Genomic DNA, 142539 nt, shown 5'->3' on the forward strand with positions numbered 1-142539 from the left:
TGCTTTGAGTCATTCCTGGCCATGTCGACGTTTATATATCCTGGGGAACCCACGGGGGCTGCTATTGGCGTGGTCACGGGCAATGGTCGTTACAACAATAGGGGCTTAACGTGTCCACGTAGAAGAAGGATAGACAGATGGCTGACACCTGTCCCTCCTTCTGATCCTGCCCCCAACCAGAGGGCGCCAGGTAGCCTTGTCAACCACCCCTCGGGTCTGACGGTGCTGCTGCTCAATGCCAGGTCGATCAATAATAAATCTTCCCTCATCTATGACTTGATTGTGGATGAGGGGGCCGACCTGGCTTGCGTAACGGAGACCTGGGCGGGAGAGGGAGGGGATGTTGCCCTCTCCCAATTGTGCCCGCCCGGGTATCTGGTTCAACACTGTTCACGCCCAGAAGGGAGGGGAGGGGGAGTCGCGTTGGTTTACAGAGCCTCCATCTCTCTCACGGGTCTTCCGGTCCCTTTGAGACCAGGGCTGGAGTGCCTCTACTTGGTGTTGGGTGAACGAGACAGATTGGGGATTCTATTGGTGTACCGTGCACCTTTCTGCCCAGCAGTCTCCCTATCTGAGCTGACAGAGACCGTCTCGGACCTGGTGTTGAGGACCCCCAGGATGTTGGTCCTGGGGGACTTCAATCTCCATGCCGAGTCTGGACTGACCGGGGCGGCTCAGGACTTCATGGCCTCTATGACGGCCATGGGCCTGTCTCAACACGTCATTGGCCCGACCCATGAACGTGGACACACTCTGGACCTGGTATTCACAACGGGGCAGGTAGAGGATGACCTGAGGGTGAAGAACTTATGTTTGACTCCCCTGTCATGGTCAGATCACCTCCTGGTGAGGTTTGTGCTCGAGAGTGGCCTCTCTCTCTATAAGAGTGCGGACCCGATTGTATGGGCCCGCCCCCGGAGCCGGATGGATCCGGATGGATTCCTGGGGGCCCTGGGGGAGTTTCCGGCTGACAAGACTGGTGCTCCTGTTGAGGCTCTGGTCGAACTGTGGAACGGAGAGATGACCAGGGCTGTGGACACGATTGCTCCTAAGCGTCCTCTCCCACCGGGCAGAGTCCGCTCTTCCCCTTGGTATACACCTGAATTACGGGCGATGAAGCGAGCTGGGAGACGGCTAGAGCGTAGGTGGAGGAAATCACGGGATGAATCTGACCGAACACACTTGAGAGCCCACTATCGGGCCTATTCTGTGGCGGTGAAGGCGGCGAAAAAGAAGTTTTTTTCCGCTTCCATTGCCTCCTCACAATGCCGTCCAGCGGAGCTTTTTCGAGTGGTGCAAGGCCTGGTTCGCCTGGGTCCTAAGGAAGATCCGATGCCACCCTCAAAGGCCCGCTGTGACGACTTTGCCAGGCATTTCAGGGAGAAAATCGCTCAGATTCGTCACGAGCTGGACTCCACTAATGAATCAGAGGTCTCTGAGGAGTCGCCAATGCCACCGTCTGGTCCAAAATTATTGGAGGAATTTCAATTATTGCGGCCCAATGATGTGGACAAGGTGCTTGGAAGAGTACGTCCCACCACTTGCCTATTGGATCCTTGCCCGTCTTGGTTAATAAATAACTCCAAGCACGGGATTGGGACCTGGATTTTGGAAGTGGTTAACGCTTCTCTGAGGGAGGGTCGAGTGCCTGCGCCTTTAAAGGAGGCTGTAATACGACCGGTCCTGAAGAAAGCGTCACTGGATCCAGAGATGGCCACTAACTATAGACCTGTGGCCAACATCCCGTTTCTGGGCAAGGTGTTGGAGCGAGTGGTGGCGGGACAACTCCAAGCACTCTTGGATGAAACTGATTATCTGGATCCTTTTCAGTCCGGCTTCAGACCCGGGTACAGTACTGAATCTGCCTTGGTCGCCCTGTACGATGACCTGTGCAGGGAGAAGGACAGGGGGAGTACATCCCTGTTGGTTCTTCTGGACCTCTCGGCGGCTTTCGATACCATCGACCATGGTATCCTTCTGGATAGACTTGCGGGATTGGGGGTTGGAGGCACTGCTTTGCAGTGGTTCCGCTCCTATCTCGACGGTCGATTCCAGAAGGTAGTGCTGGGGGACCATGTCTCTACGTCATGGCAGCTATGCCATGGGGTACCACAGGGCTCCATTCTATCCCCTCTGCTATTTAACATCTATATGAAACCGCTGGGAGAGGTCATCAGGAGGTGTGGGCTGCGGAATCATCAATACGCTGATGATACCCAGCTTTACCTCTCGTTCTCCACTAATCCAGGTGAGGCAGTGGCTGTGCTGAACCAGTGCTTGGCCGAGGTAAGGGAATGGATGAGGGCCAATAAACTGAAACTCAACCCAGACAAGACGGAGGTCCTGTTGGTTGGCGGATCGAGTTTCGGAGAGGGTGGATTTGACCTGGTCCTGAATGGTGCAACACTCCCTCTTAGGGATAAGGTCCGCAGCTTAGGAGTACTCCTCGACCCGGAGCTTTCTTTGGAAGCTCAGGTGACAGCGGTGGCGAGGAACGCCTTCCTTCAGCTTTGGCTGATTAATCAGCTGCGCCCCTACCTGGAGTACGACTGCCTGGCGACGGTGACACACGCGCTGGTGACTTCCCGCCTAGACTTCTGTAACATGCTTTACGTGGGGCTTCCCCTGAAGACGGTCCGAACACTTCAATTGGTGCAAAATAGAGCTGCCAGGTTGCTGACGGGGACGGGGCGTTATGCTCACATGACTCCAGTCCTCCGTCAGCTTCACTGGCTTCCCATTGAAGCCCGGGCCCAATTCAAGGTGTTGATTATGACCTACAAAGCCCTAAACGGCTTGGGTCCTGGCTACCTGAACGAGCGCTTACGTCCGTATATGCCCGACCGCCCTTTGAGATCTGCGGGAGAGTCCCTTCTCCGGGAACCCTCCATGAAAGAAATTAGGAGAGTAAGTACCCGGAGGAGGGCTTTCTCTGCGGTGGCGCCCAACCTATGGAATTCACTCCCCAAAGAGGTCCGCCTGGCACCGTCGTTACTGGTTTTTCGGCGCCAGGTAAAGACCTTTTTATTTAAACATCATTTCAATTGTTAAAACATATGATCTGGCCTGGGCAACTTCTTCTTCCTTCTCTTTCTCATCCTATATTTTTATTTTATACTGATAATTTTAATTTTGTATTTGTAAATCAATGTATTTTTTGTATTTTTATATTTAATGGTAATTTATTATGTACTATTGTATTTCAATGTATTTTATCATGTTGTAAGCCGCCCCGAGGTTTCGGCAAGGGGCGGCATAGAAATGTTATAATAATAATAGCATCTACTGGAACCCCTCTAGTTTGCTTTTTGACTTCAGGGCCCAAAATGAGAACAAAAAATTATGATCTCACCCTTGAGAGCCATAGCCTCCTTGTGAATGAACCCTCTTTACCCTCTTCAGATAATCCATGGGGAAGTCGGTGGCTTCAGCAGGATCTGGAAGGAGCGAGACAGGGGGAAGTGAGTGGGTGTGTAGGGACTCCATGCAAAACAAATGCACAATAAAGAGACTGGAGTCAGTTTCCCTATTATTCTGCAGACCTAGGCTTAGACAGAAGAGGAAATGATGCCTATGGTGAGCTTAACCAGTGCTACCTCACTTTCTGAAGCAAAATGGGTGCCTATCCCAGTGAACCCGAGAGCATGTGGAAGAATAGCCCAAGGAGCAGGACATACAATTTTTCCAGCCTGTGGGCACATTTAGAATAGTGAGAAAATGACAAGGATGTAATCACAAAATGAGTTCAGTCACAAAAATGGCAAGAAAGTAAACTTCAGTTACTGTAAATAAAAAGTGGTTCCTCTTGAATTTGTGTGGCTTTGCTTAAATAGCATGAGGGCAGGCCATGTTAAACTTACGCAAATTTTGGAAGATCCATTTTAAATTCTATTCTGATCTTATACAAAAGCAAAGTGTATGATGATGCACACATGTCCATGCTCTAATTGTGCATCAGGATAGGCAATGCTTCTCCTATATAGTGAGACACATGCTCTTCTCTGAATGGTTGAAGGGACAGCTTCCTCTGTGTCTGTATTCTTCTCTCTACATCATCCTACTGACCTTCTCCGCTCTGCAATCCTAAGTACCTGCTTTTCTTTTTCTTCCTCCTGCTTTGGGCCGGCAGTGACACTTCTGCATGAAACCACTTAACTCCCATACAAAAGTGCTGCCCAACTGGATGAGCGGCTGGTGCGGCAGCAGGTCTCTGTGAGACTTGCACACTGATCACTCCACTATGATCTGTGACTGGCCCCGCAAAAGTGGAATTCCAAGGTTACAGCTTGCACCCTGTATATGAGCCAAGCAACAGGACTGACCCTTGAGAAAAAAGGTGTCATGCTGGTCCCGGGCTGGATGTTGCTGTGGTTGGAAGAGGGCGTCGAAGTTCCAGAAGGAGCTCTCAATGAAGTTATTAGTGGGCATTTCTGTAAAACTGAAAAAGGGTAAAAACAAGCACAAAGCCAACTATTACAAGGACAGATCAAAGGACTGACTTCTGACAGAACATGGGAATGTTCTCCTATTAGCACAAGAGAAGCCATCAAAATATACTCAAGCCTGGACAAGGAAGGAGGCAGGGGAAACATGACCACAGTGTTTTGCCAACACTATGTTCCTCACAGGAAATCACCTACATCATGGGTCCTCAAACTACGGCACATGGGCCGGATCTGGCCCACCACAGAGGTTTTGGACTTGCTGCATGTGCACATGCACGCGCATGGTGAGGTGGGGGCTTGCTTGTGTGGAGATCGTTCTGGACTCGCTCGGAGAAAACAATCTCCTTGCAAGCAAGCCAGTCCCTCACCTGCACCGCCTTGGCGACCCATGCCCATAGCCGGCACCTTTCAACTGGTCCTCTGTTAAAAAAAAGTTTGAGGACCCCTGACCTACATGAACAAGTTAATGAAAGCAAGTTACTTGGCTCTCCCCAGCAGACTAAGCATGCCTTTAAGTTTAGTACAATTCACTATCTCCCAGTGAAAAGAAGGAATGATGCACGGAATCTTAATGGAAGATTTGTGCGCAATGCATCTCCTCCAACAGCAAAAAGCCAGCTAAACTAGCCTATCAAAGCGCACGTAGTACTATAGAGCATGTCTTGCCTCCCATGGCTGCCACTGTGTTTATATTTCAAAGTAATATAATACGTACCCCATTTCAAGGAAAATCTGTCGGAACTGGCTGCGGACTTTTAGCAGTGGGTGCAGATGGCCACTTTCTGGCATAATGCCCATTGCCTCAAAGTTATAAGCCTTGAAATTCAAGTCTCTCCAAGAACCACTGCAAGTGTGAAGAGGGTGAGGTGGAGGGAGAAGAGAGATTTAACTTTGTACAGACTATGGTTATTTTCATATCACCTTCCACAGACCTATGAATCTGTCCTTGATGAAAAAAGTAATCCCTTCTATGCCACAGAAGGCAGCAACCAACTCCATGTATGTATGTATGCATGCATATATGGTATTTATATGCCACCCCATACCCTGGGAACTCTCTGGACAGCTCACAAGAAAACATGTAATGGAAATCATGTAATGGAAAGCAAGGAGGTCAAAAATCCTGCCAAAATGGGTTGTGAGATGGCATCCAGGTCAGTGTCCCAGGACAGTTGAGAAGGTACTGGTGAATCTGGATTTCTGACTATGGAGCCAATAATTATACCGCCATTGTTCAGGCCCAGAATATAAGAGCAGGTTGCAGACTAAAGTGCCATCTTGGGAGGCATAAATCCAAGCCTGATAAAGAGCTCAATCCCTGCTACTAGTCCCACTGTGGTAACTCACCTAGCAATCATCTCCGAAGTGAGGTCTGCTTCTTGCTTGGCGACTGTAGTACTAAAAGCATTCCCTTTTTTGATCCAGTATGTCTTAACAGTCCTGAAAGCAAATGCAAACCTTTGCTGCGACTTCTGAAGTGCAAGGAGTATCCCAGAAGAGACAAGGTTTAGCAATCTCTGGCTTACTAAAGCAATGCCTTCAAATTACTATCACTGAACCCATGACATCTGGAATACTTCCTGCCCCCTAGTCTTGATTCCATTTCCAATGCGGAAGACTTCCCTAAAACTATCAGACCAGATCCAACAAGACATAAGGGCAGGATGAGAGAAGTACAATGGGTTGTAGAAAAATGAAAACAAGCTTGAATACTTAAAAAAAGAAATAACTCTTTAGTGTGAATGGTATTGCAATAGGAAGTAAACTTGGTTGACTTTTGATACTGGTAAACTTTTAAAAGTGTTGGCCCTTTATTGAAGAACTCTGGATAAAGTTTCCTCTTTTAAAGCATAACAAAGGGAGACGAGAGGAACCAATATGCTTGTGGGCAGAACTGAACTTAGCAGTTCAACTCGGATTCAACTGGATTCAATATGAAGGGGTCATGGCACAGGTTCAATCCCTGTTATCTCCAGGGAGGACTAAGGAAAGAATCCTGTCTGGAATCCAGGAGAGTCTCTGCTCATCTGCATGGGCAATACTGAGTTTGATGGACCACTGATCCCATCAAAGCCATGGAGAAACTCAGCCAGTCTTACTGAGCCACTGTTCCCCTCTGTCAATGAGGTAACTGAAAAGTGCTTTCCCAAGAACATTCCCCCATCCAAATGCTTTGCCTCATTATTCAGACAAAGAAAATAGTCCTTGGTCTGAAAAATACATACAGATGGAGCACAGCACATGACCGGAGTAGCCTGCACTCAAATGGTCTTAGCACCACAACTAAGGAGACCTGCTTCACTGTCGTGGCTGTTGTCAAGGGTAGGCATGGTTGGTTCCCTGCCAAAGGCCCATGTCCCGGCAGGGCCCAATGAACAAGTGCTCCTTGGACTCCCTCTTTCTCTTTACCACTGCAGAAAGTGATGGTAGAGAGCTTGCTGGGTAGGTTCAGCAACAAAAAGGAGCAGCCTCAGGAGTGGGTGACAGCGGGCTAAACTCACACTTCTGACAGCAGCTTCCGTTTCTTTAGTTCATTCTTGTCCTTCTCTTCTAGGTTGTCAGCCTCTCCCTGATGTACCTGGAGCAGTTTCTCCCTCACAGAGTCCTGTACTGCTTCCACCTAGAAAGAGAGAAGGGAGGTTCTTTGAAGACAGAGCTTGATGTTCCTTCAGATGGAAGGTGCCTTAAGGCAAGCCAACATGTATATTTTTCTACACCTTTTCTGCCATACGGTATATTGTTCAACTAGTTTTAGCAGAAGGCAGTGTAATTTCCTATTAAAATGAGAACCCAAGACAGATGGAGAACTGAGACTACTCACCACCCGGAAGACTCGGGGGCCATCTTCAGAGCTCTTGTCTAGCTGGATCCATTTGTTGGACATTGCTTTGCTGAATCCTACTTTGCCACTTGGCAGCTTCTACAGTGAAACAAAGAAAACATTGCCCTGTTAGTTGCACAGTCAGATCAAAAGCTACACAACCAAATACTCCCAACAGGTACGACAGCCTCAGACAAAAAGGGAGAGGAATGGAGAACCTGCAGAAAAGGTAACACCTGGGATGGGTAGACAGAAGATCCAGGACTACTACTAATCAAGGTATGAGGCTGGAAGAAGGGATTTCTTTTTACCATTAGTTCACTCTGGACCAGGCCCTCAGAAGGGATGCTGTTAAACACCCGGACTTCATGGCTGCCTTCCTGGATAATTTCATGGCCTTCAGGTGTCAGCTCCCACTTCTTGGATGTGCGCTGCTCTGCCTCAATCACCTAAAAAACCAATTGAGAATGTATTCAAGGGTAGAAAACAACCAAACAAGCCGTTATAGCAAGATGGCAGTGGAAACAATTACCTAAGGAGGTGGCAGCCTCTCTCACACCGGAGGCATTCAAGATACAACCAAAAAAACAAAACAAAACCTGGGTGGAACTGAAGGGGCAATAAAGCTGAATCCCCTGAGGAAAGAACCACAAACGTCCTGAACCAAAATTCAAACACAGAGCATGTGAACCTGTTCACAGTCCACAGTCACACAGTTTCAGTGTGTGCTTCCTAATGGAACAACTGACAGAGGGACCCCCATCCATTGTAACATTCTCTAGACACACCCATTGTCCCTTGAGATCTTTTAAGACAAAAGAAATAAAATGTTGCAATTGGCAGGCTGCATAATAAAGTAAGAGATAAGGGATACCCCCTCCTCCCAAAATTGTTGTGTTATATAATACAATTTTCTTCACTCATGGTTTACCATTAAATATCAACGTATTAAGTTGTCTCTTCCATAACAATAACTGTGCCCTTGGTACTGTAAGTGGCAAAGTTCTAAATAAAAATAATTAATGAGGGAAAAGCATTATTTTTACTGCTGTTAGCCAATCCATAATAGTCGTATTTTTCCATCTACTACCTCTGCTGAAATCAATTTGCAGACCCTATTATAATTTGCATTGCAAAACATTCAAAATTCTCCGCAAGAAGAGGACAGTCCTGTTTTGTTCCATGACAAAGAGTAACACAGTTTGAATCCATATGATTTATTCTCAACTTGGCCCAACTATCTGAATATATCTGCATTACTATAAGAATATATGCAGTGCCAAATCTCATTTTTAGATTAAACCAATGAAAAAACCCATTCTGCACAATCAAAAGTTTTAAATATATCTAATAAAAAACAGTCAAAGAAGACTTTTTAATTTCATCGCTATGTATAATATTTAACAATTTGAAGATGAAATCCATAATCTGTTGGTGAAGAACAAAACCAACCTGATCTACATGTATATAAGGACTCAATATCTGCTTCAATCTATTGGCCATCACAGCTGCAAAGATCTTATAATTCACATTCAATAGTGCAATTGATGTGTAAGATTCAACCAATGCAGGACTCTTAAAGGGCTTTTGGAATAGCAAAAAAATTTGCAATTCTGAGGAACAGGATCTCCACAAAGAATACCATTGGATAGACTAATCAATGTAGCGTTACTAAATCTCTAAACTGCTTATAAAAAAGGGCACAGAAACCATCTGGCCCAGGTGCCCTATTGTGTTTCACCTTCTTTAATATTTCAAGAATCTCATTCATCTCAACTCTAACATTTAGTATTTCTCTGTCTAAAGCAGATAATATTAGGAGAGATGCCGAGTTCAAATATTCATCAATAACTGCAAGGGAAGGAGAGGAAGAAGTATTGAGAGTTGAATAAAAATACCTGTAAAAAGGTAAAGGTTTCCCCTTGACGTTAAGTCCAGTCATGCCTGACTCTAGGGGGCGGTGCTCATCTCCTTTTCCTGGCCGAGGGAGCCAGTGTTTGTCTGCAGACAGTCTCCGTGGTCATGTGGCCGGCATGACTAAACACCGAAGTGCACAGAACGCTGTTACCTTTCCACCGAAGTGGTACCTTTTTATCTACCTGCATTTGCATGCTTTCGAACTGCAAGGCTGACAGGAGCTGGGACGAAGCAACAGGAACTCACCCTGTTGTGCAGATTCGAACAGGCAACCTTTTGATCAACCAGCCCAGCAACACAGCAGTTTAAACCACTGCGCCACCTGCATCCCTAAAAATACCTGAACTCCTCACAAATTTGGTGACTTAAGTTCCCCATTTTGTCTTGTAAACAGTCTATCATCAGCTTTTCTCTTTTTTTCCTTAAATGATTAATGGTAACTCTTGAGTCCTATCCTCTGTATTCATAAAATGTTTGTTGCAGATAAATTGGATTAACTGAACTCTTAAAAAAGCCCCTTCAATCCTTTCCTCTTTTGGTCATATAATGTAAACATTTTTTAAAGATCCTGATTGATTATATTGCTTACAAAATATAATCTTACAGGCTTCTTCCTCTTCCTGTAATCTTTCCCTTACAAGGGATAGCCTCTTTTATTAAGGAAAAGGCTACTTTTCCTGAATACACATCCTTCTTATTACTGCCTTCATAGCCTCCTATAGGGCTGTAGGTATTTTCTCTGTAAAGTATTTGACTAAAGGTTGACAGATTGCTTCTTGTGTTGGCCGATTACTCAGTAAAATGGGACTAAAGGATCATGACGGGGAGTATACAACTGAATCAGACAAACGTAAATCCATACTAACAGAAGCACTATCTAAGACTTGAATAAGCCCTATGTCAGTCTTGCTCACTGATGCAGCAAGGACTGGGAGACCAGTAAATAGTCCATCCTTGACTCTGATGCCTTGCAGATTGGTCAGTGAAGTATTTATTTCTTAGGTTCAATTCACCCCACTCCCCAAACCTCAAATCCTTTTATGAGCTTCAACTGATCCTTAAAGTAATCTACATTACCCTGTAAATGGACTTGCTTCCATTCATTAGCATACAAACCTCTAAAATTCAGACCTCATCTACATCTCCCTGATATCAAGTCCCCTTTCATAAAGCCTCTTAACCTTTTAAATATTTTACTAAGGAACTTCATCTACCCATAGTTTGATGCATATAGATTCCAATGTGAGTGGTCTTATAACTTCAAACACACCTTTAACAAAGATAAACCTACTTTCCCTGTTATTTTTACCACTTTGAAATCAAAATGTACATGTAATGGCCACTCCATTTGATTTAGCAGTACCAGGCATGTAAAATTGTTGATGAAACATGGAGTGCTTCAACAGTTTCTCTCCCTTTTATAAATTGCTAGCAAAAACAAGATTGTAGATTCATTTTTGTAAGACAATCTATAATTCTTGATCTTCACAGACCAAGAGGGGCCATACAGTCACTGATTTCTGGAGGTTAGACTAAGTAAATTCTTATCTGACCTGCAGGGGCAGATGATTCTTTCACCCCCCCCCCCCCCACACACTTCTTTTCTTCCCTGTCTAGGACTCCCCCACTATTTCTCATTGTGGTTCTGAGATGTAATTATTGTGATGCTAATTCACAAACTTTCTATCTCAAATGTGTTTAGTATATCTCCTGCTTCTCTCTTGCTTGTAGCTGAAAATGCTGTATTTCTCTGAACAACCATCAGTCCAAATGAAAAGCCCCATCAATATTGAACTCCTGCTTCCTGCAATTTTCTAGTATATGGGCACAATACTCTTCTTTTGGACAGTGCCTCGGGAGCAAGATGTTGCAGTACCATAGATGGCTGATTCTCATAACTGTTCCTAACCAGCAAAAAGTTCTTTTTTGTCAGAACTCAATGCTGTTTATGTTATCATAATTCCTAAACCTAACAGAGATACTTATTGTGCTATTATTGAGCAATTTCATTGATTAATGTTGACATCAAAATGTTAACTGCAATTTTGACTGATAGGCTACAGCAAGTTATTACAATGTTTAGTCCAATAGGATCAGATGGGGTTCATTAAAACCTGATGGGGGCTGATAATTTCAGACTGGCTGTTGATCTGATTGCATTTAAAATGGAAGAGATACTGCTGCCATTGTTTCTTTGGATGTAGGGAAGCCTTTGACCAAATTCACAGGACATTTACTTTGGCTAAACTGAGAAATGCTGGTTTTCCTGCAGAATTTCAAAAATGGGATTAAAATCTATATTCACTTCCAAGAGCACCATCAATGGGGTTTTTTGGTCTGCTTTTTTTAAGTTGAGAATGCTATCAGACAAAGATCTCCACTCTCTCCTCTGATATTTGTAAGCCGCCCCGAGGCTTCGGCGAATGGGGCGGCATAAAAATGTTTTAATAAATAATAAAATAAATATTTGACTTGAGCAGAGTCAGAACTGCCAGTTAACTAGCATACTATGGCATGTAGTATTCCCAATTTCATAAATTCCTATGGGTCCCATTCCACCATAAACATCCTTGAAAAGAGAGTAACTTTCTTCTAAACAGAGTAGATTTGGCTTCTAAGATGTCTTTATACCATCAGGCCTAAGTTTTGACTTCTATTAAATATTGGTCTTTTCAGCTCTGATTAGACTTTTCTCCTGATTGGTTTTGGAGTATTCATAATTAGATCATCTCTCCAAAAAGAAAGAACTAGGTTTCTGGTATATCAAAACAGAAAGGGTGCCACTAGTTACAGCAGGAAGAGAGGAGTGGTGCATAATTTTACATCAATTGCAGTATAATCTACTTTCATATCCAAACTTAAGGAGAAGGAAAAAAACCTCTGCCCACTTTCTCCTCCCCTAACAAGTTCTCTAAACTTCTCCCTTCCTCCCCTGCTCCCATCACACTAAAACCTGGGGCCAATCCAATGAATTGTTGATGAAGGACAGACAAGGAGAAGTTCTATTGCATGCAGTGCACAGTTAACATCTGGATTTTATGCCACTAGATAGCATAAAGTACACTACAAAACTATTAGACAAATTTAGAGAAGGGAAAGCTAATAAAGCCTCCTAGCCCTAGGTTCAAAGGCACATACTTCTCAGTATGTTAGCAGAGAACATCAGCAACAGAGAATTTTTGCCCTCATGTCATGACTGCACAATTACCAGAGGCATTCAGTTGGCCACTGTGGAAGCAGGATGCTGGGCTAGATAGGTCCTTGGTCTGACCCAGTGAAATTTCTGATCCAATTTCCAGAGTCTTATGGGGGAGAGTGATTTTCCACAGCCCTGCAGCATCATTTTTCACTTTGAACACTGCAGGCTGGGGGTCAGCATGACTGAATACAACATAAAACTACACAGTATTGTCCTGCCCCATTATTCACACACTGGGCTAAGAGTAGTACAGCAGTTTTTTCCACCATGGTGTTCTCCAGCTGTTTTGGATAACAACTCCCAGCATTCTTGACCTTGCTGGTCAGGGCAGATGGAAGCCCAAAACATTTGGAATAGCCAAGTCAGGGAATATTGGCACAGAACTACTTGCAATTGTTCCAGAATCTCTCTCTTGCAAGTTAAGATGAAGGAGAGAGAAAAACAGAAGCCCTGCAATGCACTCTGCTGCAAATATTGCAGACTAGTAGTGATAATAAGATTGGCTTGGATTACCAGCCCAAATTATTGCTCCTCAGAACAATTAACTGACTTCAATTGCCTGCTCAGACTTCCTCTCTAACTAAATCCAACGCTCCTTTGCACACAGAAGACTTGGGCTCCACTTACTCTGATGGAAAAATGTTTACATTTCTAGAAGACATTAAGAAAGAAAACAAGAAACAAAATAGGCTTGAGAGGAGAAAGCACGACCCCTCTGGCTGTCAGGATTCCATTACAACTTGAGGACAGCGGCATAGTCCTTCAGGTTTTGAAGGGATTTGAGTCAGAGTCTAGTGCTGGCTGCAACAACTACTCTCTACCTCCAGCGCTAAGCTATACTAAGCTATAGATTCTCCCAGGCATGCAGAAGCCTTCCTGTATAGGAGGAGGCTCCGTTTTGCTTGCAGAGCTTTCAAGCATCTGGAACTGACTCCCAGGATTCTCTAGCATGGAGGGAGGGAGGGAGGGAGCCTCGCGTGCGCACGGCCAGGGGCGGGGCCCCTCTAGCGACCGGCTCCTGCAGGGGCGGGGCCAGACGGAGGCGCTGCTTCCTAGCCCGCTTACCTCCCCCAACGACTGCAAGCTCTTCACGGCTCCCACCAGCACTTGATGGTCCAGGCCAAGTGCGACGGCCGTCTCCAGGCTACAGATCCCGACCTCCCCATTAGCTCCCGCTAGCTCAAGTTTTTGCAAAAGAAGCTCTGCTGCTGACCCAAGCCCCGCCGCCGTAGAAGCTGACATCTTCCCGACAGGCCCTTGAACAAGGACTTCCGGTTAGTTACCGGAAGCGGAAATGGCGCTGAGCGGCTCTGCCTCACCGTCTGTTTGGTTTTACTCAGCTTCTTAAGAGGCTCCATTTTGAAAAAGTATTCGCGCGAGCTCCTCTGGCGGAAGGAAGCTGGGTGAATAATACCATCGACAGGAAATGATCTCATCCATCAAACGGTTCGTGCTGGCCGGGACCAGGCAAGGAGATTACGGAGCTAGCCTGGCCAACGGCTAGGAATCCTTGGAGTTGTTCTTCAACACTGCTGGAGGGCCCCAGCAGGTTGGGAGCCGTGCCTACTCCATATTTCAATGGGCGTAAAACGCCATGTGCTTGTTGGGCAAAATAAGGAAACTGTAGGAATGAGCGCTTGCACTTCACTGCAGCCTTTCATTGAAATATGCCTTAAAAATGGTACGACCCTTTCCGCTCACATAAAACCACCCCTCCTTACAATGTTGACACATTTAAAAGGCACGATGGTTTTGCTGATTTAATTGGTACCGGTCAGTCCTGTATTAAAGGCTCGCCTTTGTTGTATAGGCTTACAAGCATCACTCTTTAGCCACACAGGATTAAACATACTGGGAATGGGAGAGGTCCCTTGTGTTTAAAGCAGCCTTCCCCTACCTTCCGTTTGCTAGATGCGTCGGCTGGGTAAGGGTGCTTTTGAAAGCTGGGCTATAGGTAAAATTCAGCAGATACATTCCTTTATAGAGATAATGGACCTGTCAAAATGTTGAAGGCTTTTAAAGGCACAGGAGGTTTCCTCAGCTTAAACCAACGCTGCATTTAATTGGTAAACCCAAAACACATTTCAGGGTCGTTTAGTGCCCTCTGCGCCTTTATATAAAAGAGCTTTGTCATTTTTATTTTCACACTGCTCAGTAAATCGACTTAAAAATAAAGCTTTCGGCCAGTGCGTAAAAACTCGTTTGGATAGAGTGCATCAGTCTCCTAGAACCAAGCGAGCCTCTAACGCTGCTCTGCTTTTGAAGAATTCAGTCGGAACTGGAGTGTTGCACTTGTTGAAATTCGTTATTCAAAATAACTGTTTACGATACAGGAACCTTGTTCAATTTTGCATCTTAAATATCTTAGTGGCAAATCTATGCCATTTCCCACGTGGCAAAGTGTGGTTGGGGGGTGTTGAATACGTTGAGTGATGGCGCCACCTACGGACTAAATAAAATACCGAGGGGATTAACAAGTGTCTATAAAACAACCTCCTTCAATTTAGTTCCCTCCCGATGTACTGAGAGTTGCAGTCCAACACATCTGCAGAGCACCTTGTTGGGGAAAGCTGCAACAGTGGCTCCTTGCTTAAAGGTATGTCTATTTAAATACCTTCAGTGTGATGGTGCTGTGGAAATAACCCTCTTTTTGTTACTGTTGTATTTGCAAATAACTGTTTGAAAGTCAAATGCCAATTTCTTAATGTAGCTTAAAATAAGACTGCATTGGCTTGATAAGGAGTATTTGCAGTGTAGAGAGAAATCACAAAAACCAGCCACATACATACATACATATATATATTACTGCTAATAGAGGCCTAGAGCAGTTAGGGATGCAGACCAACCAGAACTTTATATTTTTGGCACATTATCAAGATTGGAGGATGCTCCAAATTGTAAAAATGCTTACTGAGCATGTTTTGGTATTAGTGTGCATGCATGTGCTATAATAATGTCATGTGGGGCAGGTAGACACTGTACTATGTAAATGTGAAGGCATACAAGTTGCTCTGCCACATGGAGAGCTCTCCCTTAATAATGTGTGTGACTGGACAGCCATCTGAGAGGAATGGTTTAATTTGGAGTCCTGCACTGAGCAGGAGGTTGAACCCAATGGCCTCTTTGGGTCCTTCCAACTCTACCATTCTATGATGCTATGAAGGCAACTGGCAACATTTGATTTAGTGACATGCTTGTGTGTTTACTTCTCAGCTGTTGCCATGTAAATGAGCTGACCCAGAACTACATCTCGGCCCCTCATACTAACCTTAGTAAGTATGTTTAGGTTTGCAGTTTGACCCAGGAGCAGTACACCACTAATCCTTCTGATCTGAACAGGAATAATTAAAATGGGCTATTCAGTACTGTAGAAACTTATTTATTTAAAACATGTGTATGCTGCCCACTGTGCCAGAGCACTTCTAGGCAGCTCACTGATTGTGAGCTGCCTAGAGACTAACGGTCAAAGGTATAACAATAATAAATAACAACCCTTAAATGCCCCATTAGCACATTGCACTGGGCAGGTTGACTGACTCCATAACTCTGTTCTATTCCTTCATCCCCCCCGCCCCCCCGCCACAAAAAAGGTGGGGGAGGGACACCACAGAATGCTATGATTTGGCAAGCATACTACCCTGAGGAAAGAGTAAGTAAACAGAGGAATGGCAATTCCCCAAAAAAGACTAGTGGGGACACAAGCTGCATAAACTGCTGGAAAAGTGAAATCTTTGTGTGCTGTTAGCACTGGAGATGGTGAGGAAATGTTTGATTCCATGAAAAAACTACTAGTAATAAATACTGCACTAGCATTCACCCCTGGTGCTGAGTGGCTCTAAGATATTCTCTGCAAAAATAGGGGGGGGGGTCTGCACACAGAGTGTCTATGTGCACAGAAGATTGTGCTCACCTGGCTCTCTGAAATACAAACCGTTCCTTTGCTGGCCGTGGCAGAGGGCATTTTCCTCAGTCACACTAAATGCTGTATGTCTGCGGTGTCGATTTCTAGAAAGTCTTTGGGCTTATGTAGAGGAACAGTCCGTCAGTCAAGGCTATTTCACTGAAGAGCAAAGGGCACATTGAACAACAAATACAAGAGGGTAGTCTTATTTGCCTTTATTAGGTAACACATATTAAGACAGTTGAACATTTGGCTCTAAGGCTGCAATCCTATTCATAATTATCTGAATGAACCTCAATGAACTCACTAAGACATCATTCTGCATAAATAGGCATGATTGGCTTGCAAAAACAACCGACAATGCAAGTCTATAAAGTTCTACTCAGCCTTGTCTTATCCTAAATAAGCATGAGTCTAAGGGTAGAATTCTATGCATGCTTAGGGAGAAAAATGTTTTACAGCTCCCAGCATTCTTCCACCAACATGGCTGGCTGGAGAATGCTTGAAATTGAAGGACTTTTTTCTCCCTAAACAGGTGTAGGCTTGTGCTCTAAAACAGTTGTATTGACAGAATGCTGTGGAGGGAACATGACTAAGTGATAGAGCACCTGTTTTGCATATAGAAAATTCCAGGTTTCAGCCTCTTTTTTCCAGGTATGGCTGGAAAAACTGCCTGATGTCTTGGAGAGCTGTGACTGTCAGTCAGTATTGACAATTCTGGGTTAGATGGACCAGTGGTCTGACTCAGGCGGTATTCACACGTAAGAACCAAGCTGTGTTGTGGATAGCTTGTTATTCTGTTTGGATACTGGAAACATGGCGAAACATGACACATTTGATTACCATGAATCGTCATGGAGAATTTAAACAGGTTTAACATTTCCATATTTCAGTATTGCTTCTCTTTATGTGTGAAACTGATTGCAATGTTATTCTGTCTTCCTGTTTCAACCATTGAGTTCAGTAGCAAGAGTGGCCATGACCATTTTAAGCTACCATCTGGCAATGGCTGAATTGCTGACAGACAGGTTGCTGATTGTCTGCCCCTATGCTCCCTGTTCTCTCTCCTGGCATATGCTCCCTGATGCCCATCCACTGAACCACTGCCATGTCCACTGCCTGGCCAATTGTCCATCTCAAGCACAGTCTTGCCAATCACCAAGATGTCCAGTTTGCAAGCACCCATCCCTCATGCGATGGAGACGTGTCCTCACCTCTCATGTGAATCTTGTTATTTACAAATATGGATTGTGGGCTGGTGTAGCTTTTCAGTCTCAATACTTCCAAACACAAAGGGGCTTTAAACTTGCAAAGGCAGCAGGATTTAACCTAGATTCTAACAGATGTTTCAACTGCATAATTGGTCACTCTGCTCTAGCTGGCATATAATCTTTATCATGCAAGACAGTAAATGTCAAGATGTTATCAGGACCTACAAGCTGATCCAAAGGAAAAAAATCACTTTGTCTGCCAAATAAATGTTTCCTTGCCAATTCTTAAGTCTGAATTTCCCCATAAAATTAAGTTGGCATTTGAAAATTGATCAAACTGCAATAGATGTGAAACTATGTACTACAGCTCTCTTCCTGCCATAACTGTTTATTAACAAATAAACCCTTTCTGTTTCGGTATACTGGGAATCCAATACAATCCATTTTGGGAAAAGATCTAAGCATGAAGATCAAAAAACAGACCAGGGAGACAGGTCTAATCTGAACAGAAAGGTCTAAAATTTAGACTTAATGCTACCCCACAGATTTCACTTTAAAGATGTCCATCTATCAATGTCCAGTGAGATCAGCTATCTTAAATTAGCTTATTCATTTGAGAGAGATCTCTAGGGACAAATAATAAATAATAATAACCAAAAATAAACTTTGGGCAGAGTCTGAATTGCCAGTTAACTAGCACACTATGGCATACAGTATCTCCAATTGAGATCAGTTCAGAATTTGACTAGTTAAAATAACAGCCAGACAAGTATCCAGAATTATTAATTTTCTGTATCAAAGCTTGAGCAGATGGCTGGAGTTCCATGATAAATGATAGAAGATTGCCAGCATAAAGAGTAAGTCCACATGTTATACAGTTATGCACAATTTGTGAATAACACTTTGTCTGGCAGCACATGCCGTGGGTTCCAAACGTAAGACAAATATCAGAGGAGAGAGTGGACATCTCTGTCTGGTAGCTCTCCCAAGTTAAAAAAAATCAGGCAAAAAAAAACCATTGATGCTACTCTTGGAGTCTGATATACATTTTAAAACCATTGCTGAAATTCTGCAGGAAAACCAGCATTTCTCAGTCTAGCCAAAATAAATGTCCAATGAATTGGGTCAAAGGCCTTCCCCACATTCAAAGAAACAATGGCAGCGGTATTTCTCCCATTTTAAATGCAATCAGATCAACAGCCAGTCTGAAATCATCAGCCCCGATCAGTTTTTAATGAACCCCATCTGATCCTGTTGGACTAAACATTGTAATAACTTGCTGTAGTCTAGCTAAAATGGAGTCAATATTGTAATGTCAATGAAATAGGCTAATAATAGCACAGTAAGTATTTGTCAGATTTAGAAATTATGGTGATTTGGTTTTTAGCAGCGGAACTCTCATATCTGAAGAAGCAGCAAAAGTAAGTACCTTGTATTCTGTGTGTCCCCGTGCATGTATTTGTCTCTGTGTCCTGTGCACTCCTTTCCCACAAGGGGTCTAGCACTTTTTTCTTTAAAATGGGAAAAATGCAGCCAGGAGGGAGAACACAACACTTGGACTACTTCTGTTATTTAACAACAGAAGAATCTGCAGGAACTAACTCGTAAACTATTCCATGCTTTGGTGATAAGGACTAACACCAGCTGATATGGGAAGAACTAGCTGTTAAATGCATATCTGTAATGACTGGTTGAAAAAAGAAGCCCTTTCATCTCTTTATAAAGTCCATGTTAGAAGATCTAGTGGGAAAATTCTGTTACTCACTTTCCATAAAAATGTGTTGGGTTGGATCACTTTACTTGTAGTGCATGTGGCAAGGGCAACTTAATTTTATCGTTAATTTATATTGTTTTATTGAATTTTATTTATTTATGGTTTGTGAGCTGCCCCGAGGCTTCGGCAAATGGGGCGGCATAGAAGTCCCCTGAATGAATGAATGAATGAATGAATGAATGAATGAATGAATGAATGAATGAATATGGTTGGTTCAGGCTACAGGTAAGACCCACTTTTTGTCTAGAGCAATCCCTACTTGTGAAAATGGCAGATGGGTCTTATATTTGTACCCATTTTCAAATAAATCAATTTGGCATATTTCCCATGATGGAGTATCTCAAAATTCATCTAGAAAAGCTGTGTGGTTCTTTAAGTGTTATAAAAAGGAGATCCCTAATTCTTCCAATTGAGGAACCAGTGTTGAAGGAAGGTTGCAACAATGCTAGTGAATGTATGTGTCTCAAATGGGATCTGATCTCACAGTAAACTGTTAAAGCAGAGTGTGTGCAGAATTGTCCCTTGCATGCTGGCTCATTTGTGCCTGTTCAACTGGTCAGTGAGTTGCAAAATGTAACACTGGGACAGCTCAAAATGGACTTTTCTCTTCAGACTTATTTTTGCTAGTATGCCTCTCTCTCCCTTCCCTTGAAGGGATCCCCTATTTGGCAGTTAAGACTTTGAACAGGTCATGATATTGAACCAATCAGTGGTTCCATGTCCAGTTCTCAGTGTTGCTTCTTGACCCACATACAGCTTTCTCAAGAGACAAATAAGATGGTCTGGTACTCCCATCTCTTGAAGAACTTGCCACAATTTGTTATGATCCACACAATCAAAGGCTTTAGCGTAGTCAATGAAGCAGAAATAGAGGGTTTTCTGGATCTCTCTAGCTTTTCCCATGATCCAGCGTATGTTGGCAATTTGATCTCTAGTTCCTCTTTGAAATCCTGCCTGTACTTCTGGTAGTTCTCGGTCCACATACTACTGGAGCCCAGCTTGTAGGATTTTGAGCATAACTTTGCTAGCATGTGAAATGAGTGCAATGGTGTGGTAGTTTGAACATTCTTTGGCATTGCCCTTCTTTGGGATCGGAATGTAAACTGACCTTTTCCAATCCTGTGGCCACTGTTGAGTTTTCCAAATTTGCTGGCATATTGAGTGTAGCACTTTAACTGCATCGTCTTTTAAGATTTTGAATAGCTCAGCTGGAATACTGTCACCTCCACTAGCTTTGTTGTTGCTCAGACTTCCTCAGGCCCATTTGACTTCACATTCCAGGATGTCTGGCTTGAGGTCAGTGACCACCCCATCGTGGTTATCAGGGACGTTAAGCTCTTTCTTGTATAGTTCCTCTGTGTAATCTTGCCACCTCTTCTTAATCTCTTCTGCCTCTGTTAGGGCCCTGCCATTTTGGTCCTTTATCATGCCCTTCTTTGCATGAAACGTCCCCTTCATATCTCCAATTTTCTTGAAGTGATCTCTGGTTCTCCCTATTCTATTGTTTTCTTCTATTTCTTTGCACTGTTCATTTAGGAAGGCGTTCTTATCTCTTCTAGCTATCCTCTGGAATTCTGCATTCAATTGTGTGTATCTTTCCCTTTCTCCCTTGCCTTTCACTTCCCTGCTTTCCTCAGCTATTTGTAAAGCTTCCTGAGACAGCCATTTTGCTTTCTTGCATTTCTTTTTCTTTGGGATGGTTTAAGTTGCTACCTCTTGTACAATGTTGCGAACCTCCACCCATAGCTCTCCAGGCACTGATTAGACAATCAGATCTAATTCCTTAAATCTGTTTGTCACCTCTGGTGATGTCCATGTGTAGAGTCGTCTCATGGGTTGTTTGAAAAGAGTGTTTGCTATGACCATCGTATTTTCTTGACAAAATTCTACCAGCCTGTGCCCTGCTTAATTTTGTACTCCAAGGAAAAACTTGCCTGTTATTTCAGATATCTTTTGGCTTCCTACTTTAGCATTCCAATCCCCCATAATGATAAGGACATCATTTTTTGTTGTTAATTCTAGAAGGTGTTATAGGCCTTCATAGAACCGGTCAACTTCAGCCTCTTCAGCACCAGTGGTTTGGGTATAGACTTGGACTGCTGTGATGTTGAATGGTTTGCCTTGGATCCGAACTGAGATCATTCTGTCATTTTGGAGATTGTATCCCAGTACTGCTTTTCCTACTCTTTTATTGATTATGAAGGCTACTCCATTTCTTCTGAGGGAATCTTGCCCGCAGTAGTATACGTGATGGTCATCTGAATTAAATTCACCCATTCCTGTCCATTTGAGTTTACTGATTCCTAAGATGTCGATGTTCAGTCTTGTCATCTCTTGTTTGACCACATCCAGCTTGCCTTGATTCATGGATCTTACATTCTAGGTTCCTATGGAGTATAGATCTTTGCAGCATCGGACTCCCCTTTCACCACCAGATACATCAACTGAGAGGCCTTTCGGCTTTGACCCAGTTTCTTCATTCTTTCTGGCGCTACTAGTACTAGCCCTCTGCTCTTCCCCAGTAGCACATTGGACACCTTCTGACCCGAGGGGCTCATCTTCCGGCGTCCTATCTTTTTGCCTTTTGGTACTGTCCATGGGGTTTTTATGGCAAGGATACTGGAGTGGGTTGCCATTTCCTTCTCCAGTGGATCACGTTTTGTCAGAGCTCTCTGCTATGACCTGTCCGTCTTGGGTGGCCCTGCATGGCATAGCTCATAGCTTCATTGAGCTATGCAAGCCCCTTCGCCAAGACAAGGCAGTGATCCATGAAGGGGTGTAAGAGATACAGGTTGTTAATCGATGGCCTTACTTATAACAGTTGAGGATAAATCCTTGGAAGCAAACCACTCTAGAGAGAACTGGCAATTCCAGCCTCATCCCATCAGCCTCTGGCATGGTCAGCAGGTTGATAATAATAGTTTCCTCCACAACCTGGCCTGGCCATTTCCGCATATCACGTTCCTGTCTAAAAGCCTGGCATACTGGAAACCTTCACTTGCTGCTTATGCCTTGTCAGATACTTTATGTAAAACGTTCCATTTCCTCCTTGCTGGAATACACTCTTCTACTGCCAATAACTTCACTGTAACACCAATTCCCAAAATTTGGAAGACATGGCAATGCCTGGAAAACACTCTTTGTAGGTCAAGAAAGGCATCATAGAAGAAAAAAGGTGGAAGGGTATCTTCTCTTTTCAGGGTACTCCCAGACAGATGGTTCCCAGTAAACTATTCCTAGTAAATATTTGCTTTTCCACTGTAAGCTACAAATGAAAGTGTACTGTGTGTAAATCCCACAGTGCTCACCACACACTTGGTTAAAAATGATGGGAATTTTTTTTTCCTTTACTCTTGTTGTCATTTTAGCAAGGTGTGCAATGACAGCAATGGGAAAAGGTTTCTTAAACTATTTCTTAAAATTAGCATTGTTGGAGTAGAGCACTACATCTCTATAATGCTAAATTTAAAAAACCATTCTATTAAAAAAAGATTTTTTTGGTCACCTTGCCAAAATGAGCCAATGTGGTGTAGTGGTTAAGAGCATGGGACTAGGACTCAGGCAATCTGGCTCGGCCATGGAGCCAACTGGGTGACTTTGGGCCAGTCACAGACTCTCAGCCCAACCTATCTCACAGGGCTGTTGTTGTGGGGATAAGATGGAGAATGATGTAAGCTTCCTTGAGCCCTTTGTAGGAAAAAGGCAGGATATAAATAAAAAAAAAAAAATTGCCAGTGATTGCTAAGATTTGCTTTTACCATTTAAAAGATCTATATATTGCACTGCTTTCACTTTTCCATTTAAGTGGAAATATATCCCCTGCCTAATAAGCTCCTTATAAAGGCTTACCACGTACCTCCCTTTGAAGAAGGCAAACACAGGCAGTGATTTTGAATATGCACACCTAGAAGCACATATATTTGAATTAACTGGGACATCACTAAATAAATATACGAATGATCGGCCTGCATGGCTTATATCCCTGGTCTATTAATCTCCCATCAAGCAAGGAGCATGAGGCATATAGTGCAAGAACCTACCTCATTCAGGAAGCCCCATCTCCCTTCCATATTTACTGGTGGTTGGTTTTGGATGCTGGTAGTTGCCAGAAAAGTGCTGCATGGTCAATAGAAAGCATATTTTACTTATGTCATCAAGAAGACTTGTTCTTGTTACCAGGGTGGATAAAAAAACTTATTCCATTGACAGGAGGGAATCATGCAATAGATAACAGTCCAGGTCTTTTATTACATGCATGTCAAAAACGTAATCTTTGTTCATAAATGCATTCAGAGACCACAGTAGGCATTCATTGGTACCCGAGTGTTGTAACTGCTTTCTGAGTGTCCATCCCATGTCTTATTTGTGGAGGGCAAAACAGGCAAGGAGGAAGGTGTCTGAAGAACTGTCGTATCCTGTTACATAACCACAGTTTCGTTTTTAGTGGCTTAACAGTTTCTGGACTGTGTTCAAAAATAGTGTTGAGAATCCATATCCTTTTACTGTTTTATGCTTCTCTCCATCAAGTATCCATTAAAAAAACTCAACAAGCTGTGACGTTTTTTATCCTTTCTTTCTGCTTTCTTTAACAATCACAGGAAATAATTAGTAAGTGCCTGAACTTGAGCAATAATAGAACTGATGTGACCTCTGCCCTCAAGAAAGAAAAGGCCAAAAGTCATTGCAAAAAAGACTTATCCAAATTGAGACTTACCCAGTTTCAATTTGGATAAGTCACTTTAATTATATTTAACTGGATAGCCACCTGAGAAGTATGGTTTAACTTGAAATCCTGCAATGAGCAGGTGGTTGGATCTGATGGCCCTTTGGCCTCTTCCAACTCTACTATTCTATGATATCGTACCTTGTTTCCTCTTCCAAGGAGCCCGAGGTGACTTACATGGTCTTCTTCTCCTTTTTTTGTCCTCACAACAACCCTGTGAGGTAGGTTAGACTGAGAGTCAGTGATTGACCCAAACTCATTCAGTGAGCTTCATGGTAGAATAAGGACTAGAACCCCAATTTTCTGAGTCCCAATCCAACATTCTAACCACTATACTACATAGTGACCCCATGTTTTCAGTCAGTAAACCATCTCAGAGAGACCTTGTACCTCAAATAATTGCAGTTACTAAATTTCCTTTCCCATGTTCCATGGCCCTGTCTTGAGACCTTTATTAAGTAAAATCTGCATAAAGTGGCTAAGAGAAATTTCTGGACCTTTCCCCTTGCTGATGGCACTGAGCTCTATGGTGGTTCAACTGATCCAGGAGTTCTTGTGTCAGTTAACAGAAGAACAGGCATGCTAGATGAAACCAGAGCCATTTGCTCAGTGGCTACTTTGTGAAGCCCCACTGCACCTTCCTACTCATGTTCCCAAACAACCAGTATAAAGAGGCACAGTGCTTCTGATCCTGGAAGTATCATATAGTAATCATGACTAGACTCAGAGTGCAGGCTTACACTTGTCTTTGTTCCTGAGTGATGAATATATACAATTGCACTGTTGTCCAATCCTCTTTTAAAGCTGTTAGAGTTGGTGACCATCACTACATCTTGTGTTAACAAATGCCGTAGATTAACTATGCACTGGCTGAAGAAGTACTCATTTAATCTGACCTGACTCCCCCACCATTTGACTCCTTGGATGCCCTTGGGTTCTAGAGAAAGGGAGAAAAATATTTCCCTATCTATATTCTCCATAACATGCAAATTTTTATGGACCAGTACCACGTCCTCCCCTTTTGCCTTTTTACTGAGCTATAAAGTTTCGAATGTTGCAATCTCTCCTCGTACAAAAGTTGATCCCCTTGATCATTTTGGTTGCCCTTTTCTGCACCCTTTCCAGCACGACCATATTGTATATAATGTTTTACTTGCGTAAACCATCACAGTGATGAACAACAATCTAAAGCAATAAATCCCTAACAGGAATAGTTGTGTAGTGTCCAGAGCAGGACACAGTATTCAAAGTGAGGTCACATCAGAGGTGTGTTTAAAGGCAGTAAGATGGTAACGGCTTCATGTCTGATTTCTTCCCTATTTGTCCTCAATATAGAATCTGCCTTTTTCACAGCATCTGCAGTCAACACTTCCATCAAGATATTCACCACAAAGCTAACATCCTTCTCTTGATCATCACTGACAACTTAGACCCAATCAGCATGTACCTGAAGTTATGCTTTTTCCTTCCGGGGTGCATCACTTTATGCTTATTTACACTGAACTGTAGACTTCTGGAGAGGGACAGGGTGCCCCTCATGAGGATGGGGAGAAGGTCCTTTGGAGATACTCTAGTGAGCTTCGTCCAGAAGGCTTTAAACTGAGCCGGGGGGGGGTACAGGCCCCCCAAAAGCCTGTCCTGATTGGAGAAGTGAGGTGAGAGAATCAGTTTCAGGGCTAGGGTGCTGGAGGTAAAGTAGGGGCATCACCAGAACCCACCAATGAGGGTTCTGGTACCAGGGAAGAAGGGAAGAACAAGGAGGCTGGGGAACCTGAAGAAAGGGGGTTGTGGGAAGGAGCTGAGATGCATGTATACTGATGATAGAAGCATGGGAAACAAGCAGAAAGAGCTTGAGGCTCTCCTGGGAATAGCAGGGTATGACCTGGTAGAAATCACAGAAACATGGTGGGATGAAAGGCAGGATTGGAATGTAAACATAGAGGGGTATGTCCTATTCAGAAAGTACAGGAAAAGAGAGAAGGGAGTGTACCATTATTTGTCCGGGAAGGGATATTATTATTATTATTATTATTATTATTATTATTATTATTATTATAGCATTTCTATGCCGCCCCTTGCCGAAACCTCGGGGCGGCTTACAACATGATAAAATACATTGAAATACAATAGTACATAATAGGGATAGGAAGCAATGAGATAGAGGGTGGTGCAGATGGTGCTCTTTTAGAGGAAGACTGGGTAAAATTAAAGTGTCTTGATGAGGGGAGAGACATGACAGTGGGAGTATCACCAAGTCAACTTGAGACCCTGAACGACACCCTGACAGACCTGATTCAAAGGATATCTTGCGGGAGGGACACGGTAGTTTTCAGAGATTTCAATCTCCCAGATATTAGTTAGGAGACTCATTCAGTGGCAACGACCAGGTCACATTGATTTCTAGATGCTACAGAGGGAGGGTTTTTCACGCAGAGGATCCAGGAGGCGATGGGAGGGGGGGTATATCCTTGACTTAGGTTTGACCAACAGAGAAGACCAGGTAGATGAGGAGCAGATTAGGGGAACTCTGGATGCGAGTGATCACTCCATCCTTTGCTTTGAGATCAGGGGAATGCGAATGAACAGCAGGTTAAGTACCAGAAGCTGGGACTTCACGAGGGCCAACTTTGGTCAATCGAAGGCCAGACTGGGGAAACTCTCCTGGAATAGGTTACTGGAAGGTAAGAGAGTTGTTGAGGAGTGGATGGCGCTAAAAAGGGAGGTCTTGGAGGTGCAAGACTTGACAATACCGCTAGTTGGTAAGGCAGGGAGGCAAAGGAGAGCACTGCCATGGATGCAAAAAGAGGTGTTAAGAGGAATTACACATAAGAGGAACCTCCATAGGAAATGGGCACTGGGGCAAGTAGACAAAAAGGAATACCAGGAGGAGGAGTCCCATTGCAGAAGGATTGTTCACAAGGCTAATGCTGATTATGAGTTGAGACTTGGAAAGAATATCAGGAGCAACAAAATGGGCTTCTACAAGATGTAAAATCAAGAGGAAGGGGAGACAGGTTGTGGGACTGCTTAATAAGGAAGAAGGGGATTCGGTGACTGATGTGAGGAAACAGGCACAGATGCTAAATGACTATTTTGCCTCTGTGTATTCCTCAAAACCACCTTCATGGATTACTGCCTTGTTGTAGCGAAGGGGCTTGCGTAGCTCAATGAAGCTATGAGCTATGCTGTGCAGGGCCACCCAAGACGGACAGGTCATAGCAGAGAGCTCTGACAAAACGTGATCCACTGGAGAAGGAAATGGCAACCCACTCCAGTATCTTTGCCATGAAAACCCCATGGACAGTACCAAAAGGCAAAAAGATATGACGCTGGAAGATGAGCCCCTCAGGTCAGAAGGTGTCCAATGTGCTACTGGGGAAGAGCAGAGGGCTAGTACTAGTAGCGCCAGAAAGAATGAAGCAACTGGGTCAAAGCCGAAAGGCCTCTCAGTTGCTGATGTATCTGGCGGTGAAAGGAGAGTCCGATGCTGCAAAGATCTATACTCCATAGGAACCTGGAATGTAAGATCCATGAATCAAGGCAAGCTGGAAGTGGTCAAACGAGAGATGACAAGACTGAACATCGACATCTTAGGAATCAGTGAACTAAAATGGACAGGAATGGGTGAATTTAATTCAGATGACCATCAGGTATACTACTGTGGGCAAGAATCCCTCAGAAGGAATGGAGTAGCCTTCATAGTCAATAAAAGAGTAGGAAAAGCAGTACTGGGATACAATCTCCAAAATGACAGAATGATCTCAGTTTGACTCCAAGGCAAACCATTCAACATCACAATAGCCCAAGTCTATGCCCCAACCACTGGTGCTGAAGAGGCTGAAGTTAACCGGTTCTGTGAAGGCCTACAACACCTTCTAGAATTTACACCAAAAAATGATGTCCTTATCATCATGGGGGATTGGAATGCTAAAGTAGGAAGCCAAAAGGTAACTGGAAAAACAGGTAAGTGTGGCCTTGGAGGACAAAATGAAGCAGGGCACAGGCTGGTAGAATTTTGTCAAGAGAATACGATGGTCACAGCAAACACTCTTTTCCAACAACCCAAGAGAAGACTCTACACATGGACATCACCAGATGGTCAACACAGAAATCAGATTGACTATGTGCTCGGCAGCCAAAGATGGAGAAGCTCTATACATTCAGTAAAAAATAGACTAGGAGCTGACTGTGGCTCAGATCATGAGCTTCTTGTTGCAAAATTTAGGCTTAAATTGAAGAAAGTAGGGAAAAGCACTAGGCCACTCAGGTATGACCTAAATCATATCCCTGATGAATATACAGTAGAGGTGACAAATAGCTTTAAGGAATTAGATCTGATAGAGTGCCTGAAGAACTATGGATGGAGGTTCGCAACATTGTACAAGAGGTAGCAACTAAAGCCATCCCAAAGAAAAAGAAATGCAAGAAAGCAAAATATCTGTCTGAGGAAGCTTTACAAATAGCTGAGGAAAGAAGGGAAGCGAAAGGCAAGGGAGAAAGAGAAAGATACACCCAACTGAATGCAGAATTCCAGAGAATAGCTAGAAGAGATAAGAATGCTTTCTTAAATGAACGGTGCAAAGAAATAGAAGAAAACAATAGAATGGGGAGGACCAGAGATCTCTTTAAGAAAATTGGAGATATGAAGGGAACATTTCATGCAACGACGGGCATGATAAAGGACCAAAATGGCAGGGCCCTAACAGAGGCAGAAGAGATTAAGAAGAGGTGGCAAGATTACACAGAGGAACTATACAAGAAAGAGCTTAATGTCCCTGATAACCACAGTGGGGTGGTCACTGACCTCAAGCCAGACATCCTGGAATGTGAAGTCAAATGGGCCTTAGGAAGTCTGAGCAACAATAAAGCTAGTGGAGGAGACAGTATTCCAGCTATTCAAAATCTTAAAAGATGATGCAGTAAAAGTGCTACATTCAATAAGCCAACAAATTTGGAAAACTCAACAGTGGCCACAGGATTGGAAAAGGTCAGTTTACATTCCAATCCCAAAGAAGGGCAATGCCAAAGAATGTTCAACCTACCGCACCATTGCACTCATTTCACATGCTAGCAAAGTTATGCTCAAAATCCTACAAGCTAGGCTCCAGCAGTATGTGGACCGAGAACTACCAGAAGTACAGGCAGGATTTCGAAGAGGGAGAGGAACTAGAGATGAAATTGCCAACATACGCTGGATCATGGAGAAAGCTAGGGAGTTCCAGAAAAACTTCTACTTCTGCTTCATTGACTATGCTAAAGCCTTTGATTGTGTGGATCACAACAAATTGTGGCAAGTTCTTCAAGAGATGGGAGTACCAGACCATCTTATTTGTCCCTTGAGAAAACTATATGCAGGTCAAGAAGCAACAGTGGGAACTGGACACGGAACCACTGATTGGTTCAAAACTGAGAAAGGCGTTTGGCAAGGCTGTATACTGTTGCCCTACCTATTTAACTTATATGCAGAGCACAACATGAGAAAGGTGGGGCTGGATGAATCATCAGTTGGGATTAAGATTGCTGGGAGAAATATCAACAACCTCAGATATGCAGATGATACCACTTTAATGGCAGAAAATGAAGAGGAACTAAAGAGCCTCTTGATGTGGGTGAAGGAGGGGAGTGCAAAAGTTGGCTTGAAACTCAACATTAAGAAAACTAAGATCATGGCATCCAGTCCTATCACTTCCTGGCAAATCAATGGGGAACAAATGGAGGTAGTGACAGATTTTATTTTCCTGGGCTCCATGATCACCGCAGACGGGGACTGTAGCCAAGAAATCAAAAGACGCTTGCTCCTTGGGAGGAAAGCTATGGCAAATCTAGACAGCATACTAAAAAGCAGAGATATCACACTGCAGACAAAAGTGTGTATAGTCAAGGTTTTCCCAGTTGCAATGTCTAGCTGTGAAAGCTGGATCATAAGGAAGGCTGAGTGCTGAAGAATTGAGGCCTTTGAATTGTGGTGCTGGAGAAGACTCCTGCAAGTCCCTTGGACTGCAAGGAGATCAAACCAGTCAGCCCTAGAGGAGATCAACCCTGACTGCTCTTTAGAAGGCCAGATACTGAAGGTGAAACTCAAATACTTTGGCTGCCTAATGAGAAGGAAGGACTCCCTAGAGAAGAGCCTCATGTTGGGAACAATAGATGGCAAAAGAAGAATGGGACAGCAGAGGATGAGGTGGCTAGATGGAGTCCCTGAAGCAGTTGGTGTGAGCTTAAGTGGACTCCAGGGGATGGTGGAGGACAGGAAGGCCTGGAGGAATGTTGTCCATGTGGTCGCAATGGGTCGGACATGACTTCGCAACTAACAACAACAACAAATTCCTCAAAGCAGGCCAGAGGAGATCTACATGGGGGACTGGATGAGACCAGGGATTTAGGGACACAGATTAGAGACACTCCCCTAGAAATAAAGGTGCTCCTCAGGGCACCAAGGGCACTAAGGATGCTACAAATGTGCCAGGCCCTGACAGGTTACACCTGAGGGTATTTCAGGAGTTGGTGGGGGAACTCTCACATCCATTGGCCTTCATTTTTGAGGCCTCAAGAAGAATGAGTGAGGTTCCAGAGGACTGGGGGGTAGCGTTAGTGGTCCCAATTTTCAAAAAGGATAGTAGAGGGGACATGGAGAATTACAGACTGGTTAGCCTTATGTCCATTCTAGGAAAGTCAATGGAAAGGCTCATAATAGCAAGAGATCTAGTAACCCTAGATAAGGAAGGGAAGTTGGTGGCCCTGCACCACGGCTTCGACAAAACTAGGTCCTGCCAGACGAACCTGGTGGAATTCTATGACAAGGTTTTGAGGTGGCTAGATGGAGGGGATGTGGTTTACCTGGATTTCAGCAAGGCCTTTGACAAAGTGCTGCATGATATCTTGGTTGAGAAATTGAGGAGTTTTGGGATAGACCAATGCATTGCCTGATGGATTAGGCTATGGTTGACAGACCAAAAGCAGGGGATAACTATTACTGGGAAATCAGACGCCGGTGATGAGTGAGGTTCCCCAGGGCTCTGTCCTTGGGCCTTTCCTGTCCAATAATTTCATCAATGACCTGGAAGAGGGGGTGACCAGACTGCTGATCAAATTCACAGATGATACTAAAATGGGGGAGGTGGTTACAGCTGAGGAACAGATACTCCGGATGCAGAAGGATCTGGACAGACTATGGAAGTGGGCAGGAGACAACAGGATAGCATTCGATGCAGATAAGTGCAAGGTCTTGCACTTGGGGCATAGGAATGGGTGCCATAAATACAGGCTAGGGGACAAGTGGCTGGAGAGCAGCACTTGTGAAAGGGACCTTGGGGTGCTGGCTGACTGCAGGCTAAACATGAGTCAGCAGTGTGATGTGGTGGTCAAGAGGGCAAACGGCACCCTTGTGTGCATAGCCAGAAGTGTGGCTTCTAGATCAAGAGAGGTATTACTGCCACTCTGTATGACTCTGGTGCACCCGCAACTGGAGTACTGTGTTCATTCCTGGGCTCCACATTACAGGAAGGATATAGCCAGGCTGGAATTGGTACAGTGTAGGGCCACAAGGATGGTGGCCAGATTGCAGGGAAAGCCATATGAGGCGACTAAGGGAGTTGGGTCTTTTCAGCCTGGAGGAGACTCCAAGGGGATCTGTTGACAACATATAGGTACATGAGGGGGTGCCATGTAGAGGCAGGTAGAGACCTGTTTTCCCCTGCTGAGGAGGGCAGGATGCGTTCCAGTGGAGCAAAGCTCAGGGAACCAAGGTTCAGTTTGGATGCCAGGAAGCACTTCCTGACAGTTAGGACCTGAAGGGTATGGAATGGGCTTCCACACGAGGTGGTTGAAGTCCCATCAATGAGGGTGTTCAAGGGTAGACTGGACATGCACATGGTAGGCATGTCATGAGCAGAGCCAGCTAGAGCAGTGGGTCAGACTAGATGGCCTGGGAGGCCCCTTCTGGCTCACTGTTTCTATCTTTCTATGTTTATATGTATTGTAGGACATTTCCTTCTGGTAACCAGCAAAGAAGCCCATGTTCATAGGCTTGCAGAAGAGTCTTATTTGTACAAACCTTAAAAGAGATTCTGAGAGCAACTATTTCTTAACAGGAACAATAGCTTGATTTGAAGCAAGGCCAACAATACTGGGCAACCAAATCCTGTGTGAATCCAGGTACATGCAATAAGCTCGACAACAATAAACTTCCTCAACTTTATACTCTCCAGATTTGTTGGACTACAGCTCCAATCGCTCACAACCAGCCCTCAGATTTCCAACTTTGATCTGCTCAACAACAGCATCAATAGCAAGAAAACATAACTCTTCTGCTCAGTTCTGGTATTCAGAACAAATCTGGGAGTGATATGGGCTGATGGGAGTTGACCTCTAAAATGTCTGGAGGGGCTGGATCAAAGAAAGCCGGATTATTTCTTTCATATCAGGCTCTAGTTGTTGGATTCTAAGGTTCTAATAAAAATAAGTAACTCCCTCTATCTGAAAGTCTGACACACCTTCCGAATACTGTGAGCCAGGAGAGGTTGTTGCTGTCACTGCTGCCTACTTGTCAAGGGAGTCTTTTCCTTCCTGGATGAGTCTTATATGCTTGCCAAGGAGAACTGTTCAGGCAGTTATGTGTTATGATACTGGTGTTTGCCTTTTTTGCCTTTGCATGTGTTGTGCTGTTTTGCAGCTGGGAGAAACTTAAAGGATCTGAAGTCATGCCTAGAAAGTGGCAGTGGTGGGTAACCACCAGCTATGAGACTGGGGCTGAGGGTTATATGTTCATTTCAGAGTAAGTTAATTGGATGTCTGTGTGTATGTGGTGTCGCTGACACACTTCCTGCATGGTGGACTTTGGTGAAGCTTCTGGGGTAAGTACCTATGTTTATGCCATTTTGAAAGTTTATGGTTGTATGTTGTCTCCATCCCAGCTTGCCTTAATTTGGTGAACCCTGGCATATATTCAATACATTTGCAGTTAGTGCATAATTCTACTTTGAAAATATACAAGTTTAATAATTAATCAGTAACCTATGATTTCAGACAAAATATATATTTCATTACCACCTGAAGTTCTGGTAGGCCTGTCAACACCTCTGTTTCCTTCCTTTTCCACTTGTACTTTTAACTGCTCAACATATAGGCTGACTTCCAGTGAGTGATGAAAAGTTATGGAAGCTTCACCTGCTAAACTTCTTCCTGTCTAGTCACCAATTCAAAGTGTTGGTTTTAACCTTGAAAACCCTAAACTGCTTGGGGCTAGGCTGCCCAAGAAGTGTCTTCTTCCAGACCACCAAGGCCAAGGCCCTCTACTGGGTGTCCCTGCTAAATGAGGTGAGGTGGGCAGTTAGGAAACAGAGGGCCTATTCTGTGGTGACAACCCATCTGTGGGAATGCTCTCCCCAGGGATGCTCATTTGATGCCTACATTTTTTCAAAATGTAAAGAAATTTTTTAGTGTTCATCAGTTCAGATCTTTGCACTAGGTTCTGTTATGTGATGCATTGATATAATGCTTTCCTACTGACTTTGTGCTGGTTTATTATTGTTTTTATTACTTTGTATTTTATGTTTTTAATTTACTTGTACAAAGACTAAAAAAGCTTGAGCTATTGGGCAGCCTAAAGGTAAAGCAAGCAAACAAATAAATGAAAGTGTATGCTTTATTTAGTGGAATCCATTCCTTGACATCACACAATTATTATTCCATTATTGTTCATGTTGTGTCACTAACAGAATAACAGCACATGAGCTAAAAACATAGAGAAGGGAGAGGTAAGTATAACAAGGCATGAATGCAGAGAGTAAAATCTCAAAAAATGAAGGTACAGTTTTCGTTCTAGTTCAGGTTCATTTTTTAAAAATTCTCTACTCTACTTGAGGTTCAGACATTAGAATTTTAAAAATTAGTTTATTAATTTTGAGTCAGTTACATTTTTTAAACAAAAATTATTGGTCCTTGATGGTGTTTCCACCTAAAACCTGATCTCCAGTAGCAATGTAAAGAGCTTGGGGTGAGACATTAAGAAAACTTGGACTTTTATAAAAGTCTACGGGGGGTAAGATAGTGAAGGAAGTAACTCAGTGATTGAGAAACAGTGAGGCGAACAACCAAGCCATGAAGCCTGTCTGAAGGAATGTGGAGAGGAGAAAAAGATAATTGGCTTGAAAGAAAGTTTGCTACTTCCTATCTCATCCTCCCAATAGTTTTATGGGACAGGGGGTCGTAGGGAAAGGTGAAGCCAGAAAGGAGTGAACTAGTGAACTTGTAGTTATGAATACGCAGGCGTAATAGGTTGATGAATATTATCTCACACACCTCGAATAGACAATAGGCTACTTATAATGTACATGTGATGTATGTAGATGTATGTAGTGGGATGAGCTGGGAGATATGAAGTAGGCGAACGGAAAGACTGTACCCCCTTAGTACCTCATCCAGTGAGGGAATTGGGGAGGGCTATGGTGGCCGAGTTAGGGTACAAAAGGAGACGATTTGTGCTTTGGAGAGATTCTGATAGAATGAGCTCTCCCCATCTATTGCAATAAATGAAGGAATTGCCTCATTCTGATGGTAGTCTTGGTTATTTAATTTGAGGGGAAGTATTTTTGCAGTTTTTTGCATAACAATAGCACACAGGTCTGACTTTTTATAAGGAAGCTTCATGTGCTCATAGGCCCTTCATCTGGGGAGCACCCATAGTAGCACACCACATGCTTTGCCACACCAAGTCCAAGGTTTAACAATCCCTGGTATTGTAGCTGCATGCATATCAGGAATTCAAAAAAGGCATGATCTATCCACTTGAAATCTTGGAGAGCCAGTGAGAGTAGGTAGCAGTGATCTAAATGGATAGATTGGCTTTCCTGGTAGGAGGCAGCTTCCTAAACTGGCTTGCCTTGTGGTTCCACAGCCATTTGAACCTCTGCCTATCAGCTGCTGCGAACACGAGGTTGGAGCCATTGTGCTCCTATGCTGCTGGTGAGCTTTCCATGAGGGAAAGGAATGCTGGACTAGATTTGGCTTTGGCCTGATACAGCATAGCTTTTCTTATGATCCTGAAGGTCTCCCACCTTCAAGCTCTCCATCTCGCTCTCTCTCAACTCCTGTAGCATGAAATAAAATTGTGCTAGCCTTTAAAACCCTTCTGTAAATACTTTTTGCAGAGTTATATTTCAATCTTGCATTTCTCTCATGCCTCTTCGGAAATTCCTAGGCATGCCTCCTTTTCTTCCCTATTAAAGCCATTTGAATATTAAGGGCGTCATATTCCTGATTAAGGTTGGCATTTTTTGAATTTTCAACAAGTTTAAAATACGTTTTAAACAAGACAAAGCTATCTTCTTGCCGCTCCCGGATACTTCAAAACTCCACTGAATCAGTTCCTTGAAATGGACTTAGATCTGTCTCAGTTTGAGGCAAAGTAATCTATTTATATAATTGCTTAGGTTGCTCAACTGCAGATAGAAAGGCTATCTGAACTTCCATGTGCCAATCTTCCCTTTGATTTTCCCCAGCCGTTTCTGTGCAATAACTTACGGACAGCTTTGCTTGTGCGCATGAGCTGGGCGAAGCATGTCTTCCTGAGTATTTTTCAGTAACGCATTGACTTGCATACAATGGAATGGGAACTGAGTGGGCGTAGGGAGCTTGGCTTGAACTGCCCCTTTAAAGTCGCTGGGCTCCTGTTCGGTTGTGCAGAAAAAAACGATGACGCACGCATGGCGGAGGGGAGGAGGTGTCTCCCCCTGAACGCGTGGTTGTGCCTCATTGGCCAGGCCCGTTATCCAATAAGAAGCAGACATCTGGGACGCCAACGTTCGGGGGAGCAGCCCAACCTGCCGTGTCACCGGCGGGCCAATGGCAGTACCCGTCAGGATTGGGACGAGCAATCAGCGCGCGGTAAGGGCAGGCGTTCGACTAAGCCACTATAAAAGAGGGCGAAAGCAGTTCGCCGGCTGCAGTTGCTCGGCCGCTCTTGTCAGACTGGGGCTGTGATCGTGCTTAAGGAGCCAGGCAGCTCTAGCGATCGGGGGAAAAATGCGTCCCGTGCTAGTCATCTGTTCCCTGCTGGCTCTGGCGGTGGCCGGGCCTGCCCAGTACTTCAGGGAGGAGTTCGGGGATGGAGGTGAGGGGGCTGTTTCGGGGTGCCAAAGGAGGGGTGGGCTGCTGTCCTTGGGGTGGGGTGGTTCTGCCTAGTAAAATGGGACTGATGTATGTCTTGGTTTCTATAATCGAGTGGGTGGGTCGTTTATTGTTTGAACTGAGTGCAGCATTTTTCTACTAAATTAAAATTAAACTGTAGACTATATGGGTCTATAATTTGAGCAAAAGATTAGAGGCAAGGAATGAGTGGATGGGGACGGTGCATAGAGTCAAGGAGTGACGGAGTGAATGGCGGTTGAGGGCACGCAGGGCTCTTGGTTCGTTTTTCTCTTTTCCCCTCCCCCGCCATCTTTGATGGGGGGGGGCTTCGGGAGGGCTGTGGTCTTTTTGAGAAACTGCAGAAACAGGGCATCGGGTGTCGTGACGTAGATGTAGGTAGTCTCGTACTTTCCGGATGTTTTAGATAAAATTCTCAAGCTCCAGGAAACATTGGTAAGGTTAGGGGTTCAGGCAGTTGTAGTTAAATATGTCTGGAAGACACCATAAGGTGAATATTTGTTACAGTGTTACGTATACGATATTCTAGCAATTCTTAAAAGAGCCTTGCACGGTAGGTTAGCATTATTCCCATATTGCAAGTGGTTATGTGGAGGCTAAATGAGAGGTTTTAAGATGAACCGATGACTTCCTGGCAAAAATTAGGAGATTCTTGACCTTGCTTAAGCCCTTTCTAGCCTCATGCGCTTCGAAGGCTTGGAGTCAGTCTCGAGCATTACGATCAAGGCTAGCAGGAGTTGTGCAAAATACGTGGTGCATTCGGGGCCTTTAGGGGTATTTGGACCACAATTCCCAGGATTCTTATCCAGAAGGACCACTGACTGAGAATTCTGGGTGTTGCAGTTCAAGCGTGTCTGGAAGGCCCAAAGTTGGGGAAGGCTGCTCTAGGATGTAGTGCCAGAAAGGAAGGTTGAACCGTATGGCCAGGAAGCAGCATGCAGTGGGTTTAAAGGGGGGTATTTTTTAAAAGAATATAAATGGCTATTATCTTCGGGCAAAATAGATGTATAAGAAATACTCCTCCTTGGAGGAGGAACTCTGAGAAGGGTACAGCCATAGTATACTCACATTTTTTGAAAGGAATTTAAGATTGATTTTATCTTAGAGTTGTGATTATTAAAAGTCCTTCTAAAGAGGTGTTACCAAGTTTGATGGTGGTGTAAGAAAATATATTTGGGGAGGATACCTTGCTTTATGTGTGGCAGAAGATCCTGTTGTGTTTAGTCTAGACCAGCAATGCATCAGGGACTTGATAATTAAGCTATAAACAGTGGGGGCCATGGGAACATAGAGCGTGGACTAAATAGATCATATGGGATATCAGTAGAGCACACAGACCGCCCCTTCCTGGAATATCATGAATGACAAGTGTGGGCTCCTGCAGTGTGAACAATTTAATAACTGAATAGCTGCTATATTTTTTCCTACTAATTTATAGAAATACTCCGGCTGCTTCATATGATAGCAGGTGGCATTTATCCAACATGGTGTATAGCTTAAAAAGTAGAACTAGGCTTTATAAAATAAGTTGGGGGCAGGATGGATTTAAATCGCTAGTCAGTAAGACTACGTTTGTATCATGGTTTTCTACATGATTTGCATGCCTGCCTGCCTTACCTGTAGGTAGAGGGATGTCATTAAAATATTTTCAAACTGGGTCTCTTTTATGGCCTGCTGCCGATTTTGTCCTCCAGGAAAAAAAATAATAAGCCTCAGACTCAAAGGCTTGTGACTTATTCAGCTCAAGGTTTCACTTTCATTTTTACTGCTTGCCCCTCCTCCCTCACATCTAGCTGCTTGTGCAGATTCATTCCACTCCCAACAATCTTACTCTGTTCATTGAAACTTGGCACTTAAGAGGTAAGATGTTGAGCCTATGTACATAGATTTGGAAAGAAACAGTGGGATGGAGGCCTTTTTTCCCAACTCTGTTTATTTTGTAACATTTTTGCTGTAAAGAAGAGGCATGCTATCTCTGCAGACAAATTGAGTTTGAGAACTGTAAAGCCAAGCATCTGTGATGATAACTTCTAGATAGAAGAATTGCCCAATAAACTGACAAATTTCTGGAAGTGCATGACATTCTGAATGGATACATGGAATTTATTTACCAAAGAATGTAAACATTGTATGAATCTATAGCCACATGCTACATAATTTAAAATAATCCTTATTTCATGATGAATAACCTTGATCTAAAATGTATCTTAAGTAGAAAACCATCTTTAGATTTTTCCTGAAGAAGGCATTTTATTAAAAAATTTAAAAAATCTGCATTAAAGTGATTCAAATCTTACAAATTTATTTTAAAAAATCATTGGATTTTATGTACCCTGCTGGAGGGTAATAGCAGTACTATTCATTCAGTGCCAGTTAAGATTAGCTGGAAGTAGTGTACCTCTGTTAAGGGTCAAGTGTTGTGCATTAGAGCCTTCCAATAGGTTTAAATGAATTAAAAATTGACAGCTGAAGCTGCTGTGGTCACTCATGCTCTTAACATGCATCTTTATTTTAAATTATTAATTGGCTTTTGCTCCAAATGGAATCTAGGGAAAGGTAAATGCAATGTTTCTTTATTCTTGACTATAAAGATCTCTTAGGCCAGGATTAAATCCCATTGAACACAGTAGGAATTACTTCAGAGTAAATGAAAGCATGTGATCGTTCTGCTAAGCTGTTCGCTGATAATCAAAATACTTCTGGATGTTTTATATTGGCCATGCAGTTCCCTAACGTAAATGGGAGTGGTGACCTTACTTGTATAGTAAAATAAAGTTTGAATATTGCTGTTCTGCTGGTCTAGCACACTAGAAACACACCTAGTGCTATCCTATTCCTCTGTGAGGGTGGTCCAGTATAAGAAGGTGATGAATAGAACTCTGACACGTAGTTTATTCTGCTTAGGATTTGGCAGACCACTTTTTGTCATTAAACACTTAATAGCTGAGATGGTGCACTGCTGAAAGACCAGATAATTACTGAAGAAGTTCTAGTTTATGTCTAAGTTGTTTTGACCATGCTCAGAGTTTGCTTGTTCTCACTTGAATTCTGCTCCTTCCTCTAAAGGGCTCTGGGCGCAATGTGCATGGTGGCTACCTACTTTATACTCAACAATCCTGTGAAGTAGGTCAGACTGAGAGCTACCCTGGAAGGGAAGTCACAAAAAAGAGATAACCATTCAGTATAACAATAGGACAAATGATGTAATAAATAAAGCAGCATCAGCAACAACCAAGTATACATCCGAGATGAATCACGTTACTAAAACAGATTGGACACAAACTCAAAGATCAAGATTTAAGTCCATGAAATGCTCCATTTGAGTCTCCGAAGTGGAACCTTTCTTCTGAGTGTACAGAATCCATTACCTGTTTGAAGTCATCTTAATTTCATTGACCATATTGGGAGGTACTATGACTGATAGATTGTTCCTTAAGGTTAGCCTGAGAAGCCATAATTTTTGCCCTAGGTTTGCCATTGAGCATGGGATTGGACTTGTATAGCACACAGAACAGTAATCTGACATGGTCCATCAGTCTTCTCCAAGATGCTACATGGCATCAGCTAGGGAAAGCATAGACTTATATCACACTGCCTTGCAGTTTAGCTTGCTTCAACTTGACTATTAATTTTAAAATAATAGGATGAGCTTTGGTTTCTTTAAAAAATGATGGTTTGAAGGGGAAAAATTGAAAAAAATAAAAGCAAACTTGTATAAAGTTACAGTAGGCTAGTTGCATAAAAAAATCCTTGTTGGGCAAAGAGCAAAAAAACAAAAACGGGGGGTTTAAGTTGTACCAGAATTAATTTTTCTCTGTAACCTCATAATAAAGTAGCATTGATACAGAAAGTGTTCTTGTAATGCACAGTAGTTCATTTCAGCTCTTCAAATTGAAACACTTATTTTCTAACTTCAGATGCCTGGACAAGCCGCTGGGTGGAGTCAAAGCACAAATCGGACTATGGGAAATTCATCCTCACAGCTGGCAAATTCTATGGAGATGCAGAGAAAGACAAAGGTGAGGTCATGTGGTGGAGAGTAATATACTTGTAATTTAATCACAAGTAGATTTCTGAAGCTGATGGTGCATAGCATTGGACTGTCCGAAACACACTGACTTTAATGGACACAGGCAGTCCACAGGGTACATATGAGTTCCATTCAGAGAAAATGGACATTTGTCTTTGTGATCCAACTTACACATAAATGTGACATAGTTGTCCCTTCATATTTGTGGATGTCGGGGACTCAGGACCCCCACAGCAGTGGAAAAACCACAACTCTGCCCCCCCACCCCATCTCACCAGTGTTGCCTTTTTGCAGCAAGGAAATGCTGGAGAGATTTTCTTACCCAGATGGGTGGGGCAGGAAGGCATGCTTTGTAGGCCTCCCTTTACCCTTTCACTTACCCTCTCTATGGTGATGCTTTGGAGGCTATTTCTCCTTTTCCTCCTCTCTCTCTGGTGATGACAGTTCCCTGCAGTAATTTTTAAAAAATTAATAGGCTGTATGGTAGCTTATAAGTACAGGTAGTTTGTAACTCAAATGTTCGAAACTGAAAAGACTACCTTTATAAGCAGCCTAACTTATTTATAGTGTCTTAGTTTCCGAGTCATTAACTTACACTTCATTGAAAAGTATTGCTGTGTTCAGAGTTGCTTCTCATTACAGCGTAGTGTATTTTATATATTCTTCAGCCAGGCAGTTTAGAATGGTTTATTGATGCATTTCGGCCTCTAATGTGAAAGGTTGCTCCTGTGTTGGAATCCAGAAACCTTAGCTTTCACAGATCACTTTTTTTAGTTTAGGGGACTTGAGCCTCAAATCTGTGAAACAAATCCAGACTGCACTGGGTCCCAGTGTGGTCTACTGTGGTTCCTAAGAGAGCCATACTGCATTTCCCCTGATTATTGATTGTTTTGATCAGCTTTTGTACAATTTTTCCCATTCTGGAAGATTGGAATGTTTCTTCTAAGGCTCAGTTGCTGGCACTAAGAACTTTTAAGTACTGGTATTTCAGGCTTTGCCTTTGCCGGTTCTGGTTCCGGTTATCACTGGAACACAGGCCTGGAGAGCTTTTTCAAAATTAATTTGGCGCTCAAGAGTGAAAGAGGGTCTGAAATTACTGTGGGGTGGAGGAGGCTTTGAGTAAAGGGCTGATGTCATCAGATCAAAAAGTAACTTGTAGTTCTGTGTAACAGTATCTCTGTCCTCAGTGGAGGGCTTAACTTTTTGTCTAATCTTCTCAGGACTTCAGACAAGCCAGGATGCTCGTTTCTATGCTATTTCTGCTAGATTTGATTCATTTAGCAACAAGGACAAAACCCTGGTGGTGCAGTTCACAGTGAAACATCAGCAAAACATTGACTGTGGAGGTGGTTATGTGAAGCTTTTCCCCTCAAGCCTGAACCAAGAAGACATGCATGGGGACTCTGAATATAACATTATGTTTGGTGAGTACTTGCTTAGAGGGCAAACATGACTTGAGCATTTGAAGTTAACCTGTAGGATGTATGTTTGGGAAGCAGAGGTCCCCCAAAGATGGACATGCCTGACTACTTAGGAGATATTGGAGATGAGCCTTTCATGGTAGCATAGTATTGTGTACCACTTGTCAGTAGCTAATTTGGTCCAGCCTTGGAGTGGTTCTTGCATTTAGGAATAAGACTGTTCTCTTCCCTGTTAGCAGGTTAGGTTGTGTGATAGTGAACTTTTTGGCCAAGGGGTAGGCTCCCATGTATTTCCCTACATGTATACACACTTGAAATTCTCTATTTGTTTTCATCCCACAATGCATGCACTTATTTACAAGCATATGCTCTGTTCATCAGTGAGTTCATGGAATATTTGTTCTCTCAAATAGGATTTTTTCCAAAGCCTAATTGCTGCACAGTGGGGACAATAATGGGACACTGCCAGCTAAAGGTTCCCCACCACTGGATTAAGCATTTTTGTTTTCTGCTAGTAGCAGGCTAAGGTTGAATGTATACTGCTGCTATGCTCCTTAATGTCTTCTTGAAGCAAGGTGCTGCATTTCATGATGAAGCATGAGTTCTGTTCTTCAATGGGTCTTCCTGATGCATTTTTGTCTTTAAAATAGGTCCTGATATCTGTGGCCCAGGTACCAAGAAAGTTCATGTGATATTCAACTACAAAGGCAAAAATGTCTTGATCAATAAAGACATCCGTTGTAAAGTGAGTATCCAGAGATACAGGGGAGGGAAGTCCTCATATTAGTACTCAGGGCAGGTCTAGAGGAGATTGATAAAAATGATGAGGGGCCTGGAGATTTTGATGAAAGATGGAAAGAACTGGGATTAGGTAGTAATATATTGACCATCAGGCAATGAATGTACTGAGGAAATGAACTCTAGGAAAGAAGGAAGTTCTGGTTTGGCAAGAGAAAAGATCTGTTTTCTTCCAATTGAAGCTGTTTCCTTTGACAGGATGATGAGTTCACCCATCTCTATACCCTCATTGTCCGTCCTGATAACACATATGAAGTGAAGATTGACAACAACAAAGTGGAGTCTGGCAGCTTGGAGGATGATTGGGATTTCCTGCCTCCCAAGAAAATTAAAGATCCAGAGGCAAAGAAACCAGATGATTGGGATGAGAGGGCGAAGATAGATGATCCTGAAGATACAAAACCAGAGGTGAGAAGGTGGTAGTGGAGTTAAACAATTTGTGTGATTTATACAAGCACAAAGATAGGTTTTCAAAGCAGGGGAGATTGTTAAGGAGCAAAGAGTGACACTGAGCTGCAACTAATGATCATGTGGAAAATAATTGGAGGGTAATAGTCATCTAGTGGGAGGATTTTTTTATCCAATGTCTTGGGTTTTCTCAATCTTACTTAATAGGACTGGGATAAACCAGAACATATTCCTGACCCTGATGCCAAAAAGCCTGAGGACTGGGATGAAGAGATGGATGGGGAGTGGGAACCACCAGTAATCCAGAATCCAGAATATAAGGTAAAAATGGCTTGAGTTGCAGCATTTGGTTTACTTCAAAAAATTAAGTATATCATCTTAGAAGCATTTGTTACATTCTCATGTGTAAACTTAGGCTAAATTACTTGAATGTGGAGATGATCTTGAGGGTGGACTCTGAAATGTGAAGAGGGCCTTTGCTCACATGGATTTTTCCCTTAGTGTACAGTTTTGTTGAACTGAATTTCAAGTTTTTTGGTGGAATAGGGCCTTAGCTGCTGGACGTGAGTGAGGGGGAAAAAATCAGATTGGTTTTTTTGGATCTTTTCAGCAAGATGGGTAAATATTGCTTCTTAAGGCATCACAGAAACCACATGTGGAACTTAGAACTGCATCTAAGAAATATGAAAATAGGCTGAAATGCAAAAACAACTGCAGCTATCTCAAGAACAGAGAAGTGGTAGATTTAGCAGTGGTGGTAGAGAAATGTATTTTCTAAATTGTCCCCTGTTACCTAGGCTAAAAGTTTCTCTCCCACTTTTTTCTCTTCTCTTCCTCCCACCCAATTTAATTTACATTGTTGGTATGTCTTGCTAAACTCTTATGCTTATTGACCTTACAGAGAATGTAATCCTAGATACTAAGCCACATTCTAGTGTTGTCTATTTGGCTCTGTTTAATCAACAGTGTTGATCATCGGAGTGTGCAGTTTGAAATTTCTGTCCTTGTGGCTTCTGAATTTTCAATTTCAACATTTATTTCCAGGGGGAGTGGAAACCTCGTCAAATTGACAACCCCAACTATAAAGGAAAATGGATCCACCCTGAGATAGATAATCCTGAGTACACTCCTGAACCTAACCTGTATGCCTATGAGAACTTCGGTGTCATTGGCTTGGACTTGTGGCAGGTGAGGCCATAGAAGGAGGCCAACAGATTGATACCTTTTCTGAAGTGTACCATAAAGCCAGAAGTTGAAAGATGCAATCTATATATAAATTCTGTTCCTCCAAATAGCTAATAGTTCCTCGGGACAATACTTTAAACACTTAATATGACAATGTCAGAAAATAGGTTGTATTAGACTTGTGCTTAGAGTAGACACACAGAAATGAAAGGGACAAGTAAGCCATTACTAACTTGGAACAATTGTTCAGTGGATAAGCTTTAAGTGACTAGATTTCACCAGATGCAGATATAAACAAAGTATATTAAACTATAGAGCACAGATAAAACAGTGTTTGCATAAAACAAAACCACCCTTAGATAAGGATGCAAGTTACCATTGGTTTTTCTCCCATATTTAAATATATTCTATGTAGGAACTTTTTATATTATAATTTCTATGTAGAAATAATAAAGCAAAATGGGAGATACCCTATTTATGAGTGAGCACATATGCTCCAAATGCTTTATTCTGGGTTGGTCATTTATATTCTAAAGATTTGTTTACTCTCAGTGTAATTTTGTTAACTATCCAGTTTTCTATGTAATTTCTATATAATTAAGGCAGATAATGCACCTGTTTTAATAGGCAGTATGTCATTATCCAAAATCAAAGTACTGTATGTGATTGTCCTCTTTCAAGACAATATATATCAAGAATTGCTATCAGTTTTTACTTAGAGCTTATGCTTCTAATGTTTAGTTATTTGGGCCATTTTTAAAGCAACCTATATACCTGCCCTACCTGAGAAAAAGACATGGCTGGAAAAAGAACAGAGAAGGACAACAAAAATAATCAGTGGGTTGATCTGATAACACTTAGAACCCTAAGGAAGCTGATAGTTAAAAGGAAGTACTTTTTAATAGAGTATATAGTAAACCTGTGGAATTTGCTGGCACAGGAAGTGGTGATGGCTGCCAGTCTGGATGGCTTTAAAAAGAGATTGAACAGATTCGGTCTGGATACTGCAACTGGTACAGAATAGAGCTGCCAGGCTGCTGACAGGGACCACCCATTACTTTCACATAACGCCGGTCCTCTACCAGCTCCACTGGCTTACACTTGAAGTCTGGGCCCAATTCAAGGTGCTGGTTTTGACTTACAAAGCCCTAAATGGCTTGGGACCAGGATACCTGAAGGAACAGTCTCCTTATAAGCCCTCATGCCCCTTAAGAGCTATGGGAGAAGCCCTGCTTCGGGAACCCTCTCTAAGAGGTAAAAAAAAAAGTCATCAACTCGGAGTAGGGCCTTCTCTGCTGTGGCACCTGGACTCTGGCATGTACTTCCCAGAGAGGTACACCTGGCGCCAAGTTTATACTCTTCGGCACCAGGGCAAAACCTTTTTATTTAAACAGTATTTTAAAATTTGACAGCTTTCAACCTTCAGTTGCTCTGATTGTTTTGTGATTTATTGTTTTGTTCTGTTCTACTTATTGAAACTGTTTTAATTCTTTTAAATAATGAAAGCTGTCCTGAGATCTTGTATAAGAGGGCGGCATACAAAAGCTTTTAATAAATAAATTCACATGAGAGGAGGCTATGTGCTACCTCCTTTAAAAGAGGGTGCATGCCTGCAGGCTTCAGTTGCTGAGAAACTGGGCAGGAGGATGTCTTGCACCTGCCCTGCTTGAGGGATTCAGTGGAGAGCTGGTTTGCCACCATGTGTACAGAGTCCTGGACTAGATGGACCTTTGATCAGAGCTGGCATGGCTATTCTTGCATTAAACACATTTTGGCTTATTGAAAGTGTTAAGTGCCATTGCTGTTGAGTGTGACTCTTGGATAGTGGAAGGTTGAATCTTCAGGAAGGGGTTGACTCCTTTCCTTGGAAGGCAGAGCTAAACTTTCTTGCATGTCCTTTCCTAAGAGGAAGAACCCCTTAATATTTTGCTGTGTCTTCGAGGAAATGGCAGGATCATTAGCTTGACTCTCAGCTATAGCTGTGGAGCATGAAAAAGTGGACAGAACACTGCCTCAGTCATTAGGCAGCTGTGAAATGGTTTAGATTTTGCTGAATGTCCCTCAGGGTCTACCTGGGCAAAGGTGAGGATATACACCTGTCTGGCAGAATGCCTTCTGCAGTGAACTGTAACAGTCCTATGGTAGTTTTGGAAATCATATTTTTGGCAATAGCCACCATTAGGAATTGGACCTCTTTCAAAAGCACTTTCATTGTGTTCTGTAAATGGTGTTGGTGACAAAATAGTAAATTAAAAATTTTAGTGATCCAGCTGATGGTTGCTTATGAAGAAAGATAGCTTCTTAAATGGCCCATTCATACTAGGGAGATAACGTTGTATGACGTGATTGAGTGTGCGGTGCCTGACAAGCTGTCAGGACATCTAGTTTAAAGTAGGATGGTTGGAGCTCACTGTTGTATTTCCTTCAGGTCATGTCTGGCACAATTTTTGATAATTTCTTGATTACTGATGATGAGAAACTAGCTGAAGAAATTGGCAATGAAACCTGGGGTGCCACTAAGGTGAGACATTTATATTTTTCATACATAGAAAAGGGTCAGCCCTGCTTTTCTGCTTTTCCAAATTCCAACTGTAATTTGTCTTGGTCAACTACAAGCATTGAATGTAAACTCTTATCTACAGCAGCTTTTGAAGCATTGTGAGGGTGGGTTTGGTGGAAATCCCATTGTTTCTGTAAAAGCATGCATGAGAGATCTTGATTTTGAATGCTAAATTTTTAATCCTCCGTCTTCAAAAGTTTTGAGTATCTACCACTCCTATAGGTTATGGCAAAAATGACTCTTCCTGGATGCTCACTGCAAAACACCTCTGATTTTCTAACAGCAGTGTGTTCAAATTGACATTTACTGTTCTACTTTAAAAAAAAATACTTAGTAGTTTGTGTAATCACTTGGTGGAATGGACTAAGGTTCATTCCTCTATTTCCAGTAAGAGCTGGCTAGATTCTAATTAAGACAAAAGTGCAGTGTATGAAGCTGATCGCAGTCCCCCTCATTTTATCTAAAACTGTTTGTATTAACTTACGGGTTTTGGATATGGCGCTTCAGTTTTAGCTTTTCCAACTAGTTGGTAGATTGGTTTTCCATTATGTTGTATTTATTCCAAAGGTATTTTAGGTTAGTAGTAATTGCCACAGATTATGCGTTTTATGAAGTTGGGATATCATGAGAAGGGGGCAGTAATACTCTATAATTATTGAATTACTACTAGTTTTAGACAGTTTATTGCCTAGCTTTGCTTTACTAGACTTTTCAGCTGGTCTTGATTCAAGAATGTGTCTCTAAATTATTGCTAGGATGCTGAAAAGAAAATGAAAGAACAACAAGATGAAGAACAAAGAAAGAAACAGGAAGAAGAAGACAAGAAGAAGAAAGAAGAAGAAGATGAACCTGAGGGTGAAGATAATGAGGAGGAGGAAGAGGAGGAGGAGGAGGAAGAGGAAGAAAAGGAGGAAGAAGAGGAAACAGAGGGTCCACTGAAGGATGAGCTGTGATTTGGGGTTGTTGGGTTGCTTTTGGCTTGAGCCTTGGCCTGGACCTGTACCATGCAGTCTGCTTGGTTTGAACCCAGCTAAGGAGAAGGGATAACAGTAATGTCTCTATGAGACACAAGAACTTTCTTTTTTTATTGGTGTGTTTGTTTGTCTTAACCCCTTTCCCAGATCCCATCAATTATTCATTCATGTGTGTAGAGGGGAACTAGAACCTGCATCCTAAGAAGGCTAATTGTAGGAATACAACCGTTTGAGATTTTGAAGGGGGGGAATATGCCATTGATCCTGTTTTTTTTTTTAATAACTACTTTTTCACTGAAAGTTCATTTCCAGTGGCCCTTTGTAAATGGATATCCAAAAAGCAGAACTCCTCTGTCCTTTTGGAGCTTGTCTTTACCCTCTGTAAGATTCAGGGAGCTTTGGTTTTCATATTTGGGTGGAAAGGTAAGACTTGTTTCTGCCATGTCTCAAATGAAATTCAAGCAGCCAGTATTGTATGCCATGTATAAGGCCAATAATCCTATCATCATAGGAAGAACATGGATAGTAGTAGTAGCTGGGTTCCTAACTGCTGCTGTACACATCAGACAAATCAATCTGCTTCATTTTAAAGTACCAAGATGCAAACTATTTTTTAAAACCTGTTTAGATGGCCTCTCAATTTTTAGCCTATTCTGGTGGGAGTGGGGTCATTCTGGAGCTTTTGCTGGAGGATCAGTGGGGGTGACTAATTTCTGCTTTGTGTTGAAAGTTGTCTTCACAGGGAGCAAGGGATTAAAGGGGGGGGTGCTTTGGAGGCCAGGAGGCAAGAGACTATAACACCACAGGGGGTCATCTCACTTGTTCACATGTGAATGTATGAAAGATTGAAGAAAATTTCTATTAAATTAAACATGTCTGGCCCATAAACTGACTTTTGTGTCTTAATTGCTTCAGTCTGGATGGGAATTGAAGTGTGAGCAGTCAGTTCCTCTCCTGCAGCTTGTTTGATTTTGTTGGCAACAGAAACCAGACACAATTCAGCTGTTTTCATCAGTGTATTGGATGCTAGGAAAAAGTCTGGATAATGCGAATTTCACAAAGCTGTGCTTTGCCCAGCCTCAACTTCAGTCTTCATTTGTTATGAGTGGCTGCTGAGCAGAGAATAAATTCCTGTCCCTGAGAGCTGGGACATGCAATGCACTAATAATTTACAGATAGTTGCAACTACAATCTTGTTTCTGGGAATGTCTTAACTGTCAGGCCTACTTTTCCCACTAGATTAAACAGTCTGTCAGTTCTTCTGTAAAATAAAACTCGCCTGGGTGACAATGAAGTGGTTGGTCCCAACATAATGTGATAGAAGTACAGCCGTTTCATATTGAACTTGGCCATATGAGACACAATTTTATGCTTTGGAAACAGGTGCACAAATTAGCTATTGAAGTACATTTTCCTGCGTCTTCGTCAGAACTAGTTTTAACAGTCCATTGAGACTCAGACTTTCTAGGTAGCTCTGTTCTTCCTTACAAGTGATTAAAATGTGATCGCTATCCAGAGGAAACAAGTAGTTCAGATGTGAGTGGGCAGTCTCAGGTAGCAGCAAAGATGACTCCAGTTTAAAAGCACTCTGCAAAAATGTTTTAAATACAAGATGGCAAGATGTGGAGATTGGGAAGCCTTTGGTAGCTCTTCGATGTAGTTTAAGGTTAGACTAGATGCGATAAAACAATGTGGATCATGGCTGCTGTGTAATGTGAACGTACCTTTTGCAAAATCTTAAAAGGCCAACTTGGTTGTAAACCCTTATGAATTCTGGGTATTACTCATTGGTATACTTTGGGTTACCCTTGTTTATATGCAACAGTAGGTAAACCGCTTAAGAGCTACGCTGGAAACTACTGTCGTTTCCTACCGGTGGCTACCTTGCGCATAACAGCTTCGTCGATGTACGCATCAATTCTTGAATTTCCGTCCTATTAAATACACGCTGCAGCGCAGGGCGCTGTTCACTTGCTGCACTTTTTAGCGCCAAATGGAAACTCTGAGCAAAGCAGAAGCTACGCGGGGCGAATACGGTCCCCACCTTTCTCCGTCTCTATGGTAAAGTGCGCTCGTTCCTTTCCCTGTCACGTGGGAAGGGCCTAGTTGGGAGCGGAAGCGGCGCGACAGTGCGATTAAAATGGCGGCGGCGTGAAGTTGCATGTTGTTGTAGCCCCCCCCTCCCCCGAGTCCGTTGGGAGGAACCTTCAGTTGTTGCCGCCGCCGCCATGGCGGTGACCGTCACCCTGAAAACCCTGCAGCAGCAGACGTTCAAGATCCGAATGGAGCCTGACGAAACGGTGAGCGGCGGCGGGCCCTACTCCCTCTCTTTTTTCTTCTCCCTGACCCTTCTCCCATCTCAAATCTGCAGGCGCATGACTTTGATTCTTGCTTCCACACTGTTCTGTTGTAGCAAGAGTCTTTCGTATTTGTTCAAGATTACTTTGTAGTCGCATCTTTGAAATCCCCTTGTTTTCCCGTTGGGGAGAATCACACACACGTTGTGCTTTCTTGCACAGTGATCTTCAGCTGTTTTGGACTCGGGATCCCCCTTGTTAGCACGACCTACAGTATAGGACCTGCTGTCCACAGAACGTATAAAAAGAAAGCTAGAAAGCAGTCCGCTTTTCCCACTCCTTCCCTCTGTCCACCCCCACACATAGCCCTTGTTATATGATACTCTTAACGTGTTGCTGGCCACTGCTGTACAACTGAATACCTTCATGCTTATTTCACTTAATTTTTCATTTACTATATGGCTCTATAAAGTAAAAACAGTTAACATTGGTGCTTAAAATGGGGCAGCTCCTATTTTCTCTTTCTGCTTCCTCCTTGCTACTTTCTGCAAGTGAGCTGAACACATAAATGCTTATATTCAGCATAAGTTATAGATCTATTTTTGGTCAAGCATAGTGTTAAATCTTTTATTTTAAAATCAATTGGATCTTTGCCCTGTCAGCATAATCTTGGAATTCTGGCCAAACAATTTAAAGTCTTTGGGATTCCTAATCCTGGCTCTCCAGTGCTAATCAGAAGGCTACCTCTGTCTCTGTTATATCTTCCTGTGTTGTAGTATTATACTCATTTGCCTTAATGAAGTGAGGCCTACATTAATCAGATATTAAAGTAAATGATATCCCTTTATATTGTGTGTGTAGTCAGGTGCACATACGTGAAGTGAAGAATTGCTTATTGTGCCTTTGCTAACCTCAGCCTGTTGTGAGTCAAGAGGCATGCCATCATAAGTCAGTGGCTTTGAGTTTGTGCCAGTAAAATACTTCAAACTACTTGGGTAGTTCAAACACCAAACTACAGTGCCAGTTGTTTACCCAGTTGTTAATCTGTTCTTAATGTTCTGTTTTGATTTGAGTTCTAAAATTTGTTATGATTCTGAACTGATCTTTTGGTAATATACAGAAATGTTTGTTTTTGCACAAATGGCACAGTTCTCACTTTGGTGTTGTGGGTACCCAAGTTTCCATGTATGAAATCTTCTAATATCGCAGTTGCCCTTCTTAAGCAGAGATTTCTCACCTATTTTTAGGCAAGATAGCAGTGCCTGGTGTCAGAACCTTAATGAGACTGAGAATGAAATGATTGCGAGCCACTATGATGACCTGGCGCCCATGTATTATTTCTGTGCTTCAGAGTATTGAGCAGTCTAACTGGAATTCTCACACACTATCCCAATTCAGTCTGAAACAACAAGCATGAGGAATCACCAACAATGTAGAGTATAAAAGTGGGCTGCTCAAGAACAGTGCCTCAAGATCCGCATTCAGCAGTTCACACCAAGATCTTTAGCATCTGAATTATTTGCCATAAATTCTAACTTCTGTTTTTCAGTGGACGAGGGAGTATGCAGGGCATTCTGGACAAGTGCTATTGTTCTGTCTTGGATGATATGTACTTTCATGTGTCTCTTCCCTATCCATAATCCTCAGGTCTTGCAGCGCTACAGCAGATGGTCATGTAGAGTTTTTAGTAAGAGTTGTGATGGTCACTCCTTCTCAACATGCCCTTTAGGCAATCCAAAGGCTTAAGATTACTCTTTTTTTCTACTTTGTGTCTAACTGGGGATTGTTTTTAATGATCTGGTTGTTCTGAGGTAACTCCACATTCAGTCTGTCCATCTTTTATTATGCTCCAAAGTATAGTAGCAAATGTAAGAACATTTAGTATTTGTTCTGTGAGTGGCAAGAAGGGTTATCTGCATGAGTTCTGGTGGTCTGAAGGCAAGTTACAAACTTTTTGTTTGGAAAAGTTTCATACCTTGGCCTCTGGACTTCCTCTGACATGTATACCTTTAGAAGTTGGAACTCTTACTTTTGTTGAAGGAAACAATGCAAGATGTATCAAATATGTTTCTTTCAAGTGAGAACTGTTTGAAAGAAAATACCACATTTCTCTTTGCCATACCACTTGCTAAGCTAACTTTCCCTGTTCAAAATAGAAGTTGAGTGAATGACTCCTGAGATTCTGAGAGAAGTGGAACTGTAGCTAGAAGGAACGAAAAAACTGTACTTGCCTAAGACAAGACACATCCACCCAGTGTTGGATGGATGTTTCACCCTGTTCAGATACTTACAAATACTTGGTGTGGATTTATGCAAGAGATCCAGTTCCTATACTGCAGGGCATATCAACCTTCTCCCCTTGCTGCTCTACTTAATCTGTCTTTGAGAAAGTTCCTAACTCAAATCTAAATTCCAGTGCTATTTCTGACTACCTATATTGCTGGCCACATGACCACGGAGACTGTCTACGGACAAAATGCTGGCTCCCTCAGCTAGGAAATGGAAATGAGCACCGCCCCCAGAGTCAGACATGACTGGACTTAATGTCAACGGGAAACCTTTACCTTTACCTTACCTTTATATTGACAGAATGTTGCTTGTGCTTCTTATCAATGAGGGACTTTAAAAAGTTTTAATTTGTATTTCTAAATCTTCCAAATTCTGCTGAAGCAGAATTACTTCTTATTAACAGATGATGCCGATGGTAGTTTAGATAGGCTTTTAAATCAAGTTTCCTGAGGTGTAGGGTTCCACTGCAAATGCAGGAATGCAGTTCATTCTCTTGAAAGAAGTTGTGTACTCTCTTACTTGTTATTCTGGAGGCCCTAGTTTCCTTTGGGTGTAGGAATAAAAATGTTGGAATGACCATGGAGTAGGTGTCCACCTTGGCCTTTTGGGAAAGGGGGCGGCACAAGACAGGTCAACAGGTTCTGATTGCCTAATGGTGCTTAAAAACCAAGGCCATTCTGAAGCCATTTCTTACCAGTAGGAATTAATACAGTTCTCCAAAGAATAACAGGTATGAAACCACATTGTTGAAGGATTGGGAGGGCGGTTCTTTTAAGTTATGTTCCTCTGTGCTGAATGGGGAGTTAACAGTGACCTCTTGAGGACCATCTGTCTCATTAATAAATGCTTTTGTCTCACAGGTCCGAATTCTTAAGGAGAAGATTGAGGCTGAAAAGGGCAAGGAAGCCTTCCCAGTATCAGGCCAGAAGCTTATCTATGCTGGGAAGATCCTGAGTGATGATGTCCCCATCAAGGAGTACAAGATTGATGAGAAGAACTTTGTTGTGGTGATGGTCACCAAGGTATGGCTAACCAAGCCTTTGATTCATAGCTATGCTTTTCCTATGGCAAGGGCTGGTTGTGCTACAGCAATTCACCTCTGTTGTGGTGATGTGCTGGAAAATGTACACTTTGAAAATGTTTCGGATGGTCCAGATATTAGTCCAGTAGCTGCTCCAGGACTGGGAATGGGGAGCCAGGAAAGTTGATCAGAGGCAGGTTGCAGCTGGTTCACTAGTAACTTGAAGGCCAGTCTCCTTGGCTTACTGCTGTGCACTTTCCGTGGGGTAGAAATTTATTGTCTCTCCTCCTAAGGCTTTTTTTCCTGTTAAGAACAAAACAGGCTCAGGAGCTCCTGCACCCTCCCCCAGTGATGCAGTGCCCACCTCAGAGCTCTCTCCATCCTCTGGGCAGACAGTCCTGCCTACAGCAGCTACTATTTCACCCCCACCAGCAATTCCATCAAGTGATGAAAAGCCTTCTGAAGAAGCAGTGACTATTTCCTCTTCAGAATCTGTAGTTGGGTAAGTTCACTTTGCTCCCTCTCCATCACAAGCCTCAGTATTTGTAGGTGACTGGAGTGATATAAAGGAGGAAGAGATTTTAGGCCCAAGAAGTAACAGCTGGTTCTGAAGATAGGAGAAATTGTAGCCTCATTGTTTATATTTTGGGCTGTTTGAGTAACCGCGTTGGGGAATTAAGGGCTTATGTAGGCGATGCTTAGGCATAGAATTAGGCCAGCTAGTAGTAGGTTAATGTGTTCCTTTGGCTATAAGATTTTGTTCTAAGTTCTTAATGGGGAAACTGTACTTTTATATGTGACGCGTCGATTGGTTTTAAAAGCAGGACTGCAATTCCCATAGCAAAAACCCACCATAGAAGTGGCTTGTGTCCTTTGCACAGAAAGGAAGTATATGGTCCATTGACCTCTGGTAGGGTCTCAGCTGTGAAGAGGGTGAAGGGAAAGTTGCAATAAGTCTATACAAGCACATGATTTTGTGGCAGGCTGCCCTCCTAGCCACTGTTGCCTCTTAGCATAGTGCTTTGAGTCCAGCAGTTCCACTCTGCTCCTCACAAAGGCATACCCTTGAATTGTACTGGTAATACAAGCACAGCAAATTTCTATGGTGGTGATGACAATCTTTAGATGTAGGTATTGCTTGCTGATCATGAGTAATGGGAATATGAGAGTGTGTGTGTATGAGAAATCACCCATTCTCTTGATTAGATCATCTTTGGCTCTTAATTTTCTTGTTAATTTCCTTGCTGGAAGGACCCAGCTACTATTTCTCTCTCTTAAATTTGCAGCTCTGTTCCCTCTTCAGGTAGCGTGGGACGTGAAGATGATGCAGCCTCCACCTTAGGTAGGTGAGCGCCTTTCTTCTGCTTGCTATGGGGGAGAGCTCTCAGCTGCTCTTTTATGACTGAGGCCATTCTACCCCTTTCCTTGACCGCTACATTTCCAGTGTCCAAGATCCATAGCTGGCTTCTTGAGCACAGGAAGGCGTCGCTTAGGTGGTGCTGCCCTCTGATGGTCACCACTGGTTAAAACACTTGTGCCTCTGCTCTGTGGATGGAGAACCAGCATACAATGAGCAATTGGTTTTCACTTGCTATGTTGGGATCCTGAAGTGGGTTGCAGGCAGAGAGGGAAGAAAGTGAGTTCTCTATGGCAGGTGGGAGTTAAAATCCCTGAATCTAGAAAGGATGAAGAAGAATGTTTTAGTTAAAGCTGCTGTTGGACAATTCACTTCATCAATGGAAATAGTTCAGTGGATCTCACTTCAGTCTCTGTCACTGATATCTTGGAAGCTGAAATCCCCACTGGAAGGTTGAAGCAGCCTGCATGACCACCCTTTGTGGAAGTTACAGAGCAAGAACGGCCAAAATGGCCTGTTGCCTTCTAGTCAAACCGCCTCTCTTGTTCTCTTTCCCCTATGCAAGAATTAGGTAGAAACAGTAATGTCAGAATTTTCTTTAATGCAAAAGTGTCTTCTTCTGTTTCCAGTTACTGGCTCAGAGTATGAGACAATGTTGACTGAAATCATGTCAATGGGATATGAGCGAGAGCGGGTGGTGGCAGCACTTCGGGCCAGCTACAACAACCCTCACCGAGCTGTGGAGTACTTACTAACGGTGAGGAGAATTGTTGGGCTTGTCTTGTTTCCACCTAGATAACTGGGGTTGTCTTCCACTTCTATGATAGGTGTGTGATTTTGGCAGTCTTTGAAACCATACCTTCCTTTCATTTCACTACGTTGGTAAACTTTTGGTGTTTTTGGCTGTCTGCTACCACATTTCTGTTTCTGGCTTGAATCGCTTGAAAAAAAAAATAGGATCAAGCTTTCTGGACCATGTCAGACAGGCCCCTTTGAAAAGTAACCACATAGTGGGTTTCCAGCTCCATGCACATCCCTTAATCCCATGTCCTCTCCACCAGAATGATACAGAAGACTATCAGGTGTCAACCAAAGTACTTGTGTGTCTCAACACATGTACAGGTAGCTGATTAGCAGGAAGGATGCCATATGTCAGGGCTGACTCTCTTGAGTGGGGTGCAAAAAGGAGGGTTATAGTGTAGCCTTTCAGAACTTTAGTTCTGCATTAATGCCGTGTGATGTAAGCTGACTTAGCTTTGTGCTTTCATCATTATTATTTTTAATCCTCTCCTCCACTAACCTCAGCCAGATTGTAGCAGGCTGCTGAAGTTCTCTCCCCTCAACAAGTCCCTTGTGGCATTCTTTGTGGGGGAACTGCCTCAGCAGATTGGGTTTAGTTCTTGCTGCAGAGACATCTGGTCTCATTATGAACCCATAGAGAGTGTTGGTAATCTGTTCTGTTCCAGAGAGAGCTGATCTTGATTGGAAGTAGCAATTGGTACTCTGCGGCTTGGGGTATGTGGTAAAACTAATTTTTCCTTGCTGCATGGCAGGTCACTATAGCTGCCTGGCTTTCCTTGTACTTGATGTCTCCTTGTGCTGCATTTGGGAGAGGCTACCATGTTACAAATGGTTATCTGAGGCCACTGAAAATAGAAAGGAAAAGAAGAAGATATGTGAAAAGCCTGGGACCTGTTGATTTGCCTTTTAAAAAAAATATTCTTTGTTCAACATTCATGGAACAAACTGGAAAAGAGAATTTGCAGTCTCACAAAATTTAAGATCAAAATGAGAGCAATTAGTAAATGTAAGCAGATGTTTCCTTTGTTGCATCCCATTTGCCAGTCAGAGACCTCACACTCCTTTGTGACCCAGAGCCTTTGGCTCCTTGTATTCCCAAAGGTCCTGTGCAGTTATGACCCCTTCGGGAGTAGGCATGCTCTTGAGGAGTACTGGCACTTGGGCCAGACTCTATTAAGCCAACATTCTCTGGTCAGAATATGGTAGCAGTACTTGCAGAAATGGATGGTTTGTGATTTTATTCATTCTTTCATCATTTGAGGGATGAAACATAATAATACAAGAATGAACAAAATGAATAGGCAATAGATGTGATGGAAGTGTGACAGGAGAAGAAAGAGGGAAGTAAAGAGAGCTGGAGCACAAATTTTCTCCTCTCAGCATAAGAAGCTCTTCCTACCTAGTTTCTGAGCCAATGATAGAACTGGAATTCAGTTTTGAAACAGTCTGAATGAATTTCCACAATTCTGAACAGAAGTGATGTGGGATACAAAATTTTATTTGGGATACTGAACTTAATTAGTGTGTCAACAGTTTTCAATACCGTACTTCCTCTTAAATTTAAACCATGTAAGAGAAGTAAATTTTATTCTCCTTATTTTTTTGCAAGTATTCCAATAAAAATGCTGTATAATATAAAATTTAGATTGCATTAAGTCTTTGATTCGTCCCCTTCAGATAATAATCTCAAGGGCATAAGCTTTTGTGATAAAAATAACATTGGCTAATTTTTAAAACTTTGTTTGCTAAATACATGTTACATAAGCATACTAAATTAGATTCAGATTCTTTTGGGCAGTGGGCAACCCATGGCCCTCCAGATGTTTTAGCCTATAACTTAGGTCAGCTGTTGCCAGCATAGCCGTTAATGAAGGGTGATGGGAGTGGTAACCAAAACATCTGCTCTAGGATATCAAAATATTTTCTGATGGAAGCCTATGCAAATAAGCCTAATTTGGTTTGGAATTTTTCCTAAAAATGTTTCTAATTCAGAGTTCTTTGGAAAATGCACTCCATTGTCCACCAGTATCCTCAGTAATGCAGTCCATAACAAATCAGTTGATTCAGTCATGGGCATGTGCTATTCTCTAGTCACTTGTACCAGTTGAAATAGGTGCTGGAGGATGGAAATTGTTCCATTAGCTCTGCTTTCTTTAACTTTGCAGGGTATCCCAGGTAGCCCAGAACCAGAGAGTGCCCCCATTCAGGAGAGCCAGCCTCAAGAGCAGTCAGCACCAGAGGGTAGGTTGCCTTTCCCAACTTCCTGGAGTGGGTAGTCTTTGGGAAGTAATAAGATAACTAGGCCTAAGGGACTACTGTCTGGTGTGGTGGGAGGATGTTGTCCTTAGCGGAAGACTTAAAGGCTCATTCACTTGTACATTCTTCATACACCCCAATCCTCTCTCATGTTTGCTGTCATTTTGGTTGGGTGCCTGCCATTATCACCACTTCGGGCCAACAGGAGAGAATCCTCTGGAATTTCTACGAGACCAACCCCAGTTCCAGAATATGCGACAGGTGATCCAGCAGAATCCAGCCTTGCTCCCTGCCCTGCTCCAGCAGTTAGGCCAAGAGAACCCTCAGCTGCTGCAGGTAACTGGAATGACTGGGCCTTGTCAGTCAGTGGGGCACAGCACTGCCTCAACCCTATGAGTCGAAGTTATATGGGTCTGGGAGAAATGTCTGGGAAGGGACCCCTCAGGTAAAGTGCAGGAAGTATGTTGTAAGCCGCCCCGAGGCTTCGGCGAATGGGGCGGCATAAAAATGTTTTAATAAATAATAAATTTAATAATAAATAAGTATGTCTCCTTGTATTCTTGTTTGGACTGCAGCTGAACTAAGAGGCAACCATAGCATAGATGTCTACCTTATCCCTCACTAGACAGTACTTTGTGCACAGTTATGTACCCTGTCTTGTTGGCTGTGACCAGTAGACTCTTGCCCTACTTTTTTGGATGGGTCTTTGCTTCCCAGGGCTTCCTCCTTTAAAGGATATTGTCATTCTTCCTGCCTCAGCTTCCTGTCCTTGTTTTGTCTTAATTATACATGGATAAGCTCAAATTGCATATGCAGTTTGTGTTGGAGCTCGGAAGGAGGATCATGAGGAGGGCATAGCTGAAGATCAATAGCTAAGGCTTGGGGAGTGAGATGCAGGAGGAGAGGGCAGGGCAGTTCTCTCTTCACGCTTCCTACCATGTTAAAGACTTTCCTTGAAAATCCTTTTGTGATGTCGCAGGAGCTCTATTACAAAGAGGATTATGCATGTGCATACATTTGTAAACTATTCTGAGAATAATGCGCTGAGAAAATGTTATATAAAAATCTTAAATATTTCCCCTTGTTTTCCCACATGCACAAGCAATACTTAGTTACACTTATTCCTCCTCTTCTTTTTCCAGCAAATCAGCCAACATCAGGAGCAGTTCATTCAGATGCTCAACGAACCTCTGGGTGAAATGGCTGACATCGCAGATATTGAGGGGGAGATGGGTGCTATTGGGGAAGAAGCCCCTCAGATGAATTACATTCAAGTCACGCCTCAGGAAAAAGAAGCCATAGAAAGGGTAAAAGTGCTGGATTGGGAGTAGTGGCCTGGGTCAGGGTCAAGAAAGGGAAGAACCCAGGGCACTTCTTGTTCTCTCAGCCAAGAGCTTCTGCTCACTGGGATTGTTTTGGAAGACATGGAGCTTCCCTGTGTGGCATAGAATGGTTTTGTGGCTAGAGCAGTGGCTCTACTTGTTGCTTTACTTTTTGTAGCAAGATGTCATGGTGGCTAGAGTTGATGGAATGGGACTCGAAATTCACCTTGTCGGGGGTCTTAAGCACACCCTGTGCATGCACAAGAGCCTGCTGACAGCACCAGAGCTTTATGGCCACTAGTACCATTTGTTTGGGAATATATGATTGGAATGTGGCCTCTGAGGATGCAGTGCTTCTGCTTTTTGTTTTTGTTGGACAGGTATGGAATGTGTGGGTCTCCAGATGTTGTTGGATTGCAGTACTCATCAGCCCCAGGCAGCTTTGGTGAAAGATGATTGGAGCTGCAGTCCAAGTAACATTTGGAGGGCTACATGTTTTGCTCTTATCTAAGACAAGCTCATTGTAGGTAGGGTTTTCTATATTTTTCTCCCCCTTGCCCCATTGCAGTTGCAGAACCTTCAGAAGAACTGTTACAGTGCAGTTGCATTTAGAAGGCTACAAATCCCCTCTCCAGGGATTTTAGATCCAGAGTGGTGCATAATAATTTTTTAAAAATAAAATAAATAATCCAATTTGGTGCCAAGGAGAGAAGTTTTCTTCAACTACATTATTCAAATCAACATTCTAAAAGATAGACATCCATATATCGCTGATCACTTGCACCCTTCTAAAACTGCTATTAGACACATACAGAATTTGGATGGAGTAGTATTTTGGAAATGAGCTGGATGCTTACAGGAGGAAAACAGGAGAAATTGGAGTATTCCAGATGTCAAGAGGCTGGGAGAGATGGGCAGCCAGGGGGAACCACTGTAGCATGATCACTGGTGCTGCTTGTGCTCTTCCAGGAGAAGGTGTAGTTTGGGAATTCAGATACCAAATCAGATGTCATATCCACCAAATCTGCAGAATTGTGGGCAGTTGACACTTGAGCTAAACTTACAAAACAGCAGCTACATCCTCCTGCTCTATCTCTTGCGGTGAGGAATATTGCAGAGTGGTTGTGGTCCTTGTCTTGGTATTCCTGCCTCAGACAGGAATTGTCTGAGGTCTCTCATAAGGGGCTGTGCATTTTCTTTACATGGGCCATTCTTTGCCGTAATTACTGGCAGCTGGTTCCTTATAAGAACATTTATATTGCAGGACACCTGGGGTTAGGTGTTGCCTATTAAAAGATCTTTAACTTTTCTTTCTCTACTTTCTCTCTCTTTCTCTTTCTCTCTCTCTCTTTTCTCTGTGATTGTCTGTCTCCCCATCCCACAGTTAAAGGCCCTGGGCTTCCCTGAGAGCCTGGTGATCCAGGCATATTTTGCTTGTGAGAAGAATGAAAATCTGGCGGCCAACTTCCTGCTGAGTCAGAACTTTGATGACGAGTGATAAAGGAAAAGAGTTTTATATAAAATCCTCTATATAAATATTCATTTATTTAAAGGGGCACTACTAGGGTTGGGGGTGGTATGAATTTAGAATGTCCCAGGCAAATTACTGGCTGGAGGAAAATACTCTACCTTGGAAGCTGGGCAGTTGGCGAAAAAACAGAACAAACAGACCTTCTCCCACATACTCCCCTAAAACAATGCCTGCATTTGATCCCAGGTGCATCCCATGACAGTCCTTGGGCTGGCAGGCAGGATGTTCAGGGGAAGAGTGAAACAGCAGATGGGTTCTGTTGGACCTTCTCCCATCTGAGGGGATTGCGTATGTTCAGGCAGATTGCTCTTTTGTTTGCAGATTCCATCCTCCCACTGCCAGTGTACACTACTACAATGACTAAATATCTCTATGCCCATTGGCTAATTCTGTCAGTAGTATTATCCCCTTCAGTTTCCACCACTGCCCTTTGAAACAAGTCCAGCTGTCCATCCCTGTTCCAGAGTGCTCCATGGGTGACTTGCCTTTCAGTGAACATTTTGATAGTTCTTCCTGCATTGAAGAGGCTGTGCTGTGGTGGAGGAATAACTTGTGATGATGTACAAAACTTCAGCACATTTCTTTACTCTGTCTTTCTCTGTTAGGCAGCCACTTACCCTCTACTTGCAGCTTCCAGACACTGTCGTTAAATTCATTCTCAGAAGACATCTTGGAAGTCAGGGCCGGAGAACAGTTGCACTTGGATCCAGCCAGATTCAAACACTGAGGCCCTTTCACTGTTTAAACTTTTCCCTCTTCCTTTGACATCTCAAGTTTTCATCCAGCAGCTCTGCAGAACTAGAGATGTGTTATGATTGTCTTTAAAGTTTCGATTCTTAAGTAAGGTTAAACTTCCATATAAGATTGCTTAGTATATTTTGAGATTTAACATTAAAATTTTGGAACCTGCAAGCCTAATGCAGCAGTAAAAAGAGGAATGGGTATTTGCAGCTGAGTCTCTTCCTTGGAGCAAAAGTCCATTGAATGAAACCCCATTTTGAAAGTGTTCTGTATTGTGGAGGTTTTACAGAAACTAATATTTTCTAATATGAACCTGTTCAAAAGATTCTTCTATTTTAAAGACCATTTTTCTTTTCTTAAAACATTAGCTGGGATACAAATTTGTGTATTAGACATTTTGCAGATTTTACTTTTTAATTTTGAAAAAAGGTAAAATTAACAAATTTGCACAAACATTCTTTATAGGAAAATGTGTAAAAAAAATCCTTTTGGTGTACTTTTTAAAAACTTGAGTTTGAGCTGTGACTACACATGAGCATATCCTGATTAATCTCAGAAAAAGGCTGATCTAGTCTATGACTCTCAATCCCTGGCAACCAGTGGAATTGGTTGGGCAGGTATGAAACTGCAAAGTCTCCCCAATTTAGGTCAATCATCACCTTTATGCAGGGGAGTTGGTAAAAGTTGTTTGAGTTGAACACCAATAAAACTGTCAGTTATCATCTTTTAAATGCCAATTTCCTTTGATAAACCATGAAATTGACTGTTGCCTCTCTTCCCAGCACCCCGGTAACAAACCTGCCTGGGAGTCCCACTCTTTCCTCAGCATATGCCCTCTCAAAGAGAACCAGAGTATTGCCTCTATGCCTCAAAAATAAATTCTGAAGCCATAAGTTACTGCTAAACTGTGTGATATTGTTGTGTGACGATAACTGACAGTGTGCAATATGTTTTAAATAAGCTAAATTGATTTGATTTCAAGGAGAATGGTGGTGGGGACTCCTCCTCAAATGAATTTCCAGTGATTAAAGGGTGACTCCAGGTAAGGCCAAGGGTATAGGACAGGGACCCTCAAACTTTTTAAACGGGGGGCCAGTTCACTGTCCCTCAGACTGTTGGGGGGCCGGACTATAGTTTGAAAAAAACATGAATGAATTCCTATGCACACTGCACATTAAAAATAATTAAAATTAATTAAAATTTATTTTTAAAATGTTTGCTCTGCTTGCTCGGGCTACAGCAGAAGCCCAAGATGATGCCATGCCACCTGCCAAAAGGAAGAGCAGGACACGAGGGGGAGCCATGAGGGTGCGCTCGCCTCAGTCGAGGCCTTTCCTGCTCCTTGCTGCCACCCCACTTCCGAGCCAGAGGAAGGTCTCCTTGCAGGTGCTCACCCAGCTCTGGGAGGGGAAGCGGGAGCAGGAGGTTGGAGAGGCGAGCATGGGGCGGCTCCCCCAGCCAGGAGAGGGCTGTGAGGAGGGAGGTAATGGCTGCTTTCCGGGGGCCGAGGCAAAGGGAGGCGAGGGACGGGGCCGTGGCCAGCTGAGTGGGGTGCCTCCCACCTCTCCCCACCATGGGGGGAAGAAGCATGGCGGCCTCTCGACGGTGGTGGCACCTTGCCCTGAAAAGGCCACGGCAGAGGGGCAGGAGCCACGGCCCCGCTCCACCTTGGCCCGTCTGCCCCTGGGCTCGGCGAGGTGGCCATGGCTTGGCCCACAGCCTCATATTTTTGTGGTTAAAAAAAAAAAACACGGATTAACCTTATTACATATAATTTTATGGGAATATTTGATTATATTTTTCTTCTATCTTTTTTTAGTGTTTTTGTCTCTCTCTTCCCATCGCCCTCCTCTCTTATGTTTCACACTCCATATTCCCACTCTGTATTAAGAGCCAACGCATGTGTGCGATAGGGGGAAGAGCTGGCGCACACACAGTTGAAGAAAGCTATTACAATTTGGCACGTGCACCGGCTCTCTTCTAGGCTCCGAAACTGAAAGAGTTTCAGAGAGTGCCTGGGCCGGGTCAGAGCTTTCAGACTCGTTCAGAGATTGTTTTCTCAGAACGAGTCCAAAAGCTCTGAGGCGGGCCAGGTAAATGACCTTGGTGGGCTGTATCTGGCCCGTGGGCCATAGTTTGAGGACCCCTGGTGTAGGACCACTTGGTTTGGTAAGTGAAGCTACTTTTTTGCCTGTGTCAGAATGAAACCAGATCCATTGGGCTATGGCCATTCTTGAGGAATGGTGTTGCTATAGCTTGTGGCTGACTTCCGGATACTGTTTGAAAGCTTTCTGAAATGGCTCTTCTATCAGACCTTGCAACTTGCCTTAGGCCTTCAGACGGCATTGTAGAACTCCTTGGGTACTAAGCAAACCTGAGTAGCTGTTGCTGCAGTGGCACTTTTTTCTAAGTGGGAGTCAATATGTCTAAATGCCTGTTTGACCTGAACAACCCACTTTTAACTTCTCAGTTAACTTCTCAGCTGAAGAATACTGCTGATGACTTCTGGCTTTTTTCAGAACAGGAGCAGTTGAATGTTGCGGGTGGATGCTTAGGGTTGGATGCTGGATTCTGTGCTTGAGATGCTGGGATTTAGAGGGTGAGCACTTGAGTGATCTCTATAGCTCCTTGCCTGTCAAATGAGGCAAGCTTGCATTATTTGCAAAATGTGCACACAACACAATTTAATTGCTTGACAGAGAATGTTCAGGCAGACATACTCATGCTCACTTGCAGTTTCCTAGATGGTGAACCTTTGATGAAAAACAAACAAACCTGCAGCTGCTTGCTTTACCCAGTGTAGCTGGAGAGACCTAGAGCGGAAAGAGCAGCAGCAGTTCTCAAAAAGCAGTTTCAAACCTGTTTTCTTTAAAAAAAAGAGCAAAGGCCTGCTGATTTATAGCCAGACACACTTTCAAAAAGTTGGTTTGGGGGCTCTACCTAATTATAAGCACTATTCCCTCTCCCCTCAACTTTTCCTTTGGCCTGTGTTGGGTTGGAAAGTTCTCTCTGTCTCAGGTTGAAATGTTCTGGGCACTGTGAATGGAGTTTGAAATAAACAAGTTGTTGGGGCCACTCAAGTGGCAGGAAAGAATGTAGGTTTCTTTCAGTGAATGTGTCTGGCTCTTTGTTTCCCAATGGGAAGGGAGGGTTTGGAGGGGAAGAACGCTGAGCACGAGGTGAAGAGTAGCTCTTGTAAAGCACAAGAAACATCTGATGTGATGTTTGAAAAAGTTGTTGGGGGGATACTGGTTTAGCTGCAGGAAAGTAACACATTTGCAATATCTAATTTTTGGCAAACAACTTTGTACAAGGGAATGGAGGTTGAAAGGCACAAAGTAGGGTCCATGTGCAAATAGCTGAAATGTTCTGCAATGCAGACCTCTGCCCATTTCCAGAATACTGCTCTTGTTTCTGGTTCTCTGCAGAGCCAGAGTGGTCTAGCTCATCTGGTGTGTACCCTCTGCTTGCAATTTTGCATACACTTCGTTGGTCATCTGTCCACATAATGGCTTCTCTGGTCATCAGCAACTGTTCAGAAAAGTGGAGATTGTGCCTGTCAGTTTGGATACTGCTCTGTTGAAACCTCCTGTGTGCGCCGTGTGTAGGGCTGACTTGTTAAAATGGGTGCTCTTGTTGCCCAGAGAAACTTGGCTGGGAGCTGAATTCTCAGTTGGATGGCAGGGCTCTGACCCCTTCGAGCAAAGTATGATTAATGGCAGGTGTCCTGCAAGCCACAGTCCAGGCCCAACTTATTCATTTCTTCTTATTGTTTGGAGTATCTGTATATCTGTGTTTGGGAGGTGAGGCATTTGCATGCATACACACACATCAGCTGTCTTTTGACTGCCTCTTCTCAAATTGGCTAAGTACTTGAGATTAATGCTTAGAAGCAGCAGCTTCCTCTCCCCTCCTGCCATCTGCTCTTTTCTGTATGAGGCATATCATCTGCCAATGCCTGGATTTTCTTTTCTAGATTTGACCCCAGCTTCATAGCTTTAACCTTATGGGGGACTGCAGTGTGATCCAATTGCAGGGGCTGATGTTAGAACTTGACTAAAGGAAGATCCAACAGAACAATTCTTTTTATGAGAAAGAATGCAGAGTTTTTAATGTAAGAGGGTGAATAGACTAGATATGGTCTCTAGACATAATCAATTGCACTAGTCAAGCCACAGGATTAGAAAGAACTTTGAGATCATCTAGTCCAGGGATGGATAGCTTCTTTCTGATTGAGGGCTAAATTCAGGTTCCAAGAAACTCTCAGGTACGAGTAGGGCCAAAAGTACAAAATAATCCAGTTTATTGTAGTTTAAAGCTCTGACTGTTAGTAACTCAGCATTGTGGCCTTTTGGAATGAGGGAAAATGTGCAAAAGCTGGGGAACCACCAAAGTATTGGGGGCAGGGAAGCTGTGGCAGGAGGCCTGGAGGGACCGATCCAACCCCTGGATCCATGGTTCTCCACTCTTAATCTAGTTGGGCCTCTGCTTATGCTAGGCTTCTCCTTAGACTTAGTGAAGGTAATAGTCCTGTGTTACTAAACCAATATTACTAGTCTTAAGCAGCAGCTATAAAAATGTGCGAGAATTACCTGCTCTGCTCAAGAAATAAGTTGCTGAAATGTTCCATACTGGCAAGAAACCTTGAGAATCTGTAAGCAAGTGAATGGGCATGGATTGTGAGCAGCAGTGGTGATATGAAGTACCACTTTCCAATTGATCACTTAAGGCTTTCCTAGAAAGTTGCAGTGAGAATTAAGTCAAGGGTCCTTGATTTAAATGTACCTTTGCTTCCTTGGGATACAAAAGTTAGTTGGTCAGCTGATGACTGAGTGAATTTTTAAAGCTCTGCTTTACTAATAAGAATAGTCTTTAAGTGTCCTTCATCTGAGGAAACACTGCCCTGGACTTCCAGGTGCTGCACAGAAGTAACCAAGGAGATGTACCTGCTGAGAGTAAGACACTGATGTGTGCTTTGTCATGGCTATACCAATTTGTTCTCTTTGGCAGGTAGCAACTAAATGTGTAGGGTCTTGAGCTCATATATGTAACTTGATGTCATGTCAAAGGGCCCTTTGCTTTGCTTTGCTTTGCTTTGCCTTTTTTTTAAATTGGCTTACCATACTTGATCCTGAGAATAGATGAGAGCTGGCTGCTGATGGAAGAAGCCCCACGGTTCAAACTGAAGAGAAAGACACTCAACTGCTTGAAATATGGCTAGTAGGTTGGGGAATGCATGTCAGGTGTAGAGGTGGCTGCCCTCTTGCCCATTAGGTGAGTGCTGCCAAGTCAGTGGGCTACTACCAGGCACTTTGCATGGTGAGGAGTGAATGAAGGGAAAAAGCTTGATGCTTGCAGGAGCTCCTGCTAGCCCTTAGCATGCCCCTCCCCATGTGGAAGGAACCAGTATTCGGGGACAAGAAGAGTTTTCTTTTCCCCAGTCATCTGTGGGTCAGAGGTTGGAGGTTTCTCTTTTTCCTGTAATACAGTGTAACCTAGTATCATTTATAACTACTGAAGCTGCACTGAGGTTGAAGGACCCATTCAGGCTGAAGGCACAAAAGGTTTTGATTTTGGAATCATGGAAGCCATTTTCACTGAGTGTAAAGAAAGGAGAATAGAGCCGAGATGCATCAGTAAAATTTGAATATTGGCCAATTTTCCAGTATCAATACTGCATACTTTAGTAATTTTAAAGCCAAATTTGGGTTTGGATTTTGAATGAAATTTTAAACTCAAAATATGAATGTATGAGAATTGGAATTGTCAGGATGTCTCAAGTTACCAGCCAAGAGAATGTATGCTCAGATTTCATAGGGAGACAGATTTTGTAGCAAACCTCAGCAATTTTTTAGATTGAGCAGTGCTGCCGGATAGAGGCTGAAACAAACTACAAGCTTTTAGAACATATACAGAGTGTTTGATAGGTTCTGGGACACTGTACACAGCAGCAGGGCAGATGATGATGAAATAATGGGGACACCATAAAAAAAACAGAGATCTGCAGAGGGGACTAACACAATAGCAATGCTGATTACAGAATATTGGCATAAATCAGGAAGGCAGGGATGATTGTGGGTTTTGGTTGTGAATTAGAACATGTAAATTAGGGTGACTGCAAAAACAAACCAGCTAGAAAAAACCTGTCTGGCCCCCTATCAGTTTTGTTTGGTGTTAGCACAAGAATAGATGGGTTAACTTTCCTTGGGAGCCTCCTTTCTGCAAATGCTTTTGCAATTTAATGTACCATATTTTTCGCTCTATAAGATGCACTTTTTCCCCCCCTCAAAGGTAAGGGGAAATGTCTGTGCATCTTATAGAGCAAATGTGTGTGTGCCCGACGCCCAGGACGCTGCCGGCCCGCCTGCACCATGTGGCACCACCTGGCTGGCACGCGCTCGGCACGCACTGCTCCGCCCGCCCCCCTCCGGCGCAGGTGAGAGCTGTGCCACTCAGGGGGAGCGGTGTGGAGGAGGAGGAGCCGCGGGCTTTAACCCGCCGGCCGCACGGAGAGACGGACTGCTCACCCCCACCGCCCGGGAAGACCTGCCGCGGAGGAGGAGGAGCTGCGGGCTTTAACCTGCCGGCCGCACGGAGAGACAGACTGCTCACCCCCACCGCCTGGGAAGACCTGCCGCGGAGGAGGAGGAGCTGCGGGCTTTAACCCGCCGGCCGCACAGAGAGACAGACTGCTCACCCCCACCACCCGGGAAGACCTGCCGCAGAGGAGGAGGAGCCGCGGGCTTTAACCCGCCGGCCGCACGGAGAGACGGACTGCTCACCCCCACTGCCCGGGAAGACCTGCCGCCGCCGCGCCGCCCGGAGAACCACCACTGGCATGCTGCCGGCCCGGCTGCACCACACCTGGCCGGCACACGCTCGGCACACCCTGCTCCACCCCCTCCTCTGGTGCAGGTGAAAGCTGTTAATCACAGGTCGGTGTGTGTTTTCAAATGGCAACCCATCTTTTAATGAAGCCCATGGGGAAGTGATGGGGAATGTGTCTGTGATTATCAGGAAGCTTTCCATGGATCCCTCCTCTAAAAAGTAGATGCGTCTTATGGTCAGGTGCATCTTATAGAGCGAAAAATAAGGTAGTAGCTGCTCTCAGGCAAGCTGAGAGTTCCAGTCGCTTAAGCAGCTTGCTGATAACAATGCTAAACAGAAGCCTGGCTTGGAATTCCGATTCTTTGGTGGTGGGGTAGGGATACTGCAGGTTCGATTTTATACCACCAAGGCACATATAAGCAACCTTTTTTTATAAGGATTTATCTGAATTTTCTCAACAGTATGCTTTTAAGTAATGTTTTATTGTGCATGACCTCATTCATCGGAGCTAACTATCTGTGGCTTCTCAGCTACCTTCTGGAAAACCTTCTTTTGAAGGGTTATCAGGCTTTCCAAAAAAGAAGAAAAGCCAAAGTGCTTTGCCAAACTACTGATCTTCATGTGCAGTGATGGGGTTATTGTATTACTGAGCACATAATCAGTTCACAGTAGGCAATGGGGGGACCAGCTGTGGCCCATGTGCAGTGAAAACACACTTCTTGAACATGCCCCCATGTCCTCACTGAGCACAGAGCAAATGTTAATGTGGAAAGTTCTTTCCTTAGAGGTAGATCATTTTAAAAAGTGCTGTCACTTGTGTGTTGGCCATAAGTACAAACGAATAGAAAAAAAAAGATTCTATGTTAACTATCAAATACTGCAAAATAACCAACTTTAAAAAAAGCAATCCAAAATATTGGAAGAACTTGTGGAGAATGCTAGCTGCTCAGGAGAACTGGAGAATATTTAACATTTTTAAAGGAAAACTTTGGGGATCAAGTTTTTCCAAAGAGTAGTGAACTCTTCCCTCTATTTTCTGTGCAATGGGAGCATCTTGTGTTTAACACTTGTACATTTGGAGTGAATACTATTTGCACGATGTATAGATTACATCTGCATTGTCTTATTATAAAGTAAGGTAGTTGTTGATGCTTGATCCAGATCCCACGTTTCTTATTCAAAAAAGGAAGCTATTTCTGCAAAAAAGAAAATAAAATGTCTGCTTTTTGTTACTTATAACCAATCTTGACAGCTTGTACTCCCATATTTTATCCAGTTCTTCCTTTGTTGTTTGTGATCTTACATTGTTACCAGTGTCCTGGTCCAGATTTCTTTTTGCAGTGGTACATGTAAAGCTAGACTGGAGGGCCAAAGCTCAGAGACTTGCAGCATCCCCTCCCCCCGTCACTTCCTAGCAAGTGCAGATGACCAGAGCAGCCAGAGTAGCAGAAGTAAATGCCATTTTATTTTGTAGTTTTGATGGTACTATGATTTAAATGAATTTATAATGCAAAACTGGCCAAAAATATGAAACCAGAATTGGCAAACTTTCTAACAGTCCTCAAGAATGCCGCAGGATTTATAAGGCATGGAATGGCAGTGGAATGGGAAGAAAAATGTTGTGTGCTTCACAACTGAATCAGTGCAGAAGGCCATCCAACCCTTTCCCCCATAAGGCCAGGGTCTAAAATTATGTAGCTGCACAACTGCCTATATGTATATAAGGTGCATATAGACAGGGAAGCTTTGGCTGCAACCTACAGTCTTCATTGAACAAGAGGCTGGACTAGATGATATCTAAGGTTCATCCCTTCCTGCTTGTCAGTTGTACATCTTCTGAGTCTGCTAAACATCAGTGGTTATATAGTTTACTTAGTTCTTACATAAGAATGATGTGACTTTGAGACTCATATAGTTCTTTGGCCTTGACTAAGACACTTGTCTTAGTCCTTCATGAATCACTGCCTTGTCATGGCTAAGGGGCTTGCGTAGCTCAATGAAGCTATGAGCTATGCCATGCAGGGCCACCCAAGATGAACAGGTCATAGCAGAGAGCTCTGATAAAACATGATCCACTGGAGAAGGAAATGGCAACCCACTCCAGTATCCTTGCCATGAAAACCCCATGGACAGTACCAAAAGGTAAAAAGATATGACGCCGGAAGACGAGCCCCTCAGGTCGGAAGGTGTCCAATATGCTACTGGGGAAGAGCAGAGGGCTAGTACTAGTAGCGCCAGAAAGAATAAAGCAACTGGGTCAAAGCCAAAAGGACACTCAGTTGCAGATGTATCTGGTGGTGAAATTAAAGTCCAGTGCTGTAAAGACTATACTCCATAGGAACCTGGAATGTAAGATCCATGAATCAAGGCAAGCTGGATGTGGTCAAACAAAAGATGACAAGACTGAACATCAACATCTAAAATGGACAGGAATGGGTGAATTTAATTCAGATGACCATCAGGTATACTACTGCGGGCAAGAATCCCTCAGAAGAAATAGAGTGGCCTTCATAGTCAATAAAAGAGTAGGAAAAGCAGTACTGGGATACAATCTCCAAAATGACAGAATGATCTCAGTTCGAATCCAAGGAAAACCATTCAGCATCACAATAGTCCAAGTCTGTGCCCCAACCACTGGTGCTGAAGAGGCTGAAGTTGACCGGTTCTATGAAGGCCTACAACACCTTCTAGAATTTACACCAAAAAATGATGTCCTTGTCATCATGGGGGATTGGAATGCTAAAGTAGGAAGCCAAAAGAATTAACAGGCAAGTTTGGCCTTGGAGTACAAAATGAAGCAGGGCACAGGCTGGTAGAATTTTGTCAAGAGAATACGCTGGTCATAGCAAACACTCTTTTCCAACAGCCCAAGAGACGATTCTACACATGGACATCACCAGGCGGTCAACACAGAAATCAGATTGACTATGTGCTCTGCAGCCAAAGATGGAGAAGCTCTATACATTCAGTAAAAACTAGACTAGGAGCTGACTGTGGCTCAGATCATGAGCTTCTTGTTGCAAAATTTAGGTTTAAATTGAAGAAAGTAGGGAAAAGCAGTAAGCCACTCAGGTATGACCTAAATCATATCCCTGATGAATATACAGTAGAGGTGACAAATAAATTTAAGGAATTAGATCTGATAGAGTGCCTGAAGAACTTTGGATGGAGGTTTGCCACATTGTACAAGATGTAGCAACAAGCCATCCCAAAGAAAAAGAAATGCAAGAAAGCAAAATGTCTGTCTGAGGAAGCTTTATAAATAGCTGAGGAAAGAAGGGAAGCGAAAGACAAGGGAGAAAGAGAAAGATACACCCAATTGAATGCAGAATTCCAGAGAATAACTAGAAGAGATAAGAATGCTTTCTTAAATGAACATTGCAAAGAGATAGAAGAAAACAATAGAAAAGGGAGGACCAGAGATCTCTTCAAGAAAATTGGAGATATGAAGGGAACGTTTCATGCAAAGATGGGCATGATAAAGAACCAAAATGGCAGGGCCCTAACAGAGGCAGAAGAGATTAAGAAGAGGTGGCAAGATTACATAGAGGAACTATACAAGAAAGAGCTTAATGTCCCTGATAACCACAATGGGGTGGTCACTGACCTCGAGCCAGACATCCTGGAATGTGAAGTCAAATGGGCCTTAGGAAGTCTGAGCAACAACAAAGCTGTGGAGGTGACATTATTCCAGCTGAACTATTCAAAATCTTAAAGACGATGCAGTAAAAGTGCTACACTCAATATGCCAGCAAATTTGGAAAACTCAGCAGTGGCCACAGGATTGGAAAAGGTCATTTTACATTCCAATCCCAAAGAAGGGCAATGCCAAAGAATGTTCAAACTACCACACCATTGCACTCATTTCACATGCTAGCAAAGTTATGCTCAAAATCCTACAAGCTAGGCTCCAGCAGTATGTGGACCGAGAACTACCAGAAGTACAGGCAGGATTTTGAAGAGGGAGAGGAACTAGAGATCAGATTCTCAGCATACACTGGATCCTGAAGAAAGCTAGGGAGTTCCAGAAAAACATCTGCTTCATTGACTATGCTAAAGCCTTTGATTGTGGGGATCACAACAAATTGTGGCAAGTTCTTAAAGAGATGGGAGTACCAGACCATCTTATTTGTCTCTTGAGAACCCTATATGTGGGTCAAGAAGCCACAGTGAGAACTGGACACGGAAGCACTGATTGGTTCAAAGTTGAGAAAGGCATTTGGCAAGGCTGTATACTGTCGCCCTGCCTATTTAACTTATATGCAGAGCACATCATGAGAAAGGTGGGGCTAGATGAATCAACAGTTGGAATTAAGATTGCTGGGAGAAATACCAATATCCTCAGATATACAGATGATACCACTCTAATGGCAGAAAGTGAAGAGGAACTAAAGAGCCTCTTGATGTGGGTGAAGGAGGGGAGTGCAAAAGTTGGCTTGAAACTCAACATTAAGAAAACTAAGATCATGGCATTGAGTCCTCTCACTTCCCGGCAAAAAGATGGGGAACAAATGGAGGTAGTGACAGATTTTATTTTCCTGGGCTCCAAGATCACCGCAGACGGGGACTGCAGCCAAGAAATCAAAAGACGCTTGCTCCTTGGGAGGAAAGCTATGGCAAATCTAGATAGCATACTAAAAAGCAGAGGCATCACCCTGCCAACAAAAGTGCATATAGTCAAGGTTATGGTTTTCCCAGTTGCAACATATGGCTGTGAAAGCTGGACCATAAGGAAGGCTGAGCGCCAAAGGATTGAGGCCTTTGAATTGTGGTGCAGGAGGAGACTCCTGCGAGTCCCTTGGACCGCAAGGTGATCAAACTGGTCAGTCCTAGAGGAGATCAACCCTGACTGCTCTTTAGAAGACCAGATACTGAAGTTGAAACTCAAATACTTTGGCCACCTAATGAGAAGGAAGGGCTCCCTGGAGAAGAGCCTAATGCTGGGAACAATAGATGGCAAAAAAAAAGAAGGGGACAGCAGAGGATGAGGTGGCTAGATGGAGTCACTGAATCAATTGGTGTGAGCTTAAGTGGACTCCGGGGGATGGTGGAGGACAGGAAGGCCTGGAGGAATGTTTTCCATGGGGTCGTGATGGGTCAGACATGACTTCGAGACTAACGACGACAACAAGAAAACACTTAAATGCTATCAGTTCTATATCTTCTATCTTCCTATAACCTCTTTGATCATATTTCCATACAGGGTGGGGGGAAGAATGGTGGTTTAAGGCACAATCCTATGCATGTTTAGGCCAAAAAATGCCTATAATTGGCTGGGGTGTGCTAGGAATTGTAGGCCTTTTTTTCCTGTCTAAACTTCCTTAAAATTGCACCCTTAGTGAGTTATCTGTGACTGATTTTGACCAACCTGTGTGTCCACTGTAGACCCTTTTTGTTGTCTAATACCTTGGCACAGCTTAGATACCAAATGATATATGCCTGACATCTCGGTGCTAACAGCAGCTATCCTCAGCTGGTTAATAACTAGCTGCTTAGAATAGCTCTTTCCCTCTAGGCTTCCCCATACCAGAAGCCCATTCTCCAAGTCCTTGGGTGTTTCTAAAAAAGCAGGTTTGTCCACATTGAGTGCAGAACAGATCAATGAGTGACAATAAAGCAACCTTCTTCCTTGTGTGGTAAATAATAAATGGACTCTTCCCCCTCCCTTGCTCAGGAAATTCATTTCAAGGAAGAAGGTAAAGCTTTTGAATCTGATGCTTCCTTTGGCACTTAATCTGATCAGAGCTACACAGGAAATCTGTGACAGGAAGAAACTCATGGAGTCTTCACCTTTGCCAGCACTTCTACCTCTAACCAAAGAAAGAACTGCCTGCAGAGATGCCTGCTACTTGTACATAAATCATATGAAAGGTAAACCAATGGCATGCAATTAGGTTTCAGTACCAAGCACAGAAGTAGTTCACTCTGCCCTTGCATATTTTTATGTTTCTTCCTTTTATTATCTCTGCACAAGTCTCAGGAACTAGCTGTGCCTCTGTCAGGGTGTATGATATGTGTTTCACAGAGATCCCAGTTACACAGTGGTATGTGCCCATGATGATTGGTGAACATACAAGCCTTTCTAACTTCTTTCCATTGTCTGCTCAGTGAGGTTTGGTGCTTCCAATGCTACCATGAGGTAGTGTCCTGTGATATGTCCACTGGAGGAACTGCTGCTTTAGCCATGGTTGGCTGATTGCAGGGCTGGCACAACTATCATTATGAGGCATGAGATAGCTGCCTCCGCAGCAGCAACTAAATGAAGTGAAGTGGCAGCAAAGTGTTAGAAGCCAGAGGTCTGTGTGGCCACAGCCTGCCCTGTCTCTCCTCAACTTGACTGCTGCCCTTGGATATGGAAGACGATGCCCTTGCATCGCCAGTGTTCCAGAAGTAGAGCCATCATCACACTACTTAAGAGTGCAGTTTCATCAGGTCATGCCTCTCCAATGCATCTGACAATGTCTCCTCACGGTGTAGGGGAGAGGAAGAAGCCTCTCTGCTGGCCTAGTTGAGAAACAAGCAATTTGTGGCTCTGCTCTTTGGGCTGCTTCTGTTCCAGCTTGTCATGAGATTATCAATAGCAAACAAATCTGGCAGTTTTACATCTAGTCATAAGAATATAAAGAACAAGAGTTCATTTGTTTTCCCTTTCTCTCATCGTCCCTTTTTGTGCTATGTCTTTTTAAATTGTAAGCCTGAGCCTATCATGTTTTAATTGATATGGAGACTACTCTGAAAGGCTTTCTGACTTTAAGTAAGTAAAGATTCATCAGTCCAGTTCACTATTGTTTTGGGCTAGCACTGCCAGATTGCACAAGTGGTCTACCATCCTGAGAGCATGCCTGGATTTCCACTCTTAGATCACATAGTCTGGGGTGACAAGTATAGCAAGGGCTGGATTACTGGAATATAGGTGAGGGAGCTCACTAAAGAAGCATATGTTCATCACAACCATTATCCTGTGAAAGTACTGTATGGTGTGTTGCTGCACTAAGAAGGGAAAGTGTTGGGAACACCCAGAGCTGGGAAAGGCACCAGGCTTTGCCTTTTGGGAAGGTGTCCTGGCTAAAACCTGAGCAGTAAAACGCATAGCTTGGGGTTTGATTCTCCACTCTGCCACATGATCACTCAAGTAGTGCTACTGTTGAACTTTCAGCTGCAACTGTGCCCCCCTGCAATTTGAGAATAATGCTGGCCTACCTTACAGTGTGGTTGTAATTACAGGCTGCTGAGGGAGTGCTTTGGGCGCTCTTAAGGCGTGCATACATATCCTGAACAACCAGGGTTGCCCACTCCCTTTCCTAACGAAGCTCCTCCGTGTCTTAATCAGCAGTTTGAAAGAAAAACAGCGATGCTTGTTTTAGCGGGTACGAGGACAACAGGCCCCTTAGCCACCAGCATTGCCCGGTGCCCCGAAAAACAGGTCTGGCCCATCTCTGCGAAGGGAAAAGAGGCACCTGATACGGTGAGGGGTGGCCACTGGCCTGCCTGTGGTCCAGGTCCCGTTGCAGATGGACGAACCGGTGCTGCAGGTGGGAACTGAAGATCGGGAATACTCGCCGAGTGGGTGGAGAAGGCAGGAGCAGTGTCACCTAGGCGAGGCGACTCAGGTAGGGGCAGCGAGCGAGCGAGCCAGCCACCTGCGGGGCGGAGCCGCCCAGCCCGGCCAGGCCCAGCCGCTTCGCCTGCGTGTCGCCGCGCATTCCTTCGGGGCTGCAGCAAGCCCTCTTACCCCGGTTGGGAGCGCCCCCAGTATGGCTCTGGAAGGTGGCGGCGGCGGCGGCGGCGGCAGCAACAGCAGCAGCAGCAGCAGGTGAGCGAGTGAGTGGGCGGTTGCTGCTGATCCGAGCAGCCGGCCTCGCCACGGCGGAGGAAAGCTCGGCTCAGTCCCTCTTTCTGCTTTCCCCGGTTCCTCCGGGGTCTCGCTTCCTCCTGGGAGTCCAGGGGGGAGTTTTCGGTTCTTTCGCTCCAGGTAGCCGCAATGCAGTCACTGTCCTTCTGGAGCAGGTTGCGGGAGGAGGGGCGATGGGGAAAGGGCCCTCTCCCTGCCTTGTGCACCAAAGGGGGGGGGGGGGGCACCGGCACACGCGGAGGAGAAACGGAGCGAGGGTTTCCGGCGGTCGGTTTCTCCGTCCCGCTCCCTCCCCGCTTCCGAGCAGGGCTGGCCCAGGAAATGTTGCTGCCTGAGGCGGAACAGCAGCGACGGTTCCCTCCCCCCCCCCACCACGTTAAGCCAAGGCGCAACGTACCCAGTCAAGTTCTTTAGTGGAAATCCTACAGAGGCCCCACGCCGGCAGCAGAAACACAACAGCAAGAGTCCGTGGCACAGCGCAGAATTTGCTCCCTTTCCCTGACCACCCCCTCCCCAACAGCTGGTTGCTGCCTCACTCTGCCCGGTAGGAGGGGTGGCTGCGTGGCAGAGGGCGACCAGAGCGCTCCAAATGGTAATGGGGCAGGCGTAGTGGAGAGGGGGGCAGAGAACGGGACAGATTGCAGGGCTGTGGGAGATGTAGGGTGGTGTTACTGTCCTGGAAGACCGATGCTCCTCTAAGGGTTCCTGCTGGATAGTCAGTGGGGTACAGCCCGCTTGACTTACGGGCTCGATGCAGCTTCATTATCTCTACCAGTTCTTCGTCTCTGCCCTCTCTCGTGCTGTGCAGGGGAAGCTGGAGTCTGTGAATGGCGCTGAATTGGGCTGGAGGATATGGGTTCATGGCCCCTTTTGTGAAGTAAATCTTAATCAGATATTAAAGTAGGGTTTTGTTGTGTGGATTAGAAATTTGGGGGGGCATTCAGGAAGCCTGCTCCAATTTGGTGCTGTCCAGATATTTTGGATTACAACTCCCATCAGACCTGGCCATTGGCCATGCTGGCTGGAGCTGATGGGAGTTAAAGAGCACAACATATGGTGGATTCTGAGTTGCAGGAGATTACTTTAACTCCTTCACCACCCAACAGATACCTGTTTGATAGCAGTGTACATGCAATTTCACTAATACCTCTCCTTTCACTGAAAAGGAGAGAGAACCAGAAGTATAAGGCATGCTTTTGGGGACCATCTAGGACTGCAAAAAAACAGAATCTTTTTCTTTTCAAAAACCTATTTTTCCTGATCTCCAGATTAGAAGATTCTCTCTCCTCTGTATGCAAAGCAGAATTTCAGTAATGAAAAAGAAAGGACAAAAATACACTAAACATAAAACTCAGATATTGCTATGTGGATGCTGAATTTTTAATTTTAAAATGCATTGTTTAGATTTTGAGACATAGGCTGGGTTCAGACAGTACAGTAACTCACTCATAAGCATGGGTTGAGTATGGGTTTTTGTTAAACTTTTAATTCTAACACACCATAACAGGTTATCCACAAATAATCCACAGTTCACAATCCAACAACAAATCATGGGCTATCTTCCTAAACTGTTAACCATCCAAGATTTATTAGTGCAGCTGGGTTCAGACAACATGGTAATCCACAGTTCAGTAACAACCCATATCCAACCATTGCCTGCATCTAGCTCATTTCTGATAACTGATAGTCAGATGCCCCCAAGAAGCTGTATACAAGCAGTACTATCAGTGGCACCATTGTTTGTTCCCACAATCTGGTGTCATTCTAGGATTGGTACCTGCCCCCAAAATAAGCCCTGTAGCTGGTCTTATTTACTGCAGACAGTGAGTTATCTTCATGCTTCTCTATAGGCACAACTCAACAATTTCTCCCTTATCATAGTGTGCCTTGCATGGGTTTTACACTGGGCCAGTTTGAAATGGATGGAAAATTGTGCTGTGGCTTCCACATTGCACTGTAATGCTTGGACTGAGATGGGTTCAGGTTGAAGATACAGGGCTGTCACCATCTGGTTATTGATCCCTGTGACTCCTATATTTTGGTCAGGTTGTTTCTGATTTAAAGCACTGCTTTGCAGGCAATGCTTCAACATAGGTAGCACTTTAACTGGAACACTGCAGGGAGGTACCCTTTTCATGTCCCTGCACTTAAGATCAGGGTTGTCCAGGATCCCTGAGAATTTGCAGAGGAGTTAGGTTTCAGGTTGTGGAGGGGTATCCAGCTGAAGAGCACTCACAGCATTCTCTGCCTGAGGTCTTTTAACTGAATGGCTGTAATTTTAAGGGGATGGGCTACAGTGGAGGGGTAAAGTATTTTGTAAATGCAAAGGGTCCCACGGTTCAGTCCCTGACATCTCTGAGTAAGGTAAGAAAAGTCATCTATTTGAAATGGTGAAGAACTCTGCCAGTCAGTGAACACCTGGGATGGGCAACATGGTGTTGTCCAAATGTTTTCGATGACAACTCTAATCAGCCCCATCCAACATGGCCAGTGGACATGGAAATGGGATTTGTAATCCTAAAATCTAGAGGGTGCCAGGCTGCTTTTCCTTGGTGGAGATGGCATTAAGCTGGACCCAGCTCGTGAGGCAGCACCACACAGTCCTATGATAAGCCAAAAATGGAACTTGGGACCAGTAAGTTATAGCTCTGCTCCCTTACTCAACATCTCTGTGCATCAGAAGATCACACAAGACTGTCTGCAGTGTTACCAGGGGAAGATTGACTTAGGTCCTGCCTATGAAGCCCCAGTCCTGTTTGAATAAGGTGGGGTGGATGTGCTGGCAAAGGTCTTGCCAAGCCTGTGTTTGCTTAGTGTTCTCAGAAATGAGAATGCCATGCTTGCTGGAAGAGCAGAGCAAGCACACAAGGGAGCTGACGGGTTACCTTGTCGAACGGAACTTCGGGGCCTTTCCTTTTGCTTCAACAGGAGGGGAGGAAGCAGTAAGGCCCCAGGGTGGTTCCTTGTTAGTGTGAGACAGGATCCAGGGGAGAAATTCCTAGGTCAAGCCATAGAGCAGGTGACTGTGCTCCCTCTCTGTTCAGATAGCCCTGTGCAGAATAAGGCACATGATGAATCTGAGGAGCAATTAAATGGGGTCATATTGTTTATCTCTCTTTTTCAAAAAACAAAATATTTTTGTGGGTGTTGGGTGGATTCTGTCATTGGCATAGATGACAAATTATCATTTGTTGCAAATTACTCATGTCCAAAAACAAACATTAGTGCAAAAGCTTTAATGAATATTATTCTGTAATGCAACCACCACCAAAACATTTTGAATGCTGCTCTTGACAGGGGGACCAAAATACTTGTTCTTATTCTATACTACAGAAGACTCCGCTTCTCCTGCTGTCTTCTCTGCCTGCTGGAAAAGCAGAGCAAACACAGGAGGCTTTCTCCATGTGAGAGTGCTTGCCCTGCTCCTCCACCTGTTGAGAGTGACAGTCTGTAGTTGGAGGCCTTCTCCACCCAAGTCCATGGAGAGAGGGGGCTCTCTGCTGCAGATTGTCAGCCTCAACATGAGGAGGGCAATGAAGATGGAGGGAGGCATGTAGAACCTGCCCACATCCAGTACTCTGGAACTTCGTAGAATGCCATTTAATATGGCTTGCCAGGCAAGAAGTGGTCTGCCTGCATCACAAAATTAAAAGCAGGACGGATAGGGGGTACTAAACTCAAATCTATAAAGGGCGCTTTTGCTCCTTAGGTCACATGGTCTGTCAGCCATCATGACTTCAATCTTATCTGCATTCAGCTTCCATTGGTTTGACCATATCTTGCTTCTAGCCATGCCCAGAAGCTGAGTCAGGACTGAGTCAGCAGGCCCTCAGAGAGCTAGAGTTGCCCCTACAAGCCAAATTTCCACTTGTTCTCCACTAGGAACCTCACTTCCTTGCTATTCAAATGTTCCAAGTCCTTCCCATTGCCTTTTGGGCACCCGTTGAACTGATATGTTTGACTGATAAATCCCTAAAGCTCTTAGTCCATATAGACTTGTCTTCACCCTTCTCTTCCAAAAACTTTTGGAGACAGGCCCCAGCCATCAGTTTTTGAGGGGCCTAGCACAAATTTGCAACATGGGTCCCCTCCCATGTATATACCATGATCCCAACCCATGCATAATTTCATGATGTGTATTTATAGCAGTAAGAACATAAGAAAAGCCATGCTGGATCATCCATCCAGTCCAGCACTCTGTTCACATGGCAGCAAACCAGCTCCCCGCAGGATCCCTCCAGCAGGGATCCACCTGTCCAGCCTCCTCAGCAGCTGGTGTATGCAGGCATGCATCCCTTAAAAATGGAGGTAGCACCTAGCCTACAAGTTTAGTAGCACAAGTTCAGATAATCTTCTCCTCCATTACGAGGAATGTGTGAGTGTAAGTGAATCAGAAATGTGCTCAAATATATTTTGGGTTTATAAATTGTACTAACAGCCCTAGTTCCTGCTGCCCCTACAATCAATATGCCTAATTATTATGCTTCTTCCTCCCTTCTGCCTGTACAGCACAAGGAACTCTGGGACTGGTAGTTCTTGAGGGTGCATATTGCTCAGGGAGCCACAAATCTATCTGTGTCTCAAGTTACAAGTTTCACTTCAACTGCACAAGCATCAGCTCTGTTCCAGAGAAGGCCCTGGGCCAGCAATGTACCACAGTGTTCAGAATGTGTTTGTGTTCTACTAGTGCTTCTCTGGTTGGCTGCAGCAAATCTAACAGCCTGGACAATAAAAGCATGGATACAGGGAAATAAGCTTCCATAAACTTTCTCAGGCATTACAGATATCTGAACCTTTTGTTCCCCCTCAAGGTAATAGAATTGCAGCTTCAGCTATGGTTCCTAAATCTCTAGGTCTTGGTACTAAATATACTTCTTTCCTCCTGACCCCATCCTCTTGGGCCTGTGTATATGAGAGTCACTAATGTCCTTCAGACTGTGTGTCACCCATGCATGAAATGTCTACAGTGAGAACCCCTAGAGAGGCATTAATAGGGGCTGCCCCAAAGTTCCCAATCTCTCACTGTTCTTAAACTCATCCCCAAACACACATGTTCTTTTAGCAATTTCAGGAAGTATCACCTGGAGTGACTTAAAAACATTGCAGTGGCTCATGCTGACTTGCACGTCAAAAGTTGCTGGTTATAAATGTCCCTAAGGAATTAAAAATTAAATATGGCCTATCTTGTCTAAGCTCCTTCTTCCCAGTAGGATGCTTCCTTCATGGCTGGCTACTTTGACCATGTTTCTTTGTGGTGGGCAGATCTTGCAAAAAGCCCTTGGGCTATGCCTGGCTATGCTAATTCAGGTTTCTTTTGTTCTGTGTTTTCTTTCTCTGCAGCAGCTCCCTGGAGAATGCTCTGGCTGAGTGCACAGAGGCACTGAACTGCTTCCTGTGTAACCAGTTCAGTGAGAGCCTGGAGATGCTGCAGCCTAGGTGAGTGTGGGAAGCACCCAGAGCAGTCACCTCTGCACCGAGCCTCTCCACGCTTGTGTAACAGCCAGAGTTCTTATTTGCGTTAGATCTGTGTTAAATCTTCCTCCGATACCCTGGACTCAGAAAATCCAAACTGTGTGATCATAACTCAAATAAAGGAAGTCTTTGGAGTGGGATGGAAGAAGGGCAGTCTAAGGGTTGTCAGGTGAACTGGATTCAAAGGAAAAGCAATTTGTTTGGTTCCCACAGTTCATTTTTCTGTTAATGCACTAAATCTGTTTAGTTGGAAAAGGAGGGCTTTAGTATGATAATCATCAGTTGAAGGCTGCTGGCTCCAGTGTCTGTGAGGTGATATATCAGCTCTGAATGTATTTTCGGAATATGACTCAGGTACTATGGATAGCTCTTTAGAAGTTCAAACACTCCTGGAGTGGATGCACTGCCCCACTTAGGTTGAAGCCTCCGACCCCCACTGTCATCACCACCAGCAGCAGCTTCAAACCACTCATTGGAGAATAAGGTTTGTGCAGTCTGCTGGAGGGGCTGCAAACTGTGCATGTGTCCTGACAACTACTCAAAGCCTCATTTGTTTCAAAGGGTTTGTCAAAAACATATTATTTCTTTTTTCCCCTGTAAAAGAATGAGGGCTAAAAACTTGGTTTCCTAAAAGAAGAGGTAATTTTTACCTAGTTTCTGCAGATATCTCTATATTTAATATTCTATATGATGAAAGCCAAGCAGCTATCTAAATCCCTCAAGAGGAACTTCTTGCTCTTGTTTTCAGATTGACTTTATATAGGGTAGAAAAGATGCTCCAAGGAAGGGGAAGGGACACAGCACAGTGACAGAGCACCTGCTGTGCATGCAGAAGGTGCTAGGTGCTATTCTTGGCGTCTCTTGGCAGAGCAGAAAAAACACCTGTCTGATATCCTGGAGAACTGCTGCCAGTTGGTGTAGACAATACTGGGTTAGATGAACTGAGAAACAGGGCAGCTCCCTAATGTTCCTAATAGTGTCTAAGAACTGAGCAGATTGAGCCAAGCTTAATAATTGAACCCTGCTTGGGCATCTGTTGAAGCAATCTTAAAAAGCCCCACATATCTGGATGTTAGGGTAAGAGGAGTTGCATTAGAAAGAAGCCTTGCTTATGCTAGCTGCTCTCATGGCTGTTATGCTCACAGGTGGCAAAGTGCTGCCACTGGGACAGCAGCCCCCTGCCGAGAGCTTTTCTGCCCTGGCTGCCATTCCTTGGGGTGCAGAAATCTGGCATGTGGTGACATGTGTTGTTGGGGAGAGAGCAGAGGTGCCTTTTGGGACAGCCAGGTAGCTCCCATCATTTTTGTTTCTGGACCAGGCTCTGTAAAGGTGCTTGAGTGACATAGTTCGGGAGAAGAACATGGAGTAAGGCTGTTGTAATGGGCATCTGAAACAGGATAAAAACTGGAAAGGTGAATGGGAAAAACTGTTTATTACAGTTTTCGTGGTATGAAATGAAACATTGGACAGGTGCACATTCTAGGCTAATTCTTTAATGCATTTTGATGGATCTAGGGAATTGTTTCTTACTGTGGTCTAAATTTTATTTTAAGTTTAACTACTTTGAACTTAGTTAAACCCTAAATTGGTTAGGACCTGAATATTTGAAGGAGTGTCTCCTTCCATACATACTTGCCTGCTCCCTAAGATCAGAGTTGGAGATCCTTCTTCAGGAGCCTTTGAAGGAGATCAGAAGAGTGATTACCTGGAGAAGGACCTTCTCTGTGGTGGTGCCCTGGTTATGGAACATGCTTCCCAGAGAGATGTGCCTGGCGCTGACATTTATTTATTTATTTTTTCATTTTGGTGCCAGGCCAAAACCTTATTCTTGATTTTTTAAGTGTTAATGTGTTTTAAGATGGGGTTTTTATCTGATGTAATTTGTTGCCCGGTGCTGTACTTTTATTTCATTGTATTATTGTCCTGGGACTTTTAGTGAAGGATGGTATATAAAAGCATTAAATAAATAAACAAAAAGTATATTCTGTGCACATTATGATATTGATCCTGCACCATTTATGCATTCATCCGTATTAGAAAATGAAAGCGCATAAGGTCCAACCCATCTTTACGAGTGGTCATGGCTCCTGCCTTCACCATGAAAAGTGGAAGAAGAAAAGGGGGCAGGGAAATATGAACTGATGAAAAGAAGAACTCTGGTTTTCCTAAAGAAAAAGAAGAATGTTGTAAAGACCTTGCGTTCTGTTACGAAGATCCCCTTTCTGCCTTGTCCCCATGAAAGGTGGACTTCCATTCTTGAGAGAACTGGATCCCTCTCACTTCCAGACAGACAACTCCTAGTATTTTTAATAAAAAGACACTTACAGCTCAGAGGCCCCCAACCATTTTGGAGATGTGAGCAAATGAGAATTTGTAAAACTGCTGTGGGCACCACCACAAAATTCTTAGTAACTGGATCACTGTTTCAGCATCTACCAGTTGGGTCTACAGCTCTTAGGTTGCATCTTATTCAGCAAAAATCTCCATGTGTATCAGACACTGCCATGTCACTTTTATGAAGGATTGTTATTGTTTAGCTTATTGCTGGTGGTGCAGCTACTGCGTCTTTTGAATATATGTTTTGCAATGTCCAGTAGCTGCTTCTGATTGAAAGGAAGTTAGTACAGATATACATTTTGTATTGGAACAGTCTTTAATAGTCACTTAATTATTTACCAGCTTCATGGAAATTGACTAATGGTCAGCATAAAAGGATTCTTTGTGCCAAAGACTGCTATTAGAAAAGTAAAAGGTAAAATACTCGCTTCCTGTGATTTCATGAATTGAGGACTTTTTATATACTTTTTTATAAATGAATGAGTGGCTTATTGACACCAAATTCAAATTGACACTTATTTAGATATTTGGCCTGCTTTGGCCAATTGTTAGAATGTCATATACATTTCATACAAAAAGTATATAAAAATAGGATTTTTTAAAAAATGGGTGCCCACAGGTACCTTGGGAGGAGTCTGCACTGGACACTGCACTGTAAATATTGAACTGTACCTACTCCATCTTTCCCTCCTAAACAGTTTTTAGGTAAGAAGGAAGATGAAAGAAACTGTAGGAAAACACTGTAAAATTCTGTGAATCAGGCAGTGCAATTGCACAATAAAATCCTCATATGAAACAATTCTAACATATGCCGTTATAAGCAGATTTTAGTAAGTAGCTATAATGAAACAAAGTTGGCTTGAACTTTAATTCATGCATTGAACTCAACAGACATCTGTTGAGCTTATCAGGAGGTTCTTAGTTTGCTCAAAACATTCGAACTTAACTACGTTCATCTTTATGAATCAGTGCATTGTTGTCAAGAATACTGCATCGATTTCACGGTTTGTAAAGCAACAAAATTATACCTCTGCAGGTGAAGTTCAAATGGTTTTCCTCTTTTTCCTTTGGCTGAGAGATTTTCCACAGGACAAAATTTAAGAATCCTGGAGAAAGCTCCATACACCCTGCTGCCATCTTAACACATAGATCAGCCTCTTCTAAGCCAGGTCCTCCAGATATATCATAAACTGCCCAGAGAACTTTGGCTATGAGCAGTATAGAAATGTAATAAATAATATGATTAATAATCAGTCCAGCAGAACTGGAGGGCACCAGGATAGGGAAGGCTATAGTGGAAGCCATATGCCTTCTCCCTTTTGCCATTGCTGTGGATCCTTTTGCAGGGCCAGAGAAAGCATGTACCATGCTTTAATCTATGCCACCATTCTGGAGATGCAAGCCATGATGACCTTTGAGCATGAGGACATTATCCAGGCTGGGCACACCATGAAAAATGCACAGGAGATCTGCCAAAGGTGAGAACTGGCTTGGGCCTAGAGCTTGCTTCTGTATGCTACTCTGGGGCAAGGGCAAAGGGCTTGCCTCTGTAACTACAATGTGGGATCTCTGCCAGGCAGGGAATGTTTCTTTCAAATAGGGACTGTCCCTGAAGCCTGACCTGGCTGCTGCACTGGCAGGTGGGTATTTAGTTCTCTTCTGATCCAAGTGTAGGAATTAACCATTCCAGCTGCTTACAGGAAAGAACAAAATCATCTGGTCCTGCGGCTGCTGTTTATTTAAGCACTATTCCCTTCCATAGTTTGAAAGAGGAACCAAGAAGCAGAGGTGTGGCTGGAGTGATTGTCAGCCAGTCTTGAAGGGGAAACAGAGGGATCTTCACTGTTGTCCTCAGTGGGGCACAAAGAAAGAATGCAGATTCTCCTTGCAGGCATATACTGGGGATGAAGGATGCAGGAGATGGAAGTCTAACTGTGCACCTTTTGGTTTATCTGGCAGGTTTCGGAAGAAAAGCACTGTGGCTGGCTCCTTCTCCAGTCGACTAGGTGGAGACACCTGTACTGAGGGTGAGAAGAGTAAAAGCATAGGATGGTGGAGGTCAAGTCCATTGGGTTCAACAAAGGGTGGAGAGATCTAGAATTTGTGAACTTCCCAGAGTCTTCTAACTGGCAGCTGCTTGAAGCGGAGGGCTGGATCACCTGGAACCTGGTCTGATCTAGCGTGGGCATCCTCACATCACTGTCTGTGGGCAGAAGTTGGCTTGTGCAAGGGAACAGATAGAGCAAGTAGAGGCTTTCCACCAGTGGGTCATGGTTCTCATCTACTCCCCAAAAGGTATTTAGGGCATTCCGCTTGAGGATCCTCCTTTCAGTGTTGTCCAACCAGATGGGAACCCCAAAAATAAACCAGCAAGAGCAGAAAAACAATGGGGTGCCTGAACAGACGGACAGGCCAGCATATTCAAATTTGAAAAATAATTTGTTCTGAATTTTTCTGATGAACAGCCATTCTGAAATACATTGGACTATAATATATATTGTTTATCCCTCATTGGTTTTCTATTCTTCATGGACAGTTTTCATTGCAGACCTGGGGTGACTGTGTGGCCATCAGGGATAACTGATGGAGGAATGTTAAGCATGGTTAGAAATGATATGTGCCCTCCCCAGATTTGTTTCTTTGCCATTACAGAAGAGCTGCATGCTGAAGTGTGTTATGCAGAATGCTTGTTACACCGGGCAGCCCTCACCTTTCTTCAGGTAAGGGGAGCCCTTCTTCTTCCTTCAGGAGCACAAGCAGCAATATCTGTTCCTTATGGCAGCTATTCTGAAACTGTGGTAAGGTAGCACATGGTAGGAGGGTGTGAGACTCCTGGGGGACGGAGAGAGAAGATCTTACACTCAGAACTTTATGATCGTCACAGGAGCTAGCTGAAGAGAACACCCATAGCACTGCCTCACTTCTCCTGTCTCTTTCCCAGAATGGCTGCCTTTAGGAAGGGAGCGTATTCTGGTTCCTGTTCTATTTTTCTAGAATGACAGGGATGCATTAGCATCCCACTCAACAGGTCCATACATGCACGTGGCAGTGCTCCTGTGGCTGTGTACTGTTTGTATATTGCACTTTTATATCGCACAAGTTCTCAGGTGCTTTATGATGCACAATACTTCATACACAATCTTCGCAATCTACAAACAACAAGCAGTAAAAGCAAGATTAAATCGGCAGCAAAGAGCAAAAGAATGCCTGTATGCTTGCCTGTTGGCTGTCATTGGATGGTGGCCTGGTTCAAGGGAGCCCACACCTTGTGAGATTGCATTATGGAAAAGTAAGGCAAGAGCAGAAACAGTCCTGAGATTAGTTTGTGCTGTCAGTCTCCCTTTGGGATACCTCAGGACTTGCACCATGTTGGATGCTTGTATTAGTCTCATTGGGGTGCAGAGCCTTTATTTATTTATTTATTTATTTATTTATTTTTCGATTTATATCCTGCCTTTTTCCTACAAAGGGCTCAAGGCAGCTTACATCTCCTCAGCCATCTTATCCCCACAACAACAACCCTGTGAGGTAGGTTGGGCTGAGAGCCTGTGACTGGCCCAAAGTCACCCAGTTGGCTCCATGGCTGAGCGGGGACTCGAACCCAGGTCGCCTGAGTCCCAGTCCCACGCTCTTAACCACGACACCGCACTGGCTCTCTTTTTCAGCCCAAGGTCCAAAATCTGTTTCAGAGAAGCTCTTGCAGGGTTAGATTCTAGTGATAGGTTGGACTAAAAGCATAAGGGATGTGCTCAAAAAGCTACAAATATCAGCACGCTGTAGCTTAAAGCTCTTACTGCAAGTAGCTAAACCTTAGAAGAGGCATCTCAGCATTTCAGCATGGGGGAGAGTTGCACAAAAGTCAGAAAACCATGAAATGAGTGGTTGTTGGGGAGGAGGGTAGGGCAGGGAATGGAAGGGATTCTGGGAATCCCTGGAAAGCTAGAATTAGCCCCCAGGCTTATCTACATTAAACCAGGCTACTGGGTTGCTTGCTGCCCTTTAAGACTTTTTAAAGCCTGCTTTCTTCATATAGGATGAAAAAATGGTGAATTTCATAAAAGGAGGGATCAAGGTGCGTAGCAGCTACCTCATCTACAGGTAAGTTGTTCTGGCAGCTGGCAGGACTGGAAAAACAGCAGGATTTAAATCAAGTAGCACAAGGTAGCAATGGGAGGTAACACCAGGTGAAGGCATGAGAGAAATCAGAGGCTCATCATGTGAGGTTCTGCAATGGGAAAGTCTCTGAGCCAATGATGTGCAGGCAGATAAATCCAGATTATGCAGAGACCCTGGGTATGCACAAATTCAGTATGCAAAGTAGGTGAGCATAGTATTTAAAATATATCCTACTTCAAAATTCATCAAATGTGGAATATTAAACTGTCAGAATTGTTTTGGTTTAGGCCTTCCCCTGACTTGCTAGTTTTCCATGTGCTGGGAGGTTGAGTTAGTGGGCATGCACACATGCACATGTTTGTGTACTAACCCACTTAATGCACACAGACATGCTCCTTCACTCCCGTGTGAAAGGGCATAGCCCCCAGAACACTGTATGAAATCATTTATCTTTTCTGTTGTCTTTGGGTTCTTAAGGATCAAAGCAGTGGGTGAGAAGAGAGGCTGAGATGTAGTCCTTCCTGTAGTGCTTGAAATGGGGAGTCCCACAAAGTGTCAGGAAAATACTTTGGAGTTTTTGGAGGCTGCAAATGTCTTTCCTCCATGAAGTGCTGATGAAAGATAGTGTGTAGCTAAGAAGAAAGTGAAGACCTGTCCACTGGTTCTCATTGCCAGATTAGCACTAACTGTCTGATTTTCTTTATTACCCCCTTTCTTCCAAGGAGTACAAGGTAAAACTCATAAACTTCCCCCACCCCTCTTTTGCTTTCAGAACTAGGCTGTGTGGAAGGTTAGGCTGGGACCACCCATGCCTTGTTCCACTTGTCCTCTCTGGGTTCAGATGAGGAAAGAGTAGGCATGGTCAGCCTCAAGAAGAGAAGACTGAGGGGTGATATGATAGCACTCTACAAGTGCCTGAAAGGCTGTCACAGAGGAAGGATAGGCTCTCTTCTCACTCATTCCAGAGTCCAGGACATGGAATAATGGACTTAAGTTAAAAGAAACCAGATTTAGACTAGACCCCAGGAAGAATTTCCTCACTGTCAGAGCAGTTCAACAGTAGAACCTTTTACCTGGGGAAGTTCTGGGCTCTCCTTGGCTGGAGGCATTCAGAAAGCATCTGGGCAGTCATCTGAATGGGATGGTATAACTTAGTGTCCTGCAATAGCAGGGGGTTGGGTCCGTTGGCCTTCCGGCACCTTCCATCTCTCTTCTTCTGTGATTCCATGTCTGGCAACCTGTGCTCCACAAGGCTAGTTTGGAGCATGTGATTGACACATGCCGCAGGAAAAATAAGCCACCAGAGCTTCATTTCCCTCAGTGATTGCGCAAACCCACCCTGTGAATCCACATCTCCTTGTCATTCCTATGGGTGTGGGCCACAGACCATATTTCCCCACTTCCTGCTAGGAACTTTAAAGCAGTGGGAAGCAATTATGATTCATGAGAGTCTCAGAGAAGATAGGATAGCCATGTTGGCAGGGATCTAGAACAAGAATTCACTTCAGACTGCCTGAACTTGCCCACCACTACATAATGGTAACAAATGTTTGAAATGTGTCGCTTGAGGCCACGGTGAGAGTTGTCCAGACACTAGTGGGTGGAAGCCATGTGAGCTAGGACCTGCCACCCCTTGTTTCTGTGGATTAGTTCCTGGAGGGGAGGGTGCAGTGGGACTACCTAACCCTCTTATATTTTTAGAGAGCTCAACAGTTTCATTCAACCCAGTCAGTTGCCAGGAAACTCTACTCGTGTCCATCTTGAAGGGGGAATTGCACTGGGCATTGGTGCCTTCAATCTGGTGAGTGTGCTTCCACAGCATCTTAGAAGCACGGGGACACAAACTGAGTTAGCAAACAGGAATCCTGGGGCTTTCTGCAGTTGTTTTTTACTCCCCCTGCCATCACATTGGACTGTTTTTGTGCTGGGATGCAAGGTCAGTGGGCAGCCCTTTCAGAATCAGGTTTCTTGGAGGAGAGAGAGTGAAGCCCTATGACATCCTTGCTAAATTTTGCAACAGAGAAGGACTGAAGGCAGGAAGCACAGTCATTGCTGGGAGTGCCAAGCTGCTGCAGGCCACAGTTGCTTATAAGCCTTGGATTCCAGCATGCTTGGAGTGTCCCAGGTCCCTTCTCTCTGGCCTCTGTTTCCTGCATTCCAAACCATATCCCTAGCAGGTCCACACCTGCAGTATCTGAGGCAGCGGAGCTGGCAAGCAGGAAAGGGCAATGGTCAAGGGACTGAAGCAACCCCCCTGCAAGGGAAGCTTGCTTTTGTTGGGGCTGCTTAATTTGAAAGAAGGCTAGTGAGGGTGAACATGGAGGAGGTGCAGGAGAACCACTTTGTTGCACACTGCAAAACTGAACAATGTGATGGCCAGCAACTTGGATGGCTTTAAAAAAGGATAAGACACACTCATGGAGGAGAAGGCTCCCAATTTTTAGACATGTTTCCAGATTTTAGGGGAGTTTTAACCTATGAAGAATGTTTTGCAATTTTGTATTAAATTTACCTCAAATTTTTACAAGCAACGGGAAGCTTTTCTAACATGACGTTTTGGCATTTCTACACACTAGTAACTGGATGCAAAAAAAATAAAATAGAATTAATATCAAAACCAGTTTCATGATAACAGTTTTATTTTAAGGGTTATGCTGTATATATGTTACAGATTGTGGCTTCCGTGGTTATTTATTATTCTAATGTTTACACAAGGTTAGGGTTCTTGGGAGTCATTAAATGTGTTAACAGTGCTTTATAACAGAATTTTAATTGCAGCCCCAAGGAGGGAAATCTCTTCCTGAAACTTGTTTGGCACCTCAGAATGCCTCCTGTTCTATTTGGGGACAGAGACGTGCCTTTCCCTCTTGCTGTTCCCCATCAACAACCGCTAGTCATGAGCAGAGCCACATCCAGCTTTCACGAAGAGCAGGAGCAGCCCTTGGAGCCTCAGTCGCTCGCCAACAACCAACCAACGCTATTGCACATGTTGATTTGAACAAGCCAGTCAGTTGTTTGACTGCAGGCTTCTAGTTTGCTTAGTTGTACCAGCTACTACCTTTCCCTGAAATTCACAAGATTTGGGGATTTTAGAGGATTTCACAGTAAATTCTTCAGCCAAGCTCCAGCGTGCCTCTTGACTACATTATCCAAAACATTCTGTGTACATATGTGAACGTGTGCACATATGGCAACTAAAAGTGGTACAGAGGGCCCATCGGCTCAGAAATGTGGCTTATCAGGATGTGTCCACACTAGCAAATGTTTAATTGTCCTTTTTATCTGAGGATTCAATTTAATTTTATTCGTTTAAAATATTTTTTGGCTGTCTTTCTGGGCAGAAGACTTCTCAAGGTGGCTTACACCAATAAAACCCCCCAAACCAGTGCAAGAACAATAAAAACACACCACCACCACCAGGGTGGATCATCTGACAGGTTAGGGGGCTCTAAACTATCCTAGATGGGGCTGCACTCCCCTTAAAGTACAGGGTCTGTAGCTTGGGGTTGCTCTTGGACCCAGCACTATCCCTCAGGTAGACTTGGGGGCCAGGGGATCCTTCCTTCAGCTTCAGGCCTATCTGGACAGACAGAACCTGGCAACAGTCATCCCTGCCCTGGCTATAACTGAACTATTGTAATGCTCTCTATGTGGGGCTGCCTTTGAAGACAGTCCAGAAACTTCAACTGGTTCAAAATAGAGCTGCACAGGTGTTGACAAAAGCTAGCCTGCATGACCATGTTACACCAATCTTGTGCCACCTACATTGGTTGCCAGTTGAGTTCTGGGCCCAATTAAAACGCTTGTTTTGACATGCAAAGCTCTAAATGGCTTGGGACCAGAAATACAGGTGCCACTCTTGAATGGACATATGGGTTTTGAAGAGGCAGAGGAACTAGAAATCAAATTGCCAACATATGCTGGATCATGGAGAAAGCTAGAGAGTTCCAGAAAAACATCTGCTTCGGCATCATTGACTATGCTAAAGCTTTTGACTGTGTGGATCACAACAATTGTGGCAAGTTCTTAAAGAGAATGATGGTAATACCAGACCATCTTATTTGTCTCTTGAGAAACCTGTATGCTGGTCAAGAAGCAACAGTGAGAACTGAACACGGAACCACTGATTGGTTCAAAATTGAGAAAGGAGTATGGCAAGGCTGTATACTGTCGCCCTGCCTATTTAATGTATATGCAGAGCACATCATGAGAAAGGCAGGGCTAGAGGAATCACAAATTGAAATTAAGATTGCTGGGAGAAATATAAACAACCTCAGATATGTGGATGATACCACTCTAATGGCAGAAAGTGAAGAGGAACTAAAGAGCCTCTTGATGCAGGTAAAAGGGGAGAGTGCAAAAGTTGGCTTGAAACTCAACATTAAGAAAACTAAGATCATGGCATCCAGTCCTATCACTTCCTGACAAATGGATGGGGAAGAAATGGAGGTAGTGACAGATTTTATTTTCCTGGGCTCCAAGAGCATGGCAGATATGGACTGCAGCCAAGAAATTAAAAGGCGCTTGCTCTTTGGGAGAAAAGCTGTGGCAAATCTAGACAGCATACCAAAAAGCAAAGACATCACCCTGCTGAAAAAAGTGCGTATAGTGAAGGCTATGGTTTTCCCAGTTGCAATGTTATGTCTGTGAAAGCTGGACCACGATTTGTTCGTGAACTAAGGCGTTTGTGAGCCAAGGTACCACTGTAATAATTCATTCATGTTGATGTCCTTCTTCTACAGACACTCTCCCTCTTTCCAGCCCGGATCCTGAAACTTCTGGAATTTGCAGGGTTTTCAGGGGACAAGGTACAGTTGCAACCCTGAGAGCGGTGCATGTGGCTTGGGGAGGCTTCACTGGCATAGGATTGTTCCCTAAAGGACTTGGAAGAGGCTGGCTGAGCACTGTTTTCTCCCAGCACGTTGTAGTATGAGCCCTTTCCAGCAGATGTGAGGTTGCTTCAGCCCTAGCTCCATTGTCTTTCTGCCCCAAGGGAGGTTTGTCCATGTTTCTGAGAGATCATTACCTCTCAGCAGTGCTTCTGGCTGTGCTTGCTCCATATCTTTGATCAAAAGCAGGGGTCCTCAAACTTTTTAAACAGGGGCCAGTTCACTGTCCCTCAGACTGTTGGGGGGTCAGACTCTAGTTTGAAAAAAATATGAATGAATTCCTATGCACACTAAAAATAATTATAATTAAAATTAAAATAAATTTAAAAATTATTAAAATTTAAATAAATTTAAAAATAATTAAATTAAAATAAAACTAAAATAATTAAAATTAAAATAAACTAAAATAATTAAAATTAAAAAAAATAATTAAAAAATGTTTGCTCTGCTCGCTTGGGCTGCAGCAGAAGCCCAAGGTGAGGTGGGGAAGAACATGTCCATATTCAAGGGACATAGCTACAATGTCCGCGATCATGCTGGGGGAGCTGGGGCAAGATGGGTGCGATCATGCTTGGGAGGGGAAGATGGACGTGATCGCGCTCATGCAGGGAAGAAGACGGGCGTGATCGTGCTTGTGCAGGGAAGGTGGGCACAATCACGGCCATCTCCCCCCCACCCCCAGCATGACCGTGATCGTGCCCATCTTCCCTGCATGAGTGCGACCATGACCGTGGCCATGTCCCCACTTCGTATGCCTGTGCTGGCTCAGAGCTTTTGGACTTGCTCAGAGATTGTTTCCTCCGAGCGAGTCCAAAAGCTCTGAGGCGGACCAGATAAAGGAGCATGGTGGTCCATATCTGGCCCATGGGCCGTAGTTTGAGGACCCATGATCTAACGCATACACAGCCTTTTCACTAGACAGCAGCCACTGGATCTATATGGGCCCAGATAATGCATTCTTTCTTCCAATCTTTGCTGAATACATTTGCCAAGTGATGTTTTGCACAACCCCCACTCCCAGCGTGTTTGAATATTTTTATTTTTTCCTGCCCTACCAGGATTATGGCCTGCGACAGCTGCATCAGGGAGCCACCACCCCCAACCTGCGGGCGTTGCTTTGCACGATGCTGCTGCTGTGCTACTACACCTTCCTTACCTTCATCTTAGGTAATGCTGTGCCTTCCCAGCAGGCTAAGGAACAACAAGAAACAGGCTGGTAGCAGATCTGTGGCCCTTCTCCCCAGCTGATGCCATTTCTCCTCTGCTTTGCTTAGGATCACAGTTGCTCTCCAATGCGTGGCATACGGCTTCGCCTCTTGTGACTGGCTTGCGCTAGTTCATTTGGATATGTGCAAAGTGTTTTAGATACAGAGCTGGGCTTTTGTGGAACAGGGAGAGTGTATTGCGGGGGCGGAGAGGAAGGAGGGTGTGCAAGTCTCATCTTTCTGCTTATGGCACAACTGGAAAAAGGGGACAGGAGGGTTGGTTCATGCAGCAGCTAAGTGTGAACTAGGAAGTCTGTGGTCAAATGTCCTTCCAGCTGTGAATGTATTGGGTGGTCTTAAAGAAGAAGCTTACTGGCCTACTTAATGTGATGGTGTTAAGGAGCACTGAGATCATTTATAGAAAATGAGAGCCAGTGTGGTGTCATGTTTAAGAGTGCAGGACTCAGGAGATCTGGGTTCTAGTCCCCACCTGTCCATGGAGCTCACTGGGTGACTTTGGGTGTGTCACAGATACTCAGGCCAACCTACTTCAGAGCATTGTTACAGTGAGGATGAGATTAAGAGTGGGAGAAGCCTCTTGGAGTTCCTTGGAAGGAAACAGATGGGATGTACATATAACAAAATATTGTGAGCACTTGAGATGTGGTATGTAAATGTGTGTGACTGATTAATCAGTCAGTAAAAAGGAAGGAAACCTTTCCACAGCTGGGGCTCAAGAGAATTTCAGTGCCAGCCAGGTGGCAATCTCTATTCTAACCACAAAGGATGAATTGCATCAATTGAGGCAGGGACCCAGGAAGAAATGGGAAGGACACAGGAAATGGGACTCAGGCATTTCCCTTTTCTGAGCTATTAATCCTAGTCAACACCCTGGGAGTGTACAGCAGAAACCATCCAGAGTGGTTTCATGACCTGACTTAGGGTTAAGGTAGACCTGACAGCTCCTGTGACCCAAAAGGCAATATTTTTGTAGATGAGCATGTGGTCCATAGGGTGCTTCCAGCATCACCCAGGATATGGCAAGGGATCCTGAAGCAAGGATCGCTTGGTGTAACCCTTTGGAACAGCAAAATACTATGACCTTGCTCTGGCAATATCTACTGATATTCTAGGGCTTCAACCGAGATCACCCCATGGAAGGGAGCTCAGTCCTTCCCTTTTTCTGTGTTCTGCCCAGGGATTGGTGAAGACGATTTTACAGAGGCTGAGTCCCTGCTGAGTCCATACCTCGCCCGCTACCCTCAGGTAAGAGTCTGCACTGGCTGGACCATGGGATGCTGCAGGCTCCCTTGGTCCCTTATCTGGCATGTGTGCTGTAGGGCTGTCTTGGGGGGCCTAGAAGTGGGCCTTATGCTGGAAGGAAGGTTGAATTAAGATGTTGCTTCTCTGTCTAGAGGCTGCAGCAGGGTGCCTGGATTAAAGTGGGGGTGGATGGGATGCAATCTTTGTATCTTTGGGGCCTCCTTATCTTTTGGACCTTAGCTACTATGCTTAGAAAGTTAAGGGGGGAACTGTATGTATTGTTAAGCACTACCTTTTCTCATCTCTGATAAAAGACAACATACCCTCTAGTTTGGAATGTTTGCTATATTAAGATTGCTTCCTCTCTCTCTCTTTCTTTCCTCTCTGTGCCCCATGCTTTTTCAAGGCTTAGGCTGAATCTGCATACTCAGTGGAATGGAGTGGTAGAATGGACTGTACCATTTCGGACCGCAGGTGGGGGATCATATATTTTTTAAAAATTTGCCCCTTTGTAAACACCTTCTTGTAAGCAGACATCTAGCACACCATGGAGAGATGAATGGGCTAGATATAACCGTTATTCCTGATGTGCTGGTTTTCTTCTTGAAAGGAGGGGGTTTTTTTCATTTGGGGAAGCATTCAGAAAATGGCCACCTGCAGTCTTAAGTGGCCACTTCTCACTTCAAGACTCAACCACCTCATTCTGCTAGGTGTGTAGACCCAGTCCCACTGGGAATGGGGATCTCTTAGAAACCTCTTCCCTTCCCAGAGGGTTCAGTAGAAATCCCAGTACCTGGCCCTTTGCCCATGTCTGATTTTGCATGAAGCAGATCCTGTACACTGGATATGGGATCTGCTTTAGAGCTGGGTAAACTCTCATTCCTCTGCCTTCTGCCCGCTGTATTGGGTACCCAGCTTTCAAAATCTGAAGTATGGGGGACTCAGGGCTGGGGCATCAGGAATGGTGTAGAAAATACCTGTCAGGTGGTGCTTCTATCCAATGGGGCCTCAGGTGACCTAAGCCAGCCTTCCTGAAGCCTTCACAGGCTGAAAATTACTTTGGGTATTTGTTTACTGTGTGTTTTTGGAGATCCCCTGCATGCGTGCACATGGTCTGGGGAAGTGGAAAGTGGATAAATGTGGCCATATGTGGTATGTGTGAAGTGCTCATAGCTGAAGGCTCTGGGTACCTGGTCTCTTGCAGTTGCTCCTCCTGAGCCTCTTTTCTCTCCATTTTGCAGAGTGTCATTTTCTTGTTCTTTGCCGGGAGGATAGAGGAGATCAAAGGGAACATCAATGAGGTGAGATGCCTTGTCTAAGCAGGAAGTGAGCTCATCTAGCATATCTTTGAGGCTGTAGCTGAAGCAGTCTTACACTCTTTAACCCAGCCTTCGCTTTCCTTTCCACTACATGAGAAGGTTCCTTAATGTGCTTCTGTCCTGATGTGCTGGGCAACAACTCCCATAATGTCAAGTCAGTACGGCCGTTGCTGATTAGGGGTAATGGAACTTGTTGTTCAGTACATTTGGAGGATGCCAAGTTGGAGGATGCCAAGGTGCCCCACAGATTTGTGCTCTTGTTGGGTTGTTGGCAGAGCATACCATGGGCTTGAGTTCCTCAATCCAAACACCCTCTTCTTGTCAGAAATCGGGTCAGACCCTTTCTTGAGAATTAGATCCAGAGCAGGTACCTTTCCACACCTGCATAGGAATTTGTGCTGAGCTTGCATATGAATAACCAAGCTGTTTACGGAATAACGTGGCACTGGAGAGATGACTGCAAATTTGCGGTGTTGCCCACTAAGAACTCCCAAAGTGTTAGTCAAGCTTTTCTGCTCTTTCTCATCCCAATTCTCTTCTTTGCCCCTCTGGTCATTCCTCTTTTGACACATCACAGACTCAGATTTTTGCTGAGGTGGAAGATGAAACAGGGATTCCATCACACATTCAGAAAACCCTCATACCAAGTTCACAACAGAGCCTTCAGTTGTATGGCTCACACATGGTCCTCTCAACAATTAAACAGAAATGCATTTCATTGGTATTTGCCTGTTTTCTTTTTGGGAAACATTGCCCATATTCTGCCATCAGAATTAAAAATATCTTGATGCATCAGAACCACTGGAAATGTTCAGCAATCTCTCTGGCTTCTGAGATTTCAACAGGCATTTCCTAACCATTTCAAATATATCTTCTCTGTGATAAGTGCTAAAATGTGCTTTTTAAAAAAGAGAAAAGAAGCCAGGATTCTCAGAAAGCTGAATTTTTCCTGCACACACACATCTCTGATTGTACTTCCCCTATGACAAGGCTGAGAATCTTGCTTCCAGACCAGATCAAGTCCCAGGCTGTCCCATGCAGGTCCGTATGAAGTGTTCAACTGTCTCTGCCTGTCACCTCTTCTCCGGCTGATCTCTTCGTCTCTGCTCAGGCCATCAAGCGGTTTGAGGAAGGCTGCTCAGCTCAGCAGGCCTGGAAGCAATTTCACCACATGTGCTACTGGGAGCTGATGTGGTGCTTTGCCTACAAAGGAATGTGGAAGATGGCCTACTTCTATGCAGATCTACTGAGCAAGGAGAACCACTGGTCCAAGGTGGGAAATACTTGAGCAGCATGAGTGGATTTGTGGGATGGTGGCAGTGTAAAAACTTTAATAGCAGAATATCCTTTAAGTTAGGCTTCCATGCTGCAAAATGGAGACCCTGCTCCAAAAGGGGCAACAGAGCATCAAGGCTGCTTGGACCTTTGGACCTGCAACTCCTGAACCTCAGGGTTCTAAGCATCTGCAGCCAGAACAGGAGAACCTTTGTCTCCTTCAGGACCTAGAATTTGAGGCCCACCCTGGAACTGGATCACCCATGTAAAACATTCCCCAGGAGCATTTTCAGAGGACACAAGAGGGCCAGTCCCAAATGTTTTGCAAGTATCCTGTGGGACTGGAGTTTCATTCCAGTACCCTCGGCCACATGACAAGGGGTCTGGGATGATTTGCTACTTGCCAGGATGGTCCTCCAATGTGTGCTCTGCTTTACAGGGTTTTTCCTTTCCCTTGGTGTTTCCTGTTTGCTGATACATCATTGCAACAGGGAAATTTCATTACCCAGGGCCTACTCAGATTTGGCCTGCAAGGGTCAACACTGCCAATAGACCATATATGTTCCCAATCCTCTTCTCCCCACCCTATGGGGTAAATCTGTGGATCATGTGCAGAGGGCTCTTCCTCATTCATCTTGGAAGCCAGACTCCATCCATCTGGAATGGAAGTGATTTCAGGGCCTTCTGGAGCTGTGGGATCTCTTTGGTTTTGCATTTACTGCATGGCCCTCTGACTCTCCTCAGACTCTTAGTCAGGGAATCCTGGTGAGTTAGGTCTACAGCTGATGTACTTTCCTATCTGTGCTCTCCCAGCCCTGTCAGAAGAGTTCCAGAGCTGGTATGGGCTCCAAAAGAAATCAGCCACTGTTGCCCTTTGGTTTCAGCCCTCCCTCGCTTTCTGCCCTTGCAGCTGTCCCTTCTGCTTCCCTGCAGGCAATGTATGTCTACATGAAAGCTGCCTTCCTTAGCATGCTGCCCCCAGAGGAGCCACGGCCTTTTGGGGAGGAAGAGGTCGAGCTCTTTAGGTAAGGTGCCCGCTTGCTTCTGCAACTTGGGGAAAGTTTAACAAAAGGCTGTAGCCAGAGGGAGGGCACAACCGGCTAAGGCAGGGGAGAGCAATATGATGCCCACCAATGTACATTCACTTTTTTTGGTGTCTCCAACTTTTAAGACATTTTATTAGCAGGAGTTGGGATTGCTGTGTGAGAGATTTCTTTGTGCCAAGGACTGTAGGCTCAATGGAACTGCTTAGCATGTTGGGGCTCAAACCTCACCTCGGCCTTGCACTCAGTCTTCTAGGCAACTTAGTTGTTCTTTTCATGTCTTCCAGTGAAGCCACTTTGCCAGAGACAATGTCTTAAATTGCCACATGTACCCACGTCCACAAAGACTGTGTATCCCTGGGCTAAGGTGTCCTTTTTTGTTTTGGTTGTAAGGCGTCTGAAATAGTCTTGGACCTGTTGCTGCCAGTTTTGCAAATGTTTGTCACATTGCTATGCAACCCATATCATGGCAAAATAACTCTTTAATGTGTGCTGCTGGAGGACTGAAGTGTCTGGAGTGGTTTTAAGTTATAACCTGGTGCTTTGTGCTGCCACTAGTAAGCTCCTGTGGGTGAGCCTAACCAAGGAGTTATGGCAAGCTGGACTAAGTTCTGGGAACACAGAGTTTCTCCATCTTCAAGTTGCTGCAGTGGCAATCTCCCCCTTTGCCTTGCAGGCAGGTTTCTTCTTTCAAGCAGAAGATTGCTGGAAAATCTCCACCTACAGAGAAATTTGCCATCCGCAAAGCGAGGCGCTACAAAGCCAGTGAGCATGTGCCCTTGCCTGTGCCAGCCCTGGTAAGGATGGAAACCCATGGCCACCATGCCCCATGGGATATGGGGTGTGTGAAGCATCATGGTCTCCAGTGAAGAGTAACTCTTTTCATAACTAGAACCAGTGTGACGTAATGGTGAGAGTGTTGGACTGGGGACTAGGAAGCTCTGGATCCTAGTCCCCACTCAGTTGCCATGAAGTTCACTGGGTGACTTTGGCCCAGTCACTCCCCCTCAGCCCAGCTTACCCCACAGAGTTGTTGTCAAGTAAACACAATAAGTTGCCTTGGGCCCCTCACAAGAGGAAAAAAGGTGGAGTATAAATACAGTGTAACAAGAACAACTACTACTACTACTAATATGCAACATTGCCATGTTTAGATCTCATCAGTTCATGGAACAAGTATATTTGCACACATACACACATAAATGAGAAATGTCCACATACTCTCATTTGTGTACACTTAGTTGCATGCTAGAGATTCAAGTTGCATGTACAAGTCTTAGAATCCAGGAAGCTTGTGTCCTTCCCCTGGGCTGGCACAAAATAGAGTGAAATGAAAGGAGGTGTTGTGGCCTATGTTTTGCCATCCCGAACAGATGGGTTTGCCAGGAAAGCATGTCCCAACTGCCAAAGTGAGCAGCGTCAGCTGGCAAGCCTTGTCTGACACCTGGAAAGGTAACAGTGCTGGATCTTTTTATTGCTGAGTCGAGTTTTTTTTTAGCAAGGCAGAAAGCTGCTCATGGTCAAATTTTAACCAGGAACAGAGAGCTACAAATGGAAGAGGCCTGCTCCGGCTCACCAGATGGATGCTTCCCATCTTTGTCATGGGGCTTATACAAGGAGTACTTCTAAGTGCACACACTTTACTTTTGCATGGGACAATTGCAGCTAGCTTCCATGTGATCTAGAATTCAGGCAAGGCAAAGCATTTCTGCATTAAACGGTGTTTAAGCTAGGCCAGCTTGAATACTAGTGCTGCTACTACTTTTCCTGTCAAAACACTCACAGTTGTCCTCACCCTGCTCTTGTGTTGTCTACTGAAAGCACCTCATTTGGGCAGTAAATAGCAGCTGGGGGAGGGAGAGTTGGTGAAAAACTGTTGTGGAATCCCACTCAGATTGAGGCCCTTTCCGTTAAAACAAATGAGGCTAGCACGAGCACTTTTCTTTAAAGCATACATAAAATACTGTTAAAATTTGGGGAGGACAGGAGCCAGGTCTTCTGGATTTTGCCTGCTGATGTATTGCAGCAAACTGCTGCCCACCAAGCCCAAAATACCGCGGTCACCATAATTCCTTGGCTGTGCTTTTCCAGGAGATGATGTATATGTGGAATGGATTTACAGTTCTGGGCAAGCGACAGGAACTGCTAGAAGGAACTCTAGACACCCTGTTAAGGGCTGAGAAACAACTAGAAGAGGCACCAGGTAACATGCTGTTTTCATGGAAATAACGAAGTGGAGGGTAGGATATAGATATTTAGTCGAAGTATCTCCAGTTAAATGTTTGCATTAAAAGTGCTTCAGGATGGAGGGCTTCTGGCACTACTAGTCAAAAGACATTGTGCATCTCTTCAGTGTTTTCCTTCTTAATGGAGAAGGAATAGCAAGATACAACAAGGGCAGACAATGTCTGACTGTCACTGAGGCAGTGTGGTTGCACAATAAAACCCTAATCTGGAAGCACCATAATATTCCACAAGTGCTACAGTCGGCCCACAACAAAGACGTACAGCAGTGTTGTGATCGATGTGTTCTTCTTGTAAATCAGGGATGATGGGCTGAACTAAAAGTCTAGGAACTATTTTTCATAGCAAAATTATCTCTTGTTTTCAAGTTCTAGGAAGAAATTTTCTTCATATTTTTGCCCTGCCTGAAGCCATAACATTTTAGAAACCTGTCTCCTTAGCATGATCAACAACCACTCAACCAAAATTAGGCTAATTTTGTATTAGGATAGAGTTAGAATTTCACAGATTCTTTGGTCCTCAGAAATAAACTCTGGAGCTTTTTTCACAGTTGGTGAGCTAGCATCAGGCATTTGTTTACTTGCAGCACTATTATGTTGCTCTTCAACCAAAAATGGCTTGCAGAGTAAGTTATAAATATTAATAAGACATTCCTTGCCCTCAGGAATATAGTCAATGTTTGTGTGAGGGTCCCTCCTCTTGCCACTTTTTGGCCAGTTGTTACAAATTGTGGCTGTTCTGCCTTCACAAGTAACATGGATGGCAGAGTGTTCTTGTGGAGAAAGATCTCGGATTCACTTCTTGGCTTTCTGGCTGGAGCAGGGAACCATCTGCTATGTAAGCATTATGGATGGACATCTCTTCAAGTATTTGTTAAAGGGAAACAAGGGTAGGGCAGTAACTGCTTAGGCTGGTCCACCTCTCACTTGATTTTTCCTTCCACCTCCCCCAACACTCTCAGCCAGTGAGTACCAGGTAGATGACCAGTGTCTGGTGCTACTCCTCAAAGGCCTTGTCCTCAAGCACTTGCATAGTTCAACGGAAGCTGAGGCCTGCTTTAGTGCTGTCCAAAACAGGTAAGATTCTCTAGTGCTCCCAAACACTTTGGCAGAGGATATGGGGGTTTGGGAAGTGGTGGGGGGAGGAAGAATTGGGGTTGGAGCAGCAGAAAGGCTTTCCAAACCTCCCCCTAATCTGGTTCAATTTCTGCAATATTTTTTCCACCAAGAACATGGTTTAACCTGGGTGCCATGGTTTGTTACTATATTCCCAACGTGAGGGCCTCCAACCAAAAAGACACTCTTCTCTCTTGCATGCCTATCTGTGTACAGTGAAAAGAAGATCCGCTATGATCACTACTTGGTACCCAACGCAATGTTGGAGTTGAGCCTGCTGTATGTGGCACAAGGGCGGAGTGAAGAGGCTGTGCAGCTACTTCGTAAGGCCAAGTAAGTGAACATTCGGCCTATCCCATAGTATTTCGCTTTGAGGAAAAGCCAGGAAGCTAACATCGTAGTAACGGGACAGTACCTACAGGATATCAGATGCTCCTCGGAAAAATTGTTTCCTAGCCTCATACATGGAGATTTGGGTTCCTCTGAAATAGCGACTTTTCCATGTATCTTCTCAGGGCAGTCTTCCCCAGCTTATCACCCTCTAGATTTGTCAGACTGCAACTTCCGTGACTGCCAGCCATCCTGGGCCACTGATACAACATACCCCTTCCAAAGAAGGTGAAGTAGGCGATTACCAGGAGGGCCTTTTTGGTTGTGGCATCTCAGTTGTGGAATGAACTCTCTAAAGAGATGTGCCTGGCACCTGTATTTTTGTTGTTGTTGTTGTTGCCACCAGATGAAGAGCTTTTTATTCTCCCAGTGTTTTAACAGTTTAATTTTTGAACTTTATTTTTAAATTGCATTTTATTCTGTACCACTGTTGTTTCTATGCTGATCCAATTGCAATCCCTATTGTGGTTTTAAGTTGTTTTTCTCTCATTAACTGCCCAAGTGCTTCAGTTATTGGGTGACATATAAATAAATAAATGTGAGGAGGTTAGGGAACACCGATTAGTGTAACCTTTGCATAGGCTTGGATGGCATCACCCTCCTTTATAGCTGTTGCTCTTCACAAATGGTTTGAATCCAAGGTTGTATTTAATGTTAGACTTATTCAGAGTAAATCCATTGGAATGTATGAAGATTAATATTAAATACAATATTTAGGATGTTCCTGCTGGAGAAAATGGGGTGGGTGGCAATTGTCACCGATTATTTTTCTTTCCTGTAGTCAGGAGAAGCTGCTTTGGAGTCTTGGGAAACTGCCAAGGGAAAAGAGAATTGGCAACAATCAGCTCTTCCACATTCCTTCAGGAAAAACCTCTGCTAGATCTTGAAACTTTCCTCAAATTCAGGATCGAACACTCTGCTCAGGAAAAATTAAAATGGATGCAAAGTTGCTTAATTAGCATTAAGTCAACGAGTATGTCATATTCTGCATCTGATATGGAGATTTGCATAAAATATAGATTTGATTTTTGGCACCAAGTGGTCAGAGAATGGGAGTTAATGGGGACTTGACATGGCACAACAACCCACTGTTGGTTGTTTAGCTCGTGGCAAGGCTGTACCATGTGTGGGGTGAGCCTGGCTGCCATTTCGACTATGCAGGCCTCACTTAGAGGTTGTTGTGTCATATGAATAAAGGTAGATTATGCTGGGATTGCGCAGCCTAACAACCCGAGTGGGGTCACTTACGCAACTTGGTGCCTTCAGGTGCCATGGCTCCTCCAGACTTGTCAATAGAGAAGTAACCAAGGAATGGCTCAGAACCAACAGAATCTGTACCATAGCCATGCAGGCCACAGAACCTCAGTTCATGAGTACTAGGACTTTGTAAGCCTTTCTGCCAGTATGACTCAGTAAGAAGGATTTTGCAAGTATGAGTGCTTGTGGTTTAAACAAAGTTTTGATTGAGATTGCATGCAATTGTGGTTTACCTGTAAGATTATCTGGAAGTTCTGTTTTTGGAAAATGGAAGAAAAATAATTATCACTTTGCAACCTTATAGTTTTTTAAATAAACTTTCAAATAAAGCACATATTTAAATATTGTAAGCCATCCTGAAATTATTGTATAATAGGATGGCATACAAAAACTATATATATATATATATATATATATATATATATATATATATAAAATAAAAAATAAAGGATGGCATACAAAAGCTATATATAAAAAAATAAAATGCCAAACTGGCACAGGCTAGAGAATATAATGACATATATATTGACTGGAAGGTATATGTCACACTTAATGCCATTTAATATCTGGAACTGAATATCAGCTCTTACTCATTTTATTATTTGGAGCCCTTGTAGTAGGGAAACTTGAAAATAATTTCTCAATTATGAAATCCTGACTGAAGAACAGTTTTTGAATGTTGAAATCCATGAAGAGGGGCCTAAAGTAAGGGTGCCAGAGGTAGAGTTTCAGCATTCTGCTCCCTGTAGACCCCCTCAACCCCCCCCTACAGAAGAAGCAAATTTGCTTGACTTCCAACCTCTATGCAAAGCATATGAGCTGACTTTAAAAAAAAACTTTAACTCAAAGTCTGCACCATTTAAAAATGTTGAGTACTGTATGAGTTCAGTATGTTCATACTTCAGATGTCTGAGATATAATAGCAGTTGAATGCCTCTCCCAACAGGAATAACTTCAAGAACTACTCAATGGAGTCACGAACCCTGTTCCGGATCCATGCTGTACTGTCCAAACTCAAGGCCAGCCAGGAAGAAAATGGTGCAGATGGAGCTAGCCCTTCCTAGGGAATAAAGCAATCTCTGCCTTCTGCTTTGAAAGAAGGGGGTGGACTGTTGTCTTAGGAGCACGTGGACCAAAGAGAGAACCTGCCAAAATACAAGGGCTTGGGCTGCTACCTCCCTCCTTGGGTGGGTCCATTGGAGGAGTTTCTGGCCACCCGTCATTCTAGTTGGTTATCTGATGTTTGGCACATGGTGTGCAGGAATAGAAGTGCTTCTACCCATCTAGATTTCTGTTCCTAAGACCAACCTTGGAAATACTGCTTGCTAATCAGTGAAGCTAAAAGGAGCAGTCCATCTGCATAAATCTCCTCTCTCAGAAACATACAGATGAGTCCTCCCTTTTTCCTCCTCCAGTTGCATCATAACTTGAGAATAACCTGATGATACTGTTGCACTTTTTAATTTCTTAGTATGTGTGGGCAAGCCCTTATCCAGTTTCCTTCTCAGCCCCTTCTCTCTAACAACCTCCATCAGCCCTCTGTCACCATTGTGTTTTACTTGAGATTGCAAATAATTTGGCAAAGACCTGTATCTTTGACTGGAAATGGAATTTGTTTTAAGTGATGGAAAAACTACTTTCTGCTGTGGCCTTGATTTTCAAAAGTGCAGGGAGTTTGTTCTCTTTTAAAAGACTGATCTTTCAGTCACCATGTAAGGACATTTCCAAATCCTGGAAAGGAAGAACAAGATGTTTCCATGCATTTGGGGTATGTACAGGTGAACTTAGGATAGATGGTTGAAGTAGGAAACAGCTGATCACATTTGTTCTACGTGCAGTTAAATATTTTAAAAATGAAACCATGTCAAGTAGCAGCTAGATACTGCTTCAGAAGCAGCTGCAGGGCAATTATGAACTGATTTTCTAGTCAGTCTATTCAAAGGCCAGCACTGTGCTGGTATGTCTTCATTCTTGACCATCCTGGCTGAAACAGCTGAAGAAGATACTTGAATTTGTTATCTTTTTTGCTGGGAATGAGTTCTTTAAAATCAATGCGGCATGCAAAGACCATGCATGCATATTTTTATTCATGTTCAGCAACGCTGCTCCTTTGTAAGAAGGCAGATTCTATGCCTGCATTGATAGTTCTGTCTGGCCAGAACTCTTCTTGCCATTATTTTACTCAGGGCTGCTGCCTAAGAGATGTGCTGAAATGCATGTGAAGGATGCTGAATTAGGTTGTTGTGATTCAGTATTGCTCATTTGAAGAGTATCTGCGATGCAAATGACTTGTGTACATAAAGGCAAAGCAGAGAAGCAGAAAAGGGACAAAGTTTCATGTTTCCTTGCCTATGGCACCACACTCACCTGCAGTCTGACCCCAAAAGTACATGTTAACGCTGACCCTTGGAAAACTGTTGCTGTGGAGGAGAGCAATGGCATGGTAAAAGCATTCTCTCTCTGCTGATTTTCCTTCCTTCTCCCATGCTTCAAATTCTCTTGCAATGGCATTAACTAATCCACAGCATGGATGAGGTAGAAACTCCTAAATACAATGTCAGGTTTTGCCAGCTTAGGTGTTCTTTGCCTTGGGTTCCGTACAATATCTGCTAAATAATCCTACTAGAACACTTGCAATTGCTAAACATGTGTGTACATGTATATTTTTACTCATCCTCTTTGGGCAGCCTCTTCCTGACAAGCATATTTTCGACTTCATTTCTCATTTGTTAAATGCATACTGCAGCAAATCCCCACATCTTGCACGCTATTATGTGTTAACAGTGGGAGATGAACATTAGTGGTAGATGCACTAGAGCATGGGTCCTCAAACTACAGCCTGTGGGCCAGATTCGGCCCACCATGCCCATTTATCTGGCCTGCCATAGTGGTTTTGGACTTGCCACGTGCACGCAGCAACTTGCTCATGTGGAGATCATTTTGGACTTGCTCGGAGAAAAGGATCTCCATGTGAGCAAGCCACTGCCTCACAGTGCGCATGCCTGGTGGCGGCTTGCTCACACAGAGATCATTTTGGGCTCACTCGGAGAAAACGATCTCCACGCACCCCGCACCGGCCTGCACCCCCTGTCCGCACCACCTTGGCAGCCCGTTCCCATCGCCAGCACATTTCAGCTGGCCCCCGTTGAAAAGTTTGAGGACGCTTGCACTAGAGGTTATTCAGTTTTGGAGAAAAGGGATTGTTTTATGTGACATTAGAGTGAGAACACATACTAGTTGCAGAAATACCTAACAGCCCAATTGCTATCCATTGTGAGGTTCAGACATAGTTGAACTAACAAACTGATTACTGAACTGATATGGCAGTAACTCCTGCTTGAATCAGGGCCACCATTACAAAACAAAGGGCTTCTCATGTGTTGGGAGCAGGGAGAAGCTCTCCAATATGCCTCATACAAGGAGAAACAGACATTCTTGGTACTGCCACAGGGTAAGGAAGGAAATAGGGCAAAGATGAGTTTCCAGCTTAAAGAAAAAGTTCAGTAATTTAATTCTAGTTTAATAAGAGCTGTAGAGAGAAATCTTGGTTCTAATACTGGGTGATTTTACCTTATGGCAAATGTATGAACAATAAAATGATGCATAAAAGGGGCTTTGCTGTCATATGACAAAGATTAAAGGGTTGGAGTTGGCCATCTGTTAAGCATCCTCCTTGCCCCCAGGAATAGCATTTATAGCTCTCCAATAAATACAAACACTTAGAGGCTATTTCTTACCTTATGTCTGTGGACACAGGATTATTATAGCTGAAGAGGTGATCAGACTGCCACAGGAAATAGCATGTGAGAGGTGTTAGCTCTCTCACAGGTGACATGAATTTCAACTTGTTTGGTGGTGGAGACACCTCACCAATCCACTGGCTGTTCTTGGGCAAACAAGGCTTGATAGAGGAGGGTGATGGAATTGCTTTTAATATGCATCCATGTGGTGGTGGGGGAGGGGAAGAGGGAGACAGGCACAGACACTGTCAATGCATCACATGGGATACATGTCCAAACAAGGAAAAATGTTAAGACATCAGGAAAAAATTAGAACAGTACACCAATGGAACTAATGAGCTAGGGAGCTTGTGTGCTCTCCCAGACTGGACAGCCATCTAAGCCATCTGAGAGGGATAGCTTAACCCTAACCCTGTACCAAGCTGGAGGTTAGACCTGATGGCCCTCTGATGCTCTCCAACTCAACTCTTCTATGATAAAGCACCTTTTCCTAACAAGTACATTCAAGAATTTTGAGCAACTTGCATCTCTCACAGAATTTAGTTCTCATCTCTTCCTCTCTGTCTGTATGCTCACTGAGATCACCCTACACCAAGGTGGTGGTTGTTTTAACATGGCAATATAATAGATTATAAATTTGTGCCACTAGAGGGAGGCAGTTCATAGTGATACAATCCCTCTGGATCTGTCTAGTATGCAGAGGGGAGTTTTTCAACACACACAGTTTTTTACAGGATGCCACATGCAGCAGTTGCTACAGCAGGATAGTGGGAGAACTTTGCCTGGACAGGGTGCATGTGGCTTGAACACTTCCAGCATGCTCCTACTGAGCAGAAGCTTTGCAACCGGTAACACTCTTCCTAAGCAGCTCTGGTGATCAGTAGCTACTGCCACTATCTGCAAGGAAAAGAGTTGAACCAGTGTTTGTGCATCTGTTTTGCGGAAGCAAACTGGGTGAGCTGATGAAGAGAGTTGCCCTGGCTGTATGATGCCAGCATTCAGTTGGGAATACTAAACTGTAATACCTCCTATTAAGCCTAAACACTGGAAAGTGTTGGAAGAAACAATGGGGAAAGTTATGCCAAAACTCAAAACACAGTATTACCAATCACATACTTCTGTCCTGGAGTCTCATTCAAAGCTCAGATTGGGAATTCAAAACAAGTCAGGAACCAAGTGCAGAAATGAAACACACATACATATACACCACCAACCTGTGGATTCACCACTTTGACACAAAGGGCTTCCTGTCCTGTTTGTATTTGCTTAGTTAGGCTTTCCAGATTCACTAATGGCCAGTATTCTGCCTTTAATAGCTATGGAAGGTCATGTTGAAAGGCAGCTTTTCCCACTACCACACAATGGACCACTTACAGCTGCCAAGATGTCTAAGCAAGTGCTAGAGACATAAAATTCTTATCCAAGTTGAATTTGCAACCTTACCTAAGTAAATGCCCCAAGCAAGGAGCCCACTAAATGCTCAGGTCATACATCTATTGAACAGTCCTATGAATATGTTTATTCTATTTTATGGTTTGCAAATAATAGGACTAAGAGCAGTGCTTTTTTAAAGTCTCAGAAACCAAAGTTAAAATACCAAGTAGATTTATTGATTGTACACACTATTTCTGTTAGCTAGTTGGAAAAAAACTAAGTTATGGCACTGGGAGAGAAAACAGTCAAAGTTTGGCAGCGTCCTTGAGATTCACTAGCAAAAATAATAAGGGATCCAGAGATATAATCTGAGAAGATGCTTGCTACTCAGAATCCTGTTTTTGCTAAACTATTTTTGCATATTGGACACTGCTGCAACAGAGGTGCTGGGTCTCTGGGAACCATGCAGAGCTGTAAAGTCAAGTCACAACCTGGAGGGTGCACTTACTTCAGAGACCTGTGACCCAATAATCTATGTGGCCTCCTGTAATACTTCTGTTGCAATCACCTCCCCCTCTTTTTCTGGGGTCAAGGCAGCAGCTGCTGCTGCTGCTGCTGCTTTTTCCATTGCTTTTTTGGCCAGGGCTTCCTCTCTATGCTGCTTCTTCTGCAGTTTCAGCTCCTTCCGTCTAGCCTTCTCCATCTCCTGCATCATCTCTTGGAACTGGGCACTGCGATGATCCAGGTTATAGCCAAAGCGCTCACGGGCTTCAGCCAGTAGCAGCTCCCGCCGTTTTTTCTCTTCATTCTCCTTTGCCCTGCGGAGCTCTTTCTCCTGCTGCCACTCAAAAATCATCTGCGGCATCTTGGCCATTTTAGCAGCAATGTGCTCCTCTCTGGAAAGAACAGAATGTCAAATACCAGCATCCCACAAACTGAGAAAACAAGACTAGAAGCAGCTTTGAAAGGTTAATTACTTTAGATGATTTATCCACACTCTACATCAAAGCATCAAATAATTTTTTTAACCAGTGATAAAAAGGCCATCAATAAGCTGTATAAATAAGACAGGAAAACCAGTACACTCCATAAAGGCAGTAAAAACAAAGCAGCTAGAAGCATGTCCACTTGACTTTGAATTAAAAATCCTTGCTTGGAAAAACAAAATTGTTTTACCATAGCTCTTATAACTGAAGTAAGATACAGCAGTTTTGGGAAGGACATTCCAAAGTTGGGGCACCTCTATAGAAAAGCCACTTCTCACAGCCACCATGTGCCTCACCTCTGAAGAAGGGACAGCCAGAAAAAAGCATCTCGATTTAACACAACTTGCTCCAACCTATGCCATTTGGATGTGTTGGACTTCCATCCTTCCCAGCTAGCATGAAGATTTGTTGGGGATGGCTGTGTTAATGAGCAGACAAGAGTCATATGGAGCAGGCACTTGTTTAATATCTGGGACCCAAGCTAAGATCTGCATATTTGAGTTATGCTACAAATGACCAGAAACTACAACACTGAAAATTTGTGAGAATTCTGACCGAACAATTACTAGTTTAGCTATTGTTTTTCCTATCAGCAGAAATTATGAATAGTTTTCAAAGGCAACCCCACATATAACACATGGTCATACACTAATCTGAAGATTACCAGTGCATAGGTAACAGTGACTTCTCTCTCTATTCTGTAGGGGCTACCCCAGATTAAGCTGGAGAGAAAATGTTTTATGTCGCAGCTGCCACCTGGCCATCAAATGCAATGGCTAGCTCTAACAGCAACCCAGCCTGCAATCCTGCTCCTTAAAGGAGAACACAACCCCATCCAGGGGTTAACTATTGCCCTCCTGTTCTGACAAGCCTCCTACTAACAGCACCTCCATTTTATCTGGATCTAATATTAACCTTAAGTACCTCTTCAACATTTCTGTGACTTCACCTGAATGAAAGAGGAGCAAAAGCTGTGCCACAGCATATTGATGACTCCCAGTCAGTTGCCCATGCCTGGGGTAAACACAATTACTCTCTGATTATAATCCTGTAGCAAAGCAACACTGGGAGATCTGGTTGTCCTTTTCCCTAGCATGCCTTTCTTAGGCACATAATTCTGAAATGCGTGGGCCAAAGCTCATTTGTAAAGTCATACTGAATGCCCACTCCCATCTCTCTACTAGTGTGCTCCAAAATGTTGGAATGTTCCCGGTTCTAAAGGATAGAAATGCATACGTTTAAAAAAAGTGTACAAATACTTTCAGGTTTAGAGACTGCTGGTCCTGCATCACCTTCTTTTCTGCTTTTACATTGTTTCCTAGCCCAGAAAAATATCAAATAGACACAATCAATGCTTATTTAACTGGGTATCTCCCCAATTCTCTATACAAAATTTGATAAGCTGGTCTATCCTTCTTGTTGCCCATGCTCCAATACATCCTCCTTCATACCCCTCAGCTTATTTAAACGCGAAAACACGTCTTTGAAACACGACCATCCCACACCAAAGACGCTGGCCTGAAATGCTCGATCCCTGCCCCCTGCCGGTACACACTCTTTCCTGCAATAGCCTATTGTGAAGATAAACTGGCCGTTAAGCATTAGGTGTTCAGGCCACGGAGAAAACGCGCGCTTGCGGCTGGAGTCGAAGTACTCGTGCTCCGAAGAAAGCATGCACAAAACAGGAGGTGGCGCCTTGCCCCTTAATTCAAGACCAGGGTAAACAATCCCGTGTGGCCCCCGATACTCCCTCCCTTTGCAGTAAATCCTATTGCACGCGGGAAAATTATTTTTTTCCTAATAAAAAACCGGCACTGAGGTTTTACCAGAAAGAGACAGCTGGTAGCAGCTGCCCCTGGCTAGGGCCGAGGAACTGACTCCCTCCTCCCAGATCCCAAGTTACACCTTCTGGGGCTCAGCCTCGACGTCTTTCTCACCTCTGACGTCTCTTAGCTTCGGCCGCCTGCTCCTTTGCATCAAGCGCCATCTCCATTTCTCTTAGCGGCGGGTACCAGGTTTTCTCCTCAGCTTCTATTTTTTGGAGCTGTTCGGGAGTTGGCCAGAGCTGAGCCGCATTGACCCCAGAAGCCGCCCCATAACGCCCGAATAACTTGGCCTTGTAGGCGGCCGTCAACTGGAAGGGCGGCGTCCGAGGGTCGGCAGGATCCGGCAGGTACATCTTTCCCAACTGCCGCCGCAGCGCTCGCGCATTATAAAATCGGATACCTCCGAGTAGCTGTAGGCTTCCACAAGCCGCCATCTTGGAGTAGCTTCTTCGCTTACCTAAAGCTTTAAAGGCCGCCATCTTGGAGTAAGCCTCCGCCCTATGGGCGGTGCCATTTTGAATTGTTTCGCGGGAAAGCCGCCATTTTGGAGTCATTCACTCGCTCCGCTTCTCTAGCAGTGGGCGCCTCCATTTTGAACGCTTATGTCATCGCGTAGGGGTTGCCAAAGACGGTGCGGGAGTTTCGTTCTAGAGATAGACAATTAAAGAGATGCACACATGGGTGACTTTTGATTTGGGTCTTCCACTTTGCACCATTCAGAATTATTAAACAAAAAACACGTTTGCAATCAGTTTGTGCGCTGAGGTGAGTTTAAGGGAACAATGGAAGGCAACGGGGCAATTTAAAGAAATTTAGTTTAGCTGCGACCCAAGCTGCGTTTTGTATATTTTTTCCTTTTGCTGATTTCAGCACCACTGTGTGATAATTCCACTTCATTCCTAAGGATTCTTGTTAGCCAAATATATTTACTTGAACTATCCAAATATCCTGTATCCCTTTAGTACGTGTTCTCAGTGGAGGCCTGAGTCTATAGTGCTATAATTCGCCCGCACCCCAAAAATTACGAGGCGATCATTTCTAAAGTCTTTATGTGAGGGTTGCTGGAAACTACTGTGTCTATAATGTATCCAACAGTATGGTTGTAATCTCTAACCCAGCTGTGCAGTATGAGCGCATTTGCAGTAGACTGCCCGGGGAATACTTCGAAGCGAGTCCTACCAATAGTGGGAGCATGTAGGAGTGCCCTTTCTATTCCACTGTTATCAAAAGTAGTTCAGCCCTAGGCCTTTCTTCCACCCCAATCTGCAATATGTGGATTTAACAGTTTAATATTTCCTTACGTCTGTGTTTGGTCCCCATGGCGATAACAGCGAAAGCTTCCATTTTAGGATTACACATCATTGTGAGGAGAGTCTGGCAGGCGATGATGAATGAAGGATACAAGCAGTTTGACGAGGATACCATAGAAACGAGCGAGGAAGGCCAGGACGAGTAATAATAGAAAGTTTGCGGGGTGAGGGGAGACAAACTATGTTGGAAATAGTAATCAGCAGTAATGACTAGAAATGGTAGAATGCAATCTAAGGAAAGCTTGCTGCCAGAAACAAAAATAATCAACAATAAGATGTGATATGATGCTGTTGAATGTTCAAAATACAATAATGAGATTCAAAGCGGAGACAAGTAGAAATGCAGTAAATAATATTCCAATTATATTTGGAAGCTTCACTTCCTGAATATTTGTTAGTTACAATAGGCTTAAAGCACGGGAGTCCCATTAGTTAAAAGTGGGGGGAGGGGCATGGAAATTTTACCCAGCAGCTGAATGTCTTCTATTTTCTGTTCAGTGCTCATAATCAGGAATTCATGTCATATTTTTATCTAAAGCATGTGTATATGTGGAGTACTGACAGACTTGCGTATAACTAGGTGAATCTTTCACAGTATACTTTTCAGTTTGGTTTCAGCAGCCTTCTCTTTCATTAGGCTTTGTAAATTCAGGCAGATCTGGAAAATGGATTTTACTGGATAGCTGAGAAGACAGATGGAGAAATCCTTATGTTAGGTCATAGAGAGTGTGCCTTCTGTACCTCATATGTAAGACTGAAACAAAGACGTATCAGCTCAGCAGGGAACCTCGACGTTTTGGGGTTTGTTTTTTTGTTAACTCTACCAAGTCTTCCTTCCCTATGAGTATTGCAACACCACTGCTCCACTCCTGTAGTGATGCTGTGACTCTGCTACCATTTATTAAAATATTCTGCCTTCCAGCTCTTATTCTGGCAGTTGGTACTGCCTGTTCTTTACACTGTATTTGTTCAGACAGGTTGGTGGTGCTACAGAAGGAAAGGCTACAGCAACATTCTTTCAGTGTTTCCCCATTTTTCACAATTTAGGCAGAGAGCAGATATTCTAGTTTGGACAACTTTAACAGCCTGTCATACTGAAAATATATGGTTGTATTAGCAGCACCTAAATCCTTATGGCACAAAGCATGATAGGAAGCATGCCATTGTGGAATGGCTCACAGAGACTGAGAATTATATTTTTCCATATTATTAATTTATATAACTAGTTAGCAACACAACTGAGTGGTACCTCCACTGAGATCTTATTAAGCTGCCTCAGCTCACAGTCCAGTACACATTTCTTGGAACTAAGTCCCACTAAACTCAGTGGGGCTTGCTTCTTTGTAGGCATTCTTTCTGCTGATATTTAATTGTGAATGTCATCAAAAAGCAAACACAAAAGCTAACTAAAAAACAAAAAACTCTGAAATCAATAACTGCAGTACAGTATAATAATCCCCCTTCATGGGTCACTGCCTTGCCATGGCGAAGGGGCTTGTGCAGTGCAATGAAGCTATGAGCTGTGCTGTGCAGGGGCACCCAAGGCGGAAAGGTCATAGCAGAGAGCTCTGACAAAAGGTGATCCACTGAAGAAGGAAATGGCAAGCCACTCCAGTATCCTTGCCATGAAAACCCCATGGACAGTAGTAAAAGGCAAAGAGATATAATGCCAGAAGATGAGCCCCTCCAGTCGGAAGGTGTCCAATGTACTACTGGGGAAGAGCAGAGAGCTAGTACTAGTAGTGTCAGAAAGAATGAAGTGACTGGGTCAAAGCCGAAAGGACATTGTGGGTGTATCTGGTGGTGAAAGGAGAGTCCAATGCTTTAAAGAACTATACTGTGTAGGAACCTGGAATGTAAGATCCATGAATCAAGGTAAGCTGGACATGGTCAAACATGAGATGACAAGACTGAACATTGACATCTTGGCAAACAGCAAACTAAAATGGACAGGAATGGGTGAATTTAATTCAGATGACCATCAGGTATACTACTGCGGGCAAGAATCCCTCAGAAGAAGTGGAGTAGCCTTCATAGTCAATAAAAGAGTAGGAAAAGCAGTACTGGGATACAATCTCCAAAATGACAGAATGATCTCAGTTTAAATCCAATTCAAATCCAATTCAACATCACAGTAGTCCAAGTCTATGCCCCAACCACTGATGCTGAAGAGGCTGAAGTTGACTGGATCTATGAAGGCCTACAACACCTTCTAGAAGTAACAGCAAAAATGATGTCCTTGTCATCATGGGGGATTGGAATGCTAAAGAAGGAAGCCAAAAGATAACCAAAATAACAGTCAAGTTTGGCCTTGGAGTACAAAATGAAGCAGGGCAAAGGCTGGCAGAATTTGTCAAGCGAACACACTGGTCATAGCAAGCACTCTTTTCCAGCAACCCAAGAGACGACTCTACACATGGACATCACCAGATGGTCAACAAAGAAATCAGATTGACTATGTGCTCTGCAGACAAAGATGGAGAAGCTCTATACAGTCAGTAAAAACTAGACTAGGAGCTGACTGTGGCTCAGATCATGAGCTTCTTGTTGCAAAATTTAGGCTTAAATTGAAGGAAGTAGGGAAAAGCACTAGGCCACTCAGGTATGACCTAAATCATATCGCGTATGAATAGTAGAGGTGACAAATAGATTTAAGGAATTAAATCTGATAGAGTGCCTGAAGAACTATGGATGGAGGTTCGCAACATTGTACAAGATGTAGCAACTTAAACCATCCTAAGGAAAAAGAAATGCAAGAAAGCAAAATGGCTGACTGAGAAACCTTTACAAATAGCTGAGGAAAGAAGGGAAACAAGAGAGAAAAGGAAACATACACCCAATTGAATGCAGAATTCCAGAGAATAGCTAGAAGAGATAAGAATGCCTTCTTAAATGAACAGTGCAAAGAAATAGAAGAAAACAATAGAATAGGGAGGACCAGAGATCTCTTCAAGAAAATTGGAGATAAGAAGGGAACGTTTCATGCAAAGATGGACATGATAAAGGAACAAAATAGTAGGTACCTAACAGAGGCAGAAGAGATTAAGAAGAGGTGGCAAGATTACACAGAAGAACTATACAAGAACGATCTTAACCACAAGGTGGTGGTCGCTGACCTCCTCATCCTGGAGGTGGGTCTTAGGAAGTCTGAGCAACAACAAAGCTAGTGGAGGAGACAGTATTCCAGCTGAGCTATTCAAAATCCTAAAAGATGATGCAGTTAAGGCACTACACTCAATATGCCAGCAAATTTGGAAAACTCAGCAGTGGCCACAGAATTGGAAAAGGTCAGTTTACAATTACAGTTTCCAAATCCAAAGAAGGACAATGCCAAAGAATGTTCAAACTACCACACCATTGCACTCATTTCACATGCTAGCAAAGTTATGCTCAAAATACTACGAGCTAGTAAAAGCTAGGCTTCAGCAGTATGTGGATGAAGAACTACCAGAAGTACAGGCAGGATTTTGAAGAGGCAGAGGAACTAGAGATCAAATTGCCAACGTATGCTGGATCATGGAGAAAGCTAGTGAGTTCCAGAAAAACATCTATTTCTGCTTCATTGACTATGCTAAAGCCTTTGATTGTGTGGATCACAACAAATTGTGGCATGTTCTTAAAGAGATGGGAGTACCAGACCATCTTATTTGTCTCTTGAGAAACCTATATGTGGATCAAGAAGCAACAGTGAGAACTGGACATGGAACCACTGATTGGTTCAAAATTGAGAAAGGCATTTGGCAAGGCTGTATACTGTTGCCCTGCCTATTTAACTTATATGCAGAGCACATAATGAGAAAGGAAGGGCTAGATGAATCACCAGTTGGAATTAAGATTGCTGGGAGAAATATCAGTATCCTCAGATATGCAGATGATACCACTCTAATGGCAGAAAGTGAAGAGGAACTAAAGACCCTCTTGAAGTGGGTGAAGGAGGAGAGCACAAAAGTTAGCTTGAAATTCAACATTAAGAAAAATAAGATCATGGCATCCAGTCCTATCACTTCCTGACAAATGGATGAGGAAGAAATAGAGGTAGTGACCGATTTTATTTTCCTGGGCTCCAAGATCACCGCAGACGGGGACTGCAGCTGAGAAATTAAAAAATGCTTGCTCCTTGGGAGGAAAGCTATGGCAAATTTAGATGGCATACTAAAAGGCAGAGACATCACCCTGCTGACAAAAGTGTGTATAGTCAAGGCTATGGTTTTCCCAGTTGCAATGTATGGCTGTGAAAGCTGGACCATAAGGAAGGCTGAGCGCTGAAAACTGAGGCCTTTGAATTGTGGTGCTGAAGAAGACCCTTGCGAGTCCCTTGGACTGCAAGGAGATCAAACCAGTCAGTCCTACAGGAGATCAACCCTGACTGCTCTTTAGAAGGCCAGATACTGAAGACGAAGCTCAAATAGTTTGGCCACCTAATGAGAAGGAATGACTCCCTGGAGAAGAGCCTAATGCTGGGAACAATTGATGGCAAAAGAAGAAGGGGACGGCAGAGAATTAGGTGGCTAGATGGAGTCACTGAAGCAGTTGGTGTGAGCTTAGGTGGACTCTGGGGGATGGTGGAGGACAGGAGAGCCTGGAGGAATGTTGTCCATGGGGTTGCGATGGGTCGGCTGCGACTTCGCGACTAACATAACATAACATATATAATAATCAATTGTAAATTGATATAGCAGCATAAATCTAGATGTATCAATTTTACATAAATTTCAGTAAAGCATACCAAATATCCATATATATGTCCATTCAAGAGTAACATCTATATTTCATCCAGTCGCATATTGAAAGCACTATTAGGTCTTAAGTCCATTGCTTTAGAGGTGGTGAGCTTTTAGCTTTCCAGTACTATAGTATTAGCCTTGCTACTAGATCTGTTAACTTCCAGTAAACAAGTAGATAACTTAAAAGAACATGTACATCAGAACATGTCAAGAAGTGGTGCAATACGAAGTGCAGTTGTACTGTGATTTCCATTGCAAAAGAGGCAACTACTGCACATTGCCAGAATTTATGATTCGACTAAGCATTAAGGGTACTATATTTCCAGCAGTTAGTCAACTTAGACAATCCTTTATTAATGAGACACTAGCATACAATAAATGCAAACATGAGTTTTTGTTGAATAAGATGTGACCTGAGCTCCACTGAAACTGTGGATACAGATGCTAAGGTGGTAATCAAGTGTGGACTGAATTCCCCATTTCATTCCTCTGTTAGATCCAACATGTCATATTTATGGAATATGAATACACTCCCCAGAGAGGTCCACCTGGTGCCAACACTCTACTCTTTCTGGCGCCATGTAAAAAGACCTTTTTATTTAACCACCATTTTAATAATTAATATCATTAATTTTAATAACTATTAATTTTGTACAGTTGCATTTTCATTTTTATTTTCCTTTTCCTCTTTCTTTTTCTTTAGTTATGAAAAAGTTATATTGTTGTTTATTTTGTTCTATTGTTGAATGTTTTAATGATATTTATATTATTATGTTAATTATATTGTTATTTTAATCTTCTGTAAGCTGCCCTGAGGCTTGCTGCAAAGGATGGCATAGAAATGTTTAAATTAAATTAAAATTCATTCACTCTTAATGGATACTTATAAACATGAATAGGATCGCACTGTTAGTCCTGCATTGCTTATAATACTTTTGAAAATGCCTTTTCACTTTTAAACTGGCTAAGGCATGTGTGATTCTCCTTACTCTCTCCTCTTTTGCTAAATGACCAGAGCCTTTTTTACCAGGTAGAAGTGAGACTTCCATAGCTTGTTCTTTCAGTAATAGTCAGTGGAGGCTCATACAGACATAAAATTGGTATGCCACAGTTAAAGGAAAGGAGGAAACTTTATATTACCCTTTCAAGCCAGAGAGGGTTGGTGATCCTGTTCTTCAGAGCCAGAAGTTCCAAGCTGCACTGGAAGTTATCCAGTAGAAAGGTGGGGCACTGTTCCAGGCTGGAGGTGGAGTGGGTGTTACAAATTCCTGAAAGTGAGTATAGCTCCCTTCACAACATATCTGGAATGGGGCTGTGTCTTCAAGCCTGTGCCATGCATGCTTGTATCTACTCAGCATCTCTCTTGAATGCTCAACTTTATTTTTCAAGTTTTATTCTTGTTGGGCTATTTGGTTGTTGGAATAAGGTATTCTACTGCTTTCATGCCCTGCTCACCATAGAAGCCTAATAATGGAGCAGCTGCTCAGTGCTTCAGGCACATGCACACACATCCCTACCTTGGTCTGAATGCTTAGTGGAAACCAGGCTCTTGTTTTATGAGGCAGTTTCATGTACATTTATTAAAATGAAAATGACATGTGATGGTTTGTTTGCTTTGAGCCTGATAGTTTTTAGAAACATAGAAACAGAGTGAGTCAGAAGGGATCTCCTGGGCCATCTAGTCTGACCCCTGGCTCCAGCTGGCTCCGCTCACGACATGCCCACCATGTGCATGTCCAGCCTATCCTTGAACAGCTTCACCAATGGGGCCTCAACCACCTCCCGTGGAAGCCCATTCCATACCCTCAGGGTCCTAACTGTCAGGAAGTGCTTCCTGGCATCTAAATGGAACCTGGGTTCCCTGAGCTTTGCTCCACTGGAGCGCGTCCTGCCTTCCTCTGCAGGGGAGAACAGGTCTCTACTCACCTCCGTGTGACACCCCCTCACATACCTGTATGTCACCAACAGATCCCCTCTGAGTCTCCTCCAGGCTGAAGAGACCCAGTTCCCTCACTCTCGTCTCAAACGGCATTCCCTGCAAACCGGCCACCAGCCTTGTGGCCCTACGCTGCACTGACTCTAACCTGGCTATATCCTTCCTGTAATGAGGGGCCCAAAACTGCACACAATGCTCCAGTTGCGGGCACACCAGAGTCGTATAGAGTGGTAGTAATACCTCTCTCGATCTTGAAGCCACACTTCTGGCTATGCAACCAAGGGTGGCGTTTGCCCTCTTGACCACCGCATCACACAGCTGACTCATGTTTAGCCTGCAGTCAACCAGCACCCCAAGGTCCCTTTCACAAGTGCTGCTGTCCAGCCACTTGTCCCCTAACCTGTACTTATGACACCCATTCCTATGCCCCAAGTGCAAGACCTTGCACTTATCCACACTGAATGCCATTCTCTTGTCTCCTGCCCACTTCCATAGTCTGTCCAGATTCTTTTGAATCTGGAGTACCTGCTCCTCAGTTGTGGCCACTGCCCCAGTTTTAGTATCATCTGCAAATTTGATCAGCAGACTGTTCACCCTTTCTTCCATGTCATTGATGAAAAGATTAAACAGGATCGGCCCCAGGACAGAGCCCTGGGGGACCCCGCTTGTCACTGGCTGCCATCCTGATAATTCCCCACTAATGGTTACCCTCTGTGTTCGGTCAGTCAGCCATGCCCTAATCCATCAGACAGTGCATTGGTCTATCCCAAAACTCCTCAGTTTCTCACCCAGGATATCATGGGGTACTTTGTCAAAGGCCTTGCTGAAATCCAGGTAAATCACATCCACTGCATCCCCTCCCTCTAGCCACCTTGAACCTTGTCGTAGAATTCCACAAGGTTTGTCTGGCAGGACCTGTTATTGCAGAAGCTGAGTTGTGTGGCCGCCAACCTCCCTTCCCTATCTAGCATCACTAGATCTCTTGCTATTATGAGACTTTCCATTGTTTTTCCTACAATGTATGTAAGGCTAACTCCAAAGGACCTTTTCCCCATCCTTGTGAGGTGCAACCTGTCCCTTGCCAGAAGTCCTTTGGCAAGAAACTGGGGGCCGTGGTCGAGGAACCCGAAGTGTTTCTTCTGGCACCACACCCTAAGCCAGGGGTCCTCAAACTTTTTGAATAGGGGGCCAGTTGAAAGGCTGCAGTGACTGTCGCGGGCTGGTGAGGTGGGGGTGCCTGGGGGCACGGGCCGGTGAGGTGCCGTCAGGTGCGCGCAAGGCGGCATCGGGCATGTGTGGCATTGGTTCACTCACTCAGAGATCTCCCAGCGAGTGCAAAACCATCTCCGAGTGAGCAAGCCACCACCTCCCCGCCCACCTGTGAGATAGTGGCGAGTGCGCGCGTCCCTGAGGCAGGCGACGGCGGCTTGCTCACTCGGAGACCATCTCCGAGCGAGCAGCCACCACCTCCCTGCCTGCACAGCAAGCGCACACGTGGGCGGCAAACGGCAGCACGGGCCAGATGGATGGCCATGGCGGGCCGGATCCGTCCCGCGCATGGGCCATAGTTTGAGGACCCATGCCCTAAGCCATTCGTTCACCTTGGTGACCCTCCTTTCCCTGCCTGGCCCAAATCCCCGGACTGGTAAGAGAGATGAGAAGGCCACTTGGGCCTTTAGGTACCTGACTTTCTTCCCCAAGGCCTCGAAGTCCCTGGTGATCCCGACCACACCCTGCCTGGCTATGTCATTTATCCCCACGTGGATAACCAAAAGCGGCTGGTGACCCCTGGAGCGAACAAGACGCTCCACTCTATCCTTCACATGCTGGATGCATGCATCCGGCAGGCAACAGACCTCCCTTGCCTCAAGGTCAGGGTGGCACACCGCCACCTCAGTGCCCCTCAGCAGGATGTCCCCAACGATGATCACCCGCCACTGTTTCTTCCCAGTGGTGGTAGGCAGCTGTGCCCTGGCCCTCACCTCTCCTGCAGCGGCTCCCGTGGCGCATGTGGTCCCAGGCTGGGGGTTATTATTATTATTATTATAACATTTCTATGCCTCCCCTTGCCGAAGCCTCGGGGTGGCTTACAACACAATAAAATACATTGAAATACAATAGAACATAATAAATTACCACTAAATACAAAAATACAAAAAATACACTGAGATACAAACATAATAATATAAAATTAAAATTAACAGTATAAAATAAGTAAATAAAGAATATAGGAGGAGAAAAGAGAAGGAAGAAGAAGTTGCCCTGGCCAGATCATTTATTTTAACAATTAAAATGATGTTTAAATAAAAAGGTCTTTACCTGGCGCCGAAAAACCAGTAACGACGGTGCCAGGCAGACCTCTTTGGGGAGTGAATTCCATAGGTTGGGCGCCACCGCAGAGAAAGCCCTCCTCCGAGTACTTACTCTCCTAATTTCTTTCATGGAGGGTTCCCGGAGAAGGGACTCTCCCGCAGATCTCAAGGGGCGGTTGGGCATATATGGACGTAAGCGCTCGTTCAGGTAGCCAGGACCCAAGCCGTTTAGGGCTTTATAGGTCATAACCAACACCTTGAATTGGGCCCAGGCTTCAATGGGAAGCCAGTGAAGCTGACGGAGGACTGGAGTCATGTGAGCATAACGCCCCGTCCCTGTCAGCAACCTGACAGCTCTATTTTGCACCAATTGAAGTGTTCGGACCGTCTTCAGGGGAAGCCCTACGTAAAGCGCGTTACAGAAGTCTAGGCGGGAAGTCACCAGCGCGTGTGTCACCGTCTCCAGGCAGTCGTACTCCAGGTAGGGGCGCAGCTGATTAATCAGCCGAAGCTGAAGGAAGACGTTCCTCGCCACCGCTGTCACCTGAGCTTCCAAAGAAAGCTCCGGGTCGAGGAGTACTCCTAAGCTGCGGACCTTGTCCCTAAGAGGGAGTGTTGCACCATTCAGGACCAGGTCAAATCCACCCTCTCCGAAGCCCGATCCGCCAACCAACAGGACCTCCGTCTTGTCTGGATTTAGAGTTTCAGTTTATTGGCCCTCATCCATTCCATTACCTCGGCCAAGCACCGGTTCAGCACAGCCACTGCCTCACCTGGATTAGTGGAAAACGAGAGGTAGAGCTGGGTATCATCAGTGTATTGATGATTCCGCAGCCCACACCCCCAAGGCCTCATCAGCCCCAGCCTCTCCAAGCAGAGAGAACCTGTTTCCCAGCTCCAGATTGGCGCCAGGAGAAGGAGGAGGCTGTGCTGGCTTCCTCCTCCTGTGGGTGACATGCCTCCATGTCTCCCTGGCTGTTCCTCCCGTGGCCCCTCCCACAACCCTCTGTCTGGAGGGGGCCTGCTCCTGGGGGGCCTGGAGAGCTCTCTCGGCCCTCAGGCACCTCACCTCCTCCTCTAGGAGGGTCAGCAGCTTGCTCCGAGGGCAAGGGTTTCCCTGCCTCTCCTGGGGGAGAAGGGTGAACATGTCGCAGCTATCCCAGCAGACAGCAACACCCGTGACTCCCGCCAAGGCCATCTCCTGGCCTGCCATTGGAAACCCCTCAGAGACCCTGCCTTGGTCCCCGCCTTGTCTGTCCTGCGCTACTCCTCACTCTCCCAGTTCTCCCAGACCCACCCACACACCCAAGGGCAAAATAAAAATTTAAATTGAAAAAGAAAAAAACAAAAACGTGCCCCCAGGGAGGGAAGTCCCCTGGCAGCCTGGGCCGCAGCTAAGGCAATGAGATACTATGATTGCTGTACTGGAAATAATATTTCTATGGGAGGGTTATGATCCCTATGCAAAGCTGATCCAGAAAAAGAAAAAAGATCAGCAACTGCACAGGCCTGTAAGGATAGAGTGATTTCCACATAGGCTTCTTCAAGGCACTGTTAGCTCAAGGTTTCTTTTTTTTTTCTGGGCCTGAACTAGTTTTAACTGCAGCCATGATTTGGGAGCACTTATGGTCATTAAATATCCCTTATTCACTTTTCCCAACAGTTGGGGTGATAACTTGCTTTCTGGCTGGGCTCCAGTTCCATTAATTGTATTCTGCATCCCTGAATTTTTCTCCTTTTTCTAGTTTGGGTTACTTACACAAAGCACTTTTATAGTCTATGTTGCTATATAGTGAGGTTGAGTATTACTCTGCCCCTTCTTCCCACATCCCCCAAACTTTGTTCATTTCAGTAGTATCTATACCATATTTTTGTGAGGCATATGCAATAACTGGATAAAACATCTTTTAAAGTTCTATGTCCTCACTGAAAAATACAAAATATATAATTTCTTTGACAAATGTTTGAATTGGTTCTGTTTTTCTTTGCTTGAAATCCCTAACTATTGATGCATGGAAGTTAGTGACTCCTACAGGTACCGTCAGGATTCCAGACCAGCTTGGAAAAAATACCTGGTTTCAGTGGAAGTGTACAATCAAGCACTCAACAGTTTATTTACAGCATACAGGAATACCTAAATTATAACAGCACTGAAGGGTAGCAGTTTAAAACTGGCTACCAAGAACAGAACCTACACACAGAACAGAACCTAGTGTTTTATGGAGTTGGCAGAGAGGGGAATGAGACTTTGAATGGGTGATATGCAAGAACAATATAGAAACACACTAGGAAAATACAGAAACATTGAGAAATCATCAGGTAAACATTGGAAAAACATGATGATACATCAAGATCTTGAGTGACAGAGAAAAAGATAAAACAAGCAGAAGTTAAAAAATGTAACACCTTTCAGGTTTGCTCTTTTAAAGTCTGAGGTAGGAAATTGCAGAAAAGCAATAAGGGGCTGGCCCAGTATTTAAATATTCAAACTAGTTGCATTGTATCATACCCCTGCTGGCTGTGCCCTGCATGAGACATCACCCTGCCAACAAAAGTGCATATAGTCAAGGCTATGGTCTTCCCAGTTGCAATGTACGGCTGTGAAAGTTGGACCATAAGGAAGGCTGAGTAACGAAGAACTGAGGCCTTTGAATTGTGGTGCAGGAGGAGACTCCTGCGAGTCCCTTGGACTGCAAGGCGATCAAACCGATCAGTCCTAGAGGAGATCAATCCTGACTGCTCTTTAGAAGGCCAGATACTGAAGATGAAACTCAAATACTTTGGCCACCTAATGAGAAGGAAGGACTCCCTGGAGAAGAGCCTAATGCTGGGAACAATAGATGGCAAAAGAAGAAGGGGATGGCAGAGAATGAGGTGGCTAGATGGAGTCACTGAAGCAGTTGGTGTGAGTTTAAGTGGACTCCGGGGGATGGTGGAGAACAGGAAGACCTGGAGGAATGTTGTCCATGGGGTCGAGATGGGTCGGACACGACTTTGTGACAACAAAGCTTGGGCTTCTCTCCTTTTCCTATAGAAGGACCCTGAATGAACCTATATTCTACAACTTATAACTCTTATTAGGGCAACTCCAACAGTAGTCCCTAAAATATGTGCTCTAGTTTGTTGGATTCCCTCAGGTATTCAGACATTAGAGTGGTAATAGGTAAGTCTGTTTACACCAGGGTGTGCAGAAGATGGATAGTGATCTATTGGTAGATTTCTGGGTGACATGTAAGAAATTCTGACTTCATTTAATAACTTTTCTGATCTTTTCTGCTGTGGCACCCCAACTATGGAATGACCTTCCCAGGGCAGCTTGCCGGGCACCTACATTTACTCATTTCATCACCAGTGAAGACCTTTTAGGTTCGCACTGTCTTAAATTCTATACAGTCTTTTACATAGTTGTACTGCTGCTAGGTTTTACCGTAGTTTTCACGTTGCTTTCATTGTTGTAACTATTTAAATTTTATCCTGTATATTATGTTTTAACTTGTTTTAAATTGTTCTGAACTGCCCAGAGAGCTTCAGCTATTAGGTGGTCTAAATGTGTAACAGATAAATAGCAGCAACAACAAAATGTCTCCCCTACATCCATATTCTGTGCCTGAAATGGAGACAGTTTGTTGTAAAGGGTAACCAGGACTGCAATTTCGTGTGGAAAGACAGTGACTTCCATTCACTTCTGGTATGGGGAAAAGTTCTGGGCTCAAAATTTTTAAGTGTATGTATTTTATGCTGTTTGATCGATCTTGGTGTTCAAGCAAGAACAGTAAATCCTAAAAGCCAGAGCTCTGCCCACTCTTGCTCAACACGTATCACAACTCTAGCTACCTGCAGGGATTTGCATTGGCTCAAAATGTATCTCACTGGATTAAACATTTGAATTGGCTTTCACTAACAGTCTCTTAACTTGTTTTACTTCTACATTATTTTTAATACGATGCAGAAATTAAATGATTGTAGAGATAAGGGCTTGCTTCCACATCAGCAGTTTTCTCTGAAATTATTATCACTTGTTCATTCCATATTTATAGAGAAACCAGACATCATCACTGCCAAATTATTGTCTTTTTTGGCATTTGTTTTGCTTTTAAGACACTGGTTGCCTCAGAATTAGAGCTTTTCAGTGATACAGGCAGGAATAAAAGAACAAGTACATGAAAACAATTGCAGGGAAAGGATGGCAGTGGTTGTGGAGACTGGAGTGCCCTCTAGAAAGAGCAGGGCAAGGGACAGTGCCATAAGTGGGAAAGGAAGTGGGCTGTCTTGCCAGGTGGCCTGCAGAAGGCATGAGAACAAAAGAAGTCTAAAGGAACTCAAAGACATCCCAAGGAGGAGGAGGAAGACAGTGAGGGCCGGCATCTGCCTGGCAGAGAGAAGATGCCAGGCCAGTGACACGATAATCTCCCCAGTGCCACACAAATAGTGACTTTTGACTGTACACATATAGAGGAGCAGAGAGATGAATTGCCATTTAATTTGTAAATCTCCACTGCAGCACACCAATTAAGGTGCACAGCCAGTCAGCAGAATTAAAGGCTGTTTGCCTCACAACTGCAGTAGTATGCAGAGGCTCTTGTCATGCATACTGCTACAAACACAAATGATAGACTGGCCTTACCTTTCCAATGCTTCTTACTTCTCCTGCAACTATCTCTGTGTGGCACTTGATTGTGCTATATGCATATTGGTTAATGTACTGTATTCATCTGCAGATGCCCCTGCACCAGCAATTGCATTTTGAAAAAAATACGAACAGGCTAGTGCTGTAAACACAAAAAGGGCTCTAATGTAAAATGCCACTAACTTCTTGGTTCTCTTGGAAAGCAGTTTTAGGCTCTCAGCTACTGGCCCTTTGATTAGTTGCTTCCTTTCATTTGTCACCATGGCATTTCTGAATTATCCCTTTAATTAGGCAGAGGTTGTTCCCTGCCAGCAGCCACTTTAATTGTCCTTGCTACAGAAAGGAAATGAGCAATTGTTTATTCATTTAGGGCACAATCCTACACATGCTAAACCAGGGGTCCTCAAACTTTTTAAACGGGGACAGTTCACTGTCCCTCAGACTGTTGGGAGGCCAGACTGTAGTTTGAAAAAAACATGAACAAATTCCTAATATGCACACTGCATATTAAAAAATAATTAAAATTAACATAAAATTGATTAAAAAATGTTTGCTCCGCTCGCTCAGGCTGCAGCAGAAGCCCAAGATGACGCCCACTGAAAGGGAGAGCATGACACGGGGGGAGGCCATGAGGGTGCGCTCGCCTCAGTCGAGGTCTTCCCTGCTCCTCACTGCCGCCCCGCTTCCAAGCTGGAGGAAGGTCCCCTTGCAGGCGCTTACCCAGCTCTGGGAGGGGAAGCGGGAGCGGAAGGCCAGAGAGGTGAGCACAGGGCGGCTCCCCCGGCCGGGAGAGGGCTGCGAGGAGGGAGTTAATGGCTGCTTTCTGCGGGCCAAGGCGAGGGGAGGCGAGGGACGGGGCCATGGCCAGCCGAGCGGGGTGCCTCCCACCTCTCCCCACCATGGGGGGAAGAAGCATGGCGGCCTCTTGATGGCATTGGCACCTTGCCCTGAGAAGGCCGTGGTGGAGGTACGGGAGCCATGGCCCCGCTCCCACTCCGCCTTGGCCCATCTGCCCCCGGGCTTGGCGAGGTGACTGTGGCTTGGCTGCAGCCGGGCGATGTGGCTCATATTTTTGTGGTTAAAACAACAACAGATTAACCTTATTACATTTAACCAGTGCTTTTTTTGTAAGAAAAAAGGTGCCGGAACTCATGAAATTATTTACCTTTCGCACGTAGTCAGTCACTGTACACACACCCACACATGTCAGTTGTATAACGAAACATAGCAGTCGCTGCCCGCAGTAAGCACTCAGCGTGCGACCACACGACCAATCACAAGCTGAGCAGCGCCACAAGCCGAGCAGCACCATCACAACCAGCGCAGACAAAGTACGCATGCATCGGATTCAACACACAAGCAGCCCACATGCACCGTTTTAATGATTTTGCTGCCAACCTGCTATGCTTGACAGGGCGATTCAAATCCACGTGGACCAAACATCAAATTTTCAAAAGTTAATTTTAAAACTTGGAAAATCTGTTGAAAAATGGTGCTGGAACTCTGTTCTGGTGCGTTCTATGACAAAAAAAAGCACTGTATTTAACATTACAGGGAAATTTGATTATATTTTTCTCACCTTCTATCTTTGTTTAGTGCCTTCATCTCTCTCTCTTCCCACCACCCTCCTTTCTTCTGTATTCCTGCTCCGGATTCCTGCTCTGTATTCAGAGCCAACACAATGTGTGCAATAGGGGGAAGAGCCAGTGCACGCGCAGTTGAAGGAAGCTGTTACAATTTGGCGCATGCACTGGCTCTCTGGTTTCAGAGAATGCCCGTGCCGGCTCAGAGCTTTCGGACTCGTTTGGAGATTGTTTTCTCCGAACGAGTCAAAAAGCTCTGAGGCGGGCCGGGTAAATGACCTTGGTGGGTCATATCCAGCCTGCAGTCTGTAGTTTGAGGCCCCCTGTGCTAAACAGTCTGACAAGTCCTGCAATTTTGGGAGCTGTATGACTCTTTTCTGACTAAACATGCATAGGATTGTACCCTTCAACATTTTTAAATTTTTTTTACCACAGTTGTAGAATGGACTAAAACTGCCCACCCTCTGAAAGCTGTCTTCATTGTTACCCTCCTGCTTCCCCCTAGGCAGCACATTGATTTCTCCTGATCTGCCCTGGTTATTAAAGTTCCAAATTAATTAGGACATAAACCTGCTGTTGTCCCAGACCTGCACTTGGGCCTTTAAGGACAAGGGGATTGGCATAAATCAGCAGGTGAAGTTTGTTGCTGTATGGAGCTGAAGCTGCAAATCAAGTTGCATTTAAAGGCACAGGTAAGGGGATTGGTTGAGAAGATGGCAATCCTACTGACTACAACTGCTTCTGCTTCAAGACAGGGTCTTTGCACACAGAATCATGAAACTCTGGTCTTTTCTGTGTGATTCCCACAGTTGCCATCTAAGAGTACTTCTGACAGGCATCCTGGTGCTAACAGTCAAAAGGCGTCATGCTTTTTGTGTGCTTGTCCATCTTTGCTTCCTTAATGGATTTTCTGTGGTAAGAAAAAGAAGCAGAGGGAAGGCTCAGGAGGGTTATAAGTAAAATATTGTATCATCAGTATCCCCTGTAAAATTCCATGAATGAGTTGGGGTCCCTGCATTCTAAAAGCTTGGAAGCACCCTCAATAGCCCTACTGGTTCATCTCTTAAACTCCTTCCTGAGCTGCTGTCCTCCTGAGCTACGAGCCTGCTTAATTGCTTCACAGCTGCTTCACAGCTGCTTCCCAGTCTTCTTTTCAACCTTTTGGACAGACTCCTCTAGACAGGTGCCTCCTCTGTGTTGTCTTTCTGGGTTACCTTAAAGTTCAGGGCTTTACTCAGGCTAGCCCTTCTAAGGTTCCTTCCTGTCCTTGGCCTAACATGGCTGGGCTTCACCTGTGTGTCCGGTGCTGATACCTGGCTGCAAGAGACTTCTCATTTCATTCTCAAATGTGGCCCCAAGCAGGATGAATCTGGCACGGCACCATGTTTGTACCCAGCCCCTTTTCTTTGCTTTGTTTCTCATCAGCCCTGCATCTTTCCTTCAGGTGACATCCTCTGGCAGAGCTCCTCATTAGCCAGGACCCAGAGTCTAAAAAGCAGTTTCTACCCAAGTAACATTTGCCAACTTTAAACTGCCTTTTACTTAATTGTTTAGTTGGCGTCCCCTTCTCTTGTTCCATGGAGAGGGAGTGAGCCAGGGAAGCTTAAGAGCCCTCCTAATAACAGCATGTCCCCAGGTGAATTGCATGCGGTGGAGAAAAAAGGAAGGACAAATTGCTTTTCACTACTTTGTTGCCATTCCCAGCTTGCACCATCCTTACCATTCTTCCCATCCCAACACCCCCAGAGTCAGTCTCATTTAATCTACTTGAATGAAATCGCACCTTTCCTTTTTTCAAGCTAATTATACGCTTCAGTTTGGATGAGCACATTTGTCAGTGGCAAGAACATGACTGGCTAGAGCTGTTCCCTCCCTTGCCCTACATTTTCCCACTGCCTTTTTATGCCTATTTGTTTCTTGTCAGTACCTCTCTTTGGAGACTCTTCTCTTCTGTTTCCCCAGCATCTTAATGGTTTCTTGGCACCAACAGGCAAGTAAGAGGCTCAGATGGACTCCATCATATCCAAGCTCAGCAATTCCTGCTTGTGACAAGAAGACCCCCGTGCACCTCTGGCTCTGCCTCTCTTCAGCATCTCCATTTGGCAAAATGGAGTGAAGACTGGATAAAACTCACCCAGTGAGGTGCAAAGAGGCCAGTTTCCCATACCAAGGCCCATCCTTGTGTGGTGCTTGTACTGAAATTTCTTTCAAAATGGGGAGACATTCAAATTAAGCTCTAATGGGTCATGTGCTGGTTGCAGGTTGAATTTGGAGCTACCCCTAGGGTTGCTGGGAACAAGAAAGAGATTCTCTTTTTTGTTGGATCCTGTTACACTAATATGCATGGTGGAATTTTTCTGACAGTCAACGCTTGGTTTATATATTGTCCCAATAATCCTTACAGTACTCCTGCAAAGTAGGCTAGTATTACTGCTGTTCCCATGTCGCAGTCTTGGAGAAGCGAGAGATGGAGATCGAACCAAACCAGACCCTTCCCAGTTCATGCTGCCCCAGCTTTCAAACTCAGCTTGCTGAACAAAAGAAATATGACCCAAAGTCTCCACTGCATAAATAAGGAGGTCAGTAGAGAACAGTGCCCTTTACCTTGCGTTTTGATGCTACCTAATATGGGATGGTTTCGCCTTTTTGTATAACTGCACAGCATGCTTTTAGGCTTGTGACTGCTTGCAGAAGTTCTTTACTGTCTTAAAGGGGTTCTCCCTCCCCACAGACAGACACACACACACACACGTATAGCCAATGGCTTTGGCAAGGATGAGACTGCGTGGGAGCCGCTAACTCTTCCATGTGGAGAACGGGCCCAGGCATGGCAGATGGTTACGTCTGGCATGCCAGCCAGGCCATTTGGTAACATCGCTGTTTGTGGGCTCTGCTGTACACACGCATGTTGTTGTCCTCATGTCCTCCAGCCATGCAGAAGAGCAAGCTGCTTTATAACCCCTTACAGCTGCCATTAACTAGACATGTTGGGGTTATCCTGAGAGACAGAGAGAAAAATTGGAACACCTCTGGGGATAGTGCCCTCCCCTCCCTGCACAAAGGGCCTGTCATTTCAGGTCAGGATGCCTGCTTCTGAGGTGGGTTGGTGAGACTGGAACCACCTGCCAGTGTGGGGCTGCCTGAGGCAGAGCAGTGCTGTCTGTCGCAGGCTGAGGCTCCTCTGCTGCCCTCTCCTCTGAAGTGCTGACAACAGCCTTCATGTGCCATCAAAATGTATTTAAATGCAGTCCGTCAAAATTCTCTCAAGAATGTGGGCATGTCATGGGCTCCACCACCAAAACTTGGTCACATGGAAATGGAGTGCCTTACCTGTTTTGTAGCCTGTTGGCAGTGTTGAAAGGAGGTGCATATCCAGCAATGGTTGCTGAGTTCATTCATTTGCGTAGCATTAGTCTGGCCTGGTCAGCACTGTCAAAGTGATAATAGAAAGGGCTTGGTGTTGGCAAGGTATGGTGTTGTGTTCTAGCATGGCAAATGTCCCATTTCAAAAGAATTGGAGATTTCCTCCCTTGAGCTCAAACTGCCAAAAGATGAGTTGAATAGCAGTTTGGTTTCATGGCTTGTTTGAATATAGTATCCAGTACAGTACGAGGGAAGGTGTAGCTAAAAAGAAGTCCTCCAGCAAGAGGAGCTCACAATATGGTCCAGAGAGCCGGTGGAGAAGTTTGTTCTTTAAGACCTGCTACCTAGTCAGGGTTGGAAAGTCAGCTGTTTATATTCTGAGACTGGTGCACCAGCAAGGGCTGAAGGTATGAGGTGGAATTTTCTGACATGCGGTAAGTCTGAACAGTCAGGAGAAATGCTTAGCTGCAAGAGTCTTGATCTCATCAGAATGAATTGAGGTTCATTACGACTCAGTGACACATCCACTGAACTCTGAGTTGGTAGCAGATTGTGAAAGCATACGGAATCTTGCAAGCAACAATTTTGGAATGCTGAATTATTATTGATTGTTTGATGTTAGTTAGCTACATAGAATCATAGAATGGTAGAGTAGGAAGGGGCCAGAAAGCCATCGGGTCCACCCCCTTGCTCAGTGCAGGACTCCATGTTAAACCATCTCTATGTGTGTATTCTAGAGAGAGCGAGAGAGCTGTCCATCTGTTTATATGTAATTTTTTTTCTACAGTGTATAATGTATTTTAGTGGTTTAAATCTTTGTAAACCACACAGAAAGTCTGAGCTATTGGGAGGTATAGAAATGTAATAAATGAAATGAAATTAAGTGAATTAATTAGCAAAAAATGCTTTTGAAATAAACTAAACCTATTCAGGACAACAATAGAAAAGCTGCAAGTGTGGTACATTTTGGGTTTGAAAATACAAATCCCATCATACTATAACATGAAACTAGACTTGGATTCTTTCTGCAGTTGCTGCTTTTTCTGGGGGACTCTCATGGGCTTCCAGTGTAGGACACAGGCTTGAGTTGTGTGGGTGGTCAGGGAGGGAAAGAATGCATCTAGGGCATTACAAGAACCCTCTGCCTCATAAACAATGGGCGGTCTTTGTCCCTGCCCTTGGACACATCCGCTAAGCCTCGTTACAAGTAAAATAAATCTTTCTGCATATAGAATAGATGTCACTCTCTCTGACCTGGCTATTGTGTGAGATAGAAGCCCAGTTTAGTCACCTGCAAGCTTCCATTCTCATAATCTACTGTGTTTACATGGGGTGCTTCAATATGGATCATTCATTACGCATGTGTGACTGGCTGTGAATGCCCTGCAGTCCCCTGTTTTTCTGTTCTTGACTTTCAGATGTCAAGAGGCCACTGAACAGAGATGACTGCAGGTCAGTGAGGGGGTTCCGGGCAGGGTGGGAATTGGCCAGCAGATTTGGTCACAAGAAAAGATAGAGGTGGCTCCCTCCCTGCTTCCTACAACTAAGCTCCCACTGGACTTTGACCTGTATGTGTTGTTTTTCAGAGGTGTTTTCTCCTGTTTCTTTCTTCTGTCCCCTTTTACTGGCACAAGAGGCAGTTCCTACTGGATAGGAAGAGAGAACTGGGATGGCCCATATTATTTATTTCATTCCATAGGTGAGGACTTCTACACCCATGCCGTACTGTACTGTACTGTGCAGGGCATAGCTGCTGTGTCACTGGACCCACACCTCTCACTCTTGCTATTGAGGCTGGGTTGCATGTCCCCTCGTACTGCAGTTTGGACCCACCCCAGTGCCCATTTTCCATTACTGGAAATGACCAGAAGGGAAGAGAGGGAGTTTGTAGTTGTCCCACAGCTGCAGATTGTGCTGTTGAGTCACTTCCGGGTCTAAATGGGCTATGCCTGTTTTCTTACACCTCCCATTGAAATTATGTTTTTATTTCCTTCCTCTTGCCCCTGGTGCAGTACTTTGCATACATCCTAGCTGGTTTCTCCTCTCACAATTAAATGTATTAGATTGTTCTGGGGGAACTTTAGTAAGCCAAAAGATCTGTCAGCCAGTTCTTACGGAGTTTCTGGGTTCTGTTAAGAACAACCAAAGATGAGTTGACCATGAGGATTTTTTTTGTGAGTAATGTTAGAAACAAAAGAAAAACAAGGTATCTTTTAGTAAGAAGGGAGGACTCAGGAATAGGAATGGATATAACTGTGATCCAGTTGAAAAAGAAAAGTTAACAAAGCTATAAAAGTTTTTGTTAAGATGGAGGCGAAGAAGTCAGGATTGTGACCTGGATAAAGAGAGTTATTCTTCATTTGAGTGTTGTTCAAATTCTCAGAAGGGGCATTGGGTTGAAGCAATGCAAGATTCTCATCTGTGCTTATTTGTAGGCTTGTATCAAAATCACAAAGCTAATTTCTGAACCATTTCATTCACATCAAAGTAGATTTCATCAATTTAATATTTTGGCAAAATGGTGAAATAATGAAGATCTTGCAAAGCCCCAAAGATGCTTTATTCAAAAATAGACCTAGAGCATTAAAAAGTGCCCCATATCATATTTTTTTTGTGGAAAAGGGGAAAATTGGAGCCTGGCAGTATGATCATACTAAGTCCTCTAGAATTCATTGGGATGTATTCCCAATGAAGTCTGTTGAATCAGCATAATGAATAAGCACACTAAAGTTTGAGTGGAGAGAACCATTTCATCCATTTAGTTTCTTTTCCACAGCACTTTCCCATTATGCTAACTTTTGTGCTTAGATACCTGGAATGGAAAAACTAATAGAAGGTTCTGAAGCTCTGGTTCAGAAACATACACAATAGCTTTGACCATTTCCTTTGCCCTGGGAAAACATATATGGCATGCTCGTAATGAATGCTTCTTATAAGCAAGCATCACACAAACACACTGTTAAAAGTAAAAACATGGGGAATGCAGGCATTAAGCATTCATTAGGAAAACTGAAGACCTTTGCTTTCTCTTGGATAAATTGGTTGAAAAAGCACAGTTTTGACTTATAAGAATAGAATAGAAAACTTCTGACTTATTTCCTTTGGGAATTTATACCTTAATGATTGATTTTATAGTACTATAGAAACAGAAAATTGGAAGACACTGCAGGACTTCACTAGATGTGATGATGACAACCATTTTTCTTGTTTCCATCTAGCCTTGTACATGTAAAGCAGAAGATTGGTTTGGGGGGAGGGGGCTGTCCCTCATCCCCCCCTCACTATACCTTCCTGTGGCTAGTTGCCTGAAATATTCTTTCCACTCAGACTTGCTCTATCACTAGAAGTTCAGCAAAATACTTTCTGAAGCTGATATGAGGCAGGACCAGATTCACCATGCATATTCCTTTTCTGGGTAAAAATTAGACTCCTCTGCCTTTAGACATGATTGGGACACACCCATGAACAAACAAGTGTGGATGATCCTGCCATGTCTACTTTGTCCCTCAATATATAGTGAATTAGTGAATTGTGACAAATAAATCTGCTTTGCACGACTTTCACCCTAACTTCTGTCACACACGTTTATCACATTCACTGATTACCTTTTAGGCATGCTGTTGAAATAGCTTATACCCTTAATTACTGGGTTTGCATGCCATCCCGTTGCAGTTTGTCATCAAGGATGGGTTGGTGTGTCATGTGAATCATTCTTTCTTGGCTTTCCTGAGGGCAAAACCCCCTGACAATCCATAGCTGGTTGTATCCCTGCTGAGTTGTCATATTGTCCAGACCCATCATGAGTACCAGGAATTGGCTAGCAAGCCACTCGGCAAGAGCAGCAAAACCCCCTGTGTCCGCTTTCTAAAGAGATTTTTTAATTATTTTGACAGGAATCCCCTTGGGTTTTTCAAAGGTACCCACTGGGGTTCCTGTTTAAAAAAAGAACTGCCTAAAGGAGCCAGGGTTTTGACAGCCAGCTGAAAGCTCCCATTAAAAGGGTAAGATTTGCACTTTCTAGACTCTTAGGAAAGGTTGGGAAAGTGAGAGGACCTTCACAGGACCAGCTCTGCCTGCCCCCCTGCCTGCCTCCCACCCAGTTCTTGCTGTGAAGGGGGCAACTGTTTGGATATTTCCTTTTTGTGAGCAAAGTTCACTTTGTTGGCTTTGGTTTTTCTTGACGGTTCTCTTGGTAGCGCTCTGGCAGCACCCCCACCCCCGACATTGCTCAGGTGAAGCTGCCACTACACCTCTGCGAAAGTGCGGAAGTGTAAACTTGTTCTAAGTTCAACATAGTAGAAAAAGGGTTTTTAAAGGGGTTCACAGCACTGACAGCCCCTCCAGTATGCTGCCTGGGCACTCTGAAGAAGCTGTCACTAGATGAAATGATAGCTTTTTAGACTGCTTTTTATGATCTCTGAAAAAAGAAGCAAAAAGGGTAAAAGGGACAAAAAAGCCATGGCAGTCACACAAGTGTTTGTGATCATGGCGAGGGGGGGGGGGCAACAAGTGGGTCCTGCATCCTGTCATGGGATCCCACAGGAGGACCAAAGAGGAGGAGGGGAGGGAGGAGATGAACAACGCTTTGTGGGGCGGATCACCCATCAGATTCACCATGGGTTGTTTGCACAGCAACCGATCCACTGTTGCTCATTACTAGGGTGGGCTGCCACGATGCACAAAGGTCTTGGATGTCCAAGGGTAGAAATGTAGCAATGTTCCAGCCTTAGAGAAAGAAGTCAGAGTTATGAACTGGAGAAATTTGTCCAGGGGGGGAAGGGGGGAAAGGGAGACGGTGAGGGTGGGGGAGGGGGGAGGGAGAGGGAGAGAGAGAGAGATCCGGTTTAAAAATCAACACTAACTGCAAACTCTTGGGGGTTTGAAAGTGTAGGCTGTATTTGTTTAGATTCCCCTTGGCAACTTTGTTCATTGCAGGTTGCTTTGTTTCACATTTCTTTTTATGTATTGGTTTATGTTAAGAAAATAAATTAAACACTAATTACAAACTCTTGTATTTCTCTTCACGCCAAACCCACCATCTTGTTTAACCCTGAGAATGTGTTCTGTTTCCCTCCACAGAAACTGCATTTGAAACTTTTGCTTCCTGAGAAACTTCTAAGAGAGTGATGTACTCACTGGCTTTGTGGAAGGGGCTGGGTTCTTCTGCACCATTTCAGCATGGAGGGCAGAGGAATAATAAGTGACAGTCGTATGCCAGCCACTCAGAGACCTCCTTCCATAAATGCATTGTGGTCTGAAAGGATTGAAGCCAAATTCTGAGTGGAGTGGGGCTTTTGTTTTGTGCTGCATTTGGAAGTGGGAGCTGTCCTGTTGGCACAGGAGCTGCAGGAGAAGATGAGAACAGCAGTGGCAAAGGCCAAGGGGAATAGAGAGGCTTTTAGAGGCTTTTTAAAAGGCTCAGAGGATGGGAGCTGTGAGGGAGGGGGCTCTGCTTAAAAGCCCCGGTGCCATCACTGGAACATGTGCAACTGCCCTTTGCACTTAGGAGTGGCAGATGCTGAAGTCTTCGAACTGCCAAGACGGGAGAGGATTTCTAGTATCCTGGAAATGTGGCAGATTCCCAGGCTCCTCTGAGCTGGTGTGTGTGCTAATTTCCCCGTGCCCTTCTGCTCCCTGTTCCCAGCACGTGCTGCTTCGCAGTCTGGAGTGGAGTAGCAGGGGATGCCAGATGGAAAAGCTGGAAGTAGGTCTGCCCCCTCCCCCACTCCCCACTGCTACTGCTCCCAAAATCCATAGCTGCAAGGAGGTGTGTGACCTTAGTAGCTAATTTCCTTGCTGTCCCAACTTGTGCCATAAATGCATTTTCTCCTTTGGAGACCATTCCAGCAGGGCCTGGTGATCCTGTGCCAAGTCCTTTTCTTCTTCTTGGGAGGGGGGGCAGGCTCGTTTCACCCAGAGCCCCTCTCCTAATGAGGTCCAAGGCCTCCTTCTCTGTAATCCAAGTGAGGGAACAGATGGGCGGAATCCTCTCCACGTCTGCCACCATGGCAGATGGCATAAGCTGGCACTCAGTCACCTGGGCACTTCCATCTCGTCCTGCAGTGTGGATTGTCCTGAAGTCAGGCCTGACTGCAATGGGCTTTCATGGGCTGTCCAGGCTACCTAAGTGTTCACCCAAGGGTGCTGGCCTCTGCTATCAAAGGGGAGGGAGATCTGGAACTGCTAAAGGGTTGGGAGAGAGCGGGGGGGGGGGGCGGGGGGAGAAGGCTGGCCTGCTTTTGGAAATACCCCCGTAGGTCTTTTTGAGGTCCCTTGCCAACTATCTTTTGTGTTGTTTATTTTGCCACTGCTGCTTGTTGCTCAGGCACACTGCTTGGATTCTTCCTATGAATTTATTTTCATTCCAAGCTCACCTGATTTTACGGCCCCCTTAGAGTTCATTGTGAGGCCAAATCTGGGCATCACATCTTCTCATTAGAAATACCAGGGTTTGCCCTTTCAAATTAATGTGTAAAAGTCCACCTTCCCATGTCATATTCACTTCCCAGGAGGCAGAAGCTCATCACGCAACGCCTTGATGTCCACTGCTTGGTTAAAGTCAAGGTCCTCCCAGATGTGCTCCTCTCTTTCCTTTGATTGCAGCGCAAAAACAAAATGAGCCCGGAGCGTCAATCTGATCTATGAAGTTCTTTCTCACAGTGACTGCCTGGTTAGATGTTTCCAGGAGACTTACCAGCAGGATCTGAAGACACACCCTCTCCCCTGCCACTTGCCTTCTTAGCAACAAGTATCTAGAGGTATACTGCTTCTGACCCTGGAGGTTCACTTAAGCTATCATAGCAAATACTAACAGACCTGTCCTCCATGAATTTGCCTAATCTCTTTTGAAAGTCATGACAGCAACTTGGAAATGAAGTGTGCCTTGTATAAGTGTCCTATCTTGTCTGTCCTGCACCTACTGCCAATCCCCCCCTTTTGGAGGGGAGGGTTTACTCTAAGGGGCAATGTGATAAGAGAGGGAGAAAAATTGCCCATGAATAATTTTGAAAACCTCTGTCAAGCTTCTGCTTCTCTACAGCTCCCATGTTTAGAAACCAGAAAGCCCGAAATGCTTTAGAGAAAGGGCTCTACCCACCCCCTTGATCATTTTGGTTGCTTTATTCAAGGTTCTTCTTACAAATACATATTCACACATGTCAAAGTTGCATGATGCTGTTAAATGTATCTTCTAGTGATCTCTTAACTGAGAGATTGTCCAGGTTCATAGTTTCAAGTGTTTTTAGATCATAGAGAAAGAGCAAGTCAGAAGGGGCCTCCCGGGCATTCACCACACTATCTTTGTTTTTTTTATATACCTTTTCCCAGCTTTATGAAATCCTTCGTAAAGAGATGGGGCAACTAGGATTTTGAGCCAGAGCTATAACAAGGGCAGATAGTCAGTTTCCTATGGGCGCTCTCTGTCTCCTGCACATGCTACACTTTGTGAAACTGTGAGCTAAGTCTTGGTAACATAGTGGCACATGCCCCTTGTTTTGGGAGTGTTGAGTATCCTTAGAGCAGGGCTGGGCAACTTGTAGCCCTCCAGATATTTAACTGAATCACTGGTGAGGGATGATGGGAGCTGCAGGCCAAAATATTTGGTGGGCCACAAGGTGGGGGATGAATTAGTTCCAAATGGGTATCCATGTTAGTCTGTTGCAGCTAAACCAATGAAGAGCCTTTTGGTGCTGTAAAGACTAACCAGTCACAAATGCTTATGCTAGAATATGTTGGTTTTCAGGTGCCACAACACTCTTCATTTTAGAAGAACTAGTTAAGTGCGTTGATTTAAGGAGCTTGAGCTATACACAGGAAGCCTCCTTCAGATGCAGCTCGGCTATGACACTACAGTGGTACCTTGACTCACAAACTTAGTCCATTCTACAACTCTGATCGCGACCCAAATTGGTCATGACCCAAGTCAAATTTCCCCATAAGGTTCAGTGTAAATAAGGTTAATCTGTTCTGTAACCATTTTTTTAAATCACAAAAATTTGACACAAAGTGAAAAAGAACAACAAAGATCATGGCCATCCCCCCCCCCCCCCCCCCAAGCATGACCATGATTGTGCCTGTGCAGGGAAGACGGGCGCGATTGTGATTGTCACCCGATGTGGAGTTCATGACCTGAGACCAAATTTTTCTGAAATTTCTGTTCACAACCCGATTTGGTCTTGAACTGAGGCGTTTGTGAGCCGAGGTACCACTGTACTGAACTGTGGTCTTCTAAAGCCCCTGCATGCTTCAAGGCAGAGGGAGGGTTTCAAAAGCCCCTTTGCATCTATTTCAGCTCTCCCTCGTTAGGGGAAAAGGGGTGAGAAAATACAGGAGTGTTAGGAATGGAAGGTATTGTAGTCTGGACCCCTTGCATGGATGAGGCAAAGGCCTCATCGTGAAGTACTCTTTGTCTCTCAGCCTCTCAGCCATCATATTAGACTAATAACAGACCTATGGTAAGGATGGTTGAAAGAATGCATATAAAGCCTTCTGAGAAGTTAGGAAAATGTGGTCCATAAAAATTACTCTTATTAAGTAGTACTTTCCCAGTGCCCTTCCCCCCACCCAGGCCCATAATGTTGCTAAACAGTCACTCTTTTAGTCCTGAAAATTCTGATAATGTTCTTCCAAGCTGAAGCATTCTTCCCTGTTGTCATCCTGTTTTTTGAAAGGTGCAGTGGTGGTTTTTAGAGCTTTCATTGCAATAGCAGCACAATGCTTTAGGTGTGAGCTGACATCGTGCTATTTTCTCTCCTGTATGGATGGAGTAACGTCTTTTTGCGTTAAACAATTTAACGAAGGGATTTTTCTTTTCCTTTTTTTCAACTGAGTTTAGCTAAGGATGGATATGAATTACTTTTCATTCTGTCTCTCAAAAGCCTTTGTACATTTAAAGCATAGAGCATACTCTGATGCCAAAACTGGGGCTTACTAAAAAGCACCACTTCTTCTGTAACATACTACTTCATCACCAGGATCCCTATTTTGTGCACATCTTCAGAATGCAACCACTAATTTTTCACTCACCTGAAAAAGCTGCTTCCCCCACCCCTTCCCTGACAGAAATGGTTGCAACACATAGGCAAAATACAGCAGAGGAACAAGAAAGAGTGGCTTGCATACTGTCCCCTGGGAGTGAGCATCCCACAGAGGCCGTCTTGTGATTAATGGAGTTGGCCACTGGATGTCACCTGGGAGCCATGAGTTGGCAGAGAAGGTGCCGAGATGAGAACCGCAGGGCCAGAATACAGTCTTTACTCTGCATGTTCCTGTATGGTAGCCATTTCGGTTGCAGATCTCAAAACTGCTTTTCAAAGAATACTGCTAGAATAACTGCTAACTTTTCCTGGAGTTTGGACTGTAAACCAAGAAATGATTATTCATGGTGGATACATCACAAGAAGCCTATGAATATGGAATCTTCATGATGGATCATGGGATTGATGAGGTATATTGCTAATATCATTCTAAAAGTCTGGGGCAGCATCTCCCTTAGTGTGTGTGTATGAGAGGAAATGAAGCCAAAAACAATGGCTGGTTCCCAGCAAACAACATTCACTGATTTTAAAGTGTAGGAGCAAGACCAAGTTAGTGGCTTTTACTGTCCATCCAAAGTCTACAATAGAATATAGGAGTTGTGCCCCTGAGTCCCTGGGGCTAATGCCTTATTTTCACTCCCAGATTTGAAGATTAAAATGACAACAGTGTATGATACTAAAGAGCCCCTCCACTAATCTTTTTCCTTATTCCCCAGTCTGACTTGGCTGCCACTCTCTAAAAGATCTGGCTGGAAGATAGATCCATATTTACAGGCAATCTGTTTGCACCCATCTGGTGAAGTTGTAGCCCTTCTTTTATAACTTGCTTGGCTTTCTGCTTCCTTCAGACGTGAGACTCAGGTGCCTAAATACTCCAAACTCATCTGACTTCAGATCTCTGTTCCCAGCTAACTACTCCTGGAAAGGTTAGCAAGAACTTCTCTTCCAGTGACTTGTGGCAATACCTGTGCACCTAGATCAACCCTCCTTTGCCCCATAGCAGCTCATGCAAACTGCAGGTTTTTATAGGTTGTCATCTAGGTGTGAGCACTCTGACTTAAACCTCCCTGAACAATTTCAGCATTTCCTAGTCTTAGGGTTCTTTATGTATGAAAAGAACTGAGTAAAGGATTTCTGGTCTAGGAAGGAGACTCCACCGCAGTTAATTAGCTGATTCTTGCTTCCTATTCATTCATAACACAGTATCTTGTGACCAGCTGTTTAAACCAAAAATGAATTTGTTATGGGTAGGAAAGGCTGTTGGGTAATGTAAAGGGAAACTGAAATTATCACAGACTCATGGTCTTAGTGCATGTGATTTCTGGGTTTCTGACAGTAGATAAAATTTGATGTTTCAGTCTTAGTCACAGAGGATTCCCTTTCTAGATAAAAAAGATCTAATTAGCTGCGAAGAGCCTTGTTTTGGGCTTGTTTTTTTTTAAGCAGCAATTTTCCTGCTTTCCTGCTTTTCTTCTACTACCGAACCAATCAATCTAATATAGCTCAGCTGTGAAGGATCATGATAGTGATATTTCCCTTAAACCTCTTTTAACTGTTTTAAAAATTATTGCTGCTTTTGGTCTCTCTGATTAGTGCTATCTCTCTAATTCAGGAAAGAATTATAGTTTCCCAGAGTCCAAATATTGAAGGCAGAATACTGGGAAATAAATATTCATCCTGCGTCAGAAGTGAAAGAAAAGATATATACCCTTGCTCAACAAACAAGAAACAATTGTGTATTGATGGTGGGAAGAAAATGAGCAAGCCCAGATTGTTCGATATATTTATGCTAGTGCCATAGCCTCCTGTTCTATGGCCCACTGAACACTGTGGCTTGATGCTGAAGTATTAAATACAAACAAATGCTAAATAAATCCTTAGATGTTATTTTCCCTTTTCTTGGGAGCTAACAACCCAAGATTAGAGTCCAGTTTAGAGATGCAACCCAATGGCTACATTGTCTTATACACATACCCCAGTTCAAATCCTCTC

The 142539-nt window shown here is 44.1% G+C and overlaps 5 protein-coding genes across 8 annotated transcripts in view; 3 read left to right on the forward strand and 2 right to left on the reverse strand.

Moving 5' to 3' along the window:
• The window catches only part of FARSA (phenylalanyl-tRNA synthetase subunit alpha), a 21710-nt gene extending 8078 nt beyond the window's left edge, over positions 1-13632 (reverse strand). Inside the window, exons 1-8 of the mRNA XM_044443675.1 lie at positions 13448-13632; positions 7578-7715; positions 7267-7365; positions 6947-7065; positions 5793-5885; positions 5161-5289; positions 4323-4438; positions 3353-3437 (exon numbers count right to left, since the gene is read on the reverse strand). Of these exons, the coding sequence (XP_044299610.1) occupies positions 3353-3437; positions 4323-4438; positions 5161-5289; positions 5793-5885; positions 6947-7065; positions 7267-7365; positions 7578-7715; positions 13448-13624 (956 nt within the window). The 5' untranslated portion in view covers positions 13625-13632. The remainder of the gene's footprint in view (positions 1-3352; positions 3438-4322; positions 4439-5160; positions 5290-5792; positions 5886-6946; positions 7066-7266; positions 7366-7577; positions 7716-13447) is intronic.
• Positions 13633-35912: 22280 nt separating this feature from the next.
• CALR (calreticulin) lies at positions 35913-48399 on the forward strand. Its single transcript, XM_044443676.1, has 9 exons — positions 35913-36100; positions 40053-40154; positions 41386-41589; positions 42237-42331; positions 42583-42792; positions 43000-43113; positions 43837-43980; positions 46406-46498; positions 47293-48399. Exons 1-9 carry the CDS (start codon positions 36013-36015, stop codon positions 47488-47490), a joined length of 1248 nt encoding a protein of 415 aa, XP_044299611.1. The 5' UTR covers positions 35913-36012; the 3' UTR covers positions 47491-48399.
• A 1243-nt stretch (positions 48400-49642) lies between these two features.
• Positions 49643-62019, forward strand: RAD23A (RAD23 homolog A, nucleotide excision repair protein). 2 transcript variants are annotated; one of them, XM_044443678.1, is made up of 9 exons: positions 49643-49811; positions 52958-53119; positions 53430-53620; positions 54405-54460; positions 55105-55232; positions 57442-57517; positions 57738-57868; positions 58675-58839; positions 60239-62019. In XM_044443678.1, exons 1-9 carry the CDS (start codon positions 49740-49742, stop codon positions 60350-60352), a joined length of 1095 nt encoding a protein of 364 aa, XP_044299613.1. In that variant the 5' UTR covers positions 49643-49739; the 3' UTR covers positions 60353-62019. The 2 variants fall into 2 exon arrangements, with proteins under 2 accessions (XP_044299613.1, XP_044299612.1); XM_044443677.1 differs by having other exon boundaries at positions 49647-49811; positions 54426-54460.
• A 79-nt stretch (positions 62020-62098) lies between these two features.
• Positions 62099-105116, forward strand: LOC123030078 (tetratricopeptide repeat protein 39A-like). 3 transcript variants are annotated; one of them, XM_044443671.1, is made up of 19 exons: positions 62099-62168; positions 62367-66400; positions 81147-81242; positions 84962-85093; positions 85575-85642; positions 86268-86335; positions 87649-87713; positions 89433-89532; positions 92474-92539; positions 93679-93787; positions 95024-95091; positions 96330-96389; positions 97519-97680; positions 98616-98707; positions 99402-99522; positions 100817-100928; positions 101931-102045; positions 102301-102417; positions 104678-105116. In XM_044443671.1, the coding sequence occupies exons 2-19, from the start codon at positions 66363-66365 to the stop codon at positions 104793-104795; spliced, it is 1707 nt and encodes a 568-aa protein (XP_044299606.1). In that variant the 5' UTR covers positions 62099-62168; positions 62367-66362; the 3' UTR covers positions 104796-105116. The 3 variants fall into 3 exon arrangements, with proteins under 3 accessions (XP_044299606.1, XP_044299609.1, XP_044299608.1); XM_044443674.1 differs by lacking the exon at positions 62367-66400 and having other exon boundaries at positions 62110-62168; XM_044443673.1 differs by lacking the exons at positions 62099-62168; positions 62367-66400 and adding an exon at positions 76275-76398.
• A 3943-nt stretch (positions 105117-109059) lies between these two features.
• Positions 109060-112142, reverse strand: GADD45GIP1 (GADD45G interacting protein 1). The gene is made up of 2 exons (XM_044443780.1): positions 111769-112142; positions 109060-109741 (listed from the first exon to the last, which is right to left on the reverse strand). Exons 1-2 carry the CDS (start codon positions 112134-112136, stop codon positions 109378-109380), a joined length of 732 nt encoding a protein of 243 aa, XP_044299715.1. The 5' UTR covers positions 112137-112142; the 3' UTR covers positions 109060-109377.
• Positions 112143-142539: the final 30397 nt, after the last annotated feature.

This window comes from Varanus komodoensis, unplaced genomic scaffold (assembly GCF_004798865.1).
Source record: "Varanus komodoensis strain SLA01 unplaced genomic scaffold, ASM479886v1 scaffold42, whole genome shotgun sequence".
Taxonomy (NCBI): domain Eukaryota; kingdom Metazoa; phylum Chordata; class Lepidosauria; order Squamata; family Varanidae; genus Varanus; species Varanus komodoensis.

Bases quoted from the DNA above. Each gene is read 5' to 3' on its own strand.
- CALR (XM_044443676.1), top strand. From the start codon at position 36,013: ATGCGTCCCGTGCTAGTCATCTGTTCCCTGCTGGCTCTGGCGGTGGCC. The intron at 36,101-40,052 runs GTGAGGGGGCTG...TTCTAACTTCAG, and splicing joins GGAGGAGTTCGGGGATGGAG to ATGCCTGGACAAGCCGCTGG. The intron at 41,590-42,236 runs GTGAGTACTTGC...TCTTTAAAATAG, and splicing joins TGAATATAACATTATGTTTG to GTCCTGATATCTGTGGCCCA.
- RAD23A (XM_044443678.1), top strand. From the start codon at position 49,740: ATGGCGGTGACCGTCACCCTGAAAACCCTGCAGCAGCAGACGTTCAAG. The intron at 49,812-52,957 runs GTGAGCGGCGGC...TTTGTCTCACAG, and splicing joins GAATGGAGCCTGACGAAACG to GTCCGAATTCTTAAGGAGAA. The intron at 55,233-57,441 runs GTGAGGAGAATT...TTAACTTTGCAG, and splicing joins CTGTGGAGTACTTACTAACG to GGTATCCCAGGTAGCCCAGA.
- LOC123030078 (XM_044443671.1), top strand. From the start codon at position 66,363: ATGTCAGGTGTAGAGGTGGCTGCCCTCTTGCCCATTAG. The intron at 102,046-102,300 runs GTAAGATTCTCT...ATCTGTGTACAG, and splicing joins TTTAGTGCTGTCCAAAACAG to TGAAAAGAAGATCCGCTATG. The intron at 102,418-104,677 runs GTAAGTGAACAT...CTCTCCCAACAG, and splicing joins CAGCTACTTCGTAAGGCCAA to GAATAACTTCAAGAACTACT.
- GADD45GIP1 (XM_044443780.1), bottom strand. From the start codon at position 112,136: ATGGCGGCCTTTAAAGCTTTAGGTAAGCGAAGAAGCTACTCCAAGATG. The intron at 109,742-111,768 runs GTGAGAAAGACG...TGTTCTTTCCAG, and splicing joins GAAGCTAAGAGACGTCAGAG to AGAGGAGCACATTGCTGCTA.